This window comes from Capra hircus, chromosome 24, assembly GCF_001704415.2.
Source record: "Capra hircus breed San Clemente chromosome 24, ASM170441v1, whole genome shotgun sequence".
In the NCBI taxonomy this organism is placed as follows: domain Eukaryota; kingdom Metazoa; phylum Chordata; class Mammalia; order Artiodactyla; family Bovidae; genus Capra; species Capra hircus.
In genome coordinates this window covers 46,741,227-46,885,405 of record NC_030831.1, presented here as the reverse complement: position 1 = coordinate 46,885,405, position 144,179 = coordinate 46,741,227, and the positions used below count along the sequence as shown (strand labels likewise).

Sequence of the window (144,179 nt, the reverse complement as noted above, 5' to 3'; positions counted from 1 at the left end):
ATGGTCTTCATCCCTTTCTCCTGTACAATGTCACAAACCTCATTCCATAGTTCAACAGGCACTCTATCTATCATATCTAGGCCCTTAAATCTATTTTTCACTTCCACTGTATAATCATAAGAGATTTGATTTAGGTCATACCTGAATGGTCTAGCGGTTTTCCCTACTTTCTTCAATTTGAGTCTGGATTTGGTAATAAGGAGTTCATGATCTGAGCCACAGTCAGCTCCTGGTCTTGTTTTTGTTGATTGTATAGAGCTTCTCCATCTTTGGCTGCAAATAATATAATCAATCTGATTTCGGTGTTGACCATCTGGTGATGTTCATGTGTAGAGTCTTCTCTTGTGTTGTTGGAAGAGGATGTTTGCTATGACCAGTGCATTTTCTTTTTTTTTTTTAACGACCAGTGCATTTTCTTGGCAAAACTCTATTAGTCTTTGCCCTGCTTCATTCCACATTTCAAGGCCAAATTTGCCTGTTACTCCAGGTGTTTCTTGACTTCCTACTTTTGCATTCCAGTCCCCTATAATGAAAAGGACATCTTTTTTGGGTGTTAGTTCTAAAAGGTCTTGTAGGTCTTCATAAAACCGTTCAACATCAGCTTCTTCAGTGTTACTGAAGATAAGAGTCCTTCAAAAGGTTCCATGCATGCTCTGCTGCACTCAGTGCCTCTGACCCTGCTGCAGGCCAACCCATGCCTCCACCAGAGACTCCTGGATACTCACAGGCTAGTCTGGGTCAGTCTCTTGTGGGGTCCTTACTCCTGGGTTTTGGTGTGCACAAGGTTCTGTTTGTGCCCTCCAAGAGTCTGTTTCCCCAGTCTTGTGTAAGTTCTGGAAGGTTCTATGGTGGGGTTAGTGGCGGCCTCCTACAAAAGCGCTTACGCAATACCCAGGTCTGCTGCACCCAGAGCCCCTGCCCCTGTGGCAGGCCACTGCTGACCCGTACCTCCACAGGAGACACCCAGACACAGTTCTGGCTCAGTCCCTGTGGGTTGGGTGTGCATTTTGCGCCCTTCCCAGGTCTGATCCGCTCAGGTGACCAGGTGCTTGGTGAGTGCACTGTCCCAGGTGGACCGTGCATCTTAATCACTTCCCCTTCCTGGCCACTTGGTGTCCCGGGTGTGCCGTGTGTCTCCTCTGTAGAGCTAATCTCAGGCTGCAACCCTCCTGGCAGCTGTCAACATCCAGGATCTCAGGAAGATGTGGTTAGCAGCTGGGTGCCTGCTCACAGTTTGGTAGAAGAGTCCATCTATGAGGCTGATATTGCAGCAGCCCCTTGCCTTCCGGCTCTGGCTGTCACAAGCCTTTCTGTCTCTGGAAAGGGAGGGCTGGTCCACAGCCAGCTAGCTCTTCTTTGGTATTTGCCCAATCCTTTGTTCTGTGAGTGGACTAGGTTGCACATTAGCTTGTTAGGCTAGAACCTTTGGAGGGAAAGTTCTCTTTTCTGCAGTTGAGGTTAGATGTGTATTCTGTGTTTTGTTTTTTTTTTTCTTTTTTCCAGTTATGTTGCCTTCTGAGATTCCAAAACTCCCCACAGACCAACCTGCGAGAGGGTTTCCTATTGTGTGGAAACTTCTCCTCCTTCATGACTCCCTTCTCAGGACAGGTCTCCATCCCTACCGCTTTTGTCTCCCTTTTTGTCTTTTGTATGATGTCCTTTATCCTTTCAAAGAGAATGGGCTGCCTTTCTGGGTGCCTGGTGTCCTCCGCCAGTGTTCAGAAGTTGTTTTGTGGAAGTTGCTTGACATTCAAATGATCTTTTGATGAATTTGTGGGGGGGCAACTGTCTGTTTCTCTTAATTCTGTCTCTAAAGTTTATGCATCATAGTATTTGTCCTTTATTTCAGCAGATGTTCAGGCGTTTGTGAGCCGATGCTTATGTTCCCAAGATTGTATTTTGGCATCCTGTCTACTCTAGGCTCCCCCCACCCCCTAATGAAAGCAAAAGTTTGGAAATTCCAATTTTTACTTTACTTTGAAACTGTCTGTACTTGGTCCATTTAGACTGATAGAATCTACTGTGGACTTGATTGTCAGAGACTATTGGATTCAAGTGAAAGTGGAAAGTGGAAGTCGCTCAGTCATGTCCGACTCTTTGTGACCGTATGGACTACAGTCCATGGAATTCTCCAGGTCAGAATACTGGAGTGGGTAGCCGTTCCCTTCTCCAGGGGATCTTCCCAACCCAGATCGCCTGCATTGCAGGAGGGTTCTTAGTGCATTAAATTTTCCATTCTCCTCCACTGTCCATTGCATGAGACCTACTCAGTATAAGTGGACAAACACGGACTTTACCTTTTCCTCTGCTTAATTTCTTCATGTACTAAACTACTCTTGTGTCTTCAATGTCTTTCCCTTCTGTCTCTCTTGCTATGAATCTTATTCTAAACCATCTTCTCTTCATTCTTTGGCTTTCTTCATCCATTTTCTCCCCTCAGGGTATGAAAATATTCAAGTCACCTCAATCTAAAAAAGTTCTCACCTTATAATTGTTAAATTGAAACGCCTCTCTGACCCTCTCTCCAAGCTTTCGGAAAGGACTGACTGTCTTCTTCACTTCCCCAACTCCCATTCATTTCTCAACACTTTCCGTCCCTATTCTGTTGCAACTGTTCCTGTCACAGTTGCCAGTAATTTCCTAATGGTTGTTGCTGTTTAGTTGCTAAGCCATGTTTCACTCTTTTGGGACACCATGGACTCTAGCCTGCCAGGCTCCTCAGTCCATGGGATTTCCCAGGCAAGAAGACTGGAGTGGGTTGCCATTTCCTTCTTCAAGAGAACTTCCCAACCCAGGGATCAAACCGTGTCTCCTGTATTGGTGGGCAGATTCTCTACCATTGAACCACCAGGGAAGCCCAACTTCCTAATTAGAAAATTTAATTACAGATTATTTTACACTGTACTATATTTAAACTTGGCACCATTTGAAATTGTTCACCACTCTCTCATCAGTAATAATAGCTGTAATTTGTTGAACATTTAAATCAGGGCACCAGGCAATGTACTATGTGACTTATGTGGTTATCTAATTTACCCCTAATACCCTGAGGAAAGTTATTAACACTCCCAATTTACAGTTGTGGAAACAGGCTTAAAGAGCTGAGTTAACTAATGTTATGTTATCCAAGAGGATAGAGTTAGGATGCAAACCCAGGTCTCCTGCATTGCGGGATTCTTTACCAGCTGAGCTACCAGGGAAGCCTTGATTTCACTATACACTCTTTTATAGTACACTTATCAAATTGTTTTGTTGACATGATTTTCAAAAAGTTAAAATTATGATTCTCTTTGATATAAATGGACATATGCCAAAGATTTTTGTCTAACTAACTGAGGAAGCCAATAAGATGGTGAAGCTGATTAAAAGAGCATTTTGACGACCTGGGTATTTATAGGCATTTTGAGAAAAAAAAGTTAAAATAAGATTTCTAGGTTAGATACAAAACTAGTTAATAGTTTAAGGGGCAATAAAATCTTGACATTTTCTTTTCTAAAGGACATAGAAACATTTCTCTAGTGTTGGGTATTTACATTGTATTTTAACTACTTAAAATTAAAGTTAAACATTTAGTTTCTCAGTCAGGCTAGTGACATTTCAAGTATTCAGTGGTCATATGTAACTAATGACAAATATATTGGACTGCATAGATACAGAACATTTCCATCGTCACAAAAAGTCCTTTTGAAAAACAGTTGGGTCTCTTAAATATTGCTCTGGTATGATATTGACAGGACATGCCATATTCTCCTTTGCCTTATTTCCAAAGGTAATATAAATTTTTTCTGAAGAATTTCCTCCACTTGACCGCTGGCTTTCAAATATTTCTGAGGCCCACATTAAGAAATACACCTGTGGTCAACTAATATTTGACAAGAAAGCCAAGAATACTCAATGAGTAAATGATAGTCTCTTCAATAAATGATGTTGGAAAAAAGATATTCTTATGCAAAAAAAAAATGAAATTGGATTCCTATCTTGCATTATTTGCATTCTGTTTTTACATTACAAAAACTAACTTGAACTAAGGACTTAAGTGTAAGACCCGAAACCATAAATCTCTCAGAAGAAAACATAAGGGGAAAGCTCCTTAACATTGGTCTTGACAATGATTTTTTTTTCTATATGACATTCAAAGCACAAATGACCAAAGTAGAAATCAACATATGAGACTCAGTTCAGTTCAGTTGCTCAGTCGTGTCCAACTCCTTGCAACCCCATGAACCGCAGCACGCCAGGCCTCCCTGTCCATCACCAACTCCCGGAGTCCACCCAAACCCATGTCCATTGACTCGGTGAAGCCATCCAGCCATCTCATCCTGTTGACCCCTTCTTCTCCTGCCTTCAATCTTTCCTATCATCAGGGTCTTTTCAAATAAGTCAGCTCTTCACATCAGGTGGCCAATGTATTGGAGTTTCAGCTTCAACCTCAGACCTATCAATGAACAGCCAGGACTGATCTCCTTTAGGATGGACTGGTTGGATCTCCGTGCAGTCCAAGGGACTCTCAAGAGTCTTCTCCAACACCACAGTTCAAAAGCATCAATTCTTCGGTGCTCAGCTTTCTTTATAGTCCAACTCTCACATCCATACATGACTACCAAAAAGCCATAGCCTTGACTAGATGGACCTTTATTGACAAAGTAATGTCTCTGCTTTTGAATATGCTATCTAGGTTGGTCATAACTTTCCTTCCAAGGAGTAAGCGTCTTTTAATTTCATGGCTGCAGTCACCATCTGCAGTGATTTTGGAGCCCCCCAAAATAAAGTCTGCCGTTGTTTCCCATCTATTTCCCATGAAGTGATGGGACCGGATGCCTTGATCTTAGTTTTCTGAATGTTGAGCTTCAAGTTAACTTTTCCACTCTCCTCTTTCACTTTCATCAAGAGACTGTTTAATTCTTCTTCACTTTCTGCGGTAAGAGTGGTGTCATCTGCATATCTGAGGTTATTTATATTTCTCCCGGCAATCTTACATCAAACTAAAAAGATTTTGCACAACAAAGGAAATTATCCAACCTACAGAATGGAAGAAAATATTTGTTATCTTTCTGATAAGGGGTTAATATACAAAAACATATAAGGAACCCATACAATACAATAACAAAAAATACCCCAAACAATCTGATTTTAAAATTGCCAGTGGACTTGAAATAGACATTTTTCTAAAGAAGATAGGCAAATGGAAAATAAGCACATAGAAAGGTGCTCAGCCTCATTAATCATAAAGGAAATGCAAATCAAAACCACAGTATCATATCTCACACCTATTAGAATGACTATTATTAAAAATACAAGGGATGAGGCTGCGGAGAAAAGGCAATAGCACTCTTGGTGAGAATGTAAACTAGTATAACTACTGTGGAAAACAGGATGGGGGGTTTTCAGAAAAATTAAAAATAGAACTATCATATGATATGACAATTCCATTTCTGGATACATACCCAAAGGAAATGAAATGACTTACTTGAAGAGATATCTGAACACTCATGTTCATTGGGCCATTATTTACAATGGCAAAGACATAGAAACAACCTAGGAGTCCAGATGATTATAGAAACACATCTCTAAAGCACTGAAAGGAAACAAAATGCTGTCAACTTAATTCCATATCCAGTGAAAATATTCTCCAGAAATTAAAGTGACTTCAAAAAAGTGACCCTTAGCCTCGTATAGGACTTGAACCCGAACAGCAATAGACATCTTCGAGGAAGAGAGTGACACTCCGACCTCCCTTTCTTTTGCAGCTCCAGGGACTGCAAAGGCATCAGGTGACCCGCCCGCACGGCCAGAACTACTTTAAAAATATATCAATTAATTGCTTCCTAAACTGTTCATACCTACAGAGAAAAGAAAAACTGCCCTCTTTCTAAGGAAATTTTATTTTCCTCTCTTTTTATAAAACATGCAATAAATTTCTTATCCTTGACTTTGAAACATTGTTTCAGTACTCATCCAAGTATGAACATTGCATCTGGTGTGCACATTAATTCATGGGGCTCTCACAAAGGTTGGTAGGTGCCCAGTATGCTATTGGAGATCAGTGGAGAAATAACTCGAGAAAGAATGAAGAACGGAGAGAAAGCAAAAACAACACCCAGTTGTGAATGAGACTGGTGATGGAAGGAAGGTCCGATGCTATAAAGAGCAATATTGCATAGGCATCTGGAATGTTAGTTAGGTCCATGCTGCTGCTAAGTCGCTTCAATCGTGTCCGACTCTGTGCGACCCCATAGACGGCAGCCCACCAGGCTTCAAAGTCCCTGGGATTCTCCAGGAAAGAACACTGGAGTGGGTTGCCACTTCCTCCTCCAATGCATGAAAGTGAAAAGTGAAAGTGAAGTCGCTAAGTGGTGTCTGACTCTTTGCGACCCCATGGACTGCAGCCTACCAGGCTCCTCTGTCCATGGGATTTTCCAGGCAAGAGTACTGGAGTGGGGTGCCATTGCCTTCTCCGAATCAAGGCAAATTGGAAGTGGTCAAACAGGAGATGGCAAGAGTGAACATCGACATTTTAGGAATCAGTGAACTAAAATGGACTGGAATGGGTAAATTTAACTCAGATGACCATTATACCTACTATTGTGGGCAAGAATCCCTTAGAAGAAATGGAGTAGCCCTCATAGTCAACGCAAGAGTCCAAAATGCAGTAGTTGGATGCAGTCTCAAAAAGACACAATGATCTCTGTTTCCAACGCAAATGATTCAATATCACAGTAATCCAAGTCTAAGCCCTAACCAGTAATGCTGAAGAAGCTGAAGTTGAACAGTTCTATGAAGACCTACAAGACCTTCTAAAACTAACACCCAAAAAAGATATTGCCTTCATTATAGGGGACTGGGATGCAAAAGTGGGAAGTCAAGAAACACCTGGAGTAACAGGAAAATTTGGCCTTGGAGTACAGAATGAAGCAGGGCAAAGGCTAATAGTGTTTTACCAAGAGAACGCACTGGTCATAGCAAACACTGTCTTTCAACAACACAAGAGAAGACTCTACACATGGACATCATCAGATGGTCAATACCAAAATCACACTGATTATATTCTTTGCAGCCAAAGATGGAGAAACTCTATACAGTCAGCAAAAACAAGACCGAGAGCTGACTGGCTCAGAACATCAACACCTTATTGCCAAATTCATACTTAAATTGAAGAAAGTAGGGAAAAACTACTACACCATTCAGATATGACCTAAATCAAATCCCTAACGATTATACAGTGGAAGTGAGAAATAGATTTATGGGACTAGATCTTATAGACAGAGTGCCTGATGAACTATGGATGGAGTTCGTGACATTGTACAGGAGAGAGGGATCAAGACCATCCCCAAGAAAAAGAAATGCAAAAAAGCAAAATGACTATCTGAGGAGGCCTTACAAATAGCTGTGAAGAGAAGCAAAAAGCAAAGGAGAAAAAGAAAGATAAACCCATTTGAATGCAGAGTTCCAAAGAATAGCAAGCAGAGATAAGAAAGTCTTCTTCAGTGATCAGTGCAAAGAAACAGAAGAAAACAATAGAATGGGAAAGACTAGAGATTTCCTCAAGAAAATTAGAGATACCAAGGGAACATTTCATGCAAAGATGGGCTCAATAAAGGAAAGAAATGGTATGGACCTAACAGAAGCAGAAGATATTAAGAAGAGGTGGTAAGAATACACAGAAAAGATCTTCACGACTAAGATAATCACGATGGTGTGATCAGTCGCCTAGAGCCAGACATCCTAGAATGTGAAGTCAAGTGGGCCTTAGGAAGCATCACTGCAAACAGATCTAGTGGAGGTGATGGAATTCCAGTTGAGCTATTTCAAATCCTAAAAGATGATTCTGTGAAAGTGTTGCACTCAGTATGTCAGCAAATTTGGAGAACTCAGCAGTGGCCACAGGACTGGAAAAGGTCAGTTTTCATTCCAATCCCAAAGAAAGGCAATGCCAAAGAATGCTCAAACTGCCGCACAATTGCACTCATCTCACATGCTAGTAAAGTAATGCTCAAAATTCTCCAAGCCAGGCTTCAGCAATATGTGAACCATGAACTTCCAGATGTTCAAGCTGGTTTTAGAAAAGGCAGAGGAACCAGAGATGAAATGGCCAACATCCACTGGATCACTGAAAAAGCAAGAGAGTTCCAGAAAAACATCTACTTCTGCTTTCTTGACTATGCCAAAGCCTTTGACTCTGTGGATCTCAATAAACTGTGGAAAATTCTTAAAGAGATGGGAATACCAGACCACCTGACCTGCCTCTTGAGAAACCTGTATACAGGTCAGGAAGCAACAGTTAAACTGGACATGGAACAACAGACTGGTTCCAAATCAGAAAGGAGTACATCAAGGCTGTATATTGTCACCCTGCTTATTTAACTTCTATGCAGAGTACATCATGAGAAACGCTGGGCTGGAAGAAGCACAAGCTGGAATCAAGATTGCCAGGAGAAATATCAATAACCTCGGATATGCGGATGACAGCACCCTTATGGCAGAAAGTGTGGAGGAACTAAAAAGCCTCTTAATGAAAGTGAAAGAGGAGAGTGAAAAAGTTGGCTTAAAGCTCAACATTCAGAAAACTAAGATCATAGCCTCCGGTCCCATCACTTCATGGCAAGTAGATGGGGAAACAGTGGAAACAATGGCAGACTTTATTTTTTTGGGCTCCAAAATCACTGCAGATGGTGACTGCAGCCATGAAATTAAAAGACGCTTACTCCTTGGAAGAAAAGTTATGACCAATCTAGACAACATATTAAAAAGCAGAGACATTACTTTGCCAACAAGGTTCCATCTAATCAAGGCTATTGTTTTTCCAGTAGTCATGTATGGATGTGAGAATTGAACTATAAAGAAAGCTGAGTGCCAAAGGACTGATGCTTTTGAACTGTAGTGTTGGAGAAGACTCTTGAGAGTCCCATGGACTGCAAGGAGATCCAACCAGCCCATCCTAAAGGAGATCAATCCTGAGTGTTCATTGGTAGGTCTGATGTTGAAGCTAAAACTCCAATACTTTGGCCACCTGATGCGAAGAGCTGACTCATGTGAAAAGACCCTGCTGGGAAAGATTGAAGGCAGGAGGAGAAGGGGATGACAGAGGATGAGATGGTTGGATGGCATCACTGACTCAATGGGCATGAGTTTGAGTAAACTCTGGAAGTTGGTGATGGACAGGGAGGCCTGGCATGCTGCAGTCCATAGGGTCGCAAAGAGTTAGACACGACTGAGCCACTGAACTGAACTGAATTGTGCACATTAGTGACGTTTCGAAGTTTTGTCCTTTCATGTATATAAAACAGAATCAAAGCTTACCGCTTATTTCTCAAGGTATATTATTTCTTTTCTTTAAAGTCATATTATTTCTAAAATACTGAAAAACACAGTCCAACTTCAATCGGAAAAAAGTTATTCCACTTGTTCCTTCTCTTACAGCTTATGTTCTATAGGGCGGATTGAGTGTATTTTATTTTTAAACCTTTTTTTAAAAAATTGACTATGTTCTTCAAAGTATGTGTGAATTCATCAAGGCCTCTCCCTTTCTCTCTGCTAGCCCCTCCCCACACAAACACCTTGGAACCTGTATTTACAGCCTCACTTACATCCAACTACCTTCCACAGAGCTTCTAACTGGGCATGCAAGGATGCAGGAGAGTTTTCAAGAATGACAGGAAAGATGCCTGCCTAACAGATAACTCATCTCTAAACATATATTGTTAAAACTCCATTTTTTCCTTTCAGCAAGGGTTTATTGGGGCCCCTGCTGCAGCAGTGGGAGCAAGAACAAGTAACAGTTTCCCTTGCTTGATGTCTCTCTGAAGCAGGTCAAGCTTGTTCCTTATATGGGGTGAAGGTAGCTGTGTGTCCAGGGTTCTGGCTGGGTGGGTGGCTTAGGTGGTTTGCCCACCCCTCTGGTGGTGTTGAGTTCAGGGGGGGATGCTCAGTTCCCTGCTTTTGTTCCTGACACCCTTTTTTTGTTGCCAGGCTCTTCAAAAGTGGCGGTTGGGTTTTTTGGTCTCTCTGTATCTTTTGTCCAGAATTTGCTCCAACCCTCTATGCATGCAGTTATTTTTAGTCCCATATAGTTTCTTTGTATTTTGTTGCTCACTTGCAGTTATTTTTAGTCCCGTATAGTTTCTTTGTATTTTGTTGCTGGAGGAGAGGTGTGTCCAAGTGCAAGCATTGTAGCTCTGCAGCAAGGATCCCAGGCCCTCACCTGTCCTGTTCCCCTCTGAGAGACCCCACACCCTTACTTTTAAGGGTTAAGGGGCCAAAGGCTCTTCTGAAATTTTTTCCTACTGGACAGGGACCACAGACCCCAGCCTACTCTGACGTGCAGAAGTCTTTCGCTGACTGTTCCAAGGAATTGTAGGGACCTGAGCCACTCTCCGTTGGAATGGGCTGCATTCCTTGAGCCATCATGAGTCTTACTTAGAAATATTGGAGTCTAAAAAACAGACACTTAACCAAAAGGTTAAGCTAACAAGGGGTAAAAAGGAGGTAAACTACAATAACCATTAAAGAGTCTAGAAAGAGAAGGAATCAGGTTAACTTTGGGAGGCCTTCTTTAACTGGTGACCAGACAGGGAGTGATATTGCCCCTGCCAAGAAGCCGTTCTGCTTGGGTGTATATTTTTGTTAATCTCCAGGTTAACGTTTACCATGTTTCTCTAATTTTAGAATAGAAGGTCTCGACCTGTTGGTGCCAGGTGTCCTTGGAAAAAGGTCTTAGACACAGGTTTACAACAGTAAAGAAGACAATGGAGCCCTAGATGAAATATAGCATCAATCAGTATGACTGGAAAGAAAAGGGTTATAAGAAAATGAAAACCTCCTGGTAGAAAAATTTTTATACCGTGTAGGATCCAAGAGAACAAACGAGTCAATTTTCAATTTCCCCACCTATGTTGAATAGCAAGGATTGGTTGTTCACTGTTTGCTAAAGTCAAGTGGCCTGTTGTCGAATTTTTTCAACATTGAGTTTTGCCTGGTATGGGCATCAGGGCTACTTTCTTTGCCTCCCGATCTGCCCTGTTGTTCCTGTGGGTAATTTTAGAATTACATTTTGGTGCCCATGGCAGTGAACGACTGCTACTAGTTTCGGTTTTTGAGTCACTTCTATGAGATGTAAAATCTCAGCCCTGTATTTTTTTTAACTTATTTTGAATTGGAGGATAGTTGCTTTAAAATATTGTGTTGGTTTCTGCCATACAACAACATGAATCAGCCATAAGTATACATATGTACCCTCATTTTTTAACCTCCCCCGTCTATTTCTGCTTTATTGACTATGCCAAAGCCTTTGATTCTGTGGATCACAATAAACTGTGGAAAATTCTGAAAGAGAAGGGAATACCAGACCACCTGACCTGCCTCTTGAGAAATCTGTATGCAGGTCAGGAAGCAACAGTTAGAACTGGACATGGAACAACAGACTGGTTCCAAATGGGAAAAGGAGTCCGTCAAGGCTGTATATTGTCACCCTGCTTATTTAACTTCTATGCAGAGTACATCATGAGAAACACTGGACTGGAAGAAACACAAGCTGGAATCAAGATTGCTGGGAGAAATATCAGTAACTGCAGATGTGCAGATGACACCACCCTTATGGCAGAAAGTGAAGAGGAACTAAAAAGCCTCTTGATGAAAGTGAAAGAGGAGAGTGAAAAAGTTGGCTTAAAGCTCAACATTCAGAAAACGAAGATCATGGCATCCGGTCCCATCACTTCATGGGAAATAGATGGAGAAACAGTGGAAACAGTGTCAGACTTTATTTTTTGGGGCTCCAAAATCACTGCAGATGGTGACTGCAGCCATAAAATTAAAAGACGCTTACTCCTTGGAACAAAAGTTATGACCAACCTAGATAGCATATTCAAAAGCAGAGACATTACTTTGCCGACTAAGGTCTGTCTAGTCAAGGCTATGGTTTTTCCTGTGGTCATGTATGGATGTGAGAGCTGGACTGTGAAGAAGGCTGAGTGCTAAAGAATTGATGCTTTTGAACTGTGGCATTGGAGAAGACTCTTGAGAGTCCCTCAGACTGCAAGGAGATCCAACCAGTCCATTCTGAAGGAGATGAGCCCTGGGATTTCTTTGGAAGGAATGATGCTAAAGCTGAAACTCCAATACTTTGGCCACCTCATGTGAAGAGTTGACTCATTGGAAAAGACTCTGATGCTGGGAGGGATTGGGGGCAGGAGGAGAAGGGGACGACAGAGGATGAGATGACTGGATGGCATCACGGACTCGATGGACATGAGTCTGAGTCAACTCCGGGAGTTGGTGATGGACAGGGAGGCCTGGCGTGCTGCGATTCATGGGGTTGCAAAGAGTTGGACACGACTGAGCAACTGAACTGAACTGACTTCCTCCCACTTCATCCCACCCCTCTAGGATGCCACAGAGCACCAGGTTGAGCTCCCTGTGTTATACAAGAACTTCCCATTAGCTCTCTATTTTTATATGTGGTGATGTATAGGTTTCCATGCTACTCTCTCAATTTATCCACCCTCTCCTTCCCCTGCTGTGTCCAAAGTCTGTTCTCTACGTCTGTGTCTCTATTCCTGCCCTGCAAATATGTTCATCAGTACCATTTTTCTAGACTTCATATATATATGTGTGTTAATATACAAAATTTGGTTTTCTCTTTCTGACTAACCTTACTCTGTACAATAGGCTCTAGGTTCATCCACCTTACTAGAACCGACTCAAACGTGTCCCTTTTATGGTTGAGTAATATTCCATTGCATATACATACCACAACTTCTTTATCCATTTATCTATCGATAGACACTTTGGTTGCTTCCATGTCCAAACTTCTGTGAATAGTTCAGCCCCGTGTTTAACAGGGGAATTTTTCACATTTAAATTTTTTGCATTTAAGGATTGGGATGTATAGGGACCCATGCCTCATTTACTGCTCTATGTCTTATAACATTCATCATTCCCCATTTCGCCTAATAATTGGCAGAATAGGGGTATTGCATGGAAGGAAACTGACAGGGCACTAAGAGGCCACATTTTAAATCTATAAGGGATTGCAAACCTATTTTTGCTTCCAGCTTTATGGGGTATACTGTCTCTTGTTAGGATAAGCAACTTCTGGCTTAAGGCTAATTTTTAGACGTTTATAGCCTTCTCAGGGATTACTTTGTCCCAAACTGCAGGGTTTGCTGTGTGTAGAATATGGCAGGGAATAGGCCCTTGTTCCTTCAGCTGATTTGTTTTCATCAGCGTCAACGCAAGAGGCTGCTCAGGGTCTCCTAATCATAATATGTCTCCGAGGGAGCTCGGAGTGGGTTGCCATTTCCTTCTCCAATGCATGAAAGTGAAAAGTGAAAGTGAAGTCACTCAGTCATGTCGGACTCTTCGAGACCCCATGGACTGCAGACTACAGGCTCCTCTGTCCATGGGATTTTCCAGGCAAGAGTACTGGAGTGGGGTGCCATTGCCTTCTCCCTCTTCCCAGTAGTGGGGTAGAACACTCAGGCACACCCGAAAAGGCATGTGAGACCAAATGCTATTCAGGTTGGCAAATGAGAGGCCCAGTGAAGCAACAGGTGTGCATGGGAGATTCCATCAACACCAATCACAGTACAGCTTTTGGAGGAAATAGGCCGAGGGTGAGAGACCAGGATAGAGTTAAGTAGCTCCTGTATCAGTTTAAAAGTTGATTTTTTTTTACCTGCCATGTCAAGGATCACCCAGGGCTCCTCAATAGAGATAGAAATCTCATTGTGGGGAGAGCTTCCAGAATCCCCAGGCTGCCCTAGTCATCCAGTGTGGCCATCTGCACAGTGGGAGCTATCCCTTCTCCTTCAGGACTGAGGGCAGTCCCACTTCCAATGAGCTGTTTGTTTGCAGACTAGACATGGACCAGGGGGTTCTTTTTGACATTCTCAGGCCCAGTGACTGGTTGACTTATATTTGAAGCATTCCTTCTTGCTGGTTTTACCTCCAGGCAGATGGCTAAACTTCCTCGGGATCCCTTGGGTTCTCCCGAGGTTGCAAGGCATGGCTGACAGCTGTGGCCTCAGTTTAGCTTGAGCCGTAGCCTGACCATTTTCACGTCAGTTTCTTCCTCCTCAGCTTGATCTCAGTTATTAAGTATCCCAAAGGCCACCTCTAGGAGTTGGGGGATCAGGCTTTGTGGGCCTAATTGTGCCTCTAATATTGGGGCAGACTGTTGTCCCAGTAGGGATTGGCCCTCAGGAGTGGAAGGATCAATATTAGTAAATGTTCTAAAAGCCCTCACAAGCTGCCCCTGAAAGAGGGTTGGATTTTCTTTATCTTCTTGGGTCACTCCTTTAATGTTTTCATAAAGCCAGTTAACCGGCTTTTTTATATACTTTCTTATCCCTTCTAATACACATTGGATCATGCGCTATCTGGCTTCTGTTCCCTCCTGGGAATTATAACTCTAGCAGGGCTACTGATTCGGAAGAGGTGGTCATCTCCACCAATAACAAAATGTTCAGGTTTGTCCCTGGCAAGGTGGTCAGTGCACCCCTCTCAGTTCAGTTCAGTTCAGTTCATTCAGTCATGTCCAACTCTTTGTGATCCCAGGGACTGCAGCACACCAGGCCTCCCGTCCATTGCCAACTCCTGGAGTTTACTTAAACTCATGTCCATTGAGTCGGTGATGCTATCCAACCATCTCATCCTCTGTTGTCCCCTTCTCCTCCCGCCTTCAATCTTTCCCAGCATCAGGGTCTTTCCAAATGAGTTAGTTCTTCGCATCAGGTGGCCAAAGTATTGGAGTTTTAGCTTCAGCACCAGTCCTTCCAGTGAATATTCAGGACTGATTTCCTTTAGGATTGACTGGTTGGAGCTGGATTTGGGGTAATAGGAATTTCCACTACGGGTTACCCCAGAGGGATTACTGTCTCCTTCCTAGGGTAATGGGATATAAATGAACATAGGGAGGTGGAGTGTGGGATTGGTTAGAGGTATCTGGAGAAGTAGGTGCCTCTGAAGAAATAGGTGGCTCCAGAGAAGAAGGGGAAACTTGGTTTCACCCTGAAAGTTGAGGCAGGTTAAAAGGGAATCATCTAAAATGTCGGGAGTGTTTTCTGATTCCCCAGGCCACATGGAGCAGGGTTTTGGTAAAGGACCATGAAGACTTGGCTATATGGAACTTCAGTCCATTTCCCCATCTTGTGACGACAGTAAAGATCCAATTGCAAGGCAGTATTGTAATTTAGAGACCCATTTTCAGGCCATTTTTCTCTGTCCCACCAACTTAACAGGCAGTGTTATGGCAGAGTTTAAGTTTTCCCCTTTTCAGCACATTTATTTTTTTTCATTTCCAGTTTTTAAAGATACATTCCAGAGGTGTTTCTTCTGGCTTAGAAGAGGATCCTCCCATACTGAGTAACCTGCAACTGAGAGCACTCCTGGAAATGACGCTCAGAGACATTTATTAGGATCTTTCTGTCTAAAGGGGATCAGAGTGTCCTCTGAATTCCCCTTACCTAATGGGATTCTGAGCATCCTGTACTCTCCCACTGATTCCTATCCAGGTGCCTCTGGTTGATCCAGTCCCTTGTGCCAAGTGTCCTCAATAGGGGATGTTTGAACCTGTGCCAGCGTGTAGCCAGGGCTTTCCTTGAGGGAGATCTATTGTCTATAAAGCTTATGTCCGATAACAATTTTCTTATGTTGGGCTATATTCCTTGAGATTGAGCATCTATAAAGCGTAGGACATGGACTGCTTAGCCAGCCCAATAGGTAGTCTGTAACAAAGTATGAGGCTGCCAAGGTCGAAAGTGAAAGGGATCTTAGAGCTGCAAAATGGAACTCCTGGAGGAGCTGGAGTTGGATGCAATGGAAAATGCCTTGGGGGTCAGGACCTGAGGCCCTAGAGCTGGGAGTATTCCCATAGGGGATTTTTTTGGACATAGATTAAGGTGAGAGACTAGGGAGCAGAAAATCCCCAAATCCTCTCCCTTATCTGCTTGGTGACTGTGATAAAACTGGGGAGAGCCTGATGATTCTTTCTGACATAGGCAATAGTCTGGACAACGTTTCCCATGTCATTTAACATATCATCTCACTGAGATTAGAATGTCTCTTTGGGATGCTCCCGTAGCACTTTGAAGGACCCCCTCGAAGTAGCTGGAGATTAAAAGAACTTTTAGTAGAATCTGATATTTGGGAAGTCTGTCAAAACTTTCGAAAAGCTTTAAAACACCTGGTCTGATAGACTCAAAGGCCACTGTGGAACAGTTATCCCTTGGGTTAGGTGGAAAAAAAGAAGATTTCAAAAACAATTACAGGACTTCCCTGGTCCAGGGATTAAGAATCTGCCTGCCAATGCAGGGGACATGGATTTGATCCCGGGTTCAGGAAGATCCCAGAGGTCGTGGAGCAGCTGAACCCATGTGCCTAGAGCCCATGCTACACGAGAGAAGTCGTCACAATGAGAAACTCGTGCACTGCAACAAAAAAGTAGCTCCCACTCACTGCAACTAGAAAAAACCCCATGCAGCAGTGAAGATTCAGGGCAGCCAAAATAAAGAAATAAAATTGAAAAAACCCCAGATCACTTAAAGACACAGAAACTCACATAATCTGATATCAAAGGCAGCATTCCAGGAAAACTTTGTTCTTTTATGAAAGAGAGAAACTAAATCCAGTCTTGCATCAGCTTGCTCTTAACAAAATCCATTTACCTAATTAAATTTAATCCAACCTTAGAAAATCCTGAACACATACAAAATTCTTTTCTCAGTGTTCCTCTTCTGCAGACCTCATGAACTTGCTGTAGTCATACTTTGTCCCTTATTCTTCCCATTTAGAAATAACCGGCTTTAGGACAAAAATCACCTTTTTTCCTTTAACAAAATATATTTCCATTCCTCATACCTTCTTTTCTGAAAACACACATCCTACTTTGCTTAAGCAACCATGTCTTTACATTAGCATTCTATAGATTGGTAGAGAACATCTCAAAGTGGCACCAAAGAGCTTTAGTTTCTCACAAGAAGACAAAAGTAGGTAAATTTTAGACCTGTTTAGAAACTTAACCTTCCCAATAGTTTATATTATTTGAAATGGCCTGGATACTCAATGAATTCTTATCATTTAATTTTAATTTACCAAGATTTAGAGAGACTGTTTCAGGTGGACGTTTCTAAAACATAATTATTTCTGTAGAGTTTGCCCCAAATTTCTTATCCCAGTTATATTTACTTGAAAATTTAATCATATCAGGTTATTTTTCCTGTTGACAAATTTCATAATAAAAACAAATGTTCTTATTGACTTCTAGGAACCCTAGGGAAAATTAATGTGTTATACTTAATTCTGATGACTCTAAAGACAGGTTCATATTAATTAAATCCATAAGCTTAAGCTAGCTCCAAGATCAGATATTAATTAAATATTGAATATTTCCCAGATCACATGAACACAAGTTGTATTCTGGTGAGCCTCCTTTATATTTCCAAGAATGTATGTGAGAACTCAGTTTCCTTTAAGCCAATTAAATACAGCTCATTTACAAGTTAATTTTTACATAAAGATAGACAGAACCAGAGAGTTCATAGTTTTCCCACTTGAATTGAAAATGGTCCCTTTTTTCCCCCTCAGTCTGGGGCACCTCCAGAAGAGTTGGGTAATTCCTGAGAGCCCAGGCAGAAAAGTTAACACTCCAAGGCCCAGAACAGAGATGCAAGCCCCGCTGAGCTCAGGCAGAAAGAACACTTACATTGCAATGGCAGAGAGGAGAGAAATGCAAGCTCCTCGAGCCCAGGTAGAACACTTACATTGCAAAAGCAGAAGAGGGAAAAATACAAACTCCTTTCTTTTGTTTTTGTTCTTTAAAATCCCACAGAGTAACTCAAGGCTGGTGTTTCAGGCAATGAGGGCTGCAGCTGTATTTCAAGATTTAAATGCTCCACTATGCCCACAATTTTGGCAGAGAATTGCAGGAGCAGTTGGACAGACAAAACTACATAAAACAAACAAACCAATGACAAAAACTTAGAGACACAAGAAGTTTTCAGATTGAAGGGGAGTCCCCTTTAAGGATCAAGAGAGAGGTCAAGGAAGGAGGGACGGAAAAGACTGAAAAAGGAAAAAGAGACAACAGCAAAATAAAGAGGAGATTACTAGAAAAAGACAGGACTACACAACATGAGATTTAAACCTCTATCACTCCTGTCAGGGAGAGCGTGCTGAACCAGGGTCTGTGTAAGACACACCTCTCCCACTTCTGCTTGTCACTCATCAAGGTGAGCCATGCCAGCTAGAGAGGGCAGGTCTCACAAGTTGAAAAGTGATGCTGTAGCTGCCCGAAGTCTACTCTCTCAAAAGGATGGAACAGAGACAGGAGAGGCAGCGAGAAGTAAAGAGGCTTCAGAAGAAGGAAAAGGACAAGTTGGAGGGAAAAGCATTGCCTGGATGAGGGTACTGAGGCCCCCAGAAGCCAGGAAGGCAGACTTCCCAATCTTGGTGACGCTGAAACAAGATGGTCAGGTGGCCACTTGTCACCCACAGGGAAGTTGCATCCAGTGGTCCAGGAGGTCCCAAGAACCTCTTCCCAGAAGGGGACAATAGTCCTACATTAGGAGCCCTAAAGCTGATAATGGCCAGTGTTACTGGCCTTCCTCAATCAATAGAAATTGACTAGAGGTCAGACAGGAAATTCAGGCAAGGCATTATTGGGGCCCTTGCTGCAGCAGGTGGGAAAGAGATAAAACAACAATTTCCCTTGCCCACTTGCTCCCCCAAAACTATTTTTTATGTTGCTTAAAAAGAATGTATCCTTAAAAAAAAAAAGTGCATCTTGTCATTCTTTTAAAACTGTCAACTCTGTCGGTGGAAAGAGAAAAAGTTTTAATCATATAGACATTCTGTGTTGGTATAAATGTCTCTCTGCCAACAGTTGTTGAAATATAAGAATAGAGAGGTTTTACTGGATCTTATCCAAAAATAGAATGAAACCTGGTTTTTACTCTGTCTCTGTTATCAATGTCACTTTCTAATTTACCTTAAATGGTATCAAAGTGTTTGCCCCATCTTCCTAACTTGATCTGTGAACAGTTTTCCTGCTTCCATTCTTGCAGCCACATTCAGCCACATAGACCAGGATAGGAATCTTGCCCCATTGTTTACTGCTGTATGATTTTAAGAAAGGTATTGGACATGTTCAAGCCCTGTCTCCTCATCTGTAAAATGGGAACAGTAATACCTTCTCAGAATGAAAGTGGACCATATGTGGGAAAGATTGCCCTAGTCAAGTTTCCTTGATTAAGAGATTGTTAGTTTTGTTTGTTTCTAAGAGAATGAATAATTAACAAAACAAAGTAACTTACGCATATTAGTTTTAAAAATGAAAGCGGTGGATTTTTCTGGAAGAATAGTGGGGTAATTTATGTCATTAAGCCAAAGAAACACTGAACAGCAAGGTTCAGAAAGGATAGATACTGGTGCAGCTTCAGGGACCTCAGCAGCTGTTCCTTTCGCTCAAAAATGTCCTGCCATTAACATGACTCATCTTTAAACTTTTTTAGCCTACACGTCACTCAGCATAGATTTTCAAGAAAAAGAAACTGATCACTTCCCTCTGGCTAACACATGGATTGTTTTCTCAGTCCCCTCTCCTCCAGATCCAATCAGCTGTGGCTAGGGAGGAGGTTCCCATATCTCAAATAGGTTTGCAGGGCCTAGGAGGAAAGCAAGGTTCATATGTACCCCACAATGTATGTGGTTCCAGTGCTTGGAAATGCACATAATGAATCCTTAATGAGTATTGGCAATTTTTGTTATTGTTGAGAGTGTAACCTGTCATTTTCAGACTCTATGTATTTGATTATATCATTTTTAACCACTGAAGTATTTTATTCTTCCTCAATTTGAATGAAAATGAAATCATTCATTCTTTAATCCAGAAAATATTTATTTCATGCTTCATATGAATCAAATGATGTTCTTGGCAATGGGGATGCAGTGAAAAACAAAGTCCCTGCCTTCAAGGAACTTATATTCTAAAGGAGGTGGGGACTCTGGGAAGAACTGTTCCCGTAAACCGTGAATTAATATAATGTGAGGTGGTGAGAAGTTTCACAGTTTGAGGGAATAAATAATGACAATGGAGGAAGAATGAGGGCTAAATGTGAGAGATAAATAGGGTCTGTGGGCTGCGGTAAGGAATTTAATTTTTATTTCTAGAGTGCTGTAAACCTGCTAAAAGATTGTGAGTAGGGAGATGGTGAGATCAGAATTATATTTATAAAAATTCATCTTGGCTATTACATGGAGAATGAATGGAGTGGAACAAGATAAAAAGCAAGATAGAAAGACATTTGGCAACTGTGGTCACCCAGGACGATGGCTGCAGTAGCCGAGAAGTAGTTAAGATGATCAGATTTAGGGTGTTTATGTGTTTTGTTTCATTATGAAATATTTCACGCACACAAGTATAGAGGATAATAGATTGATATACCTACTTTCCAATTCTATCATATCTTAACATTTTGCCATATTTGCTTCAGATCTTTTTTTTTTTAAGAGAGAAAACTTTACAAATATAGTAAAACCCCCAAGAATAGCCTCCAGATCCTATTCCCTTCTTCTCAGAGGGATCCACTTTCCTGGTTTTGATACTCATCATTCGCATGAATGTTTTTGAACTTCTAGCACATATTTACATATCTATAACTATACAGCATTATTTTTCCCTTTTGCAAAACTTATATAAAAGGTATGTAACTTTTCCAACTTGATTTTTTCACTTAGCATTTTTTAGGGGGTTGTCCATATTTATATATGCAATTCTGGCTTATTCATTTCTTTCGTACTCTAAACATAGCATTCTTTTGCAGGAACACACTACAATACATATAGTCATTCTGTCCTTGACGGACAAGTTATTTTAATTTTTTGCTGTTACAAACAGTGAAGTAATAACTATTCTTGTACATATCTCCTGGTGCACATGTGCATGTATAAAAGTTTCTCTAAGTTAGTGCTTCCTAACCTTTTTCAGATCATGCACACAAAGAAAATAGTAATATTTCTGAGGCATGTTCATAAACTGGAGGGGATCTAGGAATGTCTACATGGAGCTCGGTGAAAAAGATCATTACTTTTTTCTTTTTATAAGAAAAATGGAATACTAAAATATTAAGGAAAATATAAATCTTAAATTTGTTTAAAACCTTCAAACAGAAAACTTCAGGAGTTTTAATGAAAAGCTTGAGAGGACGTCTGTGGTCAGATTTAATGTTTGAATTGTCTGTATTTCCTGGTCAACACATTTTTAATGACAATATCTTCAAATTCCTGCAGACACAATTGATAAGATATTTTGTATTTTTCAATCATTCAAAAGTTGAAATTATATTTTAAAAATCCAGTAGCCAGTCTCTATCACTGACAAATTTAATTTTGAAATTTTTTTATGACAAATAAGTTTTAGATTCCAGTTCTGTAGACAGAACACAGTTCCCTCCTATATACTCCAGTTTCCTTTATTATTAGCATCTTTTAAAAATTTTAATGTTTATCTTATATTGGAGTATAGTTGATTTACAATGTTGTGTTAGTTCAGGTGTACAGCAAAGTGATTCAGTTATATATGCAAATATCCATTCTTTTTCAGATTCTTTGCCCATATAGCTTATTACAGAGCACTGAGTAGAGTTTCCTGTACTATACAGTGGTTAACATCTTGTATTAATGTATGTTACAACTGGGCTTCCTGGGTGGTGCTAGTGGTAAAGAACCCACCTGCTAATGCAAGAGACTTAAGAGACAGGCTTTCAATCCCTGGGTCGGGAATCCCTTGGAGGAGGGCATGGCAACCCACTCCAGTATTCTTGCCTGGAGAATCCCATGGACAGAAGAGCATGGTGGGCTACAGTCCATACGGTTGCAAAGAACTGGACATGACTGAAGCAACTTGGCACACACACATGCATGTCACAACTAATGAACAAATACTGAGTCATTATTACTAACTAAAGTTCACACTTTATTCAGATTTCCTTAGTTCTTATGCATTATCCTTTTTCTACACCAGGATCCAGCCAGAATACCGTATTACAAGGGTCCCCAGCCCCTGGGACATGGACCAGTATGGGCCCGTGGCCTGTTAGAAACCAGGCTGCACAGCAGGTGAGTAGTGGGCAAAGCTGGTTCTTTTGCATTTATAGCCACTTCCCATTGCTCACATTACTGCCTGAGCTCTGCTTCATGTCAGATCATCATAAAAGTAATGCACTTAAATCATCCCCAAACTATCTCCCCCATCCTATTCATGGAAAAATTATTTTCCACGAAACCAGTCCCTGGTGCCAAAAGGGATATGGACTGCTTCCACGTCGTGCTTAGTTGTTGTGTCTCCTCAGACTCTTCTTTGCTGTGACAGTTTCTCTCACTTCCTTATTTTCAATGACCTTGACACATTTATTTATTTATTTTTCACCTTGACACTTTTAAAGAATACTGGTCAAATGGTTTATAGACTGCTCCTTCACTGAGATTTGTCTGATAACTTTTCCCATGATTAAACTGGGTGTGTGTGTGTGTGTGTGTGTGTGTGTGTTGTGTGTGTGTGTGTGTGTTGTGTGTGTGCAGCTTCCCAGGTGGTGCTAGTGGTCAAGAACCCAGCTGCCAATACAGGGGACCTAATAGATGTGGGTCCGATCCCTGGGTTGGGAAGATCCCCTAGAGAAGGGCATGGCAACCCACTCCAGTATTCTTGCCTAGAACATCCCATGGACAGAAGAACTTGGCGGGCTACAGTCCATAGGGTTGCAAAGAGTCAGGCATGACTGAAGTGACTTAGCGCTCACACAGGTGTGTGTTTTGAGAGGAAGATCACAGAGGTAAACTGCCATTCTTATCACATCATATCAATGGTATATACAGTAATTATGGCTTTTTAAAAGATTATTTATTTATTTGGCTGTGTCTGGCCTTAATTGGGGCACTTAGGATCTTCTTGCATCAGGTGGATCTTTTGCTGCGCTCCACAGACTCTCTAGTTAACACTTGCAGGCTCAGTTGTTGTGGCTCGGGGGCTCTCCAGTTGTGCTCAGGCTCCAAAGTGCTGGGGCTTAGTTGCTCCATGACATGTGGGCTCTTAGTTCCCTGAACAGGGATCAAACCTGAGTCCCCTGCATTGCAAGGAGCATTCTTAACCCACTAAACCACTGGGGAAGACCCCATCATGGCTTATTATATCTCATCAGAGCCTGAGAGATGATAAAACACTGTTTCAAGACAATCTGTCATAAAGAAGTAAAAGAAAGAGACTTGTAGCAGCTTCCAGTCCTTTAAAATTTTGTTGAAACTCAGAAACAAAAAACCCAAATAATCTGATTTAAAAATGAGTACAGGAATGAATGGCTTCCCAGGTGGCACTAGTGGTAAAGAACCTGCCTGCCAATGCAGGAGACATAAGAGACTGGGTTTGATCCCTGGGTCGGGGAGATCTGCCGGAGGAAGGCATGGCAACCCACTCCAGTATTCTTGCCTGGAGAATCCCACGGACAGAGGAGCCTGGCGGGCTACAGTCCATAGGTCACAAAGAGTCGTCCACGACTAAAGCGACTTGGCATGCACGCACAAAGGACTGAACAGACATTTCTCCAAAGAAGTTATACTGAAGGCCAATAAGTGCATGAAAAGAAGCTCAATATCACTAACCATTCAGTTCTATTCAGTTCAGTTCAGTCTCTCAGTCGTGTCCGACTCTTTGCGACCCCATGTATCACAGCACGCCAGGCCTCCCTGTCCATCACCAACTTCCGGAGTTCACTCAGATTACCATTCATCGAGTCAGTGATGCCATCCAGCCATCTCATCCTTTGTCATCCCCTTCTCCTCCTGCCCCCAATCCCTCCCAGCATCAGAGTCTTTTCCAATGAGTCAACTCTTCACATGAGGTGGCCAAAGTATTAGGGAATTGCAAATCAAAACAACAAGGAGATTTCATCTGATACCTATTATGATGGATACTATTAAACATCAGAATATAAAAAGGGTGGATGAGGATGTGGAGAAATTGGAACCATTGCACACTGCTGGCAAGAATGTAAAATGGCACAGCGGCTTTGGAAAACATGACAACTCCCCAAAAAATAAAATTACCATATGATCCACTAATTTCACTCTTGAGTGTATACCCCCCAATATTGAAAGCAGGATCTAGAAGAGAGATTTGTTCACATTAGTCACAATAAAAAGTGGAAGCAACCTACTATTGACTCAATGTCGGTGTCCCTCAAAAACCCATTTGTTGATGCTTCAATCCCCATTGTTATGCTATCTGGAGGTGGGGCCTCTGGGCAGTAATTAGGTTTGGTTGAGGTCATGAAGGTGGAAGCCCTAGGATTGGATTAATGCCCTTATAAGATCAAGAAACCAGAGATCTCTCTCCCCATCATGTATGGAAATAAATAAGAAGGTGGTCAAATGTAAACCAGGAAGGGGAGCCTCATCAGACACCAAATGCTAGCACCTTGATCTTATATGTCCCAGCCTCCAGAACTATGAGAAATGAATGTTAATTGTTTGAGCCACACAGTCTGTGGTATGTCGTTTCAGTAGCCCAACCTGATTAAGATACAACCTAACTGTTCATGGACAGATAAACAGATAAAATATGGTATATACATACAATGGAATATTATTCAGCCTTAAAAGAGAAGAAAATTTTGCCATATGCTACATTATGGATGAGCCAATCACAAAAAGACACATACCATGTAATTCCATTTATATGAGGTACTTAGAGTAAAGTTACAGAGAAAGCAGAATGGTGGTTGTCAGGGGCTGGGAGGAAGAAGAGAATAGGGAGTTACTGCTTAATGAGTATAGCGTTTCAGTTTAGCAAGGTGAAAAAGTTCAGGAGGTGAACGGTGGTAATGGTTGTACAAAATGTGACTTACTTAATGACACTGCATTGTACACTTGAAAGGGTTTAAGATGGTAAATTTTAGGTTGTGTTTATTTTATCACAATTTCTTAAATTGTTGAGGCTTGCCCTATCATGCTCAACGTTGGTAAATGTTCCATATGTACTTAAAATAATGCATTTTCTGCAAGTCCCATTCTGGGTCTTCTCACAGTCCCACCTCAGACAGACATGGTTGAGTCTGATCAGAACTGGGACCTGGGGACAAATCAGCGCACCCCACCTGGCAGGGAGCTACTGCAGTGTTTGGACAAGGATTTCTCCTGGTGACTTTAGGAAAAAACAGTCATCCGTCTTTTATTAATCACGTGAAATTCTTCTGATAAAGCTGCACACAAGGCATGTGGCTTACTTGAAAGCGAGAAAGGCACATTCTTCTCTCAATCCTTTTTCTCTGAGGAGGGAAAGAAGGGTCTGAGTGTATGTGCTTTGTGAGAGATTTACCAGGTGGCTCAGTAGGTAAAGAATCTGCCTGTAATGCGGGAGATGCTGATTCGATCACTGGGTTGCGAAGATCACCTGCAGGAGGGCATGGTAACCCACACCAGTAGTCTTGCCTGGAGAATCCCATGGACAGAGGAGTCGGGCGTGGGGGTGGGGGTGGGGCTACAGTCCATGGGGTCGCAGAGTCGGACATGACTGAAGCGACTGAGCATGCACACACATTATTTGTAGCGACCAAGGCAGGTTTGCTAATTATGCAGTTACAAAAATCTGTATCTTTAATGATTTTGGTTTTTGTATCAATTACTGAGATAGTATGGTAAAATGCTTCTCTATACTTGTGGGGTTTTGTTTTACTTCTCATTGTAGTTCTGTATGATACATTAAGGACATGTCATTTAAGTGCATAGTGAAGTCACTCAGTCGTGTCCGACTCTTTGCGATGCCATAGACTGTAGCCTACCAGGCTCCTCTGTCCATGGGATTTTCCATGCAAGAGTACTGGAGTGGGTTGCCCACATTTAAAATTGCTGTATTTTGCTGGTGAACTGAACTCATTAACTCCCTAATATGGTAGCTCCATCATGTCTATAAATGTCGACCGTTTATAGTTCTTCCTGGTCCAGAGGCAATTTACTAATCAGAGGTCATTTTTATCATAAACCTCTATTATGTTTCCAGGTGAAAAGAGCTAGAAAATTAACTGAAGGTCAAGTTTTCATGTGGAAAGGAAAAGGGTTTTGTTAACCCTTTACCCACAATGGGTTTTTTTTTAAATCAGTCTGAAAATCTCCAATTTTATCTTGTCATACATTGCTTCCGCCTCATTTTGGTTTTTTGCTCTTTGAGGACTCCAGTGAAATGTTTGGTAGGCTTTTTTAACATTATCTTCTGTCTCAAATTTATGTCTAACATTTTCTTACACATTTTCCATCTTTTTGTTTCCCTTAGCTTCATTCTAGTCTTCTAACATGTTCAGGTTATTCTCTTAAATTGTGTGTAATATACTATTAAACCTATCCATTTAGGTCTTTAACTTCTTAATTCTAGAATATCTATAATTTTTTTCAAGGTTTGCTTGTTAATTTACTTACTTGTGTAAGCATGTTTTTATTGCAGTCTTTTTCTGATTTTTGATTATGTGTTGGTCATTTAACTTGGAAAATAATCTGTAGGTTAATTTGAGGTTTGGAGTGATAGGATCTTCCCGATCCAGGGATTGAACCCGGGTCTCTTGCATTGGAGGCAGACGCTTTAACCTCTGAGCCACCAAGGAAGATGATAGATGTTTACCTGGAGAGAATTTTTGTTTCTGCCCAGTGTCTGTAGAGTACCATCCTGGACCTATTTTTCAATATTCAAGGAGTGAGATTTACTGATTAGTATAAAAACTGAATGCAATTTGTGGATGTGCTGACATTTCCGGTTTATCTTTACTCTGTGGGGTCTTGTATTAAATATCGGGGTTGTATATTGGACTTTGCAGAAGTTATATTTCAGTTTGTTGTTGTTTAGTTGCTAAGTCATGTCTGACTCTGCAATCCCATGGACTGCAGCCTGCCAGGCTCCTCTGTCCACGGGATTTCCCAGGCAAGAATGCCGGAGTGGGAGTTGCCATTTCCTTCTCCGAGGGATCTTCCTGACACAGGGATTTAACCCGCTATTCTTGTCTCCTGCATTGGCAGGTGGATTCACCACTGCGCTACCAGGGAAGTCCCAGTTTATAGATTTTACTTTTGGATTGTCAAATTCCTCAGGATAAATGTTCAGCTTAAATGTCTGGAATATTGCCTTCTATGATTTTGACCGGATAACTCTTTACTTTTGGCACTTGCTAATGATTTTCTAAATCCAGAATTTTGTTTTCAGTTGTTGAGTTGTACCAAGTTACCAAGTCTCTAACATATAAGCTAGGGTAAAACCATTCTTGCATTACTGGGGTAAAATCTGCTTATATGTTAGATAGGATAATTAATTTTTGTCTGGGTTTTGGCACTGAGGTTATAACAGCATTTTAAAATAAATAAAGAAGTTTGTCTCATTTTAAAATTCTCTCTATAGTATTAGAAATCAGATCATTGGTTATTTCCGGTGGGAGGTTTGACTGAGAAAGAGCAGGAGGGAATTTTCTGGGGTGATGGAAGTGCTGTGTCTTGATAAACAGTTTTCAAAACTAAATGACTAGTTCACTTAAGATACGAGGGTTTACCTATGTTATTTGTACCTTAATAATTGTTCAAATATTAATAATTGTTGAATCTTGTTAGAAAGTATATTTATCGTGTTATGCTTTCAAATTTTGTGTTAAAAATGGGAATATAAAAGATAAATTCATTGTTCATTTTCTTTTCATACTGTTTAGTAAAGGCGAAGGCAAAGTGCAAACAGTGTGAAGAAATCTGATTAGAATAGATATGCGCTTGGCAAAGCAAGAAAGGTGGCTTGAAACTATGTAGGAGCCTTGAATACGGATACAGGGAAAAAGGAAGAAGTCAGTGGAAACAAAATGAGAGATACTGAGATCAAGAGACTGATGGAAAAAAAAAAAAGAGACTGATGGATGTACAGATAGGCAGGGAAAGGATTAAGACAGGTGCTTGGAGAGTAAATTCAGTATCTCATGCATCATCCAACTAGAAAAGAGAATATTCTTTTCTAAAGTACTAGAATATATTACATAGATATTTAAGTGCTTAGTAGTTTTTTTTTGGTGTGTGCTTATCAGTTGTTTAAATACAAAAACAATCACCTATCAAAGGTAAGTTCATAAAGCATACTAAAATTCCTGATCTCATTCAATTCTTCAACATCCTGAGATCTGGAATAGATTAGAAAAACAGAGTTGAGACTTCGCCACAGTTAAGAGAGCTAACATGTGGAAAAGCTACTTGTGAGACTTTTGAGTCTGTGTAGTATAAACTTGGGAAACTTTAATTACAATACTTATGTTTTTAATTGGAGCTAGATAAAGGGGGTGGTCCAGCCAGGTAACTGCCTAGAACCTCAATCCATAATGAATGTTAACATATTTAATCACTTAAAAATGTAATGAGGAGAAAATTGTATTAAATGGAATTCCTCTCGGGGAACAGTTCTACACGTGGCAGGTGCGGTAGTTAGGTATGTGGTCTATAGTAATGGTGAGACTTTGATACTTAACTTCCTTCCTCAAGTCTCATCCAAGGATGTATTATGTCACACTACAAAGAAGTTATATCCAACTAAGTGCAGAGATTTCTTTTTGATGAGTAGGATTTACAAATTTGGATGAGCTAAATTGTTTATGACAGTAAAAAGGGCCTTGCTTTTTACCCATTACCATTCAGCCTTTCCTCTAAACAAATATTGAATTAATATTACGGAGTCCAGTTTAGGAAAGATGCCCAATTAGTAATCTGGCCTGGTGAGACCAAGTTGTGGTTTAGGCCAGTCTAAGACAGCATCTAGACTCTTTCCAGGCAAAGCTACCCAACCCTACAATGGACACTTCAGTAATTGTAGCGTGGCTTTTCTTGGTTTTGCGTGTCAGTGCCTCTTGTGGGTTGTAAGTGCCTTGGTGGAAGGGCTGTGTTGTATTCTACTCATATATTCCCCTAAAGCTCCTAGCCCACATAGGCCTTCACTTAATGTCCGTTGAACAATGTTAAATTCTGAGGTGGAAATCAAGGCCTAAGATGAATAAGCCAAAATCAAAACTAAGTCAAACTGAGAGCACAAAAATCAATGGTGGAAAGCCAGAGGAAGAAGGTACTCTAGCCTGACACTGTTCCTTCTTTTACTCACTAAACAAGTAGGACAACAATTTTTCAGGCATCTGTCAGTTATTACAGTCTGCTGCTGCTGCTGCTAAGTCGCTTCAGTCGTGTCCAACTCAGTGCGACCCCATAAACGGCAGCCCACCAGGCTCCCCCGTGGGTTTAAAAACATTTTTAAGGAAAAAAAGTAAACCATAATTATTTATATAATAATTACACAAAAACCTACACAATTACCATGTAAAAACATCAGGAAGGAAAGGTTCCGGTCCTGTGAGCGGTCAGAGAGCGATCTGAAAGAAAATGGCGCCTGCGGCTCAGGTGGTAAAGAACCCGCCCGCAATGTGCGAGACCAGAGTTCGATCCCTGGGTTGGGAAGATCCCTTGGAGGAGCCCATGGCAACCCATTCCAGCATTCCGGCCTGGAGAATCACCATGGATAGAGGAGCCTGGCGGGCTACCGTCCATAGGGGTCGCAGAGTCGGACACGACTTAACGACTAAGCACAGCACAGGCGCCATGTGGGTTCAGGTCTTTCTGAAAGAGTGATACTTAAAACTGCGATCTGAAGGATGAACAGGAATTAGGTGAAAAGTCAGACTGGAAAACTATTTTTGCCCCAGGGGTCAACATTAGGTGTCTGAAATGGGCTCCATCCACCTCTTAAAGGAAATCTGAATCCCAGACTTGGTCCAGCGAATTTCTGACCAGCTTGACTCAGCACCTTGTCTCATCCTTGGTCAGCACTTCAGGGGTGAGGTGAAACTTCCATCGTCTCTGGCTCTGGCATTTCATCTTTCCCACCTATCTGATTTCCCTGACCCCTTTCTATCAGGGCCCTTCTGGGTGCGCTCCTATTTCACTTCTTCCAACTTCCCTCCCCCAACTCGCTCAACTCTGCAATCCTTGACATTCAGTCGCCCTTCAAAGTCAGAAAAGAACTAGCCAGGTTAGCACTTTGAGGCTATTGGCAACCCAAAGAGGTTTTACCAACCCTGCATTATGAGATAGGAACAATAGCTTATCAAACATCCACGTTTAGGTTGTTCCGCCGCAACTAACCCAGGGGATGCCTTTATTCTGGGTGGATCCCTCTGTCTACAGCCACAGTGGGGAAGGGCCCCGTAAGAATTTTCCCGAAATGTTCCAGTCACGAGTCCCAGGCCACCTCTTCTTCTCCGTCACTCCCTCCGCCAGGCCCTCCGGTAGCGCTGCAGTTTCCACAGCGCTTCAGGAACTGGGGCCTGGCATCCACGCCGGGGACCGGAGGCAGAGGGCTGCACGGCGACCGGCCCGGCTTGGCCGGAAGGCGTGCGGGAAGGCGGGCAGGCCGCGGGAGAGGGCGGGGACCAGCGGCCGAGGACAGCGCCGCGCGGGGAGGGCCGGCGCGCGGGCGGAAGACGCGGGCGGAAGGCTGTGGGCTGGGTGGGCGGGGCCGCGCTCGCCGGGGGCGGGGCTCCAGCGCTCGTCACGTGACGGGTCCGGCGGCGGCGGCAGCGGCGGCGGCGGCCGCGGCGTCTTTAGCGGCCCCCAGTGCAGGATGGTGCTGGAGGCGGCGGCGGCGGCCGTGGTGGCGGCGGCGTTGTTGGCGGCAGCGGGCGGGGGTGCTGTGGCGGCAGCGGCGGCGGCGCCCACGGGTGGTATAAAATGGCGGATTTCGAGGAGTTGAGGGTAAGCGGGGGCGCGGGAGTGGAGCGCGGAGGCCGCGGGGGAGGGGAGGGGAGGGGAGGGGATGAGAGGCGGGGAAACCGCAACGTCGCCGGCTGCCACCTTCTTGTTTCGCGGGGAGCGGTTGGCGGAGCCCCGAGCCCCGAGCCTGGCCGGCGTCCGAGCAGGCGCCCGCGCGGCCGTGGGGGGAGCGCTCGGCGGCAGAGGACTCCCGGGCCGCGCAGGGGTGGCGGGCCCAGGGGCCCAGGGTGAGCCGACCCGTGGGGTCCGTCGGGGGTACGCACACCTGGCGCGAGGGGCCGCGGCCGCTCTCGCCGGGGGCTCGTGGGGACCCAACTTCCCCCATTTATTTTAAGGGATGAAGTCGGGAGTAGGGATTGCTTTTCCACCTTCGCGAGGGGTGTACGTGTCTGGCGATTCTTCAGTCTCCGGGCCACTCACTTGAGTGGGAGGCTCTTATCGGAAACGTGAAGTTGCTTTTAGAATTCTCTCTCTCCTTGGGGTGATGTTACTGTTCAGGACGATCTGTCACGAGAAAGGCCCCTTCCTCCCACCAGTGCTCCTTGCACGTCTTGGAGAGGAGCGTCGTCTTTTGGGAATCCTGCCTTTCGTCATCGGCCTTAAACGCTGGCGTTTTTCTTAGTACTATGGGTAAGAACTCCGCAAAGTCCGTGTTGTCATGAGAACAAGGTCATAACTTTATTGTTGATACGCTTGTATTGTAGAGTAGAGATTTGAAATGGGCTGTGTTGAGGTTAGAACGCAAAAGATATGTATGTATTTTTTTCCCGGAGCTGATAACCTTCAGAGTCCTAACTGAGACAGAATTGTGATAAACGAGCCAGATTTTTTTTTTTTAATGGCCCGCTGAGTTACTGACGGCATAAATAAGATACTTAAGGAGGGAAATCCTGATTAAAAAATAGTCTTCAAAGAACGGATGAATAGAAACTTTTGACTGCCATCAGTTTGCACAACATAGACGTGTGGTGTTAGCGTTACTTTTTCAGAATAAGAAGAAAGTGGAATCTGGTAAAAGATTCAGTGTGTATGTTTATTACGGAATTTGGGAGTGGGGTGTATTAGGGGAAGGGATGTTGGCTGGTTACCTGGCTGGTTTGGTGAACATTGGCAAAAGAACGTATTCATGGCTCTGATCTAAAGGTAAATTGTTTTGGTTTGAATAGTACCTGCCATTTTCTTTCCAGCTGTTTCAAAAATTACTTAATTCCCAGTGAAAAGTGTATTAATACGTTTTATGTACTATGCTAGTTTATACAGAGAACCTGATACTAGGTAAAGGGTGTTCATATGGTTACGTGTAAGGGTGAGTCTCAGCTGTAGAGCTAATAACACCTGTAGAGCTTTTGAAACAACAAGGCCTGAGCCTCATCTGTAAATTAATGCATTAGATGTAGAGTGGATTGAGGATACTCAAGTTTGTGGTTATTTGTATCTGCAGTATTATCTTAGTTTTTGTGTACTAATGGGAATATGTAACTTGCCCTCTTCTAAGCTTTTTTTGTTGTTGTTGTTGAAAACTTTCCCAAGACTTCTGTTCGAGTTTAACAAATGTTGGTCACAGCTTAATAAAAAGTGGAGAATTTATTGGTGAAGGGCAAAAAGGGCTTCCCTGGTGGCTCAGTGGTAAAGAACCCATCTGCAGTGCAGGAGATGGGGGTTCGATCCCTGGGTCAGGAAGATCCCTTGGAGAAGGACATGGCAACCCACTCCAGTATTCTTGCCTGGGAAATCCCATGGACACAGGAGCCTGGCAGACTCCAGTCCATGGGATTACAAAAGAGTAGGACATGACTGAACAACAATGGAGGGCAGAAAAGGCAGTTAGTGCTTATAGGTTGGAGTGGAACCAGGAACTGGAAAGTAGTCGAAAACCAAGATTTTTCTCTTTCTGTCTTTGTCTCCCCTTACCTCCCTCCACTGTTGTCTCCAGCCCTCAGCCCTCTCTTCTCTCCCATTTTATGTTGTGGGTCAGCTTCATCGTTTTTTTTCTGTAAATTAGCTGTCTTTGCTTCTCCAGGCACTTGCTAGAAGATGGCCCCTCCCCGACAGGTTGCCTTAGGAAACAGAATTTTCGGAAGTGAGGAGGGTATGAGCTATGCAGATGTTGAGTTATCACCCCAGATTTTGCCATACTACTTAATAGCATCATTTGCACTTAAAGATGTGCTGTAGGTCTCCCCACTCCTCATTGCAAACCTTGATGATGGTGGCAGATATCCATTATAATAAAGTTTTTATTATGTGCCTGGCTCTGGTTTCAGAACTTTACATACATACTTATTTAAATAGTTCTCACAAAAAGTGAGGCCCAGAGTGGCTGAATAACCAGACGGAAGTTGCACAGCTTGATACTAGGAAGACCTGGGATTTTTAACTTCAGAGGTCTAACTTCAGAGTCAGCGCTCCTCAGAGTCTAAGCTGTACTGCTCTGTCCAGTTTCCTTCAGGTCCATGGGATGTCCCCTACCTGTCCTCTTGCACTGTGTGAACTAAAGTGAATGATAAACAATGATACCCTGCTTGTATGACATAATATTGAGGGGAAAACCAGACATCTGGCTAAAAATCGAATTAGAAAGGAGGAAAAGAGGAAGACACATTAAGTGTTTTCTAAATGGTTTCTGAATCAGAGTGTATTCTGACGATCAGAGGGATAGTGAAGTAAGTTCAAGGACGGGGAAAAATCATGGGCATTGGTTTGTTGCCCAAATTCTTGGCTGTAGAGGAAATGGCCAGCAGACCTGAATGTTGCATGTTTGGCTCATAATGCCGCTCAGAGGATTTCCTTTATCTTTGTCCATTATGACTCAGGGCCACTTCCTAGAAGCGCATGTCACAAGAGCAGGTCACTGCTGGCTAATACTAGCGTCTCCTATACAGAAGATCCAGAATTTTGGGAAGGAATCTTGGGAATTTAGACCTCACTGTGCTTTAGTGACGCCTGTGCCTTTGCTTTTCTTGGGGGAGGGGCGTAATTTGATGGGGCCACTCCTGTAGACCCTTAAGAGGCTGCTGACAATTTCAGTTTTTGAGACTGCCTTGTGGGCCAGTACTAGAACTCTTGTCCAGTCATGACAGAGTGTGACATCCCTACATTTTGCCTCTTGCAATTCAGGTGACCAGCAGAATACCAGCATACTCCCTTCAGTTCTTAGGGGAGAGAGGATCTGATTGGCTGAGCACTTAAGCCTGATGAGGGTCACATTGGGCTTCCCAGATGACTCAGTGGTTAAGAAGCCTGCCAATGCATGAGATGCCGGGTCAGTCCCTGGGTTGGGAAGATCCCCTGGAGCAGGAAATGGCTACCCATTCCAGTATTCTTGCCTGGTGAATCCCATGGACAGAGGTGCTTGGCGGGCTGTGGTCTCTGTTCACAAGGAGTGAGACAGGACTGAGCAACTAAACAACAACAACAAAGATGATTACAATAATGCATCATGTGTTAGAAGCTTTCAGGGTGCTATTGTTCAGTCGCTCAGTCGTGTCCGACTCTTTCAACCCCATGGATTGCAGCATGCCAGGCTTCCCTGTCCTTCACCATCTCCCAGAGTTTGCTCAAATTCATGTCGGTGATGAATCGGTGATGCCATCCAGCCATCCACTCCTCTGTCTTCCCCATCTCCTGCCTTCAGTCTTTCCCAGCAGCAAAGTCTTTTCCAGTGAGTTGGCTCTTTGCATCAGGTGGCCAAAATGTTGGAGCTTCAGCTTCAGCATCAATCCTTCTAATGAATATTTAGGATTGATTTTGTTTAGAATTGACTAGTTTGATCTCCTTGCAGTCCAAGGGACTCTCGAGTCTTTTTCAACATCACAGTTCAAAAGCATCAGTTCTTCGGTGCTCAGCCTTCTTTCTGGTCCAGCTCTCACATCTATACGTGACTATTGGAACAAATAACTGACTATATGGGCCTTGGTCAGCAAGGTAATACCTCTGCGTTTTAATATGCTGTCTGGGTTTGTCATAGCTTTTCTTCCAAGGAGCAAGAGTCTTTTAATTTCATGGCTGCAGTCACCATCTGCAGTGATTTTGGAGCCCAGGAAAATAAACTCTGTCACTTTTTACATTATTTTCCCATCTATTTGCCATGATGTGATGGGACCGGATGCCATGATCTTCATTTTTTGAATGTTGAGTTTTAAGCCAGCTTTTTCACTCTCTTTTACCTTCATGAAGAGGCTCTTTAGTTCCTCTTTGTTTTCTCCCATAAGGGTGGTGTCATCTGCCTATCTGAGGTTATTGATGTTTCTTAATTCCAGCTTGTGCCTCATCCAGCCCGGCATTTCGCATGATATAGTCTATATGTAAGTTAAATAAGCAGGGTGACAGTATACAGCCTTGATGTACTCCTTTCCCAATTTGGAACCAGTCTGTTCCATGTCTGGTTCTCACTGTTGCTTCTTGACCTGCATACTGGTTTTGCAGGAGGCAGTAGGTGGTCTGGTATTACTACCTTTTAAGAATTTTCCACAGTTTGCTGTGATCCACACAGGCAAAGACTTTAGTGTCATCAATGAAGGAGACATAGATGTTTTTCTGGAATTCCCTTGCATTACCCATAATCCGATGGACGTTGTCAGTTTGATCTCTGGTTCCTCTGCTTTTTCTTAATCCACCTTGAACATCTGGAAGTTCTTGGTTCACATACTGTTGAAGTCTAGCTTGGAGAATTTTGAATGTTACTTTGCTAGCATGAGAAGTGAGTGAAATTGTGCGGTAGTTTGAACATTCTTTGATATTGCCCTTCTTTGGGATTGGAATGAACACTGACCTTTTCCAGTCTTGTGGTCACTGCTGAGTTTTCCGAATTTGCTGGCATAATGAGTGCAGCACTTTCACAGCATCATCTTTTAGGATTTGAAATAGCTCAACTGGAATTCTATCACCTCCACTAGCTTTGTTTGTAGTGATGCTTCATAAGGCCCACTTGACTTCACACTCCAGAATGTCTGGCTGTAGATGGGTGATCACACCATTGTGGTTATCTGGGTCATAAAGGTCAGTTCTGTGTATTCTTGCCATCTCTTCTTAATCTCTTCTGCTTCTGTTAGGTCCATAACATTTCTGTCCTTTATTGTGCCCATCTTTGCATGAAATGTTCCCTTGGTATCTCTAATTTTCTTGAAGAGAGCTCTAGTCTTTCCCATTTTATTTTTTTCTTCTATTTCTGTGCTTTGATTGCTGAGGAAGGCTTACTTATCTCTCCTTGTTATTCTTTGGAAGTCTGCATTTAGATGGGTACATTTTTCCTTTTTCCTTTGCTTTTTGCTTTTTTTCTTTTCTCAGCTGTTTGTAAGGCCTCCTCAGACAAGCATTTTGCCTTTTTGCATTTCTTTTTTCTTGGGGATGGTTTTGATCACTGCCTCCTCCACAGTATCACGAACTTCCGTCCATAGTTCTTCAGGCACTCTATCAGATCTGATCCCTTGAATCTATTTGTCATTTCCACTGTATAATCGTAAGGGATTTGATTTAGGTCATACCTGAATGGCCTAGTGGTTTTCTCTACTTTCTTCAATTTATGTCTGAATTTGGTAATAAGGAGTTCATGATCTGAGCCACAGTCAGCTCCCGGTCTTGTTTTTGCTGACTGTATGGAGCTTCTCCATCTTTGGCTACAAAGAATATAATCAATCTGATTTCGATATTGACCACCTAGTGATGTCCATGTGTAGCGTCTTCTCTTGTGTTGTTGAAAGAGGGTGTTTGCTATGACCAGTGTGTTCTCTTGGCAAAACTCTGTTAACCTTTGCCCTTCATTTTGTACTCCAAGGCCAAACTTGCCTGTTAGACCAGGTATCTCCTGACTTCCTACTTTTACATTCCATTCCCCTGTGATGAAAAGGATATCTTTTTTGGGTGTTAGTTCTATGTCTTGTAGGTCTGCATGGAACCATTCAAATTCAGCTTCTTTGGCACTAGTGGTTGGGGACTTGGATTACTGTGATATTGAATGGTTAGGTCTTCATAGAACCTTTCAACTTCAGGTTCTTCGGCATTAGTGGTTGGGACGTAGTCTTGGATTACTGTGATGCTGAGTGGTTTGCCTGGAAACGAACAGAGATCGTTGTTGTTTTTGAGGTTGCGCCCAAGTACTGCGTTTTGTACTCTCTTGTTGACTAGGAGGGCTACTTCATTTCTTCTAAGGGATTCTTGACCACAGTAGTAGATACGGTCATCTGAATTAAAATTGCTGATTATAGTCCATTTTAGTTCACTGAGTGCTATAATATTATGTTCACTCTCGCCATCTCCTATTTGACCACTTCCAATTTGCCTCGCCAACAAAGGTCCATCTAGTCAAAGCTATGGTTTTTCCAGTAGTCATGTACGGATGTGAGAGTTGGACTGTAAAGAAAGCTGAGCACTGAAGAATTGATGCTTTTGATCGGTGGTGTTGGAGAAGATTCTTGAGAGTCTCTTGGATAGCAGGGAGATCCAATCAGTCCATCCTAAAGGAGATCAGTCCTGAATATTCATTGGAAGGACTGATGGTGCAGCTGAAACTCCAATACTTTGGCCACCTGATGCAAAGAACTGACTCATTGGAAAAGACCCTGATGCTGAGAAAGATTGAAGGAGGAGAAGGGGACGACTGAGGATGAGGTGGTTGGATGGCATCACCGACTCGATGGACATGAGTTTGAGTAAACTCCGGGATTTGGTGATGGACAGGGAAGACTGGCCTGCTGCAGTCCATGGTGTTGCAAAGAGTCGGATGCGACTGAGAGACTGAACTGAACTGAGTTTACCTTGATCGTCGACCTGACATTCCAGGTGTCTGTGCAGCGTTGTTCTTTACAGCACTGGACTTCCCTTTCACCACCAGACACATCCACAGCTGGGCGTTGCTTCCACTCTGGCTCAGCCTCCTCATTCCTTCTGCAGCTATTTCTTTGCTCTTCTCCAGTATACTGGGCACCTACTGACCTGGGGAGTTCATCTTTCAGTGTCCTACTATTTTTTTGCCCTTTCATACTGTTCGTGGGCTTCTCAAGGCAAGAATGCTGAAGTAGTTTACCGTTCCCTTCTTCAGTGGACCGTGTATTGTCAGAACTCTCCATCGTGACCTGTCCACCTTGAGTGCCCCTGCATGGCATGGCTCATAGTTTGATTGAGTTAGGCAAGGCTGTGGTCCATGTGATCAGTTTGGTTAGTTTTCTGTGATTGTGGTTTTCATTCTGCCCTCTGATGGATGAGAATAAAAGGCTTATGCAGGCTTCTGATGAAAGGGACTGGCTGTGGGGGGAAATTGGGTCTTGCTCTGGTGGGTAAGGCCATGCTCAGTAAACCTTCAATCCAGTTTTGTGTTGATGGGTGGGGCTGTGTTCCTTCCCTGTAGTGTGGCCTGAGGCCAAACTATGGTAGGGATAATGGTGGTAATGGTTACCTCCTTCAAAAAGACTGATGGCCAGCACACTGCGGCTCCCAGGACTGTTGCAGTCAGTGCCACTGACCCCGCGGCAGGCCGCTGTTGACTCATGACTCCGCCGGAGACTCCTGGACTCCCATGGGGAAGTCTGGCTACGTCTCTTGTGGGGTCACTGCTCCTTTCTCCTGGGTCCGGGTGGGCATGAGGTTTTATTGTGTCCTCCAGGAATCTGTTTCCCCAGTCCTGTGGAAATTCTGTAATCAAATCCCACTGGCCTTCAAATTCAAATTCCCTGGGGGTTCTCAGTCCTTTTGCCGAATCCCCAGGCTGGGAAATCTGTTGTGGGCCGTAGAACTTTGGCAACAGTGCGAGAAACATCTTTGTTAATAACTGTTCTCCAGTTTGTGGGTTGTCTGCTCGGCTTATCTGTGACCGGTCTCATGGCGACCTCCTCCAGGAGGACTTCTGCCGCTTCCTGCGCCTCCCAGGTCTGCAGTCAGCACCCCTGTCCCTGCGGCAGGCAGGTCGCTGCTGGCCCGGGCCTCCGCAGGAGACACTCATGGAAAGGCAGGCCTGGCTCAGTCTGCCGTGGGGGCCACTGCTCCTTTCCCTCCTCGGCGCACAGGGTTGTGTTTGCACCCTCCCAGCGTCTCTGGCGGGTCTGAGATTTGATTGTAAATGTGTCAGAGAAGAATTTATTAAGTTCAACTGTTGCTTGTTGAAAGCGTTTATGTTGTTAGGAGGTTGTGATTTATTAGGTTGGTGCAAAAGTAATTGTGGTTTTTCTTTGTTGAACTTTGACGTTTGATACTGGAATATGTTCTTGAATGTGGTTGTGTTATACATCATTTTAATATGTATTTCTTGCTGTACTTTTTTTGCTAATGACTTATTACTTGCTGTTTATATTTATTTAGACTAGAAATGATGTTAGACAAAAAACAAATTCGAGCGGTTTTTGTTATTTGAATTCAAAATTGGTCATAAAGCATCAGAGGCAACTTGCAACATCAGCAGCACATTGGGTCTAGCAACTCCCAATGAGCGTACAGTGCAGGGCTTGTTCAAGAAGTTTTGCAAAGGAGATAGGAGCCCTGAAAATGAGGAGGGCAGTGGCCTGTCGTCAGAAGTTGACAATGACCGACTGAGAGCAATCCTCGAAGCTGATCCTCCTACAGATATGCAAGAAGTTGCTGAAGAACTCAGCATCGACCTCTCTATGGTCGGTCAGCATTTGAAGCAAACTGGAGAGTTGATAAAGCTCCATTAGTGGGTGCCGCATGAGCTGACCGCAAATCAAAAAAAATCATCGTTTTGAAAAATGTTGTCATCTGTTCTTCTACTAAAGAGCAATGAACAATTTCTCAATTGGATTGTGATGTGCAATGACAAGTGGATTTTATACAGCAACTGGCAGTCAACTTAGTGGATGAACCGAGAAGCTCCAAAGCACTTCCTAAAGCCAAACTTACTTCAAAAGAAGGTCAGGGTCACTGTCTGGAGGTCTGCTGCCTGTCTGATCCACTGCAGCTTTCTCAGTCCCTGCGAAACCATTAAATCTGAGAAGTATGCTCAGCAAATCGATGAGATGCACTGAAAACTGCAGCGCCTGCAGCCGGCATTGGTCAACAGAATGGGCCCAGTTCTCCATGACAACACCCAACTGCGTGTCATACAACCAACGTTTCAAAAGTTGAATGGACTGGGCTATGAAGTTTTGCCTTATCTGCCATATTCACCCGACCACCTCTTGCCAACTGACGACTCATTTCTACCCTTGTCGTCTTTAAGCATCTCAACAACTTTTTGCAGGGAAAATGCTTCTGCAACCAGCAGGAGGCAGAAAATGCTCTCTTAAGAGTTCGTCGAATCCTGGAGCATGGATATTTATGCTGCAGGAATAAACAAACTTATTTCTCATTGGCAGAAATTGATTGTTGATTGTGACGATTCCTATTTTGATTAATAAAGATGTATTTGAGCCTAGTTATAATGACTTAAAATTTATGGTCCAAAACCGGAGCTACTTTTTTGCCACCCTAACTGTGGTGTTGGAGAAGACTCTTGAGAGTCTCTTGGACTGCAAGGAGATCCAACCAGTCCATCCTAAAGGAGATATGCCCTGGGATTTCTTTGGCGGGAATGATGTTGAAGCTGAAACTCCAGTACTTTGGCCACCTCATGAAGAGTTGACTCATTGGAAAAGACTCTGATGCTGGGAAGGATTGGGGGCAGGAGGGGAAGGGGACGACAGAGGATGAGATGGCTGGATGGCATCACCGACTTGAGGGACATGAGTCTGCGTAAACTCCGGGAGTTGGTGATGGACAGGGAGGCCTGGCGTGCTGCGATTCATGGGGTCGCAAAGAGTCGGACACCACTGAGCGACTGAACTGAACACCAGATACAGAAGATCTACTCAGAGGCTTAAGTAATTCTATAACAGAAGATTTTCTGCCTAATAGACTTGAGTGTTCGGTTCCTTACTTGCGATCCTGGTACTTTTGGGTGCTGTTGGGATACAGAGGGAGAATGGGAAGTTAGTTGGGAAGGAGGGTGTTGAGGTTAGAGGTCCTCATCCCTCCAAGTTCCCATCTATTGGGCCAAGAAGTAAACTAATACATACAATAGATGTAACAATGCACCATGTAACTCACAGTGGATATTAGTGGACGCAACTCAGGTTCCAGGAGGGCTTCCATTTGAGATCATGGCAATTTAAGCAGATTCAAAACCAAATATTTAAAGTGAAATAGATAATTTTTCATAGTGAACCAAGCTATTCTTAGCTGTAGTCGACCTTTTTGTGTGTGTGTGCTCCTTAGGTCAGCACCATCTCTCTGGTATACGTGAATATTTATTCTGATAAAGGTGACATTTTTCTAACTATTAGATCCTCCAGATGTTTGTCTTTCGTCAACATTTATGCCTAGTTTTTCTGAATTGGATCTTAGCTACTTAAAAAATTATTTTCTTGCAATAATTGTCACACCATAAGATTCAGCCTGTTAGTGGTTGTGGTCAGCTTACACAGCTGTGCAGCCATCACCACTGTTGTGTTCCAGGACATTTTCATCCCCCAAGAAGCCCACGCCACTGCCAGTCCCTTCCTGTGTCCTCTCTCCCAACCCTCAGCGTCTCCTGGTCTACTTTGGCTCTATGGATTGGCCTATTCTGAACATTTCCTAGTAACACAATGTCACGTGTGGCCTTTCTTGGAAAGAATCATGTAATTTCTTTGACTTAACATATAATCTTCCCAGGTTTGTTATTGTAGCATGTATCAGTACTTCTTTTTTATGGTTGAATGATATTCCGTTGTATGAAATATACCACATTTTGTTGATTCTTTCATGAGTTTATGTACATTTGGGTGGTTGCCACATTTGGATTAGTGTGAGTGTTCATCTCTAAGTGTATAAGGCCTGTGTGGACATAATGTTTTTGATTTTCTTGGATAGACACCTAGGAATGTAATTGCTGGGTCATGTGGTAACTCTTAAGTTCTTAAGAAACTGTCCAACTCTTTTTCCAACTGCTACACCATTTTTCATTCCTACCAGAAATGGATGTGTTATGATTTCTCCACATACTTGACCTCATGGATGTGAAGTGGTATCTTGTGGTTTTGGTTCACATTTTCCTGGTGACTTGATGTTGAGCGTGTTTTCATGTGCTTATTGGCTATCTGTATATCTTCTTTGGAATAATGTCTATCCAAGCCTTTTGCCCATTTTTAAAATTGGGTTATTTGATTTTTTTATTATTGTTTATGTTCTTTATACATTTGAGGTATAAGTTCTTTGTCAGATATATGGTTTTCAAGTATCATTTTTCTTTTTGTAAACTGTACTTCATTTTCTTTGATACGTACTTTGAAGCACAAATGTTTTGAATTTTATCCGTTTTTTCTTTGTTGCTATGCTTTTGATGTCAAATCTAAGAAACCATTGCCTTATGGAGTGACAAAGATTTATTCCTGTTTTCATCTAGAGTTTATAGTTTTAATTTTTACATTTAGATTGTTTATCCATTTTGAGGTAATTTTTGTTTATGGTGTGGAGATAAAATTCCCTTTGCACGTGGATATCCAGTTTTCCCAGGATGATTTGTTAAAAGTTCTTTCCCTATTGAGTTGTCTTGATAGCTAGACTTTTTATTCAGGAATCTGAATTTAAGAAATTCACAATTGAAGTAAATGTGATATGAAATCAATTGGTGTCATAGTCTAAACTATCCTATATGAATGTTCGTTTTAAATCCACTAGTGGCATGCCAATTTCCCTAGATTTTTTGAAACAAAGGTTTTTCTTTTAATGTGTGACTTCAGAGAACAATATAATTTAACATAGACATTCAGAGCTCTCCATATGATTATTCATACAAGTCAGTAAAAAGCGGATCTAGATTAAGAGCTTTTTTTTTTTGATTGAGGATGCATGGATTTCAACTGTATGACCTTAGACATTATTTGACTTTTTCCCCCCAATTGGAAATGGTTTAATATTTTAAAATTTCTTATTTCTTTTTTTAAATGAAAGGGCAGAAAATGTTTGTTAAAAAATTTCTTTCTTAAATGCTTATATTACTGCCTTTAATGAGGGTTCTCTTTAGTTGTGTTTTTTTTTTTTTTTTTTTTAGGTTAATTCCAAAAGTCAAAAATAAAGCATATCTTCCTGTGTCTTGACTTTTCTTCCAACCCTGAACAGTATCTGTTGCTTGACTCCCTAGTAGATAAGAATTCAGGTCATTGTATTTTCTACCTTCCCCAGCACTTGGATTTCTAGGAGGTACAGTTTTGTTCCTAATGCCCTTGATTATTTTAAACTTTTCGTAATAGTTACACTTCTGTTTCCTTTGTTCTTTACTTTTAAAAAAACTAATTGTAATCATGCTAATGAAGTTTGCATTTCTTTAATTGCATTATTGCTTTATTATTGTTAGTGTTTTTGGCTAAGCTCGGTCCTCATTGCCATGCACGAGCTTTCTCTCCTTGCAGGGAGTGGGGCTACTCTTGTTGCAGTGCCTGCTCTTCTCATTGCAGTGGTTTCTTGTGGATCTCACACTCTAGAGCGTGGGCTTCAGTAGTAACAACATGCGGGCTCAAGAGTTGTGGCATTCAGGCTTAGTTGTATGGGAACTTCCTGGACCAGGGATTGAACTGGTGTCCCCTGTGTTAGATGGAGGGTTCTTAACAACTGGACCACCAGGGAAGTCCCAGATTTCTGTTTTTTGACCAATCAGTTTTAGACACTCTTTCATTTCCAGTCTTAGAGAGGATTTAGCACCCACTGTTTTCCTTTTGTTCTCCCTGCTTCAACCTTTCTTGTCATGCGTAGATGTGAGCGTTGGACCATAAATAAAGAAGGCTGATCGCTGAAGAATTGATGCTTTCGAACTGTGATGTTGGAGAAGGCTCTTGAGAGTCCCTTGGACTGCAAGGAGATCCAACCAGTCCATCGTAGGGGAGATCAGTCCTGAGTGTTCATTGGAAGGACTGATGTTGAAGCTCCAATACTTTGGCCACCTGATGTGAAGAACTGACTCATTAGAAAAGACCGTGATGCTGGGAAAGATTGAAGGTGGGAGGAGAAGGGGACTATAGAGGATAAGGTGGTTGGATGGCATCACTGACTCAATAGACATGAGTTTGAGCCAGCTCTGGGAGATGGTGAAGGACAGGGAAGCCTCGCGTGCTGCAGTCTGTGGGGTCACAAAGACTTGGGCATGACTGTGTGACTGTACCCTTCTTTCCCATTCTAGCCTTCATTTTCTATTGCGTTGTCAAGATTTGTAACTTTTATATTATGGCTTATAACTTTTCTAAACTTCTCTGTGCTTCTACAGAAAGATTCTACAAATTGAGTACTAATAACCAGCCTTTGTGACTTGTGTACGGATATAAGTAGTCACTGTAGAACCAAGTAGTGTGGAGCTTCTGTGTTGTTAAACCCGGGCTCCTTAAATGAGTAATATTGCAATGCCCTGCTTGATTGTGGATAGCTCCTGGACATCATTATTAAAACTTTAATATTGCAACGTGTTTTCATCCTGTAACCATTGAACTTTTCTTGAAGATGGGTTTTCTGGAGCTCTCAGCCTTCTATAATTTGGGCAGTTTGCTTTCTAGATCTGCTATACATGTTATCCTGAGATTACATTGCACTCCTGGGTTTGGTTTGTTGATTGGATCTCATGTCTTTCTCTTTTTTAAACTCCTTTTTGATTTTGCTGGAATATAATCTTGAATAGTTGTTTTATTTTTTAAATTTTATTGAAGTATAGTTGGTTTCTAATGTGTTAGCTTCTGCTGTACAGCAAGTGATTCAGTTACCTGTTTATATTTTCATGTTCTTTTCCGTTCGGGTTTGTCAGAGGATATTGAATATAGTTCCTCATGCTGTACAGTAGGACCTAATGGTTTGTCCGTGCTGTATATACTGCTAATCCCAGTATCCCAATCCCTGCTCCCGACCCAAGCAGTTGTTTTAGAAAGGATATGCTGGTGATAAACCTTCTGATTTCCTGAACATTTAAAAAATGACTTGCTTTTGTTCCTAGTGGAAAATTTAGATACAGAATTGTAAGTTGGTAATACAGTTTTTCCTTCCGAATTTTGAAAGCTTTGCTTTTGGAATTTAAAACACCCAGTATTGCTGATGAGATCTGTTGCAAATCTGATGGTTATCTTTTTGTGGAAACCTGTTTACAATCTTTATGGTTGTCTCCTTATCTTTGGCCTGTGAACTGTGTCTAGTTGTGGGCCTTTTTCATTCCTTCTGGTGGAACCTTTTCAATGGTAAGTAAGGCTCTTCAGGTCTGGGGAATTATTTTTTGTTTTTTTTTGATAATTTCTTTCCTCTTTTCTCTGAGACTCTCGACAGGTAAATGCTAGATTTCCTTAGTTGATGTTTTATTTGTTTACATTCTGGAAGATTTCCTTGACTTGTCTTAGAACTCACCCATAAAATTTATTTTAGTGATTATATTTTTGATTTAGAAGAGCTTTATCCTGTTTTTCTTTCTGCTCTCCCCCCTTTTTAAATAGCAACCTGTCCTTGATTTATGGGGGGAAAATATCTTGAACTCTCTTGGGATACTAATTCCTTTAAAAAAGTCCTCTTTATTGTTTTCTGAATTGATAATGGGGAATTCTCTAGTGGCTCAGATGGTAAAGCATCTGCCTACAATGTGGGAGACCCAGATTCAATCCCTGGGTTGGGAAGATCCCCGGGAGAAGGCAGTGGCACCCCACTCCAGTACTCTTGCCTGGAAAATCCCATGGACGGAGGAGCCTGGTAAGCTACAGTCCATGGGGCCGCAAAGAGTCGGACACAACTGAGTGACTTCACTTTCATTAGTGATGTATGTATTGGTGTGTATCATGCTAATTAATAAACTTAAATATTTAAATTATTTAATAGATTCAAAAGATTGTTTATACCAGGGAATGAGTGAATGAATGAAGTTGCTCAGTCGTATCCGACTCTTTGCGACATCACGGACTGTAGCCTGCCAGGCTCCTCCGTCCATGGGATTTACCAGACAAGAGTACTGGAGTGGGTTGCCATTTCCTTTTCCTTCTCCGGGGGATCTTCCAACCCAGGGATCGAACCCGGGTCTCCTGCATTGCAGGCAGACACTTTACCGTGAGCAACCAGGGAAAGTCTTATACCAGGTAAGGTATGGGTAAATAAACATTCATGTGAACACCATCCTAGTTAAGAAATAGTTCATTAGACCAGCAGGGTGCCTTTCTCTGATTACATCCACATTATACAGATATAAAATTATATGTATACATAAATCACAAATTTTATATGTGGAATTTTTTGTAATTTGTGTGTGTGTTTTAAAATTTTATACAAATTGAATAATGCTGTATGTATTTGGGATGTTTTGGTTTATCATTGTTTTTGAGTTTCCATTGTGTAAATGTAAATATTAGTTTATTGATTTTTGTTGGAAAAATTTCCTCCACCCCCCCCACAGCAGGCGCCTAAATCTCTTTTCTATATGTCTGAAATCCAAAAAGCTCTGAAAATGCTCACGCGCACTCGTGCGCACACACACACGTGCGTAACTTAATTTGTGAACAAAGTTAACTTGCATTGATACAATGCTATTTGTAATCTTTATCGATCTCATTTAATGTGAATATTTAATACAATATGTTTTACTGTAGAAATTCTAGGAGTAGCATTGCATTGCTGGGAATTAAAGATACTCACATCTTCAACAATACTGGATAATGCTAGGTTATTTTCTAAAGAGGATTGTATCAGTATTTGGTTCCTCCAGTAATGTAGAGGTTTTCATTATTTAGCACTTTTATCACACTTCAGAAGTTTTTCCTGGGGAGTATAAAATATTACCTTTTAGTTTTCAGTTTTTTGATTTTTGCTGTTGAGTTTGAGCATCTTTTACTGTGCTGATTAACATGTTCTTCCCTCATCTGAGATTCTGTTCGTGTCTTTAGCCCATGTTTGTATTAGGTTTTTTAAAATATCTCTATTCTTATTGGGGTGTAGTTGCTTTACAGTGTTGTGTTAGTTTCTGCTGTACAGTGATATGAATCGGCTGTGGGTCCGCATTTATTCCCTCCCTCTCCAGCCTCCCTCCTCTCCCCATCCCACCCCTCTAAGTTGTCACAGACACAGGATTGAGTTGGTTGTTTTAAGCAACTTCCTGCAAGTTATCTGTTTTACACATGGAGGCCTGGCGTGCTTCAGTTCATGGGGTTGCAGAGTCGGACACGACTGAGCTGAACTGAACGTGTGTGTTTCAGTGCCGCGCTCTGTGTCTGTCGCACCCTGTCCTTCCTCTGCTGTGTCCACAGTCCATTGTCTACATTGGTAGCGTGTATTTTCAGTGCTCTCAGTTCATCAGACCCTCCCTCCCTTTTCCAGACTGTGTCCACAAGTCTGTTCTGTACTGTGTCTCTGCTTCTGCCCTGCAGATAGGTTCATCAGTACTGTTTTTTCTAGGTCCCATATATATGCATTGATATACAATATTTGTTTTTCTCCTCTGACTTTCTTCATTCTGTATAATAGGCCCAAGGTTCATCCACATCAGTTCAGCTGACTCAAATTCATTCCCTTTGATGGCTCAGTTTTTTAAAAAAAATTTCCTCCTGATTTGTAGCAGTTCCACGATTGAATCTATCTATAGTTTCTAGACTAGTTTCTTAGTCTGACAACACCAACACATAGTTTTCATTAGTGTAACTTTTTAACAGCTCCCATGAAAACAAACTTCTACTGCTATAGGGCATATGTAAGTAAGCAGATCATGAGAGCACAGCAAGAAACAGAACATGACTGGCATCCATTCCCTGAGTCCTTTCCCGGTGACGAACCTCCTCCTCCTCAGAAGATACCTACTGGCCAGACTTTAACATCTTACACTAGTTTTGCCTGTTTTTTGAATCTTATTTAAATGGGCCTATATAATGTAGTGTATATTTTTTGTGTCTGATTTTTTCTTCTCAGTTTTGTTTGCGAGATTCATCCATATTGTTGTATGTAGTTGTAGTTTTTGTTAACGCCCTTCCGCTAGCAAAAGAGTTCCAGTTGCTTCTTGTCCTTTCTCATCCATCCTTTTAATTTTAGACATTTTGGTGGATGTTCAGTGGTTTTCATTTGAATTCCGTAATGATTAACGGTGTTAAGCCCTTTTTAATATACTTACTGGTCTTTTGTGAGGTAGCTTGCTAAGTCTTTTTCCGTTTTCGTATTGGGCCATCTGTCTTTTTCATACTAATTTGTAGGAGTTTATTAACGTATCCCAGATACCAGGGCTTGTATGTTGTATTTTGCAAATATCTTCTCAGTTTTCCCAGCCCTATGAGTATATTCAAAGCTCTGTTTGATTTCTTAACTTCTCTATTGCTCCCTTTCCTTTGGCAGGTGTCTCCAGGGGAAAAGAGGCATCAAATATTAGATTCCATATTCTAGGCTTCCCTTCTTTCCACAATCTTGGCCTTCCAGGTTCTTACTGCCTTTGTTGTGCTTCTTGCCTTCCAACACTTTTTTTCTTCTTAAGTTATATTCCGTTTTAAAGTTTTCATAGAGTTGGTGTGAAACCATCTAGTTAGTCATTGAGGGACACAGAAGTAGGCCAGTCCTGCCTCGTAGCTCCTCAAGGAACTTCTTGGTGGTTTGCTCCTCCATATAATTTTAGAATCAGTTTTTAAAGTTCTGTAGATACATGCACAGCTGTTGGGATTTTGATGGGAAATGCATTGAATTTGTAAACCAATTTGAAGGGAACTGACATTTTGTTATTGTTCCTTAAGCATGAACATGGCAATATTCATTCACTTAAGTCTTTTACAAACTCATTCAATAAAGTTTTTACAATTTTCTTCTAATAGTTTCAAAAAACGGTTGCAAGTATTTTGTTAGATTTATTTCTAGGTACCCTATTTTTCTGTTAAATCAGTAACGGTATCTTTAAAAATTATATTTTCTACCTTGCTGGTGTAAAGAAGTACAATTTGACTTTGTATAATGGACTTGGTATTGTTCTCATTGTGATAAATTGTATATAGAATTCTTTTGGATTTTCTGCATAGACAGATCTGTGAATAATGACCTCTTTGTTTCCTCCTTTCCAATTCTTATGCTTTTTTATGTTTTTTCTTTCTTTTTCTTGTCTTAATGTGCTGGCTAGGATCTCCAGTACAATGTTGAATAGAAGCGATGATGGGGGCATCCTGATCTTGTTCCTGATTTTAAAGGGAATGCTTTCAGAGTTTCACAGTTAAGTATGATGCTTGCTGTAGGTTTATTGTAGATAATCTTTTTCAGGTTAAGGATGTTTCTTTCTATTGCTAGTTTGCTAATTGAAAAGAAAAATGAATGGATGTTGAATTTTATCAAAAACTTTTTCTGCCTCTTTTGAGAGGGTCGTATGATTTTTTTTTGTTAACCTTTTAACGTGATGAAATACACTGATTTGTTTTCTAATATTTAAACCAAACTTGTGTTTCGAATATTAAGTCAACCCTGGTCTGTCCCTTTTTTCCATTATTGGTCTCAGTTTGAATATAGTTAATGTGCGATTTTGGCTTTAATAATGAGTAATACTTCCTTATAATTAAGAAAGTATACATACTTTTCCTCTTCTAGAGGAGTTTATGTGAGATTAGAAAGATCTGTTTCTTGAGTGTTTGGTAGAACTTCCTTGTAGAATTGGGACACATCTTAATCACTGATTCATTTGCTTTGGTTACAGAATTGCTCGTATTTTCAATTTTCAAACTGATTTTGGTAGGCTATACTTTAATAGAAAGTTGTCCATTTCATCCACATTCTTGAGTTTGTGGCAATAAATTGTTGGTTTCTTATTTTGTAGTTAATGTCCTTTTAATCTTTTTTTTAGTGCTGCCTTTTTCTTGATTGGTTTTAAAAGCTAAAATGCCAATTTTTTTTTTCCAAAAAAACCTTTTTGAATAATCAAGTTTCTGTTTTTTATATGCTCTTTAATGTATCCTTTCCCTACTTAATTTCTGTTCTTTATTTCTGTTTCTTTTCTTTATACTTCCTTTGGGTTTATTTCTATTTTTCTAATTTGTTACGTTGGGTGACTTGGCTTATTAATTTTCAGCATTTTAATAGACATTTAAGATCATGAATAGCTATGTATTTGCTTTCCATGAATCACACAAGGGATGAATTATTAATTTATGAGTTCTTTAAAAGTTTTATTTCCAGAGGACTTCCCTGGTGGTCCTGTGGCTAAGACTCCAAGCTCCCAATGCAGAGGGCCCTGGGTCTCTCCCTGGTCAGGTAACTAGATCCTGCATGCCACAAGTAAAGATCCCATGTCCTGCAGCTAAGACTTGGTGCAAATAAATAAATAAAAATATTTAAAAAGTTTTATTTCTAAACATTCTGGCATTCTTTTAGTTAATTTGGATATTGATTTGTTATTGTCTCGTGGCTAGGCAGCGTGATCTATGTGGATACAGTCCTTGGAAATCTGTTGAGACTTAACTGTATTTAGAGATTTTTTTTGTATTTGAAAAGAGGGTATTTTCTAGTTGTTGGTGAAAAATTTTATGTGTGTCTAGTATTAGACTTGTTAATTCTGTTGTTAGAGTCTTATATCTTTGTTTTTTAAGAGTAGATGTTCTGCTAGAATTATTTTTTCAATTTTCTTTGTAGTTTATATCAGCTTTTTAAAAGACATTTTAAAATTGTTACTAGTACATGAGAATTTGAATTTATCATATTGCTATTGAATTGAAACTTAACTCTAATTCCTCTTTATGTCTAATAATGGTTTTTCAGTTACATACTGTTGTTTGATATTAACATACCTATTTATTTATTTATTTTTAGGCAAGCTGGTTCTGCCTGATTTTTAAAATTTCCCCTCCTCCTACATTTTTGTGTTCTTTTATTTTAGTTTTATCGCTTATGAATGTCATGGTATTGAATTAAAAAATTAATCTGCTCTAATTATGTTGGTCTTTTAACTTTATAATTAAATTTTTTATTAAGATAATTGTTAATTCACTGACAGTTATCAGAAGGAATACAGAGGCAACAGAGACATCTGTGTCCTCTTTATCCAGGTACCCTGTTGATAATGTCTTGCAAAACTGTAGTACAATATCACAGTCAGGGTATTGACATTGATACAAGGTACAGACCATTTCCATCACCACAAGCATCCCTCATACTATTGTTCTTACAGCCACACCTATTTCCTCTCCATCCCCTTAATCTCTAGTTCCTTTGCCTTTCCATATAAATTTTGGAATAACCTCATGTATCTCTATAAAATGCCTTGGTGAGACTCGGGTAGGAATTGTCTTAAGTCTGTGTCTTGACACAGGGAAATCGGTTTTGTTGCTTTGTTCCTTGTTCCAGTACGCAAGGGATCCGTTTATTTAGCACTTTTTAGACTTCTTTCATTAGTTTTTGTAGTTTACAGCATACAACTCCTGTATGTGTTTTATTTTCGACTATACACATTTTCATTTTCTTTGGAGTGATTATAAATAATATTGTGTGTTTTACTTGTTTCCACATGTTCTTTGTTAGTATATAGAGATGTGATTGTATTTGTGTGTTGGCTTTGGTATCCTGTGACCTTGCTGGACTGAATTATTAATTCTGTCTCTCTCTCTCAATAGTTAAGAAACTTTTTTTATTATTTATTTGTTTGGTTGTGTCAAGTCTTCCGCAGTGGTGCACAGACCCTCTAGTTGAAGCACATGTGGGCTCAGCAGTTGTAACATCTGGGCTTGGTTGTTCCATGTCATGTGGGATCTTAGTTCCCTGACCAGGTATCAAACCCGTGTCCCCTGCATTTTAGGGTGGATTCTTAACCACTGGAACCATGAGAGAAATCCCCAGTTATTAATTCTAGTAATTGTTTTGCAGACTCCTTGGGGTCTGCCAGTGCAGGCAGTTTTTTTTCTTTCAATCGCTGTGTCTTTTCTTTCGTTGTCTTATTCCACTAGCTAGAACTTCCAGGACATCTTGCCTCATTCCCAGTCTTAGGGAGACGCATTCATTTTTTTCACCATGAACTATAGTTTTTTTGTAGGTGCTTTTTGTCAAGGTGAGGTGGTGCTCCTGTGTATTCCTTTTTTTCTGAGAGTTTTTATCATGAGTGGTTGTTGAATTTGTCACATGCCTTTTTCTTCATCGATACACACAGACACACACACACACATAAATGTATAATCATGTGATTTTACTTAAGCTGTTAGTATGGTGTACTTCAATGATTTCAGACATTGAGCTGACCTTATATTCCTGAAATAAACACTTCACTTGGTCTTAGTATTCTTTTTATATATTGCTGAAGTCTGTTTGCTAATACTTGAAGATTTTAGCATCTATAGTTGTGAAGGGTGTTAGATTTACTTTCATTTTTTGTATTGATTTTGTTTGGTTTTGGTATCAGGCTATTACTAGCTTCATAAAATAAATTTGGGAATCTCTGATATTCTGTTTTCCAGAAGAAATTATGTAGAATTGGTACTGATTCTTATTTAAATGTTGAGTAGAATTCTCTGGTAAAATGATCTGGGTGTGGTAATTTTTTTTTAAATTAAGAGCTAAATTTCCTAATTGGAGTATTCGAATTATCTATTTCATATTGGGTGAATTTTGGTAGTTTGTATTTTTCAAGGAATTGATCCATTTCAACTCAGTTGACAAATTCATGTGTGTAGAGTTCTTAGTATTCCCGTATTTTTGATGCTGTGGTTTCTGTAGTGATATCCCCTACTGGCTATTTTAATTGGAAAGGTTTTTATTTGCTGGAATTATTGATATGTTTGTATTTATTTCTACACCTTCAGTTTGAGCATCTTTTTCTGCATTTTGTTTCCTCATCTGTTTCCTTGCTTTTTTTTTCCTCCTTTTTCATGTTTCCCCATTTTATTCGTTGTGAAATACATTTTCTTTTGCCTTCTCACAAATTCTTGGAGCTTAATTAATTTTCTCTTGAAACTTTAGATATAAATCTAAAATCACTGTATTTTTCTTCCTTTGTTGTGGAATGCTTTAAACTGCTTACCACCTCTACCAACTTTCCGGCATGCCATCTTGCCCAGCACTTTTGTCTTTTCGTAGCCTCACAAATTTCATATTATAATTTTATCCAGTAAATGTTTGTTTAGGTTATTTCCCTCCCTCAGCGGGTTTGTCAGTTTCTTGCTCCTTATTCTGCTCTCATAATACTCATTCCTTTAGATTACTCTGGTTCAGCCGTGATGGGCGTTTACTTTCTGTTCAATGTGTTAGGTACGTTTTTCTCAGGATTTTGGCATCCGCTGTGTTCTGTGCCTTGAAGTGCTTTTCATCTGATATCCATTGGTTCCTTTATTACTTGTTTAGTCACTTTCTCAGGCAAATCTTCTTCCTTTAAAATGGCAAATTCTCTACCTCTTCACTTCATTTCCTTTTCCCTCTGTTTTTGTCCATAGTATTCGTCACCACATGCCATATTTGTATTTTATTTAATTCTTCATTGTAAGTTTGATCTGTCAAAATTTGCTGGAGTTTTACTATATTTATAACTGAAGTTGGGGGGAATTGACATCTTTTCAGCATTTTCTGTTTTTATCTAGTTTTTGTTCAGTTGCTCAGTCATGTCTGACTCTTTGCAATCTCCATGGACTGCAGCCCACCAGGCTTCCCTGTTCTTCGCCATCTCCTCGAGTTTGCTCAAACTCATGTCCTTTGAGTCAGTTGCCATCCAACCAGCTCATCCTCTGTCACTGCCTTTCCTCCTGCCTTTAATCTTTCCCAGCATCAGGGTCTTTTCCAATCAGCCTGCTGTTTGCATCAGGTGGCCCAAATATTGGAGCTTCAGCATCTGTCCTTCCAGTGAATATTCACGGTTGATTTCCTTTAGGATTGATTGGTTTGACCTCCTTGCTGTCCAAGGGACTCTCAAAAGTCTTCTCCAGTACCATAGTTCGAAAGCATCAATTCCTCAGGGCTTAACTAGCTTTATGGTCCAGCTCTCACGTCTGTACATGACTAGTAGTCATGTCAAACCATATATTCAAACCACAGCTTTAACTATACGGACCTTTGTTGACAGAGTGATGTATCTGTTTTTTAATATGCTGTCTAGGTTTGTCATAGCTTTTCTTCCAAGGAGTATGCTTCTTTTAATTTCGTGGCTGCAGTCACCGTCCATAGTGACTTTGGAGTTCAGGAAAATAAAGTCTGTCACTGTTTCCATTGTTTCCCCATCTATTTGCCATGAAGTGATTGATGGGACTGGATGCCATGATCTTAGTGTTTTTAATGTTGAGTCTTAAGCCAGCTTTTTCAGTCTCCTCTTTCACCTTTATCAAGAGGCTCTTTAGTTTCTCTTTGCTTTCTGCCATAAGGGTGGGTTGTAAAGCAGTGGAGACAACTCACAGCATCAACAGTGCATTTGACCCAGGAACTGCTAGTGAATGTATGATGCAATGATGATTCCGCAAGTTTCTCAAAGGAAATGAGAGCCTTGAAGTTGAGGAGTGCAGTGGCTGGCCATTAGAAGTTGACAGTGACCGACTGAGAGCAGTCCTCGAAGCCGATCCTCTTACAACTGTGCAAGAAGTTGCCGAAGAACTCAGCATTCTATGGTTGTTCAGCCTTTGAAGCAAACTGGAAAGGTGAAAAAGCTCATTAAGTGGGTGCCTCGTGGGCTGACCAGAAATCAAAAAAAGTCATCATTTTGAAGTGTCATCTTCTCTTATTCTACTCAACAACAATGAGCCATTTCTCAATTGGATTGTGATGTGCAATGGAAAGTGGATTTTGTACGACAACTGGTGATGTCCAGCTCAGTGGTTGGGCCAAGAAGAAACTCCCAAAGCACTCCCTGAAGCCAAACTTGTACCAAAAAAAGATCCTGGTCATTGTCTGGTGGTCTGCTGCCAGTCTGATCCTCTACAGCTTTCTGAATCCCAGTGAAACCATATCATCTGAGAAGTGTGCTCAGCAGATTGTTGAGATGTGCCGAAAACTGCAGCTCCTGCAGCCGGCATTGGTCAACAGATTGGGCCCAATTCTTCTCCATGGCAGTGCACAACCCACGCTTCAGAAGTTGAATGAATTGGGGACCAAGTTTTGCCTCATTCACCGTATTCACTTGACCTCTCGCCAATCGACTATCACTTCTTCAAGCATCTCGACCACTTTTTGCAGGCAAAATGTTTCCACAACCAGCAGGAGGCAGAAAATGCTTTCCAAGAGATGGTCCAATTCTGAAGCAGGGATTTTTTTGCTATAAGAATAAACAAACATTTCTCGTAGACAAAATGTGTTGGTTGTAACAATTCCTATTTTAATTAATAAAGATGTGTTTGAACCTAGTTATAATGATTTAAAATTCATAGTCCAAACCACATTTACTTTTGTATCAACCTAATAGCATTTAGCTAGCTAATCACATGCATTTTTTTGAACCAGTAAATCTTTTTGTATTGTTTTTCTTCCTACCTTATCCATTTTCAGAATACTAATGAGTTGGTTTCCCAATGTTTTCTAAAGGAGATCAGTGAGTTTTTTTTAAGTATCATTACGTACAAATGATTTTTCATATATTTGATGTTTGAATCTGATGCAGTGTTAGACTTTTTGCTGCTCATGTCAGCTTGTCCTGGGCTGCCGAGTTTTCTGTGTCCTTCTGACAAGATTTTGGTAATCTTTGATGATTTGTTTTCTGCATAGGATGTTCTAGGCATGTCTTTGCATTTTCAGACTTGCAGTTAGACATTTCCTCAAGGAGTCTGAGCTTTTTTTTTTGTCTTGGTGGGAAATGGTATTTAGATCACAATGTCTTTATCCTAGCTTCAAACAAATGACTTTTTTTTTTGTCTAATTGAATATAGAATACTTTCAGATTAATAGAAAACTTGAATATATAGTGCCATATGCCCCACAACCAGTTTGCCCTTGTCAAGCAAACTTTTTACTATGGAAACTTTCTAGGTGACAAAGGTAGAGAGTTCTCTGTGTATCCCATACCTTGCAATTACCAACTTGGGTCTTTTTTCATGTTGCCCAGTTGTGTCTGTCTGTGACCTCGTGGACTGCAGCATGCCAGGCCTCCCTGTCCCTCACTATCACCCGGAGTTTGCCCAAGTTCATGTCCATTGCATTGGTGATGTCACTCAGCTATCTGATTCTCTGACCCCCTCTTCTTCTGCCCTCAGTCTTTCCCAGCATCAGAGACTTTTCCAGTGAGTCGGCTGTTCATGTCAAGTGACCAAAATACTGGAACTTTCAGCGTCAGTCCTTCCAATGAATATTCAGGGTTGCTTTTCTTTAAGATTAACTGGTTTGATCTCCTTGCTGTCCAAGGGACTCTTAGGTGTCTTCTCCAGCACCACAGTTCGAAGACATCAATTCTTTGGTGCTCTGCCTTCTTTATGCTCCAGCTCTCACCACTGTATTTGACCACTGGGAAGACCAGAGCCTTAACTATAGGCAGTGTGATGTCTCTGATTTTCAACACACTGTCTAGGTTTGTCATAGCTTTCCTGCCAGAAGCAATCGTGCATGTCCTCATCTACTCTCCCCAAATGATTTTAACAGAAATTCAGTGTACTTTACAGAAGTTTTATCTGTAAATATTTCAGTATGTGACTATAAGAACAGAAATCATTTTAACCAAGTAATTTATTGAATTTATCTTAAACCATTTTTATTTTCCTAGGTTAAATTATATTTGGGTACTTTGAGGCTTTTTTGGGAAATGACAGAATAGGTGGTATACTGGGTCCTTGTTTGATCAGGCTTTTCTCTGAAATTTTGGTTGGATGAGTGGACTCACCTGCAGAAGTTTGAAATACAGTAATATTTTAAAAGTTTGTGTTTTGTGTTCAATAGTTTTTTCCATGTTTGTTTGCTAGCATGTATTTGATTTTCTGACTCTTAAGCTCTTGAATAGTTTAAGGAACAAAATTCCATTTTTCCCTTGAAGAGGTAGAGGATTTTATTTACTAAGCTATCTTTTCTGGGCAGATAATTTTGGAAGTAGAGCAGGACAAAGATAATACTCCTTGAATCAGATTGAGTAACATATTTTTCTAGGAAATAACTTTGTCTTTAAGTTAGACTATAACAGCATGTGCTGTTCTCTTAAACAAATTTGCTTAGTATTTGTAGTCTTTATGTTTCTCTTCTCATTCTTAGGACGGTATTTGTTTTCTTCCCCCTTTTTCCAAACTGAATTTATGGACTTTTTGAGTTTTGCTTTCTAAGTCACATTTTCTTGTATCTTTTAATTTGTCACTCTTTTCTAGGGTGTGTTTGTTGTCGACTTTTTTGCTTCTTGAATTGACTTCTTTATTTTAAATCTTGTACAAAAAGAAGGTGTTAGGAGATCAATGTGTTGTAAAGAAGAGATCCACATCAAATATCTCAAGTAAAATGGGATTTAATCATAGGGATTACATGATCTCACAGGAGCAAGGCCCAGGAACCGAGGCCTCCTATGACTTCTGGAATTGCATCTTCCTAATTTGCTGTAGTAGTTTTTCTTATGGCATCAGCTTAATCATGCCTTTGATGGATTGATGATGTATCTGAATTTTTTAATGCATCCCTACTTATAAATGCAGGTGTAGATTGTTTTAATACTGTAGCTGGGAAAGGTGATATTAATATTGTGATCCATCAGTTTGCCTTAGCAGCTCTTCTCCTTTCCCTATAATATATGTCATAGCACGCGGAGAATCTGCAGAGCTGTATTGATTTGTACCACGACATCTAACCCACTAGAGCTTTGCCAAATTCTGTGCTTTTTTGGGCTGCATACCATAGCACCGTCAACTTGCCTTCACTCCTATATGTAATGTTTCAGTTGTATAAAGTTCCAGCTTTAAAATTTTTTAATAATTTTGACAATGGAAAAGCTTGTTTTACATTTCGAGTCTTAATTGAATGTCAGTTAACTTAGATTAGCTTTATTGAATCAAATTAGCTCTTCCTTAGCAATCAGATTATCTTTCTTAAAAATCAGTCATGCCGGCATAGTTCATGAATTTTCTTAAAGTCAGTCCACAAACACTGATTGAGAAATTTCTCTGTAGCACACACAGCAGTTGTAACTGAAGTATTAGAGGGCAGACTTGGAAGCAGGCAGGATGGACTGGATAAAACCCATTTGAAAAGGAGTGTTATTAAAAACACTGACATCAGAGGTTGGTGGAAAGCAGTAGCTGAAACCCATTTTTGGTAGTAGTCATAGCAGGCTCACCTTACCTGGTGACTGCTGAAATTTGTTGAAGACAGATTTTTTTTTTTTTTAAGGCATAACTTGAAGTGGGATCCAGTGGTGTTTGCCAAGAAACACATGTTCATTGGAGTTGACTGATTAAGCTTCTTAGGGGATATCTTAATAGTAAATGCTAAATAAAGGGAGAATTTTGTTGTTGTTTTAAACTAGAAATTACCAGAAAGATGGTGTGACTGCCAGTGTCCTGAGTTCTGATGCTGGGACCTTCAGCTACTGATTGCTGGTGTGAAGTTTTCCACAGGACACTGTGGACTCTCAAAGCCATTGTCTTTGAGCAAATGCCTGCAGTACGATGTCTTGGCAACATTTTGCGGGGCAAAGGCTGCCCTGTCTCCTGTTGTTTCCTTGCCCCTCTCCAAACCTGGGGATTTTTGTTTTGCTTCACAATACTGTAATTCTGCATTCTTTCTCCTTATTCTTTTTCATTTGTGTATTTACAACAGATGTTAGACCAAGTACATTAGCATTCTTTGCCAAATAAAGTTCCCATTGAAAACAGGTATTATGAGACCTCCCAGGAATTCTTTTTTGAGAGTCAAGCTTTAGAATCCTTGTGGTCTATTTTGTCATTTCTGTAAAACAAGTTTCCTTAAAATGAAGAATTACCTGAAAATAAGGGTAAGAAGAGACACCATGAATTCTGAGTTAGTTTGATTTCTTTATAAAGAATCACAGATATCTTATATCTGTAGGACTGTCATTGTTCATTGTTTTTGTTGTTAGTGTTCTAGCAACTAGTTCAACTAACACTTGTTAGATTTAATGTTATTTGTGCTACTGTAGTATAAACAGATTTCAGTTGAAGTATTTTTTAAGATTGAGGACTTTGGAAAAGAGGCATTGCATTTCTTGCTTGGGAGGAAACTTCCTGAAACACTGTCAGAGTCTTTATATGCTTGAAACTGTGCCTCTTGGTGTGCCATGAGATAGGCCCCAAATTCTCTTGTTTTCCATCTTTGTTGTCCTGAGCATAGGGGATCAGTTCAGTTCAGTCACTCAGTCGTGTCCAGCTCTTCGTGACCCCATGGACTGCAGCAGCCAGACTTCCCTGTCCATCACCAACTCCCAGAGCCTGCTCAAACTCATGTCCATTGCCTTGGTGATGCCATCCAACCATCTCATCTCTGTCGTCCCCTTCTCCTCCTTCCTTCAATCTTTCCCAGCATCAGGGTCTTCTCCAATGAGTCGGTTCTTCGCATTAGGTGGCCAGAGCATAAGGGTAGGGTAAGATAAAATCTTCCTTTTACCCATGAAGTAAATTAAAATATAATGGTCATGGTACTTGTGATACATGTTGCTGTTAGAGTATGATTTAGATCCATGCTGTCCAGGGTGGTGGTTCCTCCACCTGTGGCTCCCTAAGCCCTTGAAGTGGGGTTAGTCCAAACTGAGATCTACTCAAGTGTGAGATACACACCAGGTATTGAAAACTTAGTATGAAAAAAGATCTTGTTGACACTTAAAAAAAATTATGTTTAAATTGCAACCACTTTTCACATGTTGAAATAGTGCTTTTGATATATTGGATTAAATAAAGCATATTATCAAAGTAAATTTAAAACGTATTTTAATGTCACCAGATAGTTTCGAATTATGTATGTGGTTCCTGTTTCTATTGAATTGCACTGATCGAGTATAAAGTGTTTGCTGGGGTTACTATGTAATATTCTCTGACTTGTACAGTCTGAAATTTGGAGACAGAGTATTTGAAGTAGAATTATGATACAGCATATACATTCAGATTACTTTGATATATTTAAATTTGTTTGCATTTTGGAAAACTGGCAAGTATTCCTAACAACTGTTTTAAATACCAAGAAGAGTTTTAGCAATTGTTCTTGGGCTGTCAATGACACTTAAAAGTGCAAAACAGAGGAATTATTATGAATCACTGCCAGCTCTAGAATGGGCCCTGCATACTCACCAGGTTGAATAGGCATCCCAGGCAGCTGTAGAGTGTGCAGTGCTGAGGAGGAGGGCTGGTCGGTTTCAGAAACGGCTTTTGGACAACTCACGTCTTAATCCTCTTCTTGGTCAGATGATGCTTGTATGGTACAGGTGAAACTGACCCAAGTGTGTTTTACCTCTAAGTTCAGAATTGACTGAAAATGACATAAGTAGATGGGTTTATGACACAGTAAATGATAGGAAGAATTTACTAGGTTTGTTGAATAAACAACAAGGTGAAATGTGGAACAGAGCTATTTATAGTCTTCATTTTACACCATAGAGTTCTTGTTTTACACGTGAGAATTTTAGTCATTTTAGGAGTTTGACTGCTGAATAAAGATGATGTGATTTTTATCTTTAGTATTAAAAAAAATCCTCATTTTCTTAGTGATTAAATGAAGTTGCTCAGTCATGTCTGACTCTTTGTGACACTGTGGACTGTAGCCTCCCACGCTCCTCCGTCCATAGAATTTTCCAGGCAAGAGTGTTGGAGTGGGTTGTCATTTCCTTCTCCAGGGGATCTTCCTGACCCAGGGACGACTTTACAATCTGAGTCACCAGGGAAAACCTGTTGTCCCTTAATATTGGAGTTGGGGTGAAAAATTTATTGGATTTTGGATTACAGATTTGGATTGTCTTGATTTTATAGATATTTCCTGCTTAGCATCAGAAACTTTAGAGGTACATTGTTGCAGAAAGTTAAATTTTTTTGTTTAATTGGTGATAATAACTGTAATAAACATTACACTGTGTATTGTACACTGTGAAAAGGAGTATTTTCATTGGTTATAGGTTTCATAGTCAGATAGTGAAGTGGTCAACAGAAACCAGCAGACCATCGGTTTCCGAAATTGAGAACAGCAAAGCATAATTAAAACCATAATGTGAATGCAGTTGCGGGGAAGGGTGGTGGCGGTAGAAACAGTTAAGTGATATGTGAAAATGCTGATACTAGCACATGCCAGTTGATATTAACAGAATGTTGGAAAAATGTGATTTTACAGCCTATTTTAGATAGGGTTTTTATATGTTTGAGACTGACTATTGGCTTATGTCCTTTTTTCTTTCTTTCCTTTTAGAATATGGTTTCTAGTTTTAGGGTTTCTGAACTACAAGTGTTACTAGGCTTTGCCGGACGGAATAAAAGTGGACGTAAGCATGACCTCCTGATGAGGGCGTTGCATTTATTGAAGAGTGGCTGCAGCCCTGCGGTTCAGATTAAAATCCGAGAATTGTATAGACGCCGATACCCACGGACTCTCGAAGGCCTTTCTGATTTATCCGCAATCAAATCACCGGTTTTCAGTTTGGATGGTAGCTCCTCACCTGTAGAACCTGACTTGGCTGTGGCTGGAATCCACGCGTTGCCTTCCACTTCAGTTACGCCTCATTCTCCGTCCTCCCCTGTTGGTTCTGTGCTGCTTCAGGACACTAAACCCGCGTTTGAGATGCAGCAGCCATCTCCCCCAATCCCTCCTGTCCATCCTGATGTGCAGTTAAAAACCTTACCCTTTTATGATGTCCTTGATGTTCTCATCAAGCCCACGAGTTTAGGTAAGTGTTAGAGAAATCTGTTTCTTCTGGACAAGAGAGTAAATAAAGCAAGAAGGCTTCGACTGAATTGCTGTTAATATTGTAAAATCAAGGCATTAAAATGCCAAGTGCTTAAATGTACAGGTAAATAGAAATACGGGCAACCATGACAAATCTGGCATAAAACTTAATTCGTTGATCGAACTTCCTTCTTATAGCTTAGAACTCAAATTGCTTCAGGGTGTATATGAACAGACACAAATCGTATTTCTTGCCTGTGAATTCTGCCTTTTGATATTTTTGCTGTTTTTACAGAGACTTAGTTTCTGTTCAGCATAGCTTTTAAAACCGTTTTTGCAAGAAATAAATCTTTCTTACTTAAATTTTTCCTAAAGTGACAGTTTGCCACGTATTTTAGCTTTTTGTTTAATGACCGGTGACTGCTCAGAAACTGTAATAAATTTTGTATTATTAGACATTGATACACGTGACTCCAACAAATTTTTACCTCAATTGATGGCTTCGTGCTGTAATGGCATAATATCCTCCTGGCTAATGAAATTATTCGCAGAGGTATTTGAATTTGTTGATAAATTGTTTGGGAAATGACATTTCATAGTTAGGCTGGGAGATCATTTTCCTGTCCATCCTAGGAAAAACGGTTTTCTGTTTCAAGTCATTTGAAAACTCTCTTAAATATATTAATATGCTTTTTTCATTTTGTATAGGATTATACTTGTACATGTTGGTTGAACTAGAAGGAAGTTTTGAGGTTAATGGGGTCAATATGGCCTGGTAGTGGTAGGCTCCTTACGTTGTTTTGTTTAGCACAGCTGAACCAGGCAGGTAGAATAATGTATTTTACCCCTTCATTACATTCATTCTGAAATAAGGATTCTATATTTGTTCATGTTTTTTTGTTTGTACAAAGTCTTGTGAGTAGAATTACTGCATCATAGAGTAAGGACTCTTGATAACATTGTGTTAGATTAGTTTCCAGTACAGCTGTGCCAGTTTGAATTCCACAGAACGAGAGACTGTCTCTCACTGCAGTTTTTCTTCCAGTTCGTATCTTGTTTAGATTTTTCGTTTCTCAAATTAATAACAGGAACAAACATTTAAAATATGTATTACTTAACTGTTTCTTTTATGGTTTTACTTTCGTTTTTAACTTCTTTTTCAACCAGGTTCCTTTATCTTGTTAAAATGTTTCCATAATTTATTTCTGCTTTTCTCATGGCTTTTGGTTTGTGTCAGTGTACATATGTAGTATCATGATTCGTTCACATGTTTCTCAGCGATCACCACAAAATTATTTCTTTGTGTTTGGAGAAGGATTGAGACTAGTAGTGTGTGTAGGTGACCCTACCTCCAGGGACTCCTCAGGAATATAGTTAAACGCAGGACTGAGAAGAAGAGGCCATCTGGGGTCCTGGTTCCAGTGGAAGGTTGAGTGCCTGGAAGGAAGACGACTGGAGACGGAGAAAAGACGCAGCGAGGTGTCTTCTCTGGCCCTGGCATCAGTGGGGCACCAGGCGGCGAACTCTGAAGAGGCTTCATGGAGTGCTTCACGTTTCATGCTTTTCCTGTGTTCAGAAACAGAAATAGGAATTTTGTTACTTTTCCATGTTCTTTGTAAGTTTTTCTTTCATTAATCTCAGGAAGGTAGTAGGCTTTTTATAAATTTACTAAAATTTTTGTATCTCGTGTGACTTAATGATGTTAATAATACTGGAGGCATTTTGTGTTGAAGAGTGATTAAGAAGAAAACCAGCCTTTTGCTCATAGTTTACATTAGAATGTAAGAAATACATATAACCTTGGGACTTATAAAATAATCTTTTGCTCCTGAGCTAAAAAATTGTCAATGCATGTATTTTTCAGGAGTCCTGCTTATCATCGTTTCAGTAAACTTTATGAACTGATTTCTTGTTTTAAAACAAGGCGTAAACATTTCCTTATCCTACTTTCCCTAAGAAAGAAAAGAAAACAATTTTCCTAATGTATATTCTTAGATTGATAAAACAGTGATCTAAAAAAGGCTAGTTTCATACTGTCTAAAGCAATGCAGTGACATTGAGGAATTGCTTTTAAGTTTTAATGATTTGGTTATAGAATGTTGAAAATACTTGTAAAAATAAAAATTTGGGGTAAATCCATTTATTTGGAACACTATTATGGAGAAACCTACTTACATTTGGGAAATGAGAAGTAGAAAGCCGTATGAAATGAAAGAGATCCAAAGCCTATTTCAGAGCACATATTCTTGGCGTCCATTGGCCAGTGTATGTATTCTTGATTTAATGTATAGTTGATTAGATGATTCCTAAGCCATCAACATATTTTTGAGCAAGAATTAATTAACAACATGGGAAAGACTGGAAGAGCCCTCATAGAAGAAAAAAAGCCAACTGAAGAGTCAAAAAATGTTCCAAAACCTCTTGGGAACGTTGAAACCGATAGCCCCTTAGTATTGAGGGATTCACTGTTCCAGCAAGGTGCATCTGTAGATGCTAAACAAAACTGTTATGACAAGAGAAGATACACTATTATATAGTTTTGCAATTTGGTATTATTTCTATTAAAATTATTTCAATAAAATTAGCATTTAAAATGATAGACTATTGCATCTAGAAAGTGTGAGTGTATACAATAATACTATGTGAATTTCTCTATAGCTGAGGTTTTACTGTAACAAATGAATTATCCCCTAATCTGGAAACAAATTAATAAAATTTCTCTTCTCCCTTAAATAGCTATTCTCATTTGCTTTTGCTTTCACTGGCAGTATTTTTATCTCTTTTTTTTTTTTCTATTTTCTGTTTGTTTCTTCTTTTTTTTTTTCTTTTTCTTTTGATGATGAAGTCCTTTCTCATTAAAAAAAGATTTGTGTATATTCAGTCTATAAAAGAATATGTTAAATACATTGTTATAAAGAATATCTGTGAATGAAAACCTGTGAAACCACTACCCATTTTTTAGGAAAGGAAATTGCCAGTATCTTTGAAACCTTGCCTTTTCCTCTTTGAGTTAAATCACTGTTCTGGATTTTGTGTTTCCTCTTGCTTGTTTTACCATACATGTGTGAGAAAAAGTAATGTTCAGTTAACTTGCTTTTGAAATGTACATGTGGTATACTGTACATATTCACATGTTGATGTGTCGAATTGTTTAGTATTTTATGAAATACCTTCAAAGTATTGAGTCTTTGATTCCTTAAGGTTTCTTCACTTTGTTTTTCAGTTTACAAAAGTAATTTGTGCTAGTAATTGATAACTTTAGACATGGAAGTATAACACAAAGGGAAAGTCCCTCATAGCCACAGTTATTACTCAGCTAGAGTCATTATCAGTACTGTTTCTCTGGCATATTATGTCATCTTTTTTTTCTCATTAAAAATATTCTCATTTTTCTTTATTAAAAAAGCCCTTTCTAACCACAGAGCCACTGTGCCTCTTTTCTGGTGGAGGGAGAAGGGCATTATTCTACTTGAATCTACTGTGAAAAGCATCTTCTGGAGTTCCGTGCTGTGACAATCTTAACTGTATTTCTTAGAAATAAGTCATGCATCTGTAGATTATAGTAGGTCTGTTTTCTTGTAGATGTACCACAGCTGAACCAGTGTTCTGTTGATGTACATTTTTAGTTGTTATTTATTCAGAAGTATTAAGTGTATAACATGTCTTAGGCACTATTCTTGCAGTCTTACAGCCATTGCTGCTGTCAGCATTTTTGCATATGTTTCTGAATACTCATGCTGCATATTCACAAAGTGTAAATGCCTTGATGTGGATTTGTTGGGTCCGGGAGTATGATTATGTAATATTTTGATATTCAGCTTTTGTAGAGAAGTTTGGCCGTTGCTTCAAAAGCATTCATTGTACCAGTTTCTACTTCAATGATGTATGAATGTGTTATTTTCCTTATACTTTATCTGCATTGTATTGTTGGTCTTTTAATCTTTGTAGTCTGGTAGGTACAGAGAAGGCAATGGCAACCCACTCCAGTACTCTTGCCAAGCAAATCCCATGGACGGAGGAGCCTGGTGGGCTGCAGTCCATGGGGTCGCGAAGAGTCGGACACCACTGAGCGACTTCACTTTCACTTTTCACTTTCATGCATTGGAGAAGGCAGTGGCAACCCACTCCAGTGTTCTTGCTTGGAGAATCCCAGGGGCGGGGGAGCCTGGCAGGCTGCCGACTCTGGGGTCTCACAGAGTCAGACACACTGAAGCGACTTAGCAGCAGCAGTCTGGTAGGTGACAGAGTAATGAAGGTCAATATCTTTTCATAGTATTAAATTTCTGAATATTAGGAAATACTCATTAAGCCTCTGGGTACAGTTAACAGTTAATGGACTTCCCTGACAGCTCAGTGGTAAAGAATCTACTTATAATGCAGGAGATGTGGCAGGAGCCGTTGGTTTGATCCCTGGATCAGAAAGATACCCTGGAGAAGGGAATGAAAACCCACTCTAGTATTCTTGCTTGGGAAATCCCATGGACAGAGGAGCCTGGTAGACTACAGTCCATGAGGTTGCTAAACAGTTGGACACAACTTGGCGAGTAAACAACAACAATAACAAAGTGATACGCACATTAATGTAAAGCCATTAAAATGTAATCTCATAACAAGTACATAATGAGGGTTGAATTTGGATGTGGTCTTGTAGCCTAATTGTAGAGAAGTCAGAAGTATGGCGTGGGCTTTAGGAAATTTACTATTTAGTTGGAGAGAGAATGTTAAAGTGAGGGAAAAGTAGCAAGCAATTATATGCTTGTATGGTGAAACCCTATAATTTGTGAACCTAAAGCTCAAATATTGTATTGGCCTAATAAAAGTTAATCAAGACTTCTTGCAAAGGTTAATCAAGACTTGTTGGAGTAAGAGTGATAACTTGAGGGAGCTTTGAAGGATGAATGTGCCTGCTCTGAATCGGTGGAGTTTATAGGAGAGTAGATATCAAGAAAGGAGAGATTTGAGTAGTCAAAGGAGTAGAAATAAAAATGGCACTGTTTGGAGTCCTGACAGTGAAGACGCTGCTTTGAATAGAGCAGGACTTCAGGAGACATTGGACATGTAGGTTTGCTAGGAAAGACATTGTTATGGAGGTTCTTATAAATAAGGGACTTTGGACATGGTTCATTCAGAGATAAGATGATCTTAGCATTTTTCAGCAGGGGAACGATGATGAAAAAGTTTTACGAAGGATGACCAACTCTGCACTGATGTTCTGATGAGGGACGGACAGAGAGGCACGGTTGCCCCTTCATTTGTACAAAGAGATTCTAGGTTTTGAGTAGGATAGGATGGTGGTAGTGAAAATAGGGAGGAGGCAGTTGATAAGAAAATTAAAAAAGCAAAGCAAAACAATAGAACTTAATGAGTAGGTTGCAGGGGTGAAGATGGAGGACAAAAGGCAAGGCAAGGAGTGATTTCTGTGATTGAACAATTGATAACAAGTGTCCTCACTCATAACTCTGAATTACAGCCACTGTTTTACAGGAAGCATGAAAACTCAGCACTCTGCCCTCCCCAACTGATCTCTGTAGCCGATGAATTTATAGAATGAAAAGTATTTTAGTGTTAAACATCACTGATGATAATTAATATGATTGTTTTTGTCAAGATAAAATTATTTCAGTTGATTCAAGTTTACTATATTATGTTTAAATCTCAAAATTTGAACAATTTTGGTGTGTGCAGAGGATTATTTTTAAATGTTCTTATAAAGCAGTATTTAGTGATGATTGTAACCGATTGATTATTGAAATTTAGATGCATATTCAGTCAAGTGTTCGTTGAAGGCATTCATTGTTTAAATGAGTACTAGAACATCATTGAATAATGGATCAGTGTAAAGCTATGAAAAGTTCTTTGTGAAGAAAATACATTTCACTTTTTAAAAATACACTTCTGAAGAATGACTTCATTAGATAATCTTTTTTAACTACATAATTTCTGTATGTTGAAAATTATTTATGTCTTAACTCTCCCAACTTAGAAGTTTCAGAGTTTTAAATTTTCTCTTAAATGAATGCTCTGTGTATGTAATTGAGTATAAAGTGTAGAAAATAAAACACAGCAAAGAAAGAAAGAAACAAAAACTCCTGAGTCTTGACTAAAGTTCTCCTGGGGAGAGTTTTTTTTTACTTTCTCAGACTTTTCATTAGAAGATACTGTAGTCAAGGATGAAATGTAATAAATTTGAAGGGTTGTGTTATATTTTGATTATAATTAGAATATTACAATAAAGAAGGATAAATGCTTAAAATTGAACCTGCTTTAGAGTGACCTTACTTTCATGATTCCAAGATGCATGTGGCTTAGTACTTAATTCTGTTGTATTTTAACAATAAAAATTTCAAAATTTGGCAGAGTCTTTATCAGAAGTGCCTTGTTATTGTGGGTTCTTTTGTTATTGAATTTGTTATTGGAATATTACCTTTCTTTTTTTTCCTCCCCAGTTCAAAGCAGTATTCAGCGGTTTCAAGAGAAGTTTTTTATTTTTGCTCTAACACCTCAGCAAGTTAGAGAGATTTGCATATCCAGGTAAGAGGAGTTTGGAATGTGTTTTCTGAGATGTTTGTGTCTTAGTCTGCTCTGCCTGCTATAATAGAGTACCGCAGATGGGGTGGCTTAAACAACAGACATTTTTCCTCTCACGTTTCAGGGGACTTGAAGTCCAAAACTGATTGACAGATTCGGCTTCTTCTGAGGCCTCTCTCCTTGGCCTGCACTGCAGGTGGCTGCCTTCTTGCTGCGGCCTTCCTCACATGGCCTTTCCTCTGTGTGCCTGTGTGTTGCTGGTGTGTCTTCCTCTTCTTATAAGGACAGTAGTCCTGGTGGATTAAGGCTCCACCATTGGGACCTCATTTAACCTTAATGACTTCTTTAAAGCCCCGACTTCATAGTCACATTGGGAGTTAGGGCTTTAGCATATGAATTTTGGGGGGACACAGTTCTGTCCATAACAGTTGAGCCATTTCTCCTTAAGTAAGCATAATATACTTAGACTAAGGTTGCCTACTGCTGTCAAGTCGCTTCAGTCGTGTCCGACTCTCGTCCCTGGGATTCTCCAGGCAAGAACACTGGAGTGGGTTGCCATTTCCTTCTCCAGACTAAGGTTAGGCAAATATTTAATAAATGTTCTGGAACCAGACATCCTGGAGTGTGAAGTCAAGTGGGTCTTAGGAAGCATCACTACTAACAAAGCTAATGGAGGTGATGAAATTCCAGTGAGCTATTTCAAATCCTAAAAGTTGATGCTGTTAAAGTGCCACACTCTATATGCCAGCAAATTTGGAAAACTCAGCAGTAGCCACAGGATTGGAAAAAGTCAGTTTTCATTCCAGTCCCAAAGAAAGGGCAATGCCAAAGAATATACAAACTGCTGCACAGTTGCACTCATTTCACATGCTCAAAATCCTTCAAGTGAGGCTTCAGCAGTATATGAAACGAGAACTTCCAGCTGTACAAGCTGGATTTACAAAAAGAGGAACCAAAGATCAAATCACCAACATCTGTTGGATCATAGAAAAAGCAGAATTCTAGAAAAACATCTGCTTCATTGACTACACTAAAGCTTTTGACTGTGTAGATCAGAACAAACTGGAAAAGTCTTAAAAGAGATGGGGATACCAGGCCACCTTACCTGCCCCTGAGAAAATGCAGGTCAAGAAGCAACAGTTGGAACCAGACATGGAACAACAGATTTGTTCCAAATTGGGAAAGGAATATGTCAAGGCTGTATATAGTCACCCTGCTTATTTAACTTATATACAGAGCACCTCATGTGAAATTCCAGGCTGGATGAAGCACAAGCTAGAATTAAGATTGCTAGGAGAAGTATCAGTAACCTCAGATATGCTGATGACACCACCCTTATGGCAGAAAGTGTAGAGGAATTAAAGAGCCCCTTGATGAAAGTGAAAAAGGAGAGTGAAAACGTTGGCTTAAAGCTCAGCATTCAGAAAATGAAGATCATGGCATGCGGTCCCATTACTTCATGGCAAACAGATGGGGAAACAATGGAAACAGTGACAGAGTTTATTTTCTTGGGCTCCCAAATCATTGCAGATGGTGACTGCAGCCACGAAATTAAAAGTTGCTTGCTCCTTGGAAGAAAGCAATGACAGCGTATTAAAAAGCAGAGACATTACTTTGCTGACAAAGGTCTGTCTAGTCAAAGCTATGGTTTTTCCAGTAGTTACGTACATATGTGAGAGCTGGACAATAAAATAGGCTGAGCACCGAAGAATTGATGCTTTTGAACTGTGGTGTTGGAGAAGACTCTTGAGAGTCCCTTGGACTGCAAGGAGATCCAACCAGTCCAACCTAAAGGAGATCAGTCCTGGGTGTTCATTGGAAGGAAGGACTGATGAAGCTGAAGCTCCAATACTTTGGCCACCTCATGCGAAGAGCCGAAATCATTGGAAAAGACCCTGATGCTGGGAGGGATTGGAGAAGGGGAACAACAGAGGATGAGGTGGTTGGATGGCATCACCGACTTGGTGGACGTGAGTTTGAGCAAGCTCCGGGAGATGGTGGAGGACAGGGAGGCAGGGGTGCTGCTCTCCATGGGGTCGCAGAGAGTCGGACACTGAGCGACTGAACAACAATTAGAAAAACATTTTAATTTTTTAATAAAACCCCTTTGAATTACTTTTTGTCACTTCTGGCAGAAAATTTTTTTTTTTAATGAAAATTTTATTCCAAATATAGCAACATAAAAAAGAATTTGTGTTATCCCCAAAGATAGAATGACATAAAGTTCATCATCCGGAGGCTTTTTTATATTGAATGTGGACATTAATATTTTTCCTAGGATAAGAACATAAATTAGAGGACCATTCTGAGGTGTATGGTTACCTGGACCAAAAAAATTAGCAGAAATCTGAAAACAGTTATGAAAAGTACTCTGAGCTATGCCATTTCAAAAAGGATAAACTTAAACACATTTATTAAGAGCAATGAACTAAAAAGAGATAGGAAAGAAAAATCTGTACTATATACTTTTCCAATTAAATATATAGTCATCTTTGGTGTTAATATATTATTTATAAGACTTTAAAAAGATTTAGCCTAAAAAAACAGGCTCCTGCAGGTTAAGTGATATTCTGGGATTGTAGAATTAAAATTTGGAACCCAGAATTGAGCCAGTTAGAGGTCTTTTTGCATCCTTTCAAAAAGCTCTTCATTAGAACACTTATTTTCTGTGAGATGTTAATACAAGTTTTTAAAAAATAAAGGTCCTACAGTTAGGTTTTGGAAATTCTGAATTCAAGGTAGTTTCAAAAGTTCTTAAAGCCAGACTTTTCAGTCTTTCTTATGTTAATGTGCATTCTCAGTCTCCTAAGATGGTGAATCAGAATTTATGGATTTATGTTAAACATCCTAACATCTTGAAGATGCACACAGTGTTGTTAGGTAGAATAGTATGGGATACAACTTTAGATTCTTGCACTGATTCCATCACTGCTCTCAACAAAGCCTCAGAATAATTTTATACCTTGACCTGGTAAAATTTGAGCTCCCCAGAAGGGGACCAAATATTGAAGAGTAAAAGAGAAAAAAAGGGACAGTACTGAAGATGAGTTCCAAAGACCCAATATCCAAGTAATAGGGGTTTTGGAAAGTTTAGAGAAGGAAATTGTCAAAGAAGTAAAATGAATATACATGTTCATTAGGGGCAAGACATTGCAGGAAATTTTTATATTGGAAGTACAAGCTTGGGAGTATTAATAAACCAACTAAGAAATGAATAGGGTAAATTAAAAGTTATATTTTATATGCCAAGCCATATCATTATTATATGGTTTTGTTTGTATTCACTGATGATCCCTTGCTTGAGAACATTTACTAAGGTTTATTAGCTACAAAGCATTATATTACATGGCATGTCTCCTTTCCACAAGTTGCTTGCAGTCTATCTAGTTAATGAACTGGCTTATATACATAAAATGATTGTTGGCATTACAGAGTGTCACATGGAAAGAATCAATGCAATAATGACAAATAAGAGCTGATTTATAGATGGAGGAGATTACCACAAGCTTCTTTAGGGTGTTGTGTTGGCCTTTGACTTGGGAGGTTATTTAGTCAGTAGGTTTCAAGATAGATTTTTAAGTGAACAAATCAAAGCATGGAATTTGAATAACATGTACAATTAGTTAGCCTTAAAAGGGGCCTCCCTGGTTGCTCAGCTGGTAAAGAATCCTCCTGCAATGCAGGAAACCTCAGTTCAATTCCTGGGTGGGGGAGATCCCCTGGAGAAGGACATGGCAACCCACTCCAGTATTTTTGCCTAGAGAATCCCATAGACAGGAGCGTGGGGGGCTAGAGTCCATGGGGTCGCAAAGAGTCAGACACGACTAAGTGACTAAGCACACACACACACTGTGTTAAAAAGGCATGTGTGTAGTTTGCTTAAGTGTATAGCATATGTCTGGACAAATATGATAAAGTTGCCTCTGGAGAAGGGAATCAAGTGGCCGTGGTCCAAGTTGAGGGATTTTTTTCACTTTATATCTTTTCTTCTGTGTCTTTTTGAAGTTTGAACTGTGTGAATGTTATTAATTAGTCAAAAAATGAATGACTAAATAATTATTTTCAATAAAAATTTTAAATCATGGATGTTCAATCATCTGCCTCCAGGATGGATGGTAGTGATGGTATAGTATAAATATATGTAAAGCCACAAAACTGTACACTTTAAGATGGTTAACATGATAAAGCTCAGCTTTCTTTGTAATCCAGCTATCACATCCATACCTGACTACTGGAAAAACCATAGCCTTGACTAGATGGACTTTTGTTGGCAAAGTATTATCTCTGCTTTTTAATAGGCTGTCTAGGTTGGTCGTAACTTTTCTTCAAGTCCCAGTTGTGGGAAGGATACATTCTCTAAGGAGCTCTGATTCTACCCTTCCAGTACTTTGTACCACTTACTTTGAAAAAGAGTGGTTCATTTGACTCTGTTAGCATATTACACATTCTGGATTTGGATAATTATGCTTCTTGTGGTATCATGTAACTTCATCGTTGTGGTTCTCAAATTTCGCTGTGTATTAGAATCAACTGGGGAGCTTTTAAGACTCCAGATACCTAGATTTCATTCATATCAATTAAATTTGAATCTCTGAAAATAGAAGCCAGCAGCAGTAGTTTTTAAAGCTCCCCAGGCGTTTCCAGTTTGCAGCAAATTTGAAAACTGCAGTGCCTCCATCCGACCCCTTTGCTTATAATGGTGATAAGGTCTAAACCAGAGGCTTGAATACATTCAGGTTTGGGTTGCTTTTTTCTGTTACATCTCGTGAAGACTGATCCGTGACTTCCGCTCTGTTTCTGGCTGTAGCACTACTCCTCCCGTTGGGCACCACTGCCTCTGCAGTCATGCTGTCTCCGTTTCGCATACTGCCAGCTCTCGCATATTCCCCAGATCAAGGTGTGATTCTCTCCTCACTGCTCTGGGATAGTATCCATGAATGTGCTTTTTTCTTTTCTTAAATTAGCTGGCTTCAAAGAGATTTTTGCTTAGTATATGTTTCCTCCTGTTGCCTACTCCATTAATGGTGTGGCATCTGCCTGAGCAGAGGCCTCTTTATATTATCCCACATTTCATCTGCCACATCCTTTCAGTTTGCTACTCTGTTCATCCTTCTTTTGTGTGTCTCTCAGGATTTAAAAGTTGAATCAACTCTACTCTTAGGAAGCTAGCATGGTCTTTAGAGTTCATACTGACTGAAATGTGAATTCTGGCTTAACCACTTATGTCTGTATACCCCTGGGTAGGTTACTAAAGCCTATTGAATCTTAATTTACTCAGCATGTAAAGTTGAAGAAACAATCACTATCTCACTCAGTGACTGGTGGCTGAATGCCATAACCGGCTCTACCGCTGTTTATCTTGGTGCGTAGCATCACCATCTGTCCAGCTGCACCATTCTAAAACCTGGGCACCATGCTTGGTGCTCCCTGCTCCTTATCTTGCCTCTTTGTAACCAGTCAGTCATTTAGTCCTATCAGTTTTTATCCCTAAATGTCATATTCTGTGATATTTATGTTTAAATAACTTTGAAGCATTCATTTTCTGCCTATACAAGTGTAATGATCTCTTAACTCTCCCAGCTGACCAACTGATGTTTCTAAAGCCCATTCAGTCTTGTCTTTGTGCTTAAAAACCCTGTGTAAAGTGTGTTAGTCCCTCAGTCGTGTCTGACTCTTTGTGACCCCATGGACTGTAGCCTGCCAGGCTCTTCTTTCTGTGGAATTCTCCAGGCAAGAGTACTGGAGTGGGTAGCCATTCCTTTCTCCAGGGGATCTTCCTGTCTTAGCAGTCAAAGCGGTCTCCTGCATTGCAGGCAGATTCTTTAGCATCTGAGCCCACAGGGAAGCCCTCAGTGATGCCATCTGCAGTCCGCACTCCATTGTTTGACAGCTCTCTGCCACACCTACTCTGCTCGTCTTCATTTTTAATTTTTTAAATTGAAGTATAGTTGATTTACGGTGTTGTGTTTCAAGTGTGCAGTTCAGTGATTCAGATATATAGATATGTTTTTCAGATTCTTTTCCATTGTAGGGTGTTACAAGATACCAAATATAGTTCCTTGTGCTGTACTTTAAATCTTTGTTGTTTATCTGTTTTATATATATGGTGGTATATTTAATCCCATACTCCTGATTTGTCCTTTCCCTTGGCTCCCTTTCCCTTTTGGTAACCATCAGTTTTTCTTTTCCTAAGTCTGTGTTTTCTGTTTTGTAAACAGGTTCATTTATATTACTTTTTAGATTCCACATATAAGTGATATATAATATTTATCTTTTTCTAATTTACTTAACTTAGAAGTAAATGTTTCTTTACTTGGTCCACCCAGTGTTGCTGTAAATGGCATTATTTTATTCTTATTTGTGACTTATATTCTATTGTATGTGCGTATTTTTTATCCATTCATCTGTTAATGGACACTTAGCTTATTTCCATGTCTTACTGTTGTAAATGATGCTGTGAATATTGGGGTGCATGTATTTTTTTGAATTACAGCTTTTGTCTCTTTTGGATATATACTTGAGATGGAATTGCTGGATCAGGTGGTAACTCTAATTTTTTTACGGAACTTCCATATTGTTCTCCATAGTGGTTGCACCAGTTTGCATTCCCACCGACAGTGTAGGAGGGTTCCTTTTCCTCCATACCCTCTCCAGCATATATTATTTGTGTACTCTTTGATTGTGGCCATTCTGACCCATGTGCGGTGATAACTCATTGTAGTGTTGGTTTGCATTTCTCTGATGATTAACAATGTTGAGCATCTTTTCAGGTGCCTGATGGTCACTTCATTTCTGTTTTGGGAAAATGGCTATTTGCTTCTGTTAATGGGGTGGTTTATTTTCTTGATGTTGTATGAGCTGTTTATATATGTTGGATGTTGATCCCTTATCAGATACAATATCTGCAAATCTTTTCTACGATTCCATGGATTGTCTTTTTGTTTTGTAGATGGTTTCCTTTGCTGTACAAAAGTCTTTACATTTGATGAGGTCCCATTTGTTTATTTTTGCTTCCTTGTCCATGTTAGGAAAATGTTGAGCTGTTATGTCTTCAAATATGTTCCCAGGCCCTTTCTCTCTTCTCCTTCTGGGGGCCCCTGTGAATTATTAGTGCATTTGATGTCCTAGAGGTCTCTCAAACTGTCCTCATTTCTTTTCATTCTTTTTTCTTCCTTCTTCTGCTTGGCAAACCTGAATCATGTTTTAAGGGCCAGTTCAAGTCTGACCTCTTCTGTAATGCCTTTCCATGTTTCCCCAAATATATCCTTTGTCTCTGACTGTACCACTCTCATGAACTTATTTTCTATTAAACATTTATTTGACTGCTTGAATTGACAAACTTCTGAATGAAACCAACATCTCTTAGTCATTGTTATATTCTCAAGGCCTGTTATATAGTGTGTGGCATCTAGGAAACACCTTTATATCTAATGAACAAGTTCAACAAGTGAAAGTTCCTAGAGCAGTTACTGGCAGAAAATGTCAGAAGATGCTTAGCCATTACTTGTCATGTTTATGAAGATACATAACACATTGTATTTCCCAGTTGATATTAATTTTCCTTAGTAGAATGAAGCATCAATCCTCAGTGAACTATCCAAACCTTTATGAGTGTTCTCCCATCTGTCTTTCTAGGTTAGTCTTTTAAACATTGTGTTCCCAACCTAGCAAGCATTGGCCGTGCTTTCCTTTTGTTGAGTATCACCCCGCTAGTGAAGACACTGTTTCTGATGGAAATATGTCTCTCTTAAGTGTAGATAGAACCACTGCTGTCCAAACGCTTTTCTAATTTCTTCAGACTAACTGTGGAAATTGCCTTGAACTTTCAAGACCAGGCTTCCCTGGTGGCTCAGAAGTTGAAGTGTCTGTCTGCAATGCGGGAGACCTGGGTTCGATCCCTGGGTCGGGGAGATTCCCTGGAGAAGGAAATGGCAACCCACTCCACTATTCTTGCCTGGAGAATCCCACGGACGGAGGAGCCTGGTGGACTGCAGTCCATGGGGTCGCAAAGAGTCGGACACGACTGAGCGACTTCACTTGGTTCACTTCAAGACAAAATAGAATTTCCCTCTTTTTGTAATACTTATTTTACATAATATACTATAATACCATATTATTTTAGTTGTATATATTTGCTACTTACAGCATATGAGACTTTTGAAAGCAAATATCATGTTTTATTCATCTTTGCTCCAGCACCCAGACTTTGCAGTGTTTTTTGATTTTGATGAGCAGAATGATACGAGTTACTCACAAGAGGTCAGTGTTGTCTAGGATATTGTGAATAGACATCTGAGAAATGTGGGTTACTACTGGCAGGAGAAGCATAGTTAACAGTAATAGCAACCAGCTGCTCACGCGTGTTGAGCACTTCTTATATCGAGGCACTTCACATGTATTAACACGTTTGTCACCACAGCTTCATGAAGTAGGTGCAGTCATTTTCCATCTTTAACAGATGTAAGCACAGAAAGGTTAAGTCGTTTGCCCAAGGTCCTTTGGTTTGGAACTGTAGAACTCAAGCTGGTGATTACCGTGCTTTATTGCCTCCCAGCGAACATAGAGAATTGGAAGCAGTTAGAAGGCTAGCCCTGTGGGAGCAAGGTTGAGGGCTGTGTGTACTCTCCAGACAGGACTCAGCTCTCATGATCTTCTCTTTGACACAGTCCAAGATTTATGACAATGGCTGAGGGCAAGATTTCTTAAACTGTAAAGCGAACACATATCATTTTGGGAACCTTGTTAGAATTCAGATTCTGATTCTGTAGGCCTGAGGTGGGGCCTGAGGCTCTGCATTTCTAACTAGGAAGCTCCCAAGTAGCTACTGTGCTGCTTCATTGTGGACCCCAGTTTGACTGACAAGAGTTCAGGAGTTTCACTGTCAGAGATAATTTCATATGGGATTCTGTTAGGTTCTCATCTAGAAATCCTGAGAGATTCTGTGTCCTTAATTGGGTGCATAGTTAGGAAGTTGCTGTGGCATAGAGGTTCTGAGACTCTGGACACCAGTTATTGATCCTAGATCTTATATTAGAATCCCCTGAGTAGTTGTAAAGACTGTTAATGCTCCGACTGTGCTTCAGAGCCAAGAAGGATACCTGGTAAGTGGGCCTTTATGTTTAAAAAATGTTTGCAAGTGACTGGAATACTCAGCAAAGGTTTCAAAACCACTGTGAGCAAATTAATTCATCAGAGTCTTACAACCTAATGTGCTCCTTTCCTGTTAATCAAATCTGTTGTCTGTTGAAATAAAAATGTATTGTGAAAGTTCCTATGAATTGAAAATACTTTAAAATTGCTGTAAGGACAAGACTAAATGTTAAGCATATGAGGACTATCACTACAGTGTTTTGATTAAACCTTCTGCCATTGGTTAGGCTAATGTTCATTTTTTAAGCACTACAAATAAAAATAGCAATAATGCTTTTTCTCTGTTGAGCATATTTCTGTGAATTCTAGTTGTATTTTCCTAATCCATTTGTTTTTCTCTTTTCAACAGGGATTTTTTGCCAGGTGGTAGGAGAGATTATACAGTACAAGTTCAGCTGAGGTGAGTTTGCAGTTTTTCTGTTACTTTAATTTTATGCTTGCTTAACTATATGCATATAGTCCTGAATTTGTAAAGTGTAAATTTGAGTACAATATTTAAGTTTTTTTTTTCTTTAATGCAGACTTTGCCTCGCAGAGACAAGTTGCCCTCAAGAAGATAACTATCCCAATAGTCTCTGTATAAAAGTGAATGGGAAGCTATTTCCTTTGCCTGTAAGTTGCTTTTTATTCACCAGGCTTTTGCTTGTGAGTTTATTATAATTACTAACAAGGCTTAAAAATCGTGACTACTTAGTGCCAGTGAACAGTCCCAGCATTAAATACTGTTTTCCATTAGAGAGATTCATGGCTTCTTGGGGAAGTGGCAGATTCCAGGTCTGTGGGAGATGGAAAAGATGAGCCTGAAGCATCTTGTTCCAGGAAGTAAGGAAGCTGTGAGAGATTCTTAAGATGATATTAAAAGGCATAGTAGCAGGGCAGGACCTGTAGGGAAGGGCATTAGGGCAGCATGTTGTAGTGGATGTCTGAATGAGCTGGGCCTTGGCCTTGGATGAGATGGTGAAAGTTAGAGGCTGCTGAGAACAGCTGGACATGGTGATTGAGGATTCCAAGCTTGAGCCTTGATGGTGCACACCCTTGAGAAATGCAGTGGTATTTGATTGACAGACACACACACATTCTCTCTCTCTCTCTGTATAGCGTGTGTCTCTCTCTGTCTCTGTCTGTATAGCCTGTTTCTGACCTGATAGATGTCAAATCTTAAAATAAAAATTGTTGAACAGGAGTATGTATCTGGCTTCACTGAGGTTTGAACTAAACTGCTAATTTGCTAGGTAAAGCTGTAATCTCAATAGTAGTGGAGCATGGCCTGTTTTTCAGAGTGGTTATGTATCTTAACTGAAGAAGTGCTGTGAGAACAGTGATTCTACCATGATGCTAAGCTCCCATATTCAGCAAAGCAGAGACCATTTGACATGGAGATGAGGTGGCTGTTTAGCATTCCTGCTGAGTGCAAGATTTGGCTCTGAAATAAGTATATGAGCAACAGCTGTGAGCAGCTGAGCAAACCAGACAACAAAGTCTAGAAATCTCAGCTCTACCAGGGCCAAGTGGTTGTAGTTGAACCCCAAAGTGACAATGGCCCGTGGCCAGGGCCAACCCCTGTACTCGAAGATCTGACTTATTGGTTATCCGGAGTCTCATTTCTGTCATATATAGCCTGTGGATTTAAAGACCTGAGAAATAGCCTGTTTCATGTATTTTATAGGGCTTGAACAGTACTGTACCGCTGCCTGACTCTTTTTGAAAGATGTCTATAAGGCTGAAATCATGTGGGGATTAAAGGGGAAATTTCAGAGGCTGAGTAGATACGGTTGGGAAGGAATGTGTACATGGTCTTACGCATGTTCAAAACCTAGGGGACACATTTTGCCTCTTGGGTTTCTGGCTGTAAGCAACAGGAGATCTCAGGAGCTGTCTTTCATCTGGATGAATCATATAAAGATCTAAACCAGGGGAAGAAGCAGCCTCACTTGGAACTAAAGGATGCCACTGGGTCCCAGATGAGCAGCAGAGGAAACCCAGGGTTTCGGAATGATAGCACGTTTTCCGTGGCTTTTCATATCCAATTATCTTTGTGTTGGATGGGCTAAGGTTTCTTTTGACCTTTAACTTTTATTGCTCTTCTACTCTCACTCTCCTTAAAGAAATATCTGACTGTGATAGTCTTTTTGGTGTCTATAGACCCACCTGGAAGATCTGTCCAGTATTAAATGATTGTGCTAGTTTTGGGGAGTTGTGTCTCTGAAATATGTGAAGCTGTACTTAAACTCTGGTGTTGCTGCAGAAAATACGATGGTTACAGATGTGTACACACATGTTCCACAAAAGTTTCCAAGTGGAACAGTCTGCCCCAGGCTGTGGTATAATATTCCATCTTTAAGGTCTGCAGCACCACTGTGGGTAGCTCTGAATTTGTCACTCTTTCAGGACTGGGGAGAGAGAAAAACTCAGGTAGTTGAGCACGTTTTCTGGGACATTGTTGCTCAGTCACTGCTGGTTTCTCTCCAGAAGCACTAACTCACCCTTGGATACTTACACTAGGGCTGTTGGTGAACACACTGACTACTCTGTGATGAGTCCCACACTCACCTCTGGAGCCAGGGTCCTGCAGTGGCTCCAGGGGCACTTGTGAGAGAGATGAGGAAATGGAGCATAGGACAAAGGATGTCAAAACAGATTTCAGAAAGAGAAGGCAGTAGAGTGGTGGTAGGGACAAGGGGGAGCTTGCCTGACCCTAGTTGGGCTGTCCCAAAGATCAGATGCCAGTCTTTCCCAAAGAGGTTCTTCATCTTTAGCCTTGTGAATTCCTACGGGACAGCTGATATAAATGTACATGGAACTGATGTAGAACTGCTAAGACCTCCCCTTGATCCACGATTGGGATATTGTAATATCTCCCAATATTGGGATATTGATTGGGATAAGGTAATATGGGCGTTGACTCGCATGTTTATGAGAATCATGTGAGTATACTGCCACCTTAGGAGAAGAATTGAGCTCTTTATCACCATGGAGATCTTCAGGGACTTTGTTCCAGTCGTAAGAAGCATCAACAAGCCACAGAGAAGTTTGACTTGTGGTCCTTGCCCATGACCCTGATTTATTGCACAACAGATCTTGGAGGAATAAGCTTTAACAGTCATGGGATTTCCCATCTGGGCTCTGAGTAAATTTGAATTCGTGTCCTGGAACAGGTCTCAGTCTGTATGACCTTATTGCAGTATGCAGTCAGCATGGATCCAGTGGTTGGATACTCTGTTGCGTGAACAGAGAGTGAACTGAATAGAAAATGGTGTTCCCTTGATAATATAGCAAGGTATCCCTGGATAATAAGGGTCAAATAGTGATGAAAGCAGTTTATATGCTGTTTTTACCCAGATCAAGATGATGGCTTTTAAAAGATACTTTAATCCATTGTTTTTCCAGCCTCTTGAGAACAGGGATGACAGTAAGCAGCTCACAGCAGGGATTGTAGAATGACATGTGTAGTGAGGACAGACACAAGCCTTCAGGAATGTCCCCATACCACCATCTTTGACCCAGATGCTGCCATTGTACAGACGGACCACCTCATGAGAAAGTTACGTGTTTTTAAGGGCAGGAGAGGGGGGAAAAAAAAGACCCTCTTTGCCTGGAGAGTTTTGAAAGGCTGCATTATTTTTCCTTTTAGACAGACTTTGAGAAATGGATGTAAACCTGTGGAGCTGTGAGGTTAGGGGTGTGTGGGGGGGAATATTTCTTGTAGAGATTCCAAAAGAATGGAGAGGAGGTGTGTTACAGTGCAGCTGGCAGAAATCTCCCAAGCGTTTCCTCTCACTGCAGTGGGAGACGTGTCAGTACCAGTGCCGTCATCTTAATGTATTCTCTTTCTGAGTTTGTGGGTTTCTTTCTCCTGATACATAATTTTTTTCCTGCATATATTAGTTACGCTGATGGTCTGCCTCTCAGTAAATCTGGCGTAAAGTACAATCAGTATTTTCTTTTGTTAAAACACACACACATGCTCCAGTGTGACGAGATTCCCTTGGCCTAAGATGGGATAATATTGGCGTCTAAAATATAATATTTAAGTAGACAAATAAACCATTGGAGGTTGCATCAACTCATTGCTCTAAAAGTTGATAGAATCATTGATTTTGGAGTAACCAAATGTTGATGTGGTCAAATTGTTTATAGAAAGGTTTAATACAAGCAAAAGGAAGAATGGATTTAAAAAACCTTTTTTTTTTTTTGTAATCCAAGAATCAAATAATGGATCTAGGTAACCGTGACCAATGGATACTGAAACCACTAGGTCAGAGCTAGATGGGAGGGGTCAGGCTGACCCAAGCTGAACTGATCAGCCTCGAGACCACTGACAGTGGGGCAGACAGCCATTCGGTGCCCCATGACGCGGCACGGTAGGAAGCATGTAGCCTTCTCTGTGAAGGTTTTGTCTCTGAAAATTTGAACCTGAATCTAGTCAAGCCTGTGCCACTAATTACTAGCTTAAAGCATGGAGTATCACATCTTCAAACTCTGAGGAAGCAGTCCGCCTAATCCAGATGAGAATATTCTTCAGATCAAGAGCCCTGGGGTCCCCCACAGAACAACGGCGTCCGAAACAGAGTGGGAGTTTTGGGGCAGGGGGTGAGAGAAGATGGAAATTATTCTTTCATAGAGCATAAAGGAGACTTCACAAACAGCTGAGCATACTGAGGCTCTAGTTCGGATTCCGATTCAGACTGTAAAGGGACATCTTATATGTCAAACTATGTATGGATAAAATAATGTGTCTGGGATACTTTATATAATACTTTGAGATGGGCAAAGACTACTTACAAGTAACCTATTGAATTGGGTGATAGTTTGCTTAGACTTTTTTCTCTAGTTTTGTATACATTTGAAAGTTTCAGTAATAGAATAAAAGTCATCTTCAAGGCAGTTGAGAAGTTGCAATATAAACTAGATATTAGATGATTTTAAAAATCATGGTTAATTTTGTAAGGTTATGATACTGTTCTTATTTCCTGAGGTCTTTTAAAGATGTATATAAAAGTATGGGTCAAGTCACAAGTCTAGAAGTGGCATTTAAAAAATGCTTGGGCAAAAATAAAGGTGTGTGTGTGTGGAGTCCCCTTCATGGATCATAGCCTTGTCGTGTCAAAGGGGCTTGTGTAACTCAGTGTAGCTATGAGCCATAGCAGGCAGAGCCACTCAAGAGGGACAGTTCTTAGTGGAGAGTTTTGGAGAAGGGAATGGCAAAATAAACACTTCAGTGTTCTTACCACAAGAACAATACAAAAAGGCAGAAGATAACTACACCAGAAGATGAGTCCCTCTCCAGGTCTAGGTGTCCAATATGCTACTGGGAAAGGGCAGAGGACAGTTACTAACAGCTCAAGAGAGAATGAAGAAGCTGGGCCGAAGTGGAAACGACACCCAGTTGTGGATGTGTTTGGTGGTGAAAGTAAAGCCCAGTGCTGTGAAGAACAGTATTGCAAAGAACCTGGAATGTTAGGTCTGTGAATCAAGGTAAATCAGACGTGGTCAAGCAGGAGATGGCAAGAGTGAACATCAGCATCTCAGGATTCAGTGAACTGAGATGGACAGAAATGAGCAAATTTAGTTCAGGTGACCATTATGTCTACTACTGTGGGCAAGAATCCCTTAGAAGAAATGGAGTAGCAATGTTTCGTGCAGTGATGGGCACAATAAAGGGCAGAAGTGGTCAGGACCTCATAAAGACAGAAGAGATTAAGAGGTGACAAGAATACACAGAAGAGCTATACAAAAAATGTCTTAATGACCTGGACAACCGCAGTGGTGTGGTCGCTCATCCAGAGCTAGGCATCTGCAGTGTGAAGTCAAGTGGGCCTTAGGAAGCTTCACTTCGAAGAAAGCTAGTGGAGGTGAGGGAATTCCAGCTGAGCTGTTTTAAATGCTAAAAGATGATGCTGTTCAAGCGCTGTGCTCCGTATGTCAACAAATTTGGAAAACTCAGCAGTGGTCGCAAAAAAAGATTAGTTTTCATTCCAGTCCCTAAAAAGGGCAGTGCCAAAGAATGCTCAGACTACTAGACAGTTGTACTCATTTTGCATGCTAGTAAAAATTATTCTCAAAATCTTTCAAGCTAGACTTCAGCAGTATGTGAACTGAGAACTTCCAGATGTACAAACTGAGTTTAGAAAAGGCAGAGGAACTAGCAGTCAAACCCAGTGTTCGGTGGATCATAGAGAAAGCAAGGGAATTCCAGGAAAACATCTGCTTCGTTGACTACACAAAAACCTTTGACTGTGTGGATCACAACAAACTGTGGAAAATTCTTAAAGAGATGGGAATACTGGACTACTTTCTCCTGAGAAAACTGTATGCAGGTCAAGAGAACATTTTTATCCCTCACAAGATTTTAATAATTCCTTTGAAATTCCCGTTTGTAGTGGTTTTTTTTTTTTTTTTTCAATTTTCAGAGTTCGTTTTCCCTCTTTGTCACTCCTGGTATTTGAATGAATGCAAGTTCCTAAAATGAATCCGTATAAAGAGATTCAACTTTATTGTTTAAAAGAAAGGAAAAAAAAATCATAGCCAATATGCCAAGATCTCAGCACCTTTGATTTTAATGGAACATGGAATTTTTGTTGTTACATTTTTTTGGATTTGTAAAATATTTTATAACATTTTTAAAAGGTTATTTTCCTCTTCTGGGTTTCCTCACCTTAGGTTGAGGACTGTGTGATTTCCAGGATAAAGGAAAAGAATTTAGTGTGACTGAAATTAGGCAAGATACTGTACTTGTTTCGGAGAAAATGTTTGCTCCTCTGCCCAGATTTTAAATTGCTTTCCTTTTTTATGGTTATAGGGCTATGCACCACCACCTAAAAATGGAATTGAACAGAAGCGCCCTGGACGCCCTTTGAATATTACATCTTTAGTTAGGTTATCCTCAGCTGTGCCAAACCAGATTTCCATTTCTTGGGCATCAGAAATTGGAAAGGTAAAGATTCTTTTCTCTGGGGAACATGAACGTGATTCCTCTAGGTGGTACTGATTTGCTTTGCCTTTTCTTAGGCTACTAGTTCATGTCATTCACTTTTCTGTTTATAACCCCCAAAAGTCATAATTTTCAATTCGGGGTAGAGAGATGAGATTCTTAAAGGTTAAAACTTTAAGGTTTCTTCAGTATCATCTCTGTTATCTTCCAAAGAAGATAAGTACCCTAACAGTATTTCTTAAGTTAATGGTTAATCACAGTTATGTTTATGTGTGTGTTTTAAGTGATATTTTTAAAAAATGGGGATTGGGGCTACTGTTACATATTTATGAAGAGGGACAAAGAAAGCTTTATTAGGCTTTGGGGGAAATGGTTAAATGTACTCCTGTTGTGATTAGACATAATTTATTTCAGCCTTTATATGAACATCTGATACTTAAATAACGTGAATATCTTGTAATATTTACTTAGATTTATATTTACTAGAAAATATTTACTTAGTTTTGTATTTATTTCCATACTCTTAGATTGATGGACTTGGTTTTCTGCAGATTCTTAAGCCTTAAAAAGCTTTTTGTCAATTATGAAATACTGGTTAATACAACAGGGATTTCCATTTTAGAACTGTTTATTTATATAACTGAAGTAATAGAAATGGAAGAGGTTTCAATAATTTCTGATCATCATCTTTAATGTTGCTGTTTCATAGAAATAAACTATAGTATTTCTCCTTATGGATGAAGAAGTTGAGTCATGTTTGTAGCCAGAATTAATTTAGTTTTATCACCAAGGTAATTGCCGAGCTGAACATAATGAATATTTTTGTATTAATCTTTGGACTGTACAACTGTGATTACTAGGGCCTCTAATGATTGTTCTCTTGAGCTCTCATTTCTGAATTTTTACAACTTGTTTATCCCTAATATTTTTTATTTGCATTAACTTATATGTACAGTCATGTAGCACTGGGTAAGGATTCAGGAAATCTTGGCTTAGTCTCAAGTTGGCAAATTGTTTGATTTTGGCAAAATTGCTTAATTATCTGGGGCCTACTTATTATAAACAATAAGTAAAATCTTGAGAATAAGTGTTATACAACTATAAGAGACATTGTTAACTGAGCAAGTACTAATGCTTTAAAGTTTAGTGAGATAATGAAGTTTTTTGAGAGAAATTTAAGCAGTATATCTTTTTGAAATGATTATGACCTTATAGATTTTGTTTTTGAGTAAATGATTGCAGATATTGAACGCTTAGCAGTTGTTTTTTTTTTTTAAACCCCTTATAATGGCTGCCCTGATAGCTCAGCTGGTAAAGAATCTGCATTCAATTCAGCAGACCTAGGCTTGACTCCTGGGTTGGGAAGATCCTCTGGAGAAGGGATAAACTACCCACTCCAGTATTGTTGGGCTTCTCTGGTGGCTCAGATGGTAAAGAATCTGCCTGCAATGTGGGAGACCTGGGTTCAATCCCTTGCTTGGGAAAATCCCCTGGAGAAGGGAAGGGCTACCCACTCCAGTATTTTGACTTGGAGATTTCCATGGACAGAGGAACCTGGCAGGCTACAGTCTATGGGGTCACAGAGTCAGACATGACTGAGCAACTTTCACTTAATGGAAATAATATTCTTTTCTTGCATTTGTAATCAGTAAATTTGTATACTCTTTTGGATATTCAGATATTTGAAAGGACTGTAGCAGAATGTTAAAAATGATATTCAAAGTATTTGGTTTGGCAACTATTAAAAGTATTTTGTTTATTGTAGAATCAGTTGAATGAATATGTGTAGTGAATTGGTGAGGTGGGTTTTAAGTATTTAAGTAAAATTATATATCATCTCTTCATTGCTTTATAGATAGCTCATGAAAGTTCCTTTGTTCCAAGTCTAAGAGGGTATGGAATTGGATGCTATTATTTTCTGACATTGTATTTTTTATTTTTATTATTTTTTCATGTGTCTTATATACTACAGTAGCTGCCTCTTCCCAGTAAAATGTCCATTTGCAAATAGCAATTAATTTGTCAAATTTTTTCTCAAAAAAAAAAAAAAAGCTGATTTGGGATTCATGTGAATGATTTGCCTAAGGTTATGTAGCAGGTGTCTGCCAAAATTAGAACTGTGAAACTCTGGATTAGAAGTATTAATTTAGACCACAGGTGTTTGAACTTTGTTTCTATAGTGGAACTCATTTTTCATTGAATGTATTTTCCCTATTACATAAAAAACAGAAAATTCTAGTTGGAAGTGTTCATAGGCGGGTATATTCTCATTTATACCATGGTGGCTCCTGAGGCACCAGTTTTGCTAAGTTAGAAACACAGTTGGAAAACCATTGATCTGAGCATTTTTTTTCACATAGATGTTTTAAAGTGGTAAGTGACTGAGAAATACCTTTAATAGGGTGAAGCATTCATCTTCCCTAAAGTAACTGAGTTGATTTTGTTCCCTTCCCAGTCACTGACTTTGCTGTATAAGTTATTTTGCATGTTATTTTTAGAAACCAGAGTTTCTTAGACAAATGTTTTATATCAATAACTATTATCTCTCATCTTTAATACAGATTATCTTTCTTTGTAGAATTACTCCATGTCTGTATATCTTGTACGACAACTCACATCAGCCATGTTATTACAGAGATTAAAAATGAAAGGTATTAGAAACCCTGATCATTCCAGAGCACTAAGTAAGTATTGTTTGTAAGACTGAGCATATGATATGGTTTTAAATGGAAATTTTAAAAGCTTCACATATGCATCAATACAGAAACAATTTGGGAATAATTAATAAAAACCAAAAATGAATTATGAGTTAAAAATACTCTTAAGAATTGAGCTATATAAATTGAAAAACCCTTCTCTTAGAAACTGCTCCCAAGAGGATGAAGTTTGAATCTCAATTAATATTGATATTTTGCCTTTTCTTAAGAAGTTAATTTTGGTAAATGTCTGGTTGTTGGCAGTTTTGATGCCTGCGTTGGGAATAGGAATGCAGGTCTTCAAGTCTTCCAGTGTGTAGTGTACTATACACTTAAAAAACTTCTAACTTAAAAGGTCTTTTTGCAAAAGAAATGTTGATATCCATCAGAAATAATATTTGCCTTCTGAGATGTTTTATTTTGTACTTTTATACTTTCATGCTGTATAATAATAAATAGAGGAAAAAATGTGATGTGTAACCCAAGCTGTAAATAATTCAGTAACTGACGTTAATTGAACAAGACATTTTTTTCTGGGAAAGAGAATATTTTACCCCCATTACCTCCCACATCAGTGAATGAATCAGAAAGGAGAGGGAATCTGTGGGTTGGAAAGAGAGCCAAGTAGGGCTGTTGAAATGGTATTTTGTTTCTTTTTTTTTTTTTAATTTATTTATTTATTTTAAATTTTAAAGTCTTTAATTCTTACATGCATTCCCAAACATGAAACCCCCCCCCACCTCCCTCCCCATAACATCTCTCTGTGTCATCCCCATGCACCAGCCCCAAGCATACTGTATCCTGCGTCAGACATAGACTGGCGGGTATTTTGTTTCTTATACTCAAGCCATTTCTCATCTCACACAGCACAGTGTTGATCTTCCTATCTAGAACTGGAAGCCAGGGAAATTCTTCCACAGTTCTTCTTACCTGACGAAGGTTCCACTCTTTCCAGTTCCAGTCTGGTTCTCCCTATCATGGTGTTGAGAATTAGGCATCTGAAGGCAGTTTATGTATTTATTAGTTTGTGTCAGCAGTAACTTGTATGTATTATGTGGTGAAGAAGATGGCAGATAATCCTACATCCATAGTATTTTTCAGGAGTCAAAGTATAAAAATATTTTACCTTTTTTTATAAAGTATAAGAATATTTTATTTGTAAAATTATTTACAGATTTAACAATTATTGGAAGTTACATGTATTCCCTAATTAAAATAGTCATGCACGTGTTTTAAAAAAGTATTGAAGCTCAGAGTTCAGCTGCCTTCGCTAATTGTACTGTTCTCAAGCCTGAAACAGCTGTTTTAAAAACTTCTCCTTACCCACAATTTTAATTTTAAAAAGAAATCTTAAAAGTTTGATTAAACATGTCATTTAGAGTTTCTAATTCTTTAACCTAATACTGGAAGCATGGCTGTGTTTTCTATACATTAATACTTAAGATTTTATTTTGTTCTTATAGTTTCTTGATCTATTTGAAGTGTTTGGGAAATTTTAAATAAGATGGCATATATTTCTATAATCCTGTTCATAAGTCACAGTTTTTTAAACATTGTATTTATTGTTGATTTCCCCTCAAGTTAAAGAAAAACTTACTGCAGATCCTGACAGTGAGATCGCTACCACTAGCCTTCGCGTGTCCTTGATGTGCCCTGTAAGTAAAGCAGTGAAACATTCTAAGGCATTTTGCTTTTTTTATGTTACTAATTTTCCTATAAGTAAGTATGGAAATGAATGATACAGTATAAAACTTTGAACTTTTTTTGTTTTCTCATTCAGGAATATTCATGGATAAGCATTATAATTGCAGAGAATGCAAGGGTTCTCAGGCAGTGACTAAACAAAAAGAGCCATAAAAGGATATTGTATCAAAGAGGAAAGAGAGCTTTAGGTTCACAGTAATCTGTCCCTGCTAATTATAGATAATCCACAGCTAATACTGAACACAGAGAGTTGGCTCCTTTTATCAGCATATAAACTGTGTTGAAAAATAGCAACAAAATTTTTAGGACCTAATGCTAATTTATGGGAGAAATCAGGAATAGTGGATGAAGGCGTCTTTAAAATCATTACTTTTGGGAAGGACCCTTTCTGGATAAGAGGAACTTCATGAGAGAAGTCCTGCGATTAGGACTTACGGTTGGGGTGGGGAGGGTTGGGTTTGGTGACCAGCTACCATTGTGTACAGGTTTTTAAGTGGAAAGAGAATTGTGTCGAGAAAGGGATAATCTGTTGAGCTCCTGTTACATGCTTCTTAAGACTTTCTTAACTAGCAAGCCTGTATGGAGTTGTTCCCATTTTGCTGCTGAGGAACCTGAGGCTGAAAGAGGTTGCTAACCCAGATCGCACACTTAGGTTATAGTAGAACAAGAATAAAAAGTTTGGTCTTCTGACCATATTCCAGTTTTCTTAACAAGGTACCATATTGCCACATGGGGCCAGAAATATAAATATCCTGATTATAAATCTACCTGTCTGTTATTCTGGAAAGCAGTATTTGCAGGTATCTTTCTAAAGCTTTGTGTATTATCATTTGCTTGAACTTACCTTTATTGAAAAGGGATAGAATTACATGAAACTGGGATTGCTTCCAAATTGGGAACCTGTGGTTATGAGCAGAGGAGGTCAGCAGGAGGACTTTAATGCCCTGAGGTGGCGGCAGAGGCCCTCGAGGGCATGTGTTTAGACCCAGGGTCTTCTCTAGTCACTGGGCATCAGTTCATTTGAGTGTCCTCACAGTGCCTTTTTCTCCTTCTCATGTTAAAATTGATACTAAATTGAAACACATGAAATTTCCATTTTGTTAGTCAGAAACAGTTTGGATATTAGAAATTTCTTAGTGGTTTAACCCTAGTTTATTTGGCAGATACTCACTGCTGGCTGTATATTAAGCACAGCCACTGTTGGGGAATGGAACTTGTGTTACATTTATGTTTTACTGTGTCAAACTGTAGTCAGGAAGAAGGCGCTTCTCTTTACTTCTCTTTACAACTAAGAAGTTGTACAGGTACACAGTGCTGTATTCCGTAAGTTTTTTATGAACCATTTTTGTTTGTGTGTGTTTTTCCTCTTTTCCTTCAAACACTATGCTATTCTATATGACAGCAACTAAAACAATAACCAAACTGTTGGATTCTTGGACATTCAAAACAATGAAAGTGGCATATTGAAGTGGTTGGGATTTCTCCTATATAAGAATAGATTCTTTTCAGGTGTATCAGTTTTAAGAAAATCGACAGTTTTAAGAAAATTAACAGTTCTGTTATTTGAAGAAATAACAAGATCCTGTTTAAAGTTCATTAAATGTTTTCTTTCTCTGCTTACAAGTGAAAACAGATCTGTTTTGAGACTCTTTTGAGCTTTTCCTCAGTATTCATTCTACCTGATATTTTTCAGAACATTTTGTAAGAAAACAGTGAATGGTACTCTTCAGACCGTCCTAATGTTAACATACATTGGGTTGATAACTTTAGGATGTGGTATATGTTATTAGAAAATCAAGCATAGGTGTTTTGAGCAAACTTAGCAGATAGATGATGGAACTTAGATTATGAAAGTAGTTTTAGAGGCAGAGACACTACAGCAGAATGAAAATAAGACAGGAACTAGGATGGTGATGGGAACTGGAGAGAAAAAAAGAATTACAGGCAGTTGAGAGGATAAGCCTAAAAAACCCTGGGTTTATTAGGCAAAAATTAGAATGATAGCTTAAGGAGGTGGGAGAAATGTTCTGTTTTCATGATATGTGAAATGTTCTGTTTTGTAAAGTGATTTAGAGCAGACATGAATGTGGATAGTGAGAGTGCAGTCCACGATCTCTGTCCCGGGACCTAAGGGAGGTATGTTTTCAGCACTAGTTGTTGAAGAGGGATCTGATTGAGTGTGTATAATTAACTTTTTGAACATAGTATCTGAATTTTACACAGAATTGAGATTGGGATGGAAACTGACCTTTTCCAGTCCTGTGGCCACTGCTGAGTTTTTCAAATATGCTGACATGTTGAGTGCAGCACTTTAACAGCATAATCTTTTAGCATTTTAAATAGCTCAGCTGGAATTCCCTCACCTCCATTAGCTTGGTTCATAGTAATGCTTCCACACTGCAGGATATCTGGCTCTAGGTGAGTGACCACACCATTGTGGGTTTTCCTGTCACTAAGACCTTTTTTGTATAGTTCTTCTGTGTATTCTCGCCACCTCCTCTTAATCTTTTCTGCCTCTGTTAGGTCCTTACCCTTTCTGTCCTTTATCGTGCCCATCCTTGCATGAAGTGTTCTCTTGATCTCTCCAGTTTTCTTGAAGAGATCTCTAGTCCTTTCCGTTCTGTTGTTTTCCTCTACTTCTTTGCATAGTTCATTGAAGAAAGTCTTATCTCTCCTCGCTGTTCTCTGGAGCTCTGTTCAGTTTGGTGTACATTGTTCCCTTTCTCCCTTGCCTTTGGCTTCTCTTCTTTCCTCAGCTATTTGAAAAGCCTGCTTGTATAACTACTTTGCCTTCTTGGATTTCTTTTTCTTGGGGATGGTTTTGGTCACCACCACCTGTACAGAGTTATGAACCTCTGTCCATACTTCTTCAGGCACTCTGTCTACCAGATCTGATCCTTTGAATCTATTCGTCACATCCGCTGTCTGATCATAATTAATTATTATTTGGGTCATATCTGAATGGCCTAGTGGCTTTCCCTACTTTCTTCAATTTAAACTTGAATTTTGCAGTAAGGAACTCATGATCAGAGCCACAGTCAGATCCAGGTCTTGTTTTTGCTGACTTTATAGAGCTTCTCCATCTTCAGCTGCAAAGAATATAATCAGTCTGATTTCGATATTGACTATCTGGTGATGCCCATGTGTAGAGTCTCTGTGTTGTTGAAAATGGTGTTTGCTATGACCAGTGTGTTTGCTTGGCAGAATTCTGTTAGCCTTTGCCCTGCTTTATTTTATATTCTAAGGCCAAACTTGCATATACTCCAGGTATCTCTTGACTTCCTACTTTTTCAGTTCAATCCTCTATGATGAATAGGACATCTTTTTTTGGATCACTGCCTTGTTGGGGCGAAGGGTCTTCTGTAACTCATTGAAGCTATGAGCCATGCTGTGTAGGGCCATCCAGGATGGTTGGGTCATAGTAGAGTTGTGACAAAACGTGATTCACTGGAGGAGGGAATGACAAACCACCCCAGTATAGTAGCAGTGAGAACCCATGAACTGTATAACAGGGCAAAAAGATAGGACACCGAAAGATGAGCCCCCTCCCCCACCAAGGTCAGAAGGTCTCCAGCATGCTACTGCGGAAGAGCAGAGGACAACTATTAACAGCACCAGAAAGAAGGAAACTGCTGAGCCAGAGCAGAAACAGCACTCAGTTGCGGGTGTGTCTGGTGACGAATGTAAAATCCAGTGCTATAAGGAACAGTTTTGCACAGAAACCTGGAATGTCAGGTCCATGAATCAAGGTAAATTGGATGTGGTCAACCAGGAGATGGCAAGAGTAAATGCCGGCATCTTAGGAATCAGTGAACTAAAATGAATGGGAATGGGTGATTTTAATTCAGATGACCGTGATATCTACTACTGTTAGCATGAGTCCTTCAGAAGAAATGGAATAGCCCTCATAGTCAACAAAAGTCTGAAATGCAGTTCTTGGGTGCAGCCTTAAAAACAACAGAACAATCTTGGTTCATTTCCAAGGCACACCATTCAGTATCACAGTAATCCAAGTCTATGGCCCAAACACCGGTGCTGAACAAGCTGAAGTTGATCAGTTCTGTGAAGACCTAGAAGACCTCCTAGAACACCAGTACTACACCAGTACTCTTGTTAAAAAATAATATAATGAAGGGATGCCTCTTAGGAATGCAAGTGTAAGTTGTTATTAGAAAATCTATTGAAATATTCAAATCTATAACAATAATTGAAAAAAAAAATCCTCCAGTTACCCCATTAGGTGCTGAGTAGATCAGCATCCTTTTCTCGCAGAACAAAACCTCTTAGCAAAATAGGAAAACGTAGATAATTAAAACTAAAAACTACCGCCATGTATGATATAAAACTAGAAGGCAATGGCACCCCACTCCAGCATTCTTGCCTGGAGAATCCCATGGACGGAGGAGCCTGGTGGGCTGCAGTCCATGGAGTTGCTGAGAGTCGGACACGACTGAGCGACTTCACTTTCACTTTTCACTTTCATGCATTGGAGAAGGCAGTGGCACCCCATTCCAGTACTGTTGCCTAGAAAATCCCATGGATGGAGGAGCCTGGTGGGCTACAGTCCGTGGGGTCGCTGAGATTCGGACATGACTGAGCGACTTGTTTGACTTTTCACTTTACTGCATTGGAGAAGGAAATGGCACCCCACTCCAGTGTTCTTGCCTGGAGAATGCCAGGGACGCGGGAGCCCGGTGGGCTGCTGTCTGTGGGGTCGCACAGAGTCGGACACGACTGAAGCGGTTTTGCAGCAGCAGCAGCAGCATGACATACAACTAGGAATGTCTTCATGAAAGTGAAGAATATTTGAATTTGTGTTATAGCTCTGCCAGCTGTGTCTTATTGAGTGTATTTTTTTTAGTATCTTGTAACCTCAACATTGTCATTTCAAAAGTAGAAATAGGAGGTACTAGTCTTTGGAAATCATACAATTATGAGAATTACATGAAATTTTTGTAAAAGTCTGTAACATGCTGTAAGATTCTGCATTACAGAAAAGGTTATCTGTTATTAAATGGAAGGGGAAATAATGAAAGCATATATCATAAAAAATTGCCTCACATTCTTTTCTCACCTTTTTCCATCTTGAATATTCCCTAACATTATACAGAAAAACCTGAAGGAACTTACTGGGCAGCCCAATAGTTAAATTGTGCTACCCACTTGCATGAATCCCTCTAACTTCTAAAATCTCTTTTAGAATCCTAGTTAGACACTAAGAGACAGTATAGACTCTTGAGCTAGATCATCAGGGTTCAGATATTGACTCTGACTTTGTAATGTTAGTCAAGTTAATTTCCTTTCTTTGCGCCTGTTTCCTCATGTATAAAATGAGGATGATAGTATAGATCACCTGTGTAGGTTAAAAGGTAGTGTCACTAAGATTAAGGTAGAGGTTAATTCATTGTGCTACTTTGCATATACGACTGCTATAGTGATGAATTGGCTAAATTATTTTCTTTTTATATTATAAAATAACCCAGTGTTCATTTTAGAGGAAAGAAATTACAGGTAAACCAAAAGGAAAAAAGGAGAATATCCTAAAGATCCTCCCCCTCAGGGAGGATTAACGGTGTTATAATTTTCTGTGATTTCTTCTAGACTTTATAGTGCATATGAAGAAGTCCTTTCTTTTTCCTTTTCTTTGTCTTTACCATTTATCCAGTCTCTCTCCATTCCTTCTACCATCTGGTTGACAAATACTGAGCATACATTGCATCCTTGGAACTATGTTGTAACACTTAGATCACAGTAGTGAACAGTGACATAGACCTTTTCCTTGTAGGGCTTAGCGTATAGTCGAGAAATAGATTTTCTATCAGAATAAGAGAACTGATTAAAAACTGAGATTTTTTTTTTTTTGTAAAGGGTATACAGGGAGGTTTGAAAGGCTTTACAGAAAAACCTGGTCTGATCTAATCTGGATGTTATGTGTGTCTTGATGTTTGTATTCCTCTACCAGTTGGAATAAGAATTGAATAGAGAACTAGGTTTTATCAGTATACTGACACTTCAACATATGTGATTATACGAAAGTAAAAAGTTTTCTTTCTTAAGTGAAAAATACATTTGCAGTTCATATCACATATATGAGGCTGGTTAATATAGGTAACCAAAGATTAATAACCAAGTAGAAAATCAAGAAGGTTTTGAATAAATAGTTCTTGGAAACACAAATGACCCTTAGAAGCTATAAAAAGCTCAGCTTCACTTAGAAGTGTATTACAAAACTAATGGGTGTTTTTCACCTGTCAGATCGGCAGAGGTTAAAGGATTCAAGAATTGCTATATTGATAAGGTTGAAGGGAGCCAAGCACATTAATACATGTGTATGTGTAAATCAGTAGGTAATTTCTGTGAAAGTTAGTTTGTTATTGGGACAAAAATCACAGATAGACTTGGACTCAAAAGTTTTCCTCCTAGGAATTTATCCTGTAGCTATCTATTACAGTATCATCTGTAGTGATAAAGGATTAGAAAAAGTTTAAATATAAGTACAGAATTGTGTGAATTGCATGCCACCATTTCTGTGAAAATATTTTTTAAAAGACACGCTTGATTATGCATAGACCATCTGTGAAAGGACATGCAAGAGATGGATAGCAGTGGTTCCCTTTAAGTAGGGGAAGAGATGAAAAAGAAACATGTTTTCATGTTTTAAAATATTTATTTTTAATTGAAGGATAAAGCTTTAAATGTTTTCATTTTATATGTATCTTTTTCTACCTGTGATTTTACAAGGTTTGCTTTCTTTCAGAAAGTGAAATGGTCTTTTAAAAATTATAGCTCAAGCAGTGAATACAAATAAAGTATATTGGAGTCTTGATGGAAATAAATTCTGGCTTGAATTTCTTTTTCATTTTGTTAGGCTTGTATGACTTCTTCAGATTTTTATGACTTTTGAGGCTTTGTTCTCTTTTCTGAAATGACTTTCCATGTTGTCTTCCCTGTCGTCTAGTTAGGGAAAATGAGGCTGACAATCCCATGCCGTGCGGTGACTTGTACACACCTACAGTGTTTTGATGCTGCCCTTTATCTGCAAATGAATGAGAAGAAACCCACCTGGATTTGTCCTGTGTGTGACAAAAAAGCTGCCTATGAAAGTCTAATTTTAGATGGGTAAGTATATCCCAACATAATACTTAATTATACTCAATCTTATTTTTAAACTGTAGTTAATGGCCCTTCTATCTTTACATTATTACGGTGTTGGGGGCAAGAGGGTGAGTAGTTTCCTTTTTTTGCTTTCCATGATCATATTTCATTACCTATAGGAAAGAGGGTAAAATCCACTTAGTGATGTCATTTTGCTTATCTAGAACTAGAAGAGCAATGAAGTCTCTGCAGAACCATACTAATTAAGTGGTAGGGTAAATAGAGTTGTGTTATGCAGCGGGTAAGTTTAAAATGGGAATTCACTTCTAGGTTTTTCTGACAGTGGAGCCCAAACTCTTAGCAGTATTGCTCATATTGTGTATGTTGAAATTAAGGAAAATAATACAACCTAATTGTTAGTAATGTATATATATACATTATCATTTCATTCAATATAGAGTGAAAAATAACCTAGATCTTTAAAGATAATTCTGCAGCATGTTTTTTTGAGTTTGAAAAGAGTATTATTGTAGAGAGGAATGAGACAGTAAAGAGTGATGGGACTTTTTCTGTCTGTAAACTTTTACTTTTTAACTTGCTTTGAAATAATTTCAAACTTAACAAGAAATTGTTAACAGTAGCATAATGTGTCAGTTGTTAACATTCTTGCCATTTTGTTTTATCACATTCCCTCCTAATTTATATGTATTTTTGTGTGTGTATGTGTATATAGAGAAAAAGATGATGATCACTATTCTCAGAAACTTTTTGAACCATAAGTTATGTATTTCATGCCCTTTTGCCCATTCATATTTTAGGGTGTGCTTCCTGAATGCTTGACATTGTGTTGTGGGTATACTGCTTATCATTAATGTGTTTTAGAGAGTTCCAGAGATTTTATTTGAACAAACACTAGTTTTTTTGTCAGAAACCTCAAGATTTCATTTTTCCCTCTTTTCATTCATGCAGTTCTTTATTCTGTTATGCATTCCTTCATGAATTCTTTCAACAGCATACATATTAAATACTAGCCATGTGTCAGGTCTGAAATGGAGACAATAAAGAATTGTGTAGTAACTGTTAAGTGCTGTGAAGGTAAAGAATGAAACTATGTGAAGAGAACTAGGGATGGGGAAGAAACTGATGGTAGGGAGTATGTGATCGCATTACTACAGCCTACCTGATTGTTGGTCAGAGGTCTTACCAACACTTAATGAATGTCATCTCTTCATAGGCTTAGGACACTGCCTCCATCATTTGAAATATTTTTATACACAAGTGTCATTTCTGTGCTGTAATTTGTGCTGTTGATCAAAGTATTGATCACTGTAAAACTTTTAATTATTGGATTTTTGTTATGCATTAATATCTCTTAGGCCATATGAATCAGAATTTTCTTGACCATCATTGCAGTTGGCTATATTCACCTGAATGAAAGTATTCTTAAATTACACAAATCTTGTTTTGATTTTGATTGGAATTTTGTTTTTCATATAATTCGGAAAAATACATATTTAAAATTTTACATCTTCTAAGGAAGGTAGCGTTTTTCCTCATTCATTTTTATCAGTTTTATTGTGGTAGAAGAACTGTCCCTATTTAAAGTGTACAATTTGATACATTTTGACCAAATATATACCTGAAATATCATTAAAATGTGATAACAGATATATCTGTCACACCTGAAGTTTTCTCAATTCTTTTGGGACTCCATGGACTGTAGCTCACCAGGCTCCTCTGTCCGTGGATTTCTAGGGAAAAATACTGGAATGAGTTGCCATTTCCTTCTCAGGTGATCTTCCTTACCCAGGGATCAAACCTGTGGCTCCTGTATTTGCAGGTGGATTCTTTAGCACTGAGCCACCTGGGAAGCAAGGTGGCTGGAGAAGAAAATGGCAACCCACTCCAGTATTCTTTCCTGGAGAACCCCATGGACAGTATGAAAGGGCTAAAAGATAGGATGCTGGGAGGTGAGCCCCCTGCAGGTCTGAAGATGTCCAGTATGCTACTGGGGAACAGTGTAGGGCAGTTACTAATAGCTCCAGTGAGAATGAAGCAGCTGGGCCAAACCAGAAATGACACTCAGCTGCGGATGTGTCTGGTGGTAAAAGCGAAGTCCAATGCTATAAAGAACAGTATTGCACAGGAACCTGGAATGTTAGTTCCATGAATCAAGGTAAATTGTATATGGTCCAGGAGAAGATGGTAAATTATATATGGGCCAGGAGAAGACTGAACATTGACATTTTAGGAATCTGAATTTTCAGATGACTATTATATCTACTACTGTGGTCACGAATCAGTAGAAGAAGTGGAGTAGCCCTCATAGTCAACAAAAGAATCTGAAATGCAGTATTTGGGGTACAGTCTCAAAAAGGACTGAATGATCTCAGTTCGCTTCCAAGGCAGACCCTTCATTATCACAGTAATCCAAGTCTGTGCACTAAATACTAACACCAAAGAAACTGACATTGACCAGTTCTATGAAGACCTATAAACTCTCTAGAACTAATAGTAAAAAAAGATATGCTTTTCATTGTAAGGAATTGGAATGCAGAAATAGAAAGTCAAGAGATATCCGAACTAGCAGGCAGCTTTGGCCTTGGAGTACAAAATGAAGTACGTCCGTGGAATTCTCCAGGCAAGAAATTCTGGAGTGGGTAGCCATTCCCTTCTCGGGGGATCTACCCAACCTAGGGATCAAACCCAGGTCTCCTGCATTGTGGGCGGGTTCTTTACCACTTGAGCCACCAGGGAAGCCCCAAATGAAGCAGGACAAAGGCCAACAAAATTGTGTTAAGAGAACACAATGGTCATGGCAGACACCCTTTTCCAACAACCCAAGAGATGACTCTAAACATGGACATCTCCAGATGGTCAGTACCAAAATCATATTGATTGTTCTTTGCAGCCAAAGATCAAGAAGCTCAATACAGTCAGCAAGAACAAGACCTGAAGTGGACTGGCTCAGATTATGAGCTCTTTATTGAAAAATTCAGGCTTAAATTGAAGTAGGGAAAACCACTAGGCCATTCAGGTATGACCTAAATCAGATTCCCTTATGATTATACAGTGGATGTGACAAGTAGATTTGAGAGATTAGGTCTGGTAGACAGAGAGCCTGAAGAACTATGGATGGGAGTTCCTAACACTGTACAGGAGGCAGTGACCAAAACCATGCCCAAGAAAAATAAAGAAGGCAAAGTGGCTGTCCAAGGAGGCTTTACGAATAACCTATGGAAAGACGAGAAGTGCAAGGGAGAAGGGGAAAGGTAGACCCAGCTGACCGCAGAGTTCCAGACAATAGCAAGGAGAGATCAGAAGGCCTTCTTAAATGAACAGTGCAAAAAAATAGAGGAAAAGAACAGAATGGGAAAGACTAGAGATCTCTTCAAGGAAATTGGAGAGATTAAGAGAACATTTCATGCAAGGATGGGCACGAGAAAGGACAGAAAGGGTAAGCACCTAACAGGCAGAAGAGATTAAGAGGAGGTGGCAGGAATATACAGAAGAACTATACAAAAAAGGTCCTAATGACCCAGGTAACCATGATGGTGCAGTCGCTCACCTAGAGCTCAACATCTTGGAGCATACAATCAAGTGGGCCTTAAGAAACATTACTACTGTTTTCCAATGTGATGTACTATTTTATATTCCCAATAGCAGAGCAATAGTTCTTGGATTAAGGCCAGTTTATCAGGGTTTTCTTTTATGTCCTATGCCTTTGATATCATACTAAGATATTTTCCCCTAACCCAGGGTCACAAAGATTTTCTCCTTGCTTTCTTTAGAAGTCTTTTCATTGCATTTTGCACTTAGACATCTTGTCTGTTTCAAGTTAATTTTTGTATATGGTGTGAGATAAAAATCAGGGATTTAGCTTCATATTTGTTTTTGGCATATGCTCATGCAGTCGCTCTGCCATGCTTGTTGAAGAGATTGGCTTTTACTCACTGCACTGCCTTTGCATTGTTTTTTCAAAAATGAGTTTGCCATATGTGTGTGGGTTCATCTTTGAACTTTATTCTGTTGATTTGTGTATGTTTATGTCAGTATTGCACTGTCTTAAAATCAGAGTAATATGAGACTTCTAATTTCTTTCTTAAAATTATCTTGTCAATTATAGATCTCTTGCATTTCATTGCACATTTTAGAGTGAGCTTGTAAATTAGGAAAACCTGTTTTTTTTTAAATTGTATAATGTTGAATCTGTAGATCAATTTAGGGTGACTTCTCAATATTGATTCTTTAAATCTATGAACATGATATATATCTATTGATTATTCAGTTCAGTTCAGTTGCATCCAGCTCTTTGCAACCCCATGAACCGTGGCACGCAAGGCCTCCCAGCTCCCAGAGTCCACCCAAACTCATGTCCATTGAGTCGGTGATGCCATCCAACCATCTCATCCTTTGTTGTCCCTTTCTTCTCCTGCCCTCAATTTTTCCCAGCATCAGGGTCTTTTCCAATGAGTCACATCTCCTCACATGAGGTGGCCAAAGTATTGGAGTTACAGCTTCAACATCAGTTCCTTCCAGTGAACACGCAGGACTGATCTTTTTTAGGATGGGCTGGTTGGAACTCCTTGCAGTCCAAGGGACTCTGAAAGTCTTCTCCAACACCACAGTTCAAAAGCATCAATTCTTCCGCACTCAGCTTTCTTCATAGTCCAACTGTCACATCCATACATGACCACTGGAAAAACCATAGCCTTGACTAGATGGATCTTTGTTGGCAAAGTAATATCTCTGCTTTTTAATATACGGTCTAGGTTGGTCATAACTTTCGTTCCGTCTTTTAATGTCTTGGCTGCAGTCACCATCTGCAGTGATTTTGGAGCCCCCCAAAATAAAGTCTGACACTATTTCCACTGTTTCCCCATCTATTTGCAATGAAGTGATGGTCTGGATGCCATGATCTTAGTTTTCTGAATGTTGAGCTTTGCTGCTCCTACTGCTGCTAAGTCCCTTCAGTCGTGTCTGACTCTATGCGACCCCATGGACGGCAGCCCACCAGGCTCCCCGTTCCCTGGATTCTCCAGGCAAGAACACTGGAGTGGGTTGCCATTTCCTTCTCCAATCCATTTAAGCCAACTTTTTCACTCTCCTCTTTCACTTTCATCAAGAGGCTCTTTAGTTCTTCTTCATTTTCTGTCGTAAAGGTGGTGTCATTTGCATAACTGAGATATTGATATTTCTCCCGGCAATTCAGCTTGTGCTTCCTCCAGCCCATCATTTCTCATGATGTACTCTGCATATAAGTTAAATAAGTAGGGTGACAATATATAGCCTTGACGTAATTCTTTTCCTATTTGGAACCAGTCTGTTGTTCCATGTCCAGTTATTACTGTTGTTTCCTGACCTGCGTACAGATTTCTCAAGAGGCAGGTCAGGTGGTCTGGTATTCCCATCTCTGTCAGAATTTTCCACAGTTTATTGTGATCCACACAATCAAAGGCTTTGGCATAGTCAATAAAGCAGAAATAGATGTTTTTCTGAAACTCTCTTGCTTTTTCCTTGATCCAGCGGATGTTGGCCATTTGATCTCTGGTTCCTCTGCCTTTTCTAAAACCAGCTTGAACATCAGGAAGTTCATGGTTCATGTATTGCTGAAGCCTGGCTTGGAGAATTTTGAGCGTTACTTGACTAGCATGTGAGATGAGTGCAGTTGTGTAGTAGTTTGAGCATTCTTTGGCATTGCCTTTCTTTGGGATTGGAATGAAAACTGACCTTTTCCAGTCCTGTGGCCACTGCTGAGTTTTCCAAATTTGCTGGCATATTGAGTGCAGCACTTTCACAGCATCATCTTTCAGGATTTGAAATAGCTCAACTGGAATTCCATCACCTCCACTGGCTTTGTTTGTAGTGATGCTTCCTAAGGCCCACTTCACTTCACATTCCAGGATGTCTGGCTCTAGGTGAGTGATCACACCATTGTGATTATCTTGTTCATGAAGATCTTTTTTGTATAGTTCTTCTGTGTATTCTTGCCACCTCTTCTTAATATCTTCTGCTTCTGTTAGGTCCCTACCATTCTGCACGTATTGAGCCCATCTTTGCATAAAATGTTCCCTTGGCATCTCTAATTTCTTGAAGGGATCTCTAGTCTTTCCCATTCTGTTGTTTTCCTCTTTCTTTGCATTGATCGCTGAGGAAGGTTTTCTTATCTCTCCTTGCTATTCTTTGGACTCTGCATTGAAATGGATATATCGTCCTTTTCTCTCTTGCTTTTCACTTTTTTAGACAGCTCTCACAGTAAGGCCTCCTCAGACAGCCATTTTGCTTTTTTGCATTTCTTTTCCATGGGGTTGGTCTTGATCCCTTTCTTCTGTACAGTGTCCCGAACCTCCATCCATAGTTCATCAGGCACTCTGTCTATCAGATCTAGGCCCTTAAATCTATTTCTCACTTCTACTGTATAATCATAAGGGATTTGATTTAGGTCATACCTGAAAGTAGCTGTTTTCCCTACTTTCTTCAATGTAAGTCTGAATTTGGCTATAAGGAGTTCATGATCTGAGCCACAGTCAGCTCCTGGTCTTGTTTTTGTTGACGGTATAGAGCTTCTCCATCTTTGGCTGCAAAGAATTTAATCAATCTGATTTTGGTGTTGACCATCTGGTGTTGTCCATGTGTAGAGTCTTCTCTTGTGTTGTTGGAAGAGGGTATTCGCTATGACCAATGCATTTTCTTGGCAGAACTCTATTAGTCTTTTCCCTGCTTCATTCTGCATTCAAAGGCCAAATTTACCTGTTACTCCAGGTGTTTCTTGACTTCCTACTTTTGCATTCCAGTCCCCTAAAATGAAAAGGACATCTTTTTTGGGTGTTAGTTCTAAAAGGTCTTGTAGGTCTTCATAGAACCGTTCAACTTCAGCTTCTTCAGCATTACTGGTTGGGGCATAGACTTGGATTACGGTGATATTGAATGGTTTGCCTTAGAAATGAACAGAGATCATTCTGTCGTTTTTGAGCTTGCATCCAAGTACTGCATTTCGGACTCTTTTGTTGACCATGATGGCTACTCCATTTCTTCTGAGGGATTCCTGCCCACAGTAGTAGATATAATGGTCATCTGAGTTAAATTCACCTATTCCAGTCCATTTTAGTTCGCTGACTCCTAGACTGTCAACGTTCACTCTTGCCATCTCTTGTTTGACCACTTTCAGTTTGCCTTGATTCATGGACTTGACATCAGGTTCCTATGCAATATTGCTCTTTACAGCATCGGACTTTGTTTCTATCACCAGTCACATCCACAGCTGGGTATTGTTTTTGCTTTGCCTCCATCCCTTCATTCTTTCTGGAGTTAGTTCTCCACTGATCTCCAGTAGCATATTGAGCACCTACCAACCTGGGGAGTTTATCTTTCAGTGTCCCATCTTTTTGCCTTTTCATACTGTTCATTAATTAGGTCTCAGTAATATTTGGTAGTTTAATATTGGTCTTGTGTGCCTTATTTCAGATTTATCCCATTACTTCATGTTTGATATGGTATTGGTTTTTCTGTTTCTCCTTGTTATATGGAAATGTAGTTGATTTTTGTCTATCTTGAAACTGCTAAATGAGTTTTGTAGTTCTAGTTGTATTATGGAGAACATAGAATGTTCTATATAGAAAAGTTAATACTTTGTGAATAAAGGCAGTTTCACTTCTTCCTTTTTAATTTAGATGCCTTTTATATTTTTGTCTTGCTGTCTTGAACTGACTAGTCTGTTTACATGATGATTTGCATTGATTGATTTTCAGATATTAAACTAACCTTTCATTCTAACCTCACTTGGTCATGATTTGCTGTGTTTTATATTTATTGTTGGGTTTGTTTTGCTAAATTCATGAGAGAGAGTGGTCTGTTTTCCTGTAATGTCTGTTTTTACTATCAAAGTAATGCTGGCCTCATGGGATTTCCCAGGCGGTGCAGTGGTAAAGAGCCCTCCTGCCAGTGCAGGGGACACAAGAGGCGTGGGTTCAATCCCTGGGTGGGAAAGATGCCCTGGAGGAGGAAATGGCAACCCAGTCCAGTATTCTTGCCTGGGAAATCCCATCAACAGAGGAGCCTGGTGGGCCCCAGTTCATGGGGTTGCAGAGTCAGACTCAACTATGCAACTGAGCACCCACACAATGCTGGCATTAAAGGTGAGCTGGAAAGTCATACTGTGTCTCCTCAGATATTTGGTAGATTTTCATACTGAAGACATATGGGCTTAGAATTTTCTTTTTGGTAAAGATTTTACAAATTCAGTTTCTTTAACAGACACAGATTCCTTGGGTTATCTATTGCTTTTTGAATAAGTCTAAGTCTGATTAGAAGTTTGTCAGTTTTATTGATCTTAAAGTACCTGCATTTTGGTTTCTTTGTTTTTTCTGTATTTTATTTTTTTCCTATTTTGTTTATGTTCTTTGTTATTTTCCTTCTCTGGTTTATTGTCACTTTAATTTACTTTTTTCTAGTTCTTTTTAGTTAGAAGGTGAGGTTCTTGATTTGCATCCTTTTGTAATAGAAAATTGTATGGCTTTAACTACCTTCTACAGATTTTGGTATATTTTCATTTCTATTCAGTACAAAATACTTCCTGAGTATTTTAATATTATCTTTGTGTCATGAGTTGTTTTGTGTAATTTCCATATATTTTTCTGAAGTTGTTTTCCAATTTCATTTCATTTTGATCCTGTAACATAATTCATATGCTGAGTTATTTTCAATTTATTGAGACTTTGATGTCCCTATTTCTGCCTTCTTTCCCCATCCCTGTGATCCTTTTTGTTGGTAATCTCATATATTATATTTTGGACAGTAATTTTTGTGTTTGCTGTTACGTGTTATGTTGAGGGTTGTTTCTTTATTGCAAGAATGTACCAGGTGTGTCTATTTTTGTTTAATCACTGATTTTTAAGGTGATGCTTTGTAAGTCACTTAACTCTTCTGTTGCCTGTTAAGGAGATAAAGCCTAGGAGGAAGGAGGTGATAATAGTTGCTGTAAAGTGTGAAGTATTAAAACACCAAGCAAACAAAAAATACAAAATACCTTTTGTCTCCAAGGTAAAATGTATTACTTTGTTATTTCACCTTTGAGCAAAGCCATGCAATTACGTTTCTGTTCTTCTTACTTGGTTTATAGGCTTTTTATGGAAATTCTCAATGACTGTACTGATGTGGACGAGATCAAATTCCAAGAAGATGGTTCTTGGTGTCCAATGAGACCGAAGAAAGAAGCTATGAAAGTATCCAGCCAACCATGTCCAAAAATAGAAAGTATGTGCAGAATGGCTGCAGAGAAGAGTGAGATGCGTGTGCTGTTGTCTGTAGCGTTAACCTTGGCCGTTAGAGCGACTGTTTGCAGTTCAGTGTGCTCAGTTTCCCTTCTGATTATTACACATCTGATTTCTCCCAAATGATTTTTCTTAAGACATGTGCAGAGGTTTATAGCACATTATAGTCAGTCTTTTCATAGTATATTTTTCATACATAAAGTAACCATCTAAATCATCTTATTTTTTGTTGAAGTATAATTGCTGTACAATATTATCAAAGTTAAAGGTGTGCAATATAGTGACTCATAATTTTTAAAGGTTATACTCCATTTATAGTTAATTGTAAAATATTGGCTATATTCCCTGTGTTGTACAACATACCCTTGTAGCTTATCCTGAACCTAATAGCTTGTACCTCCTGCTTCCCCACCCCTCTAATGCCCCTCTTCTCTTTCCTTTTCCCACTTGTAACCACTAATCTGTTCTCTGTATCTGTGAGTGTGCTTCTTCTTTGTTACATTCACTCGTTATATTTTTTAGATTCCACATACAGGTGATTTCATATAGTATTTGTCTTTCTCTGTCTGATTTTTTTCACTTAGCATCATGCTGTCCAAGTTCATCCATGTTGGTGCAAGTGGCAGAATTTTTGTTTGTTTTTAATGTCCGTGTGTGTGTGTGTGTGTGTGTGTATGTGTAGGTACACACCATATCTTCTTTATCCATTCATCTGTTGATGGACACTTAGGTTGCTTCCATATCTTGGCAGTTGTAAATAATGCTGTTATGAGCTTTGGGGTGCATGCATCTTTTTGAATTAGTCTTTTTGTTTTGTTTTTCACTATACACCTGGGAGTGGAATTGCTGGGTCATAGGGTAGTTCTGTTTCTAGTGTTTTGAGAAACTGCCGTATTGTTCCCCATTGTGGCTGCACCAGTTTACATTCCTACCAACAGTAATCTAGAGTTACCTTTTCTCCAGATCGTCACCAATACATTGCTAGTAGTTTTTAGAGTCATCTTAATATGTGGTGCTTGCTGCAACATGAAAATGGATAGTTTTCCAGAATTGTTTTTAGAGTGTCTGTTGGAGGAACCCCAAGTAGACATGTGGTTAGAGAGGCTGCACTTTCCATTAATGGAAGGGGGGGAAAGATGGTCATAGGCTAGTTGGTTTAAAAAAAAAAAGGTGAGTTCAAAGCTCATTGCTTTGTGGGAAGAAATATGAGCCTGAGTTACACTTAGCTCAGCCTTCAGCTCCCTGTGATGTCCGTGCTGAGTGGGGAAATTCAAGGCCATCTGAGAAATTGAAACCTGTAGGTAAACCTAGTTTCTTTTTATCTGACATAGTCCACTCACTGAGTTTTGTGCTGACTGTGTTTCACATTCTGGCAATGTAATGAATAATAGGTGTTCAGAGTAGGAAGAGAGGAAAAAGTAAAGGATTTTATGGTCAGTATTAATCATTCTCCTGTGTTGTTACTGAACCCGTGGGAATGATCAAGGTTTCCCTCATATATGAGAAAAATAGTGATTTAATTAGTTGCTACTGCTTTTCCATTATCAAGTAGCATGCATTTTCTACTAAGTAGATTGTAGAGCATATTTTCTTTGAAATAGTGAGTTAACATATCGTGTAAGACTATGGAAGTGGGCAGAAAGAAGAACCTAAGTAGGTAATTGGTAAGAAAAACTTTGAAGGTCTGAGTAACTTGTTAAAGTGAGATAGTTGGGGTTTTTTCCAACTGATATTATTAAGGTGAACATTTTATCCATTTCTGGCTTGTGGTGAAGAGCTTCTGTATTCTTTGATATAAGCAACTGCTTTGTTAGAATGGAAGTGTTTGATTCTGACTTAATACTACCATGTCTGTGAGAATACACAGCCAGTACAGCCACATACTCTTGTCCACGACCAGAGGCCAGTTCCTTAACTCCGGAGGTCTGTCTATAATGTGAGTCCTCACCAGGGGAGATAGTGTGAGGAGCAGGATCTACAGAGATCTACTGGCAGTACTGGGGGGATAACTTGGCAGATGCCATCTGAAAGAAGTTTTGGTCTTCTCACAAGGCATTGTGCTCCCTCTGTCTCCTATGTAAGCAGTCATTTTATAGCTGAATGTCTGAAGTTAGAGAGTCTTTGTCCATGGGGCAAGTATGGACTTTATGGGCTGTGTATTCTCCAGGACAAGCTGCACAGTTTAAAACTTATGGTTCGACCTTGTGTTACACCTCTCACTTTCTTTCCCCCGCTCTGTTCCCTCCATGTAGCTTCAGCTGTCCTCAGTAAGCCTTGTGCAGTGACTGTAGCCAATGAGCCAAGCAAGAAGAAAGTGGATGTCATTGACCTGACAGTAGAAAGCTCTTCTGATGAAGAGGAAGGCCCTCCTGCCAAAAGGAAATGCATCTTTATGTCAGAAACACAAAGCAGCCCAACCAAAGGGTTTGTGAATTTATAGTTCACTATTGTTTATTACACTTGGAACTAACTGTTCCTGGGTTAGGTTTGTAAATGGCTCTTGGAGAGTGGCATAACCATAGAGGGCCACTTTCATTTGCATTTTATTCAGTTGAAATATTTTCAAATGAGTATGTTGTTCATGGGGAAGGAAATTTTGATGAAGATGATATTCCCATCTTTGGGAAGTGAGGGTTGTAATCTTCTCATGTCTAAATACTTCATATTGAACACTTCCTGTTATTTTCTTGACTCTCTTTGTAAGGAGTGAATTTGGCATCACAGACCACCGTGAGGAAGTGGAGTGTGTGGAGCGTGTAATTGGCAATCTGACCAGTATGGATTCTAATTTTGACACCATTGCTTACCCGTTCTGTGATCTTGGATGAAATACTTACCTTGTTTGAGCCTCCTTTTCCTGTTCTCTAAAATGGGGTTAAATAATGCCTACCTCATAAGGTTATATTCAGGTTTCAATAAAATAATGAAAGAGCTCAGCCTGATTCAGGCCCATGGTAATTTTCTCAGTAAAAAATCATTGCCTTCCCTTCTCATCCTCTCCAAGGCACAGTGTGGGCAAGTAAATGTGGTCTAGCATTTATGGCATCTAAGTGACAAGTTTAAGTAATTAGCAATAGATACTTCTGAGAGATTTTGGAACCTGCAGGAAAGTAGCAGAGGGTTCTCTCGATATCCCATGAGCATATTATTTCAGACTGGGGTGTGCCAGTCTTGTCTTTTGACCTCTCATTGCACTTCTTTTCTCTAATGGCTTTATTGGGGTATAATTTACATACCATAAAATCCCACATCTGAAGTCTTGAGTTGCACAGTTAAGTGGTTTTAGTAAATTCATAGATACACAGTTATCATCACAACTCAGTTGTGAAATACTCTCCACACCCAGTAAATGTCTCTCGTGTTTGTTTGAGTTAATCCCCACGCACACTCCAGTAGGCAACCATTGATCTTCTTTTTATTGCTATAAATTTGCCTTCTCTAGGCATTTTATACAAGTGGAGTTACATTCTCGGTGCACTTTTGAAACATTCCTTTTTTACAGTTAACTTTTGAAACCAGGAGAATTAAAGCTTTCTGTGCTGCCTCCTTCACTGTTAAAATACTTGTTTTTCCAGATGTGATTTCCACATCACAGAGTGCGTTCTTTTTCTTAGTGGAACTGAAAATGAAATAAGTATTTCAACTGGGATTTTTTTTCTGGGATGCTGATCATTTATGGTTTCTTTCAGACAATTTAGTTGGCACTTCTAGAATTTAAATGATAAAAAATGAAAATAGAGTTTTGAAATGTTTACTGGCTTAGATGTGATATTTCCAGAGTTTACTCTCAAATGAAATGCTTTAGAACACGCTGAAGAAATGTGGGTTGCACAGTATATAGTTAGATATATATAGTTAGATGGATTCACACCAGGTTGAAGGGTTACTGTCATCTTGGAGGGTGTCTCTGGTGGCTCATTGTAAGGGTCATCTGAGATGACCTTACCGTGCTGAGGAATCAGGACAGTTCACACCTGTGGTCAGCTACCACAGAGATAGATGTTGAGTCTCATCTAGGTTAAAAAGAAAAAACCTAACATTTTAGAGTATAAGGTGGAAATTTGTGACCAAACCAGCAACACGTGAAAATTTTGGTTTAAATTGTTTGTAAAGTGCAGCTACCCCGTTCATTCTGCGAAGCTGGCATAATTCTTAATACCCATACTTGACTGATACATTAACAGCCAAACAGGAAAACTGTTATGAAACAGGCTTACATTAGGAAGATCAATGAAAATTCTGAATTCGATCTTAGTAAATTAGTTAATAATATGTTAAAATGGCATCCTTTAATACCAAGTAAAGTTTATCCAAGAATGCTTTATAATTAGGAAATACACTGATAAAATGGATCTTGTCATAGACAACTAGTCAGCTCTCCACATCTGTGGATTCTGGCAACTGTGGATCATCAGAAATGGCTAGAGGAAAATTTTTTTTTTAAGTTTCCAAAAGCAGGAACTATTTTACATAGCATTTGCATTGTATTAGGTATTATAAGGTATAAGGTAATCTAGAGATGAATTAATTTATGGAGGATGTGCAAACACTACAGTATTTTAGGTAAGGGACTTCAGGACCTGTGAGTTTTGGTCTCCTTTTAGGGAGAGGGTCCTTGGACCCAGTCTGCTGTGAATACTGAGGGACGACTGTATATCATCATCTTAATAGATAATGGCCTTCTGTAAATTAACAGGCATTTAGATAGAAGCTCTCTGAAGTGTCAGAATTCACTTAATGGTTTACCACTTGAGCTGATTTGTTCTTAGATTGCAGTAATAAAAGAAGCAGTATCCAGGATACATACCCATGCCAGTTCTATTCCGTTTTAGGCTAAATGACTTTCACTTAGACCATTTTAGTCAGGGCTTTCATCAAGAAGGATATTAATGAGAGCAGCCAGAGAAGGGAAAGAGGATGGTGAGTGGTGGAAACTGTAGCCTGATGGATGAGTGGGTCTTAAGGACTGAAGCTGTGAATCCAGGAAAAGAGAAAATGTGATATTTACATTGTAGGTCTTGAATGGGAGTCATTGATGACCTGGGTTAAGTTTTTTCTTTGTTATAGCATTTGGCAGATACAAATCCAGTAGAGGAATGATACATGAAAACTTTGCATTGGAGTTTTCTGAACACTAAGAACGTTGATGTTTTGTGTTAAAATCACATTTTCTGTGTTAAGGTAGAGTGGATGCCACCTGTGCAGGCATCACAGTGGTGACCATACTGTGATTATTTCATCTGTGTAATCCCGTCCAACTCTTAGATTTTTTTTTTTTCTGGTTTTGTGTCTGGTCATTCTTATGTCCTCCCTTTTGTGTCAGCATCTGGAAATTTTCCCTGAGGTGTAAATTTATCATAGGGCTTCTTAGTGCTAGTAAGCAAATGGGGGGAATAGAGGGAAAATAAGACTTTTAGAAAACCTGTGGTGTTTTTCTAAATTAATAGATAATTTTGAAATATTATCCCCCTACCCCATGCCTTGGAAATTAAATGATTGCTTTGTCATTAATAAAGAGGTATTCTCAAGAAAGGAAGCAAAGATTAAAGATAGATTAAGACTGTGGCGTTGGAGAAGACTCTTGAGAGTCCCTTGGACTGCAAGAAGATCCAACCAGTCCATCCTAAAGGAGATCAGTCCTGGGTGTTCATTTGGAAGGACTGATACTGAAGCTGAAACTCCAATACTTTGGCCACCTCATGCGAAGAGTTGACTCATTGGAAAAGACTCTGATGCTGGGAGAGATTCGGGGCAGGAGGAGAAGGGGACGACAGAGGATGAGATGGCTGGATGGCATCACCGACTCGATGGACGTGAGTTTGAGTGAACTCCGGGAGTTGGTGATGGACAGGGAGGCCTGGCATGCTGCGATTCATGGGGTCACACAGAGTCAGACACGACTGAGCAACTGAACTGAAGAATCATTAGGAATTGGTAGCAGAATTGAATCTTTGAAAATCTTTTTATGATCATGAAGTGGGAACACCTGGTGAATTTCAGGTTTATAAGATAAAAATTGAAGTTACTGAATTTTCAGACATCTAAGTCTGGACCAAGTATGATGAATTTAGTGATCTAGTACTCTAGAATACTATTTGCTATCTAGCAGTATGCCAGCAATTTTCTTCTGTGCTGTGAGATTATGTTGTTGTTCAGTCACTGATTCATGTCTGGCTCTTCACGACCCTGTGGACTGCAGCCTGCCAGGCTTGCTTGTCCTTGAGTATCTCCTGGAGTTTGCGCAAACTCATGTCCACTGAGTGGATCATACTCTTCGCCTCAGGTGCTCAGTACTGGAGCTTCAGCAGCAGTCCTTCCAATGAGTATTCAGGGCTGATCTCTTGTAGTCCAAGGGACTCTCAAGAGTCTACTCCACACCACAGTTCAAAAGCATCAATTCTTTGGCACTCAGTTTTCTTTATGGTCCACCTGTCATATCCGTACATGACTACTGGAAAAACCATAGCTTTGATTGTCCTGACCTTTGTCGGCAAAGTGATGCCTCTTCTATTTAGTAATAATGTGCTGTCTGGTATCACTGACAGAAATAGAGCTGACTTGAGGACAAGGATAATGACTTTCTATTTAAATATGATGAACTAAAAGTGACAATAAACACCCTGTAACATTTTCACCTATGTATTAACTGTGTGACTTTGGGAATTCTGTAAGCTCAGTTTTCTCATCTGTAAAGTAGAAATAATAGTAATGTGCAACTGATTAAATTATTGTGAAGATTGAGTGAAATAATGGCAATGACAGTACTCAGTAAAGCACTGGAAAAGTGACGTATTTTGGCCATTGTCATTATTCATCTTACATTTGACAAACCACCCAATAACTCCTTTTTGTTACATGAAGACAAAAAACAATATGCTGTCTAGGTTTGTCATAGCGTTCCTTCCAAGGAACAAGCATCTTTTAATTTCATGGCTGTAGTCACTGTCTGCAGTGATTTTGGAACCCAAGAAAATAAAATCTTTCACTGTTTCCACATCTGTTTGCCATGAAATGATGGGACCATATGCCATGATCTTAATTTTTTAAAACTCGAGTTTTAAGCCAACCTTTCACTGATATTATGCAGAAAGCTATAAAAACTTATATGTGTGCATAATATATAATGTACATATAGGCCTGTGTATTTGCCAATCCTATGAGGAGGGAGTAACAAAAGCTTTAAAAAATGTTTTTAGTATTTATAGCATCACGTACTTAGACCCATAATTCCACCGGACATAGCCATTTAGATTTCACCATAGTTCTGTTGTTCCATATCTATAAATACATCTATTTTTGCACAGGCAGTCGAATTGTTTACCTTTCCGAATGTGATCTTTGTGATGCTTCTGATTGAGATAAAAATCTGCTACCAGTAGGTAATTTGATAATCCTAACAAATGGGGAATTTTACCCGTTCTATGTAAAGTTGAATTTGTGTTAATGTTACAAAGTTCAGGTAATCGGATTTAACTTACACTGAATTGTTTAACTTTTCAGATACTTGCTGGGATTGTAGATGTTGATTTAATAATTGGTACTGTCACTGGATTGTGACATTTTTACATATTGTGGTAGCATTTTATATTGGTGAAACAAGGAATAGTTAATCACTCAGAGTTTTATGAAAGCAGAAGATGTGCAGTGCTTGAGGGTTACTATGGTGACGAGTGCACTGGGACATTGACCTCATTTCTGTGCAGGTGTAAGTAAAGGGCCAGGGAGGGAAAGGGAGTGTTGTTGTTTTCTGTGAATCTGATCCAGGTTGAAAGGTCAGTTGGGGATCAAGAGAAAAGACAGTGTGAGATAATCAGAGCCACTTTTTACGCCCCCTTGTGAGTACTCACATATGCCAGTCTCTCTTTCCTTCTTATTCCCATGACCCCATGCCCCAGTTTCTGATACACATTCCTGTGTGGGAGGTAGGATCGTGTGTAATTTGGAAACACTTCTGGTGATTTCCTGTTCTCCTTTCATCCTTGTAGAGGACCAGTGTCTTCAGACTTCGAGAAAAAGATGTGCTTTAATTTAACATACATACTTGAGCTCATCTCAGGTTTTCTCTTTCCCCCTCCAGAGTCTACCTTTGTGGTTTTAGATGGCCAGGTAACACTGGCATCCAAGAAAACCGCCTGATTGTAACTGAGGCAGTTGCTCTTTTTGTCGGTCTGGAAAATGTATTTTGAAATACTTAGCTTATGTTATTGTCTCAAGCATACTATATCTCCTGTGGTTCCCAAATAGATCGGTCTCAGTTCACTTGCTTTTCTGAGACTAGCATTTGCCAACACAGCCATGTATATCCTCTCAAGATGACTTTGTTTTCCTCCTTTCCAGTGACATCTGTATTATTTGAAAAATAGTACAGAATAACAGGGCTTCCCAGGTGGCTCAGTGGTAAAGAAGCCTCCTGCCAGTGCAGAGGCTGCAGGAGATGCTGGTTTGATCCTTGGGTGGGGGAGTTCCCCTGGAAGAAGAAACGGCAACCCACTCCAGAATTCATACCTGGGAAATCCCATGGACCAGAGGAGCTTGGTGGGCTACAGTCCATGGGGTCTCAAAGAGGCAGACATAACCTTGTGACTGATGGTATACACGCACGCGCTGTTTCTATCAGCTGTGCGTCATCTTTGTAGTGATCCTTCCAGCTGTGGAGATTGTGCCTGTCTCGTTGAGCTCACAGTAGTTTACTGGTGGTGCTTTGGAATGCTGACCTTAATGTCCTAATGACCTCATGTCCATGGGTTCCCGTCCCCAACTCTTCTCTTTTTCCCTCAAATTTAGTAAAGTTTTATTTTTCAAAATGCACAGTGGTGGGACCTGTCTATGTATCTTTACTGGCAGCTGGGGCATCTTCACCTTTGGTGTTTCTGATTTAAATTACTTGTATTCTATGCTTTGAAATCACTTTAATGGATGCTTTACCAAGTAGCTCCTGAAGGGCTGCCCTGGCAAGGAGCTGTGAATCTTCAGTCTCTCGGAGATGACAGCTGAGGCTTTAAGCTTGTAGTCAGGAACTTCCTCACGTGGTCTGGCATATGTGGCTTTGTCAGGCAAGATTAGGGTATTGAGCTTGTCTCATATTTTGTCTTTGGCCTTGCCCCCAGACTTGTTCACTGGGTGTTTGTCTTTCTTGGCTGGCTTTCTGGCATCTACTTTTTCTTGTCATCCTTGGGTAGCATCTCAGAGATTGGAGAGCAACTGCTACCCCTGCAGCCTCACTAAGATGTTGGACAAAAAGATGGTCACCATCAGCCAGAGGGTCCATGACGTTGCTCAGTTGCTTACATATATATATATATATAAGATGTTTTCTTGAGAACTTCTAATCATTTACTCTGGACTAAGGTATAATGACTATTAAGTGGGAAGAATGCAAAATCATTTCTCTTTTTTCCTGAACTTCTTCAAAAATGTGTTTTAACTATACTGCTTCTTGAAATTATAAAATAATTATAGTGTATATATATATATATACAGTGTGTATACATATATGTATAAATACCAGTAATAAAGTGTGTCTTAAGTATATTTAATCTGTGTTTTTAGTAGCATGAACAGTGAATTTGAAAGTCATAGCACTCCTAAGAGTAGATGGTATCATGGTAGCTAGTGTTTTTATTTCTGAATATTATGTCTTAAGTCCTGAATGTTTTATTCTTAATCTAATTTCTTTTCTGATTGCTACTGGTTTTTATCAGATAGGCTGGCTTTAGGACTGTCTTTACTCAGGTGATCCCAGATAAGAGTGCTAATAATTAACACAATTCATGTTACAATGGAAGGAATTATGTTTGAGCTATAGTAAGTAAGTAGCTTTACTCATAAAAGTACCCTGATTTAAATCAAATTTTAGGAGTCTTCTATTTTATTTCTAAATTTCTTTATATATAACTTACTAATATCACATGCATGTTACACATACATTAATAAAGCAGTGTGCAGCGTCTAGTCCTGTTTGTGGTTCAGAGTTCCATGTTTTGCTCCAGCAGTGTGCTTCACGTTTTAGTGCCACCTTGCTCTTACGTCACAGCTGCTGTTGAGAGGCAGAATATGTTCATGTTAAGTGAAGACTGTTATGAGAGAGGAGAGTGAGTGGAGTTCTGTGTAGTGAGTAGCTTCCGTATAGCTGTTTTGAAGCTTAGTGAACTTACGATTGAGAATGCCCGGGAGTACAGCTCTTCTCTCCTGTGAACTAACAGCCAGATTGTAATTTCCCATGCTATTTAAAACAGGGTTCTCATGTATCAGCCATCTTCTGTAAGGGTGCCCAGTGTGACTTCGGTTGATCCTGCTGCTATTCCGCCTTCATTAACAGACTACTCAGTACCATTCCACCACACGCCAATCTCAAGCATGTCCTCAGATCTGCCAGGTATGTGAAGAGTTGTTTTGTTTTTTATCCGTTTTTTTTTTTTCTTTTTTACCATTTATTTTTTATCTTAATCTGTGAAGCAAATATAATTTAAGTATCTTAAGTAAAAATGCAAAGGAAATTGCTAAGGAAAGGGTTCCTGTAAAGGTGATACCTGTTTTAAATATCAATCAGGTTCAGTTGCTATCATTTTAACTACCAAGCAATCTATAGATTTTGTTGGGAGGAAATAGAGTAGTAGGATAGTGGGAAAATTTTACGGAATTTATTCTCCCACATAGAGAATGTACCACAGGGAGACTTTTTCTTGGTTTATTTTTCATGGAAGCTTCACAGGTTAGAGAGAATGTTTTCTCATACTTTTCTTTTCTGAAAGCACATCACTTCTGGGTAGCCCATCACAACTTCAGAATATACTTGTGAACTGTGAGGTCAGGTTGCCTGCCAGCTTTACCCTGTAAAAATAGGATCTGCCTGCTCTTTTTCCACAACACTCCTGAGTATTGAGGGTTATCTTTAAAAAAAATTTTTTTTTAATTGGAGGATAATTGCTTTACAATTATGTGTTTGTTTAGGGATATCTTTTATATGTATATTAACAGTTAAAAACTTCATGGCTGCCTGAGTTACCTTAGTATCAAGTTTTTTGATAGATCAAATTGGCACAAGTTTAGAACCAGTGACTTCATGACTTCCCTTCTCTCTGAAGGGCCCTTTTGTTGAACTTCAGTTACTTCCTCCTTTTATTAATTTTCTTCTCTGGGTTTAGGAAGTTAATTTTGACCTGCGATTTATTCTTCTTGGCCCTCTTAGTAAGGTCTTTATTTTAAGCACAATATATATTCTATTGGGTAAAACTTGTGTTGTTGGAACAGCTGATAGTTGTGTAATCTGGTTAGGTGTAATTTTGTCACTTGAAACTTGTTCAGAGTTTATTCAGTTTGAATACAATTTAATAGAAAGAAGTAGACTAAAAATAGTATCCATCAAAAAAAAGTTAAAAGCTTTTTGGTTCTTAAATATATCTCCTCCACATGTTCTTTGGGAATTGGTTATTTTAAAAAAACTGTTTGTAAACCCAGCCAGGACCAGTTACAGAATCATTGCTGATACAAAGCTTGATTTTGAGTTATAGGTGAAGTTTCATGGTTCATAAGAAAGAGAGAAAGTCAGAGTCTTAATTCCTGACTGCCATGTTTTGTTTTAACTGTGGCGAGTTTTAAATGAAGTTGAAAGGTTTCTACATGTCATCTTAGTATGTGTTACAAATAAGCATTCCAGAAGAATTCATTTCCTAAAGCTCTTGAATTAAAAATTAATCCTGAGAAAAAAGAGAATGAACATTCTCTGTTTACTAAGTGACTCTGGCCATTTAGCAATAGAATAGATACAATGTACAAATCACTTGCTCTGTTAGTTTTTGAATTGTGTGAGTTTGGATGAATTTTTAATTTCAGAGAATTTATATTTCAAAATTTGGGCATAAAGTCAGACTTATTTATTTTATAAAATGTACAGATTTGAGAAAAATGCGATAAAATATGTTAATTGTGTATTTCATAAAATACATTTCAAGCTGGTAAGAACTAAGACTATTATCCAGGACTGGTATTTAGCCATTATAAGCTAGTATAGTGATACTGCTTATTAAAATGTTAAAAGACTTTCTTATTGATAAATGGAATAGAATAGGATCTATTGTACTTTAGAAGAGTTACCAGTTTACCGTCATTTATGAATGATGTAGTAGTTACTTGATCCAAATAGTTTAGTTTTTATTTGGGTTTTACTGTTAATATGCTCTTTTGTAATTAGTAATTACTTTAGGGATTTTTTTGTGCATAATTTTTATGTAATTAGTCATACTGTACAGAGTTTTGCTATTTATAAATTTAATAATTTATAATAAAATATTAAATAGAACACCAAGAATTGAGAGATGACAAACTCTTAATACATTTCTCAACATTCCTTTTAAACATCATAAACATGAATCTTCTGAATCTGCAGGAGAACAAAGAAGAAATGATATTAATAATGAACTGCAGCTGGGAGCATCTTCTGATACTGTGCAACAGTGAATGCAAAAATAAAGCATAATTTGTGTTTGTGGAGTGGAAAGCAGCTTGATTATTTCACGAAAAATATGACTGCCTTATTATTGCTAGTGCCATACTGTCAGGTGCGAATGGTGCTCAAAAGTTGTATCATTAAAATCTGAAAGTGCTAAACATTTACATATTTAATCATGTAGCAGTTATGTTTTGTTAAACTTCATGGCTCAAGTAAGTAAAATGTGTTGTTATTAATAAGACATACAGAGTCAGTTTCACATGAAGCAGCATTTAAAATCTAAAAACTACAGATTTATCAGTATTGAGAAAAGCATTTAGAATGTACCATCATAATTTTTAAAACTACCTGCTTTTTTAGTTAAAGATAATTATGAAATACTTAAAGAGTGAAAACACAGCATACCATTGCAGTTCAAACTTATGGTGAAATAAGAATAGCATTTTACTGAACTTTTATAACGTATTCAGGCAATAATGTTTTAATCACTATTCATGAAGCTTCTTCATCTGTTTCATGTAAGAGTTTTCATAGTCTATACTTACAAAGTAGAATTATAAGACATTGTTGATACTAGTTTTTTAATAGAAGGAATAACATCTGAAATGCTGTGCAAGCTTCAGTGTTACTGTTGGAGAGAAAATGGTTTCAATGAGAAATATTTACATTGAAATATTATTGAATTTTGTGTAGAGAGCATCTGTATAACACAGCTAGGGAGATAACAGTGGGTTTCAACCAAAATTTCAGAAAAATTTCTAGATACTTTTATTATGGTGTTATCATATTCAATTATCCCTTAAAGTATTTTATCAATAGACGGTTAGCACACATGAAATAATCATCCAGTAATAGAAATGGTGAATATATAAAACTTGCAGATGATTATTATAAGGGCTAGACAGATTTTGAATTACTGTTCAGCTGCCGCAGAGAGAGAATTTACTCAGTGCTATTATTACTGTGAACAGAAACTCGCTTACTGAAGTACATCACCTCCTTAGTATCACTTTAATGGGGAACTCTTTGGAAGAAATGGTTATGATTCCCTTTGTCCAGTGGTGGCTCAAATCTTGTATCTTATAGCTAGTGATAGGCATAAGAAATGACAAGTCATGTCAGGAGTTTTCAAAAGTCTTTTAGAAATTGAATAACTTCTTTCAAATGATTGGTGCTACAGCTTGTATTATTCAATAAGTATTATCATTATACCCTTATTTAGAGATTATAAGGGAATAAACTTACTTAAACATTTGATTTATCAGTTATATTCAGACAGGTTAAATATCATTTCCCACTAATATTCTCTATTTAGACTAACAGTCCAGTATCATAGTACACTCTATTACAATTATTGTATTTGAGGTGACGTTGAATACCAGGATATAAAAATTCATAGAATAAATAAAAATTGGCCTTAGTAATCTTATACCTAATATATGATTTTTTTTTAATGTCGTAGAATTTAGTCAAACAGAGGTCTAGGGGAACTGACCTTGAAGTTTATTGCTAGACTTTTCAGACATGAAGATTTTATTATTTATTGTTACAACTTTAATATTTCAAAACAATATTACTGGGCAACCTCTTGTCACTTTTCTATTTCTGAAGTATAATTGGAGGATCCCAAATCTTTAGAAAACTGCATTAGCTTATAACCCAGTACACCTTGGCAAGAGTTAGCTTGTTAGTAAGCAGCAGTGACAAAGTGCTTGCTTTATGCAGCGTGTTGAACTCTGTACTACTCCTTTTGTTGTGGGAACCGTGGGACAGAGAGCTGTCCATGAAACAGACATTTATTTGTTTAAGAAGTGATATTTTAGATGAAGCTAAATGTGTATTTCTAAAAAAATAAATGTGAAGTGTCTTAAGAGACTAAGCATGTTTTTTTAATGTCTCAGTCCAGATAATCATCTCTTCATTTCATTGCTTCTCATTCTGCTAAGCAAAAATTTGCTTTGAAAGTTCTATTTAAATTTTGGACACCTCTGGGGATGGTTTTTCCAGTTGTTTGTCAAGACATATGTACATTTTTGGGTTTTATGCACATAAATATCCTGAAATATCCTGATTGTGGTATAGACCTTCCCTACAGCAGAATGGTAAGGACTTAACCCAAATGTTCTCTATGACTTAAATAAAAAATGATTTGGGGAAATAATTCTTGTCTCCAAAATATGAGACAACTATTAACAGAACATTTTTGTTTTAGGTTTGGATTTTCTTTCCCTTATTCCAGTTGATCCCCAGGTATGTATCCTGAATTTAAGCAACTAATTTGTATTGGATTGTTGGTTGTGTCACTAACTAAAAATGACCAGTTGCATAAAATCAGGACAGTCAACTCTCAGTTACTTAGTTGATGGAAGGAAAGTACTTCTATAAATATTTCACAATTTTACTTGGAGGCATGATGTTGTTTTTTAGTTTATGATATCTTGACCTTTACTACTAGCATTTAAAATTATTTTTTGTTTAGTTTAATATAATCATTTGGCATTTCTTAACAAGCATTTGAGTGATTAAAATGAGGGGACGCAGTGCTGGATGACTGGAAATGTTGAAACTTTATACAGCTAATTTGTAAAACACTTGTTCTGTACATAGAAGATGGCTGAAGTTGATTAAACAGATTGAATCATTAGCTTGATTCTTTCTAGTTTTTAAAGACAGTCAAATTCAGACTTTGAAGAAGCCCTCACCTGTTTTCTCTGTCGGAGATAAGAAACTAGTATTCCAGTGTCCCAGCATGAAGACCTTGCGGTGAGCACAGACTCCGCTGATAGGCTGGTAGCAGAGGAGGAGAAGGCGCAAGGAAAGCTGACGGGGAAAGAGACAGAGAAAGAGACAGAGAGGTGTTGAGAGTAGGGACGGACAGAGGAAGAATCATGGGTCACTGTTTCTGTAGGCTGCTCAGAATCAGCTAACCACAGGTTGTGTATCAGCTTCCTGGTTTAATACTCTGTTTGATCACACAAACAGTACTGGAAGTTTGGGCCCAAGGTGACAAGCACAGGAAGAGAAGTTTCTTTTCACCCTAAATTGACTTTGTTACATCAGTAGATTCTGTAGCAAAATATCTATGTATTTTTCTAGGAGATAGATTGTTTAGGATTAAAGTATTACTGATTTTTATGTGAACCATCCTTTTAAAAAAAATCATCTTGGAACCTTGAGGATTTTGATTTTATAGGGCCATTCAGATGCTTGGTGTCAGGCTAACTTGTTGATAAAAAATACCTCGAATTGATAATAATGATGAGCCGTCCTTACTGATCTTTCCTGTAGTCAATCTAAACACCAGCTTAGGACCTCTCCTCTTGCAGTGTGTGCTGGACCTCACTTATCATACTAAAGTTAGTGCAGTTGTTTCTCACATAAAACAGTCTATGGTGATATAAAATAAAGCTTTTAGCTCTTGTCTCTCTTCCTCCTGGTCAGTATCAGAGTACTTAAACCCAGGTTGAAATTTGTTTGGGGATCAGCAACTAAGATTTAAACCAACAGTTATAAACACTTGGAGGGGGCTGTCAAGCAGGCATCTCAGAGGCAATTAGATTTCCTTTAAGATTTATTCCAAAATTTTGTTTGTTTTTTTATTCCAAAATACAGATCTCATTCTGAGCATCCCGGGGTAGTTAGCTACCATGTAGTCTTAGAGTGTATGTTGTCTTCTAATCACACAAGTAACTGTTACATGTATGTAGATAGGAATCAGATGTTGTTTTTCCGCTGATCAATCTTAACATTGTTCCTTAAGGGTCTAATTGATAATAACTTTGGAAAGAATTACTGAATTTGTTGGTAGCACTTTTGCTTAAAGCCATTAAAGATAAGTTTATTAGCCTTTTACAGTGTGCTTTAAATTTGGTATAAATACATTTAGTGAGCAAATTCAAGACTAAATATGAGTCATAATTGTGGGACTAGTATTCAGTATTAAACAACTATAGATAGATATTATTGACATTTTTGTACTACTGCCTACATATTTGGTCAACATATTCTGTTTTGAGACAGACAGGAATATGCTGCACTCATCAAATAATGTAAAATGTTAGATTTGTGCCACCTTCTATCCAAAGATGTGAAGTTTTGAGAAATTTTAAAATCCCACCGAGATTTAAATATGTGGCTATCACTTGTGCATATCTAACAGTGTGTAGTCTCTTTATGTACAATCAATGAAGCCTCGTCCTCATCCGCATCATTGTTTGTTTCAAGCAGTACTGTCCTCCTATGTTTTTGGATAGTCTCACCTCACCCTTAACAGCCAGCAGTGCGTCTGTCACCACCACCAGCCCCCATGAAAGCAGTACTCATGTTAGTTCATCCAGCAGCAGGAGTGAGACAGGGGTCATAACCAGCAGTGGAAGTAACATTCCTGACATCATCTCACTGGACTAAAGGAGGACTCACTCGATTCTAGGAATCATTCATCAGAACTGCTCTTTCTTGGATCTCTGGTCCGTGGAAGCTATTTTTTTGCTAATGATTACTTTGGTATTTATTGAAATGTCAGATGGATTCGTTTGCCTTCTGAGAGATGAACACAGATGACTGCAACAAGAACCACATGACATGCACAGATTTTTCTTACTCTTGATGTACTCTGGAGCATCAGATACATTCAGCTGTAATGACATCCTCCTGAGAGATGGATTTCAATTTCATGTTACTGGATAGATTCTACAAATCAGTTAAATTTTTTTGTTGTAATACACAGCAATAAAATTATGTAAATATTCAAGTATACTTTTTTTTTAATTAAAAAATGTAATCAGTGATTCTAAAATGACAACTTTTTGTTTAACCTGATGTGAAGGAAAAATATATGGAAAGAAGTTACATTTGCCAAATGAGTCCTTTCCATGGATTTGTTCTGTTTTGTTGAAATAATGAAGTCTAGATAAGTGGCCAAAGCTTGGATTCCACTGTTCTTCATTTCCATCCAAGAAACATGGCCTGTATGTTTCCCCTGGCGGTTGTTGCCACTCTGGTGTTCTGTGCTTGAGAGTGCAGAGTGGAGTTCTGGGATTTGGCTACTCCTCATTAGTGAGTATGTTGAAGAACACTATACAGAGTCTGCCCTGATGTAATGTGTGCTGTTTTTGGGTAATTGAACTTTCTTATTCTAGAGATGTCTGTAAATAGGGGCTTACCTTCTCAACGAAGTTCTCTGTGACCGTTGACTGAAATGTTTCTGGATTGAGGTGTGGCTGGAATGTTAAGATTTTGTTCACACTGTCCAGAAATACTGAGAGCATGGAGGCAGTGGAAGAACAGATTTAGGGGCAATGGGAATAGCAAAGTTTAATTTCTTCCTAAGAACTTCTTTTACTGGTTTATTTTATAGGATAATGTTCAAATCTGCTATGTAACACTGACAAAGTGTGTCATAGATCTCATTTTTCTCATAGCAGTGATTTTTAAATTTAAAGAACAAACAAAAGCAAAGGGATGGAGGTGGCATCAGATTTCCTTTATTTTTTATTTTTAAAAAGATGTTTCCTGAAACCACAGAAGATAAAAACAGATTTAGAAGTGTTTGAGTATAAGAATAGTTTGAAGAGAGGATGGGCCTTAAACCCACTTTGAAAACCACCCTCTTGCTATGTGTTTGATTTAAAATCTCTCAGGAAGCTGAATTTTACCCTTAGAGAAACATTTTTTATCCAGATTTTATACTTTGCTTTCATTTGGCTGCACAATTTTGATTTCTCAAGGAGTTAATACTTTGCTAATGTTTAGCTTTCTCTCCCTAAGCTGTATCTAAGTAAACCTTTGTTTAAAAATCATTAGTCTGGCTGATTTCTCAGGCTGAAATGCCCAGATGAAGAGCCCACCAGTTTCATGTAGGGTAGGGAACAGTCAGGGCTGGTGCAGCTCCAGGGAGCTGCCTTGTCACTGCTTGGTTTTTAACACCTTCTCAAGTTCTCATGATCTTTGTGCTGTTTCTGTACTCGTTTAATTTCCTGTGATTTTCTACATCATCCCTTCTTTGGCTGTATTATCCCCGTAATGTATTATCCCTTTTGGAGAGTTAAAAACATGGAAAACAAACCTGAATCTTCTTGCAGTTGTTACATCATAGTTGCCAGTTTTAAATTCTTAGGACATGTTGCAGTCCTTTGGTACATACACAGAATTTCTTCCTGGTAAACTTTTATATCGCTGCTCTAAATGTGGATGCAAGTTCTGTTAACTCTGTAATCAGACAGAAAAAGTAACCTGATTTGTGTGATACAATTTGTTAATAAAGAAATGCTGTATATTTGTTATCATTTTGTTACCCATTAGATTTCTCAGAGACCCCCCCCAACTTAACCAACAGAGTTTTATAAGGTAAATGAAAAAAATAATAGAAATTAGTTCATTTACTTGATTCTTGTAACTGATAACCGCTGTGCTTTTATAGTTGTGCTTTGTTTTCTTTTCACTATTTTATGTGAACAGTTGTATTGTTCATTTTTGGTGCTTTACACTAAATTACATAAATTTTTAATTTATCTCATATAGGCGACTAACATTTTTTAAAACATTTTTAAGTTTATAATCTTAAATTCAGACTTTTATGCATGTATCTTTGAAGGTGAGTACCTTTTTTTAGGCTTTTGGCTCTATGGCAACAGCATGCTTACTGAGCCATTGTGCTTTTTTTAGTATGGCCACCAAATAACTTTTACTGGGACCCTGCCTTTGTAGTATTGTGTCTTTTATTAGCCAAGATACCTGCTCAACCAAGTATAATTCAGTTTCAGAGGAGGTCATCTCTACCTGTTACTTAAGTGGCAGCCAACCATCTGCCATCTGATGCTGTTTAAGAAAAGGAACTGCAGTTACCAGCCTCGTACAAACACTTAGCCAGCCTGTGTTTTTATCTTTGTTCACACAGAAATGTTAGAAGGGTTTCCTTGCTCTGGTAATTCATGACAATATAATTGGTACTGAATGTAGCTTCATGCCTAGGGTCTGCTTGCATCGACTAACTTTTTGATTCTTAGGTAAGCTGCTCTAGGACTTTGTTTCCGTTGTGGGATGATTATAAAGGCCAAACAAAACCGTAGAGTCCAGAAAGCTAGAATGGAAATACCATGATTAAGTGAACGATTGTGAGTATACATAAGGAGATCCATAACTCTGGGTATAAAGCAAATTTCCCTAGGGTAGAATTTTAAAAGGATTTGAAGAAAGGTTGGATTGTAGAAGAAAGATATTCAACAGACTGCTATGATTTAGGAATCAGACCTTTCGGCCATTCTTCCTTCAGAGCAGTCCTGAATATCTGTCATCTAGTAACCAAGGTGTCTGCTTTTCTTCTGCCAAAAAAGTATTAGTTACATTTTGTCTTTTTAAGTAAAGTTGAATTTTATAAAGTATTAGTTCTCAGCTCTGTCTTTCATTTCTCTCTAGCCCCCAATGGGTGTGAAAAAAGTCTCCCCTTGCCCCAAGTAAGCACTTTTTATTTTCCTAATCTTTTTCATCATGGAAAACGTAGAGCAGCATGCCATTTAAAACTTGGGTCTGACATTGTGTCTTGTGACCCTGGGTCTAGGTCTGTGTGTTGTGGGAGCATGGAGTTGTCGTTTAGCTTGGTAATTCATGACAGAACCTGACTCACCATCTTCTCTGCTACGTTTCTACATGGATATGGTGGATCTTACAGAAAAGAAATTAAATAATTTCTTTGCTTTTTAAAGAATGGTTTGTAAGCCCCCACTTTTTTGTTAGGAACCTCACTCTAATTCTTAGCAGAAACCAATAAATGTATAAAAATGCCCATTCTGCTTTAATGCTTGCCTGATTCAATATTTTTTTTTGTTTATTATTTGTGTTTATAATTATTTTTTTTTCTGTTGGCAATACATGCTTATTGTGGGAAGTCCAGACAATACAGAAAAGGTAGAAAGGGCACTTAAATATTTTTGAATGTTTCTTGCTGGTCTCTTTGCTACATGTTTGTGATTTTACATAGTTTTATTCATTCTCAGTGTAATTTGTATCTTGATTCTTTTTTCTCAGTCTACAGGCATCATTCCAAGTTACTAAACACTACACTGTATGGATGTGCCATGCTTTCTGTTGCCTTTCCTTGTTGGACATTTTAGGTTATATCATGACGCTGTGTTTCAGTGCATGTCTTTGTGCATAAATTATTTCCTTAGGATAAATTCCTAGAGGTGAACTTCTGAGTCAGGGATGCAGATACTTCTGTAGGTTTTGGTGCACAGCACTTTTCCAAGTGGTTTTGCTAACCATGTGGTATGAGAAGAACTATCTAACCATATTTTCCAAGAATATGTACCATTAACTGTATGCAGGCGTCTGCATTAAGGCCTTCCACCTCTGACCTTGGTGAGCTGGGGTAACTGATTTGGAGATAATTGGCAGAAATTTTCCTGGGATGTCTCAGTTTCAAATATATCTCTCTGATAAGTTCCAGAAACACCTGCTTATAAGGATACCCAAATGATTTTTCACACATTTTTACTTGCATTATGAAGTAATGTGCTACTTCATAATAACTCATAAACGTGTTACACTATGTTTTCCATTTTTAATTAGAAAGTCTTGACTTTCTGAAACCATCTTTGCCTGGGGCCAGCCCTTAGTAGCCAGCTCTCTCTTTTTTTCCTCTTCCCTTAGGCTCCATTTTGGCCTTTCTGAGTTCCCCAAAGCCAGTAGGATCATCTGAGCCAAAGGCAGTCCAACTCAAACTGGAAAAGTGGTAAGGCTAAAGCAACAACAAAAGCAGAGCTAAGCTTTGCTTTTTCATTTTTTTTCCGTGTGTGTTTCCCACCCCATTTGATGTTCTCAAGGTAGCTCTGGGATAAGAAAAACAGTCTTTTGCTCAAGGTGTTACTTTCTTGATTGGCATACCACATTGTTTCCTGAACTGTTTCTTTTTGAATGGATTTTAAAGCTGCTTTTATGTTTTCAAAGCTCAAGTCTTTACAAGCTCAACAGTTGAAGTGTTTCTGTTGTAAAACACTCACAACAAAAGAGTGTTGTGTTATAAAGTATCCCTCGTATTTTGGCCTTCATCAAACCATTCAACAAGATTTCAGTGTGTTTTGAAAGTGTATGTGGATTAGACTGGTAAAACAGATCTGGTCCCATTCTTCAAAGGGCTTACAACAAGTTTTCAAAAATCAGGAATTCTTACCTGCTAAGAGATGTGCTAAGAAACCTACAACATATCACATTCCTTACCACAGTCTTTCAAAGGAAAGTAGTGTTGTCTTTATGTTGCAAATGAAACATAAATTTTGCAGTTGGACTTGGGTGTCTGAAACAGACCTATTAATTCAAAAGCCTTCTGACTAAACTGAAGTGACACTAATTAGGTAGGCTATTTGGGAGGCTGGTGTGGTAACCTAGACATAAAATTGTGAGAACTGATTTCAGGTGATGGCTACAGGAATAAGGAAGGAATGGATGATGGAGCCATTTCAAAGGAAGACTCAAGATTTAAGTGGATGTAGGAGTAAGAGCTGAGTCCATTTCTCAAGGTAGAATGGACAGCAGTCATTAAGGGGAGACAATGGTGAGTTTGATGATTAAGATGAGATTTCAGAGAGTTTTCAAGAAGCGTATTTTTGTTCTGCAGTCTTTAAGAAGTGCAGACTCCCTTGCCTCCGATCCTGCCATCGCTTGTCTCCCTTGTGTATGTGTTCGAGTCTCTCCCAGCTGCCTGCCCACCCTGCGCTTGTGCTTGCCCAGTCGCTCAGTCGTGACCGACTCTTGGCTACCCTTTGGACTGTAGCCCGTGTCACGTGCATCACAGGTGGATTCTGTACCTGCTGAGCCATGGGGAAGCCCTCTGTCCACCCTCTCTCCTCCCTTAACCATGCTTGGCTGCAAGTTAATGGGTTTTTTTTGAATTTGCACTTGTCTGCCTTGTCAACGAATTTGGCTGTCTTCTAAAGGCCTGCCATAGCCTGCAGCTCTCACCGGTGTGGGCTGTGTCCACATTCCACTATCACAGGAGCTGGTGGCGGCTGCCTTTCCTCTGTCTTGTAATTTCTAAATAATTTCTCAAGGCTTCTGACAAAAATCTGCCCTTGTGTTGCCTATGTCAGGAAGTTACACTGTCAGTTACCTCTGCTCTTACCATCGATCACTCCCATTGGTTTGCTGAAGGCCTCACTTCCTGACAGTGTACTTGGCCATCTCTGATTCTGTCGTATTCTCAGTGACTTCGTGTTCTGACAGGTGACCCATCCAACACTGGCTGGTGAGATTTTTGGTTATCTTGCCTCCAACATTTTCTTCCATTGAAACTCCCTATTTAACCATCTCTATTTTCTTTGTACTTCCTACCCCACTTCAATATCACATCCTTCAGCATGTCCTCAGAGCCCTTTCTCAGTCACCTGCCAGTCCTTTGACTTGACACTGCATGGTTCTTTCCCCATTCTCATCAATTAATGCAAATCTTGCCATTCCTTTTTTCTTTTTTAATTGAAGTATAGTTGATGTATAAAATTGTTAATTTTAGATGTACTACATGATTTGGTTGCATGTATTCTTGCCATGATAAATCTAGTAACCATTTGTCTCCGTAAGAAGTTATAATCATGTATTATGCTGTATGTTTTCATTCCTGTGGCTTATTTTATAACTGGAGGTTTATATCTCTGAATTCCCTTTACCCGTTTCTTCCCCTCTCCAGCCCCTTCCTCCTGGCAACCACTCATTTATTCTCTATGAGTCTTTTCATTTCATTTGATTAGATTCCACGAAGGAGCAAGATCATATGGTATTTGTCTTTTTCTGATTTATTTCACCTAGCATAATAACCCTCTAGATTCACGCATGTTGTTGGAAATGGCAAGATTTCGTTTTTGTTGTTAGTGGCTGTGTTGTGCATGTATGCACTCTTTACCCATTCATGTATGGGCACTTAAGGTACTTCCATATACTTTGGCTATTGTAAAATAATGTTGCAGTGAATATTGATGTGCACATATCTCTTTGAAGTCACTTGACATCATGTAAATACCCGGAAGTGGAATTGCCAGATCCTATGGTAGTTCTGCTTAGTTTTTTGAGAATCCCACATACTGCTTTCCATTCTAGCTGCACCAGACTCCTGCCAACAGTGCACAAGGATTTCCTTTTTTCCACATTCTTACTAACACTTACTTGTCTTTTGTGTTTGTGTTTGATGACAGCCTACCACTGCTGTTCAGAACACGCCTTTCTTAGCAGGTGATCTTGTTTCCAGATTCAATCAGAAGATTCAGGACTTCAGCATGATTTCTTTCCCTCCTCTATTCCAGCCTCAGAGGACGAGTTGGGCCAAAGGCCAGTCCAGCCCCGTGAACCTTCGACACCTGTGTCCTATGTTGTCCTCAGGACCTCCCTCCATGAGACTTCCCCTCTGTCCTTTATGTCTTCCACCTTTTGGCTGCTGCTTTTGGCTGCTGCTTTTGGCTTATGAGTCTCATGTCATTAAATATTTGAGAGGCTGTATATCCCAGGCACTGTATCAGGCACTTGGAACACACAGTAGAGACTTACCTTCACCAAAGTTGTCATCCAGTAGATGGGGCTTCCCTGGTGGCTCAGCTGGTTAAGAATCCACCTGCAAGGTGGGAGACCTGGGTTCGATCCCTGGGTTGGGAAGATCCCCTGGAGAAGGGAGTGGCTACCCACTTGAGTATTCTGGCCTTGAGAATTCCATGGACTCTAGTTCATGGGGTCACAGAGTCAGACACAACTGAGCGGCTAATACTACTAACTAACTAAGGCCATATAGATCAGTGAGTAGGGAGATCATAGTGCAGTGCTTAAAGGTGGAGTCAGGGTGCTACAAGAGGGCTGAAAACGTCCAAAACAGCCAGAAGTTTGCTAAGGAATATTAAGAGAAGTATGTAAGAAGTCATGAAAATCATGTAGAATATCAATAGCAAGAAGTTAATGAAGATTTTTCATGGTGATTCACAGTAAGGAGCATTGGTCGAGTTTCATATAATTATTTCCATTCTACAAATGTGGAAACAGATTCTGAGAGGTTAAGTGACCTGCAGCATATAAGCAGGGAGTCAGGCTTCATACTCAGTTTTTAACCATCTTCTCATACAGGCCTTCCTTGACTATTCTGTCTAAAAAGTGTTTCCTGAATATCCTAACCACATCACTGTTTGTATCCTATATGGCAGATAGCACAACCTGTGTTTATTTTATGTGTTAGTTCACTGTGTATTTGTTTCCTCTGCTAGATTGTAAGCTCCATGAGGGCAGGGGTGATGAATTTCAATTGTATCCCAGAGCCAAACGGTGTGGCACATAGTAGGTGCTCAATAAATGCTTGTGAATGAAGAAATGGTGGATCGTCATTTGTGTTTGACTTATGCTGACTGAAATGACTTGACATCTGAGCAACAGGTATTCACAAGGGAAGGAAACGAGAAGGCAGACGGATGAAAAAAGCTGGGGATTTTGGAGGAAGTGCGCTTACTAGCCTAATAGACTCCAGACTCTTAGAGGGCGAGGGCCAGGAATGGGAGATCGGTAGGGAACTGCACAGTAGGGACAAGAATGTGCCAGTAGGTGTTTCATTAAACCTGAAGGCCTAGGACCATTGTAGACTCAGCCTACTGTATACGTAAGGCTGGGGAAATTCTGCCTGTAATCTCTGTATCCTAGGGGCCAAGTTACCTGGGGCAGCTATACTACTCTGAGTATTGCAGTACAATTGTATTGGTATCTAGGAATACCAGACACCTTACCTGCCTCCTGTGAAACCTGTATGCAGGTCAAGAATCAAAGGAACTATGGACTGGCTCCAAATTGGGAAAGGACTACGTCTAGGCTATATATTGTCACCCTGCTTATTTAACATATATAGAGCACATCATGGGAAATGCCAGGCTGGATGAAGCACAGGCTGGAATCAAGATTGCCAGGAGAAATATCGATAACCTCAGACAACGTATTAAAAAGCAGAAACATAACTGCCGACAAAGGTCTGTATAGTCAGAGCTACGGTTTTTCCAGTAGTCCTGTGTGGATGTGAGAGCTGGACCATAAAGAAGGCTGAGTGCCAAAGAATTGATGCCTTTGTACAGTGGTGGTGGAGAAATCTTGGGAGTCCCTTGGACTGCAAGGAGATCAAACCAGTCCATCCTAAAGGAAATCAATTCTGAATATTCATTGGAAGGACTGACGCTGAAGCTGAGGTTCCAATACTTGGACCACCTGGTGTGAAGAGCCGATTCATTAGAATAAACCCTGACGCTCGGGAAGGTTGAAGGCAGGAGGAGGCAGGACGACAGCGTGAGATGGTTGTATGGCATCACCGACTCGATGGACATGGAGTTTGAGCCAGCTCTGGGAGATGCGGAAGGACAGAGAAGCTTGGCTTGCTGCAGTTACGGGGTCGCAAGGCATCGGACATGACTGAGCGACTGAACAACAACAAAATTAAAAGAGAACTGCAGTTTTTAAAAACGTGGACTATGAACTGATACTGGATTCTTGATGGTTTATATAACGATTTGGGGAAACCACGTTTTCAGAGCTGATTAGCTGTCTCTTGATAGCATTTACGTGTTGGGGATACAAAAGCCCAGCGTTTTAATTCTTGAGGAAAACCTTGTTTTGTCTCAGCAGTTCACGACATAGTTTGGCCACATGGGCAGTCACCGCAGTGTGTGTCTCCTCTCACTTGAACTACCATAACTGTAGGAAGCATCTTACTGTTTTCATCCCTGTCTCCCTATCCCTGTCCCTCACAGTAACAAGTTTTTTGTTTTTTTTTTTAAGTTAATCTGTTTTTGGCTGTGCTGGGTCCATGGCTCCATGGGCTTTTCTCTGATGACTGGGAGCAGAGGCTGCTCTTCGATAGCGATGCGTGGACCTCTCATTGCAGTGGCTTCTGTTGCTGCGGAGCACGGACAGTAGGGCACACAGGCTTCAGTAGCTGCAGCGTAGTTGCAGTTCCCTGACTCCCGAGCACGGGCTCAGTACTTGTGGTACAGGGCCTAAGTTGCTCCACAGCTTGTGAGAGCTTCTCAGACCAGGGGTCAAACCCTTGTTCCTGTAGTGGCAGGCAGATGTTTTACCACTGAACCACCAGGGAGGCCCCACAAGTTCATTTTCTAAAGACACAGTTCAGATCATATAACCACTCTACTCAAAATCCTTAATGTTTCCCTGGCTCGCTCTGGGTAAATCTGATGTTTTTACCATGACTGACAAGGCCCTACATCAGTGATTCTAACTTTCAAATGTGAACATAGTAATATATTTTAAGTTGTGTCTCAATATACACACTATATTTTAAAAACAAAGTTTTAGGAATCATTGTTGGTTCTTACATATTTAAAAAGCATGTATGACTTCATTAACATTTAAATAAAGGATTAATGAATTATCTGGTAATTTCATTCAGTATATTTTTCATTTCTGGAAATTCATTTAGGGTCTGTAGTATATTCCAAGTTGCTAATTGAGTCTTTTAATATATGGAATAAAATTTTAACAACTGATTTACTGTCCTTATTGGCAAATTCTAACTCTGGGTCCATTCTGGTTTGATTTTGGTTGGTTGGTATGTCTCCTCATGGATTGTGTTTTTCTGCTTATATGCCTGGTAATCTTTGTTTAGATGCCAGGCACTGTAAGTTTTATGTTGTGCTGAATATATTTGTGTTTGTATGAATGAATTGAGCATTGTTTTGGGATGCAGTTATGTCACTTGGAAATAGTTGATTCTTTCATGTCTGTCTGTTATGATTTTTTAGGAGCCTCCAGAACAGTGATCTCTCCAAGGCTAGCTATTCCACAATAATGAGGCAAGACCCTCCTGGTTATTATATGCAGTGCCTCTTGAATTGTGAGGTTTTACACTGTGGCTATTGGGAATAGGCACCATTTCTGGTTCTATATGCTTGACATTATTCCCTCTAATTCTTTGTATTTTCCCCCCATCCTCATATAATTTACTTATATGCATTTATTGATAGCCACTGTGATGGATTCTGGAAGGAATCCCTCTCTGTTTAGCTCCTTGTCTCTGTTTTCTGTCCTGCAAGTTCTCACCACCTTGGTCTCTCTGGGTTCTCAGCTCTGTTTTCTGGATCTGCTGGCCTTTGCTTGGGTTCTCTACTGTGCTGCAGCTTGGAAACTCGTGAGGTAATAAGCTGGGGCACTGGTAGGGCTCAACTCATTTGTTTCTACTCTCTCAAGAATCACTCTCCCTGATATCCAGCATCAAAGAAGCAGTTGTTCCATATACTTTGAGAATATTTTGATTGTTGCGGGCAGAAGGATAAATCCAATCTCTTCTTGCATGGAAGGGAAGTCACTATTTATGTTTCAGATTTCTCTCCTGGAATGTAGTGATTAAAAGTCCATGATGGAAAAATGAGGTATAACACTCTAATTTTGTTTTAAGCCATTGTCATAAATACATTCACATTGCTAGCAATGTTAAGAAATATGATAGAGTAATATTTAATTCTTATTTTCCACTTAAAAATATTGTTGATAATCTTTCTGAAAAACAAACTTACCATAATTGAAACTCATAGTAATGACATGTTTACCAACAGAAGATTATATGTCTGTGCATTTAGTTTGATAAACTATAAACTGTTAATACAAAACTCAGATAATATAGCAGTAACCCTCCTAATAGAAGTTGACCTTCATATGCTAGAAAATCAAATGGAACAACATTTTACAAAAGATTAAATGGCCTATTCCTTCCATTTCATATATTCATCACATGCTCTTTACCGTTTTTCCTGTGCTGTTTGTCTCAGTTGGCTGTAGTATTTATTGAGGCATATCTAGTTCTTGCAGAATGTTCATGGGTCTGCTCACTTAGGTATCTATTTTGGTAGTTATTTATAATATCTTTATTTTTGAAAATAATGATTGTGACCCTCTACATTGCTTTCCTGACACATTAAATTAAAGTGGCTAGTTCTTGCAGAGTCCATAGCTATTTTTCTATTCTAATATCTATTTCTGTTATTTTAAAATTCTGAGTGTGACCCATTCATTACATTGGTTTCATAACACGTTAAATTGTGTCAACCAGCAGTTTGAAAAGTTGCCTGATAACACTAGATTTTGTCCAACTGGCCAGGATCAAACAGGCACCTGTTTGAAGCTAGCCAGGCTCCTGCTAGAACAGCTAAGAGTCTTAGATTAAAAAAAAAGAAAAAAAATTTTTTTAAGAAGCTTTGATGCATTGATTAGCTAGTATAAAATCAAGGAATTCTCAAGGAAGAAGTAAAATGGGGTATCTAGAGAGTAAAACAAAACTGCTGCAGTTGGCTTCAGCAGTTATTTGTTAACCAGAGCAACCTGACTTTGGTCTTCACAGGCAACCTGACTTTGGTCTTCACAGGCTCTGGGGCATGATTATAGCAAGCAAATCTCAAAGGTCCTAAGTTATCTACTATGTGATTTTCTCCCCATAGAACCAGAGCCCAAAGGGCTGTACCCTTAGTATAAAGATGAAGTAGAAGTAATCCTAGTCTATGAGGGAATCACAAGGAATCTTGAGCTGTTAGCTAAGGAGGAAAATTACCACAAGGCTTCACATTCACACAGTCTTGTAGCTTGAATGCATAGTATTACATATTTTGACTAAAACTTCAACCTGAAAATTTAGTTAGTGACCCTCCGTAATGGTAGTTCCCCGTGGTACCTGGGAGATGTAAATACAGATTCACTCTGGAAGAATGTACATTCACCCCAGAAGAAAATTCCAAACAAAATGAGCTGCTTGAAGTAAAACAAAAATAAACTTGTTTACAATGATCAGGAGAGAGAAACAATGAAACAGGGACTTTAGATAATGAAATTATCAGGGACAGACTGTAAAATGATCATCTTGGCTTGTTCAATGAAGTGAAAGACAAGACTGAAAAATACATGCAAGGAATTATAAAGTATATCCAATTAAATACTAAAAGATGCCACATAGAACTTGTAGAGGTAAAAATGATTGAAAGCTGTGTACAGATAGGCACAGATCTGAAAGTAAGTGAACAGTATAAATGTTTTACAAACTGTAATGTGCATGCAAATCATGTGGTTCAGTTTAGTTTGCTTGATCAGTCATGTCCAGCCCTTTGCAGCCCCATGGACTGCAGCCCGCCAGGCTTCCCTGTCCTTCACTTAGCTTCTGGAGTTTGTTAACACTCATGTCTATTGAGTCGGTGATGCCCTCCAGCTATCTCATCCTCTGTCACCCCATTCTCCTGCCTTCAGTCTTTCATAGCATCAGGATCTTTTTCCAGTGAGTTGGCTCTTCGCATCAGTTGGCCAAAGTATTGAAATTTCAGCTTCAGCATTAGTCCTTCCAGTGAATATTCAGGACTGATTTCCTTTAGGATTGACTAGTTTGATCTCTTTGCTGTCTAAAGGACTCTCAAGAGACTTCTCCAGCACCAGTTTGGAAGCATCAATTCTTCAGCACTCAAGTCTTTTTTTATGGTCCAGCTCTCACATTCGTTCATGACTACTGGAAAAACCACTTGGGGATGATATTAAAAAGCAAGTTCTGATTCTGCATGTTTAAAGTGGTTCTTGAAATTATGCATTCCTAAAAGGCTCAGAAGTGAGAAGACTTCTCCAGATTCAAGGACCACACTTAAAATATCAAAGACATTTCAGGATACGTCAGAAGAAGTCAATAAAAATGCAGCTCAGAAGTATAATAAGATGAAAAATACAAAGAAGAGTTGAATGCTGGCAGGGGCTCAGTGCTAAAGCATGGGATTAAGAGATTGGATATGGAAAGAGGACCACTGTTGGCTGTGTGGATACATTGGAGGAGATGTGAATGAGGGAAGTTGAGGAATTGAGGCACCAGTGTTGAGTGGCATGCAGGTGGCGAGCAGCCTCCATGGGCATTGGGAGGAACTTGCACCAGAGTGAGCATGCCCCAGGCTCTCAGCACACAGCCCAGCTGTGGCCGCCTTACCCTGCTCCAGCCTGAGTGAGTGGGTGTGTCCCAATCGGCTGTTGCTTTTGCTCCCTCTCGCCCGGGTGGGGAACAGACCCCTGAGGGTGCCACACAAGCAATGTTGGGGCCAAAATCCAAGCTGAGCCCAGGGGCAGTGTGACATGAAGGGGAACTGAAATCTCCATGTATCTGTGCAAGCCATGGTTTAAATCGCTGCGATTGGCTTGGTAAATCTTGCAAGTTTGGAATATCTGAATAGTCAGTGAGTGTTCCTACAGCTGAGACCCTTCTAGCCTTAGCAGCAGTGGACTTTGGAGGCAAGTCCATGTGGGAGTTCCACAGTGCCCACAGCAGGTCTAGAAACCTACCGAGTGATAACGAAAAGCCACCTTGGGAGGCAGGGGCTGTGGCTCACTGTGGAAGTAAGGACACTGACAGAGGAGGCCCCAGGAAGATATTAATATTATTAATTTTTGTGTGTTTCATTTTTTTGTCGGGTATTTTTTGTTACTTTTAACCTTTTCTATGTTTAAATATATTTTTATTTTTCTATTTTTACTTTACTTTTTTTTATTTGCTTGATAATTTTTACGTTTTGTATTTTCGTTTTTCTTAGTCTCCTTTCTATTTTTTTTATTTTTGTAAATTTAGTCCTTATTTTCATTTCTGAGTTGGACTGTAAAGAAAGCTGAGCACCAAAGAATTGATGCTTTTGAGCTGTGGTGTTGGAAAAGACACTTGAGAGTCCCTTGGACTGCAAGGACATCAAACCAGTCAATCCTAAAGGAAATCGGTCCTGAATACTTATTGGAAGGACTGATGCTGAAGCTGAAGTTCCAGTACTCTGGCCACCTGATGCAAAGAGCCAACTCATTAGAAAAGACCCTGATGCTGGGAAAGATTGAAGGCAGGCGGAGAAGGGGACGACAGAGGATGAGATGGTTGGATGGTTGGCATCACCTACTCAATGGACGTGAGTTTGAGCAAGCTCCAGGAGTTGGTGATGGACAGGGAAGCTTGGAGTACTGCAGTCCATGGGATCACAAAGAGTCAAACATGAGCACCTGAACTGACTGACTGATCTTTTTAATTTCTTTTTAAATAAAGTTATATTGTTTGCAGTGATGTGGATGGATCTAGAGACTATCATACAAAGTAAGAGAAAAACATATATATTAATGCATACATGTGGAGTCTAGAGAAATGGTATAAATGATGTTATTTGCAAAACAGAAATAGACAGACATAGAGAACAAATGTTGGAGAAGGCAATGGCACCCCACTCCAACACTCTTGCCTGGAAAATCCTATGAACGAAGGAGCCTCGTAGGCTGCAGTCCGTGGGGTCGCTAAGAGTCGGATACGACTGAGCGACTTCCCTTTCACTTTTCACTTTCATGCATTGGAGAAGGAAATGGCAGCCCACTCCAATGTTCTTGCCTGGAGAATCCCAGAGACGGGGGAACCTGGTGGGCTGCCGTCTATGGGGTCGCACAGAGTCGGACACGACTGAAGTGACTTAGCAGCAGTAGCAGAGAACAAATGTATCGAAACCCAGGGGGAAGGTGGGATGAATTGGGAGACTGGATTGACATACACTGTTATGTATAAAATAGATAACCTAGACGGCCCGCTGTGTAGCATAGGGAGCTCTACTCAGTGCTCTGTGGTGACCTAAATGGGGAGGAAATCTTAAGAAGAGTAGATATGTGTATACATACGGCTGATTCACTTCATTGTACAGCAGAAACTGACATAGCAGTGTAAAGCAACTATACTCCAATTTAAAAATAAAATGCAAGGGGGAATAAAGATACTAGAGACTGAGGGTCACTTCAAGAGCCAAGGCAAGTTATATATCAATGTGAGGTGTTGCACGCTCTCATACCTAACATTTTTCTCTTACATCTGAATATGCTATATTCTCCCATTTTACAAGACCCAGAGTATCTGTTGGTAGAGTGTTGTACAGCTTGTACAAGCACAAGTTGTGGTGCTTGTGCTTTCAGAAAGGCTTAATGATGTTTGGCACATTTCTCCCAAAGGGCAAGGGCCAGCAGAGGCTGCTGTGCAGTTTCAGACTAGAAATATCAGGACTGTTTTGCCTTGAAATATTAGGTTGAGAAAAAGTGGGCACAGAATCTGAAGGGATTTGAAGAGCATAAACACAGTTTTATTCATCAAAACCCAACATCCTTCTTTCAGGCTCCTCTTAAATCTTGAAAGAAGGCACATTTAAGGCAAATAAAATATTATTACTTTTCTTTGGCATGACACTTTGTGTTTCCAAATGTTTATTTACTTTTTTTCTCAGATAATCCACATACCATCTGTGTGATGAATGTAATTATTCCTGTTCTATAAGTTGAGAATATCAAGGCTCTGCGAGGTGGTTTGGCTGGATCTCTTCAGGAAATGAACCATGTGTGATTCATCCTGTTAGTGTCATTTCTAAAATTTTTTTTAAATGGAAAGAAAAAAAGATCATCAATAAATGTATATAAAATTGAAAAAGATGAGGTTATGAGACATGGATGATAGAGAAGGTCTAATATATTTCTAATTGATGTCCCAAAAGAGAGGAAGAGAAACAGTGGGAAAGAGACAATATTCGAAAAGATCATGGCTGAGAATTTTTCAAAACTGATGAAAGATACCATCCTACAGATTCGGGAGGGGGAATAAATTCCAAAGAGAAATAAGAATTCACACCTTGACATATCAGGGTAAGACTTTAAAACACCAAAGATAAAGAGGAAACTATTAAAATCAAAGAGATAGGTTTAAAAGGTTTGACAGTTAAGCTGACAACGATCCCTCATCAGCAATGATGCAACCCAAAAATTGACACTTTAAAAAGATAACCTAGAACTCTGTACCAAGCGGAAATCTCTTTTAAGCATGAGAGAATAATATATTTTCACTTGACAGAAATTTGTCCCCAGTAAACCTTCACTAGAAGATGATATAAATCAGGATAGAAGCAAGAAATCCCATATGGAAGAGCTCAGATGTGAAATAAAGGCCCCAGAAAGTGACTGATTAGCAGATACTGTCTAATAAGTTAACAACTCAATGTAGAATTTTTAAAAGCAAAAAAGAGAATGAAAAATCACATGAGGGACTTTCCTAGTGGTCCAGTGGTTAAGAATCTGCCTTGCCATGCAGGCAACATGGGTTTGATCCTCGGTTAGGAAACGTGTGACAGAACAACTAAGCCCACACACCACAATAAAGTGTCTGTACACGGCAGTGGAACATGCTGTGTGCTGCAACTAGAGAGAGTACACGACAGTGAAGGATCCTGTGTGCTGCAACCAGAGAGAGTACACGGCAGTGAAAGATGCTGTCTGCTGCAACTAGAGAGTGCGTACACAGCAGTGAAAGATGCTGTGTGCTGCAACTAGAGTGTACACGGCAATGAAGGATGCTGTCTGCTGCAACTAGAGAGCGTACACAGCAGTGAAAGATGCTGTGTGCTGCAACTAGAGAGCGTGTACACGGCAGTGAAAGATGCTGTCTGCTGCAACTAGAGTGCATACACAGCAGTGAAAGGTGCTGTGTGCTGCAACTGGAGAGTGTGTACACAGCAGTGAAAGATGCTGTCTGCTGCAACTAGAGAGTGTGTACATGGCAGTGAAGGATCCTGTGTGCTGCAACTAGAGAGAGTGTACACGGCAGTGAAAGATGCTGTCTGCTGCAACTAGAGAGTGCGTACACGGCAGTGAAAGATGCTGTGTGCTGCAACTAAGACCCAAAGCAGCCAAATAAATAAATAAATCGGTAGTGACAAATGAGTGAGGATGAAATGATGAATAGGCTTTTTGTTGGTAAAGAGGGTCAAGATGTTCATTTATTTTAGATTGCATGTTGTCATTTTTGGAGTACCTGCTTAAAAAAAATTGAACAACTTTCAAACTGGTTGGGGAATAAATGGGATGTAAAAAATCCAAATGATAGAAACATCAAAATTGTGGGATAAATGGAAAGCAAAAACCAGTTGATATAAATCCATATATCTCAAAATTACATGAAGTGAAAATGGACTAACTTTCAGGTGTATGACAAAGATGATCACATATAATATACTGTTTACAAAAGACATTTGAAACGCAGAAGTGCAGAAATGCTGGACTTTAAAAGATAGAGCAAACTTTGACCTGGGGAATTTTGAGGTAATTGTATTAAAAGCAAGCAAAACAGCTACCAAATTATTAGATAACACAGTTTTAAATGTGCCTATTAACATAGCCAAAATACATTGTGTAGAAAATGTAAGAATTGCAAGGAGAGTAAAAAAAATAAAATCTGGTCGCTACAGGAAATAGTAACATCTCTCTTTGTAAGGGATAGAACAAATGTTTAAAAAATTAGAAATTAACATTAACAAACATGATTTAATGAACCTACATAGACTAATATATCAAACAACTGCAGAATATACCTTTTTTTATAGCACAGATAGGACATTTCATAAAAATTTCAAACAGTTCAGATATAGAAGTATGTTCCCTAGTGTTAGTTGCTCAGTCATGTCCAACTGTTTGAGACCTCATGGACAGTAAGTAGCCCATCAGGCTTCTCTGTGGAATTCTCCAGGCGAAAATACTGGAGTGGATTGCCATTCATTCCCTTCTCCAGGGGATCTTCCTTACCCAGGGATGGAACCTGGGTCTCTTGCGTTGCAGGCAGATTCTTTACCAACTGAGCCACCAGGGAAGCCCATTGTGTTCTCTAACCACAATACAACTAAGCTAGAAATCAGTGCAAAAAATTGCACATCTAGAAATTAGTGACCCCATGGAATTCTCCAGGCCAGAATACTGGAGTGGGTAGCCATTCCCTTCTCCAGGGGATCTTCCCAATCCAGGGGTTGAACTCTTGTCTCCTGCATTGCAGGCAGATTGTTTACTAGCTGAGCCACAGGGGAAGCCTAAGTAACTCCTGAGTTCAAGAAAAAAATTTACGACTTTGTATACAAAACAGAAACAAGATTTGCAGACATGGAAAACAAACACGGTTTCCAAAGGAGGGGGAGAGGGGAGGAAGGACAAATTAGGAATATAGGATTAATAGATACAAGCTGTTACATGTAAAATAGATGAGCAATACAGATTTACTGTAAGCACAGGGAATTATATCCAAAATCCAAAACCTATAGTGAAATATAATCTGCAAAAAAACTAAATCACTGTGTTGTATGCCTGAAACTAACAAAATACTGTAAATCAACTATACTTCAATTTTTTTAAAGAAGCTATTGGAGATTAGAAAGTATTTAGAATTGAATGCCAATAAAAACACAATATATCTAAACTTTTGGGATGCATCTAGAGTAATACTTAGATGTTTATAGCCTCAAATATGTATATTAGGAAAGTCAGGTTGAAAGGGATGAGGCAAACATTCTTACTGAGTTAGAACAAGACTGGCGTAAGTCAAAAATGGGAGGAAAAAATAAGAGTAGAAATAAATAAAATAGATTACAGTGAAAAGATCAGTATGATTTCCTCCTACTCCCCACAGCCTTCTTCACTTTATTAACTGTTACCCTTCAGATTGCAGTTTGGCCATCTTCTTATCTAGAACAATGGTTCTCCAAGTGTGCATTCTGGAAACTTGTCAGAAATGCAGATTTTTAAATTTAGGCTCACTGCGGGTGGAGCATAGCCATCTGGGTCCTGAGGCTCTGAACATGGATCAGGAGCCCTCCAGGGAATTCTGATACCTGTTTGAGAACCACTGTTCAAACTTGAGTTTGTATCAGAATCCCCTCTAGGCTGATTTAGTGGAAAGTCTAACAAGATTCTTCAGGCAAGAATACTGGAGTGGGTTGCCCTTTCCTTCTCCAGGGGATCTTCCCAACCCAGGGATCAAACTCGGGTCTCCAGCATTCCAGGCAGACGCTTTAACCTCTGAGCCACCAGGGAAGCCCAACAAGTTCCAAGGGGACGTTAATTCTCTTCTTTTAGAAACCACTGTTTTAGGGGCTTTATAAACAGGCCCAGGAGATTCTGGTTGGCTTGGGTTTGGCAATCTGACAAACTTCTATGTGTTCCTAATATGCAGCCACTTCTCCAGGAAAACTTACCCAACAATCTCTGCCCTCATAAGCTTTGGGTCCATCTCTCCAGGGAGCTCTTTTAGTACCCAGTGCTCCGCTCCACTGTAGCAATTATTTTGTGGCCCAGCACTATCTACTTGTCTGTCTCTCTCATCAGAAGATAAAACTCTTGTATGCAAAGACCTTACCTCCTTTGCTCTTTTACCCTTAATGTTTTGATGCTGCTGCTGCTGCTAAGCTGCTTCAGTCATGTCCGACTCTGTGCGACCTCATAGCCGGCAGCCCACCAGGCTCCCCCGTCCCTGGGATTCTCCAGGCAAGAACACTGGAGTGGGTTGCCATTTCCTTCTTGTATTCAGTAGATATTTGTTGATTAATTGATACTTGAAATACCTCTGACTGTTAGCTAACTTACCAGCTGGGCTTCCCTTATAGCTCAGTTGGTAAAGAACCTGCCTGCAATGCAGGAGACCCTGGTTTGATTCCTGGGTCAGAAAGATCCACTGGAGAAGGGATAAGCTACCCACTCCAGTACTTTTGGGCGTGGTGGCACAACTGGTAAAGAATCCACCTGTAATGCGGGAAACCTGGGTTTGATCCCTGGGCTGGGAAGATCCCCTGGAGAAGGAAAAGGCTACCCACTCCAGTATTCTGGCCTGGAGAATTCTATGGACTGTATAGTCCATGGGCTCACAAGGAGTTGGACATGACAGAGCGACTTTGACTTCACTTCCCCAGTTGGGTGGTGCTATTCTTCTTTGACTCTCACAGAAGCACAGAGAAGGGCATGTGTTTTGTAGTTTGGGATGAGGTTTCTGGAGGGAGAAGAATCAATAGGGGAGCTAAATCAGATATTCCCTTTCACTTGGACTTGAGCAGTCCGGTAGGACCCTGTCGAAGTGGCTGTGTAGATTGCCTGAATTGGAGTCCTGCCTCCTCTCTGCGATTTACTAGTGTGATCTTGGCGAAGTTACTTAAGTACTGTATATTCTAGTTTTCTTGTGCAATACGAGGATAATAAAAGTACTTTCCTTTGGGGTTTGTCATTTTTGAGAATTAAAATATATGTGAAACTATCAGAGCAGTATCTAGCACTTACTAAGCAGTATTACTACAGTCCCTTTTAATTTATGGAAGCGACTAAAAATTATCTGATTATTAAGTCTCTTGGGGCTTCCCAGGTGGCTCAGTGATGAAGAATCCACCTGCAATGCAGGAGACTTGAGTTCAGTCCTTGGGTCACAAAGATCCGCTGGAGAAAGAAATGGCAACCCACTCCAGTATTTTTACATGGGAAATCCCATGGACCGAGAAGCCAGGCGGGCTAGAGTCCATGGGGTCGAAGAAGAGTGCGACTAAACAACTAAGTCTCAGAATAGATGACTCTCATTTGCCAAGCCCCTAATTAAGCCCAAACATTATTTTCATTCCTAGGATGAACACAGATGGAACCTAAGTAAAAAAAACTGTAGTAGTGAAGCAATGCAAAAGGATTAAATTATGTGCCAACATGAACTTGTATTTTTCACTCAGTTTTAGTATATTTTCTAATTGGATATATTTTACGTATAATAACGTTGTTATACTTTTCTTACTGTGTAGCTAGTGCCAAGCTTACATTTTATGGGTCTTATTGATTAGGCAATCCCCTCCCTGCCCCCAATTTGCTGTTCTCCATTAGGATTAGAGGTAAAATTGCTGTGAGCTTGGCAGAGAGGTAGAGATATTAAAACACATTGCCTGCACTGGGGTACTGACTTTATTAGGGATAGTAAAAAATAGCCTTTTATATAATCTTTTTCCTCAGCTATATCTCGTAATCCCATGAGGAATATATATGGCAGAAGTTTCTCTCTCTCATTCCTCTTTTCAAAGGGAAACCAAGCTGCAGACTTTGTTCACCAAAGGTCAAACAGGACTCCACATTGATTTCCAATTCAAGACCTTTCCCATCAGGCCCCACTGCCCCTGGAGGATCAGTAACTGTCTTACATGAGGCTTGGGAGGTAACAGCAGGAAGGTGTCAAAGGACACTGCAAATTCACCCATTTCATCCAAAATCCACAAGCTCTTAACCCCGTGGTTCCCAGCCCTGCCTGTACATCACAGTCACCTGGGGAGTTTTCACAAATCTAGTCAGTGATGCCATCCAGCCATCTCATCCTCGGTCATCCCCTTCTCCTCCTGCCCCCAACCTTCCCAGCATCAAAGTCTTCTCCAATGAGTCACCTCTTTGTATGAGGTGGCCAAAGTACTGGAGTTTCAGCTTTAGCATCATTCCTTCCAAAGAAATCCCCGGGTTGATCTCCTTCAGAATGAACTGGTTGGATCTCCTTGCAGTCCAAGGGACTCTCAAGAGTCTTCTCCAACACCACAGTTCAAAAGCATCAATTCTTCAGCGCTCAGCCTTCTTCACAGTCCAACTCTCACATCCATACATGACCACAGGAAAAACCAGAGCCTTGACTAGACAGACCTTAGTCGGCAAAGTAATGTCTCTGCTTTTGAATATGCTATCTAGGTTGGTCATAACTTTTCTTCCAAGGAGTAAGTGTCTTTTAATTTCATAGCTGCAATCACCATCTGCAGTGCTGAGTGAACTCCGGGAGTTGGTGATGGACAGGGAGGCCTGGCGTGCTGTGATTCATGGGGTCGCAAAGAGTCGGACACGACTGAGCGACTGAACTGAACTGACTGAACCTGTGACTGGGCCCCACCATAGACCAATTCAGTCAACTTCTGGAAAGTGGGGGTCCCGCATGGACATTTTGTAAAAGCTGGGGGCAGGGAGAGGGGAGGGGAAGTTCTAAGGTGCAGAGCCACGTGCCTGGAGGCAGGATAAATGCCAAGAGTGAACGAGTAGGAGAAGGAACCCACAGGAAGTGGCAGCATGCTGGGCCTCGGTTG

The 144,179-nt window shown here is 39.6% G+C and overlaps 1 protein-coding gene and 1 pseudogene across 11 annotated transcripts; one reads left to right on the top strand and one right to left on the bottom strand.

Moving 5' to 3' along the window:
• Window positions 30,558-131,609, top strand: PIAS2 (protein inhibitor of activated STAT 2). Of its 11 annotated transcripts, XM_018039505.1 has the most exons (16): window positions 30,558-30,783; window positions 60,979-61,453; window positions 67,899-67,983; window positions 77,480-77,530; window positions 77,652-77,742; window positions 83,930-84,064; window positions 86,640-86,745; window positions 88,339-88,412; window positions 95,420-95,580; window positions 104,675-104,808; window positions 107,078-107,249; window positions 115,061-115,200; window positions 119,486-119,523; window positions 124,687-124,724; window positions 125,920-126,001; window positions 131,047-131,609. In XM_018039505.1, exons 1-15 carry the CDS (start codon window positions 30,760-30,762, stop codon window positions 125,966-125,968), a joined length of 1,773 nt encoding a protein of 590 aa, XP_017894994.1. In that variant the 5' UTR covers window positions 30,558-30,759; the 3' UTR covers window positions 125,969-126,001; window positions 131,047-131,609. The 11 variants fall into 11 exon arrangements, 10 of the variants coding, with proteins under 10 accessions (XP_017894994.1, XP_017894993.1, XP_017894992.1 ...); XR_001917159.1 differs by lacking the exon at window positions 124,687-124,724 and having other exon boundaries at window positions 131,047-131,608; XM_018039504.1 differs by lacking the exon at window positions 131,047-131,609 and having other exon boundaries at window positions 125,920-129,604.
• On the bottom strand, window positions 113,364-114,706 carry LOC102186260 (annotated as a pseudogene).

What these genes read in the sequence shown, in the direction of transcription:
- PIAS2 (XM_018039501.1), top strand. Translation starts at nt 30,760, where the DNA reads ATGGCGGATTTCGAGGAGTTGAGG. An exon ending in CGGATTTCGAGGAGTTGAGG is followed by an intron (nt 30,784 to 60,978) that starts GTAAGCGGGGGC and finishes CTTTCCTTTTAG; the next exon opens with AATATGGTTTCTAGTTTTAG. An exon ending in GCGTGTCCTTGATGTGCCCT is followed by an intron (nt 88,413 to 95,419) that starts GTAAGTAAAGCA and finishes CCTGTCGTCTAG; the next exon opens with TTAGGGAAAATGAGGCTGAC.